Genomic DNA, 144,179 nt, shown 5'->3' on the forward strand with positions numbered 1-144,179 from the left:
ACACAAACAAGAACAATCAAACTTGCAGTAACAACCCCCCCCCCCGAGTCTTTGCTACTCACAGACTTATTTTCCACAGCTATACCTGATGAACCTTGTGCACCTTGTAACCCCCCCATGGTTGGCATGGTCATCAGGAACACAAAGTCACTTTGCAGAGAGAGAGAGAGAGAGGGAAGATGTGCAAAGCAAAGACCAATGTCATGGGCCCCCTCTGTGCCTCTCTCTCCATATCACCTTCTCTTGTCGTCTTTGCCCCACAACACGCTGTCCATGAACAGAGTGGCCCCTATAGTGTCAGTGTGCCATGATGTGGAAGGGGACCGGGCGGTCTGCGTAAGCTCGCAACCCCACAGTGCTTTTGTGCTGTACGCTCGGTCGTGCCGGTGGTCGTGCTCTCACAGGGCCGACACCCTGACGATGTTCGAGCTGGCCGTCGTCACAACGCTGGCTCCGGGGTTGGGGAGGCCGTGGCTGTCGTCGTCCTCCTCGGTAGAGCTCCCCGTGCCTGGGGTCTGGACACTGATGATCGCCGTGGTGACCTGCTGCAGCTGCTGTCTGGTGTTGCGACGGTCCACCTCATTGGTCTGCATGTTGAGATTAGAGCGACTAGAGGGAGAACAGGACACACAGAGGATTTCAATGGCACCCAAAACAATGGATTTATCAACAGCAACCATGACGTGTCTGTAAACAAATGCAATAGAATAACATGTGAATGGAAAACAAAAGCACTGAGCCAGAACTCCTGTTTGAATGAACACTTTTGTTTCATCAACCCAGGCACTTTATCGGCCTTCAGACACAATAGTGGCTGTTCAAAGATGTTTACCATTGAATGATTTTTAGTATAAAAAACAATATATTTTTTTGTAAATTGGTAATAAAGAAGCAAAGCAGTAGGTAAGACAAAATAGCAGTAGGGAAGACAAAATAATTTTAGACAGCATTTATTCACCATTGCGCTCTAAAGATTTTCAGACCAATGAGGCTTTAATTGGTAGCACGACACCACACCCTGAATGTCAATGTATACACTGACGTATTACTCACTGGTGTATACAGACTCAGGTAGCAATACACTGCCCTCTAGTGTTTCTTAAAAGTATTGCATGATCTGACCTCTGACCTACAGGATGTGGCCAGATGACATGCAATCCAATTGGCTGTATACTATGCAAATACACATAGGTTAGCATTTCCATATCAGTGCTACAGCTGCAACTTGCTGTTGCTACTGTACCTGCTAAATATGCAAAAACAATGCTAATAAATGTAGCAAAATTCCCCAATCATGACTACAACAAGCAAATTAAAATCACAAAAAGCAACAAATGCAACATTACAGTTCAGTGATTTAGAGGTATCCAAAATAACTGAGGCAAGAATTAAAAGTGTTGATTACTATACTAAGTTTTTTTCCATAGCATGTAACATAGAGCTAGTCAGCCCTCTATGCCATTGAAGCACAGTTTTGTGAGGACAGGTCAGCGGTGGGCCTTTGTTCTTGTGCATGTCCTTCTGTTGCTCAGTGCCACCTGACACGGCGTTGTCGCTTGTGGGAGTGATGGATGGACCAGTGCTCTGCTTCTGCTCCTCTCGCGGCCCAGATGACCCGTTCGACCCGCTTGACCCTTTCCCCTGTTGTTCGACTGTGAACTTTAGCCACCCTTCAGGAGATAAAGTCCCTCCTGTCCACACTCTTACCCAGGTGGTGCACATACAGTAAAACACAAGGGCAGCCAGGGAACCATGTATTATTACACTGGACCAGAGAGGACAGGCAAACCTTTTCACTACTGTTGTCTTCGCAAAGGTCCAGCAAAGGTCCATAGGTCCAGCCATGAGTTCCAAACTACCCCCACAGCCTGTTGTGTAAATGTATAACTGTAACCTATGTCCAAACTTACAAAGAAAGTGAATTTGAGTGGTTGGTGGCTAGAGATGGCTGATAAACACCCTGTTGTGTCGCCAGTGGTGCCTTACAGCTCATCATTCCAGGTAGATTTATAAGCACAATAGAAAGACAGAGGACCTTTAAACTAATTCCAAGAGGCGAGCTGGGAATCCTATCTACACTCGTGTTTAAATATTCAGGAAACCTGTAGCAAGAGATGGATCGAGCGATTTAAATAAATTTAATTATGAACGTTACAACACCCGAGAATGTATATCTTGGCAGTATTGGCATATTAAATTACCCAGAAATTAACATTATTATCCCCATATGAACGTAAATGTTGAATTTTTACGCTGGAAATGTGACTAGACACTATGTCTCCACGGCACTTTATACATCATCCAGATAAACGCCTCGGCCTCAAGGCAGAATGTGAGTGTCTGACCTGCTGCTGTGGAGCTGCTGCTCAGCACACTGGATGTTGATGGCGCTGAGCTCCTGCAGGCCCGGCGACTGTGGCAGCGTGTGCGTGAGCATGTGCGGCTGGGTGTGCAGGGCCGGCAGGCTGGCGTTGGGCACCGGGGTGGGGGTGGAGCCCCTCTTGCTCCTGCGGGAGCAGCAAGTGCCTGTCCGGCCATCCTGGCTGGAGCCGGAGGGGGTTCGGGAGTGGGAGCGGTACGGTTGCAGGGCCCCTTCCAGACAGTTCTGCTCAAATAGCTGCTCATCCACAAACTCGTGGCCCTGAGGAGATAAGGGGAGGGAGAGAGAGAGAGAGAGAGAGAGAGAGAGAGAGGAAGGGAGGAAATAAGGAGAAAGAGAGGAGAGGTAGAGAGAGAGGGAAGGAGTAGAGGTGGACCACATGGGGAAAGGTGCAAAAGCAAAAAGAAAGTGAAAGAGACAAAAGGAAATGAAATACCTAAAGAAACAAAGCAACTAACAATGATAAGTCAGACAAAAACGAACACAGTTTTAACCATGAGCTTCTGCTTATTTTGCAAAACAGCCTGATGTTTTTTCTCCTTCCGACAGTGAGCCCTAAAGGGCCTACATGAAATCTGTTTAAAAGGCTTCTGCCATTATCTGATTCTATTTTGCCTCCTGAGCTTTTCTACTCAGCTGAATAACTGCGTAGACCCAAACTTTATAAACTGCTCGGTGATTCAGCGTTTTGGAAATCAAATAACTTTAAAGAGCAACAGACTGGGCATATTTGGACTGCATTTTGTTTCTGGAGCAGGGAATGACTCACAGTAGTTTTCTCCAAACAGTGCAATAGGTGGTGATGTTGGCTCTCAAGCAGGGATGAGGTCTTGTTCAAATGCTGTTGTTCCACCTCTGAGGCCTACACACACACACACAAAACCAGGAAACACATATACACAAACACAGAGATGTTCTCACACATGCATACATGTACATACATACATAAAATATTTTAATGAAACTTACTAAGGCTAATCCTGTTAATCTTATAAGCACTTACTGTGCATTGCCAAACAGAACTCTAGAGTCCATCATTGAAAAATGTAATAAACAAACAAATATATAAATGAAAAATCAATGAATAAATCAATTAATCAACCAATAAACATATGTTAAATACATGAGACATACTGTATAAAGGCACTAGCACATAGTAGCCAAACTATATAGCCAGTGCTCTGTGCTGTTTTATCCATTTAGTCCATTTTGCCATTATAACATAATACAAATCTGTCATCTGGGACTGTAATGCATTGATGAATTGGAAGCCAGGATCACTTTCATACACAGATTACAAAATTGGATTTATAGAGGTCTATCAATATTGACAGACTGCCCTCAGATTCAAAGACTTTCAAGGGAGCAGCGCTATGCTCTGAATATCTGGCTCATACTACTCTCTCTCATCTGAGAGGAGTCTCGGTCCAGTGAATGCATTATTGAGCCAATGCGTCACTAACCTAGGAGGAAGGCCTCTGGCTGGACGTGTGTAGGAGTATAACAAACGATGGAGATCAAAGATCCCGGAGGTTGTGTGATGGTATTTTGGAAGCATTTCAAGAGGGAAGCCGGACAGAAAAAGACAGCTCTTGCCGAAGTCATTCTGTTTGTTGCCAAACTTGCCCTGTACGACGTTATTCCTGTGACACCTCACTCTACTGCACATGTCACAATGGCACGGCCATGACAAGGTCGTATATCTCAAAGCACAACACAGCTGACAGCTCCATCCATAAATAAAAAAAAAGTATGAAGTCAAACACCTCATGAGTCAGATTCATATCATTACTTTCTGTTCATTCTTCAGACTGACAGTATTATGAACAAAAAGGGGAATTAATGGCTCGATAACGGAAACATGGCAACTTCTGTGGATGTCTACCATTGCTGATGAGCATACACTCTAAGCCTTTGCATGGCACCCACAAAGGAAAATTTTGATTATGGCAGAAAGACCAATGCACCCTCCTCTCCTCCCTGCTTGTGTTAGGCAGCTCTCATCAAATGCTAATTAAAGCTAATTGGCTGTATCATACCCTGATTGGAGCCTGTATTCCTTTCATCTGGTGTGACATTCACTGGGAAGAGAGTCAGAGCATGGGGCAAAACAGAGACAGTGAAAGGAGAGAGAGAGAGGGAGAGATGGGGGTGTTGGTACTTTTCCATGAGATAACCAGGGACTTTTTAATTTCTCATAACTCCTAATTAAAACAGAGCTAGTGAGCGAGTCCTCTGGCCTGATTTCATTATCTATACCTCACGCTGCACCCGGGATGAGCACAGAACCGAAAAGGCCAAAACAAAATGGTGTCACTGCCACTGGAATTTGGCACATGGGGATTAGTCACTTATGGCAAAGACAGAGAGGCAGGGTGCTCCAAACCAACCAAACTCATACAACTCAATTTTTCAATTAGCTAACATTGTGTTCTGTCTTTCAGTGGTATTTGAATTGGATGTGCAGTCTTTGAGCATGGATACAGGTTTTAAAGTAGTTTAGATTGTATACATGTTGAATTGTATTCATGAGCAGGGTGAGGGTAGAAAAACACCAGACACTAAGTCAAATGTTTTCCATGCTTTCCTTGAATCTATTATGTCAAGCTGCTATATGTATAAAATAGTTTCATTCAGAAATGAACCAGACATAGCAAAAGAATGTGAAAAAAATGCCTATGGTCTGTGTTGCCTAGATACAAGTTAGCATGCTAACCAGCTAGCCTCAGCCCACACTCTTGCATGATACCATTTTGTACTCAAGAGTGGGTCATCACAGGTATAATGCTGTATTCAATATGACTCAAAGCTTACATCTAAACACACTAGAAACACCAACAGCTGATGGAGGAAGAGAACAAGGTCCATCTGTCATGATTCTGATACCGCAGTGTTAAGAGTTTGATAAATTTATAAATCATCTTGATTTCTAGTTTGATTTGTATCACACAGAATACAACTATTTTATGTTTTTTATTCCTGAGTTACACACAGGGGTTTAAGTCCTTTAACAAGTCATGCTGATAAGGCTGACCAGATAGGAGAGACTCTTGAACACACAGAGACACACAAAGACACACACACACATTCAAACACACACACACACGGACCGACAAAAGAGAAACGGAAGGCCAGTCAAAGATAACAGGCGTTGACTGTTTCCAGTAGAGGCCCTGTCAGTGTTCTTTTCACCCAGGTGGAAACAGACAGCAGCCCTCCCTCCAGGCCGCCCTCCCATGGGACCGCCCTCACCGTGAGATCCAGCAGCTCGTTCAGTAGCCCGTTGCGTTTGGTCTGCAGGTAGGCGGTGGAGCTCCCCTTCTTGGCTATTCTTATCCGGGCGAGTCGGGCTTTCTGTGTGTGGGCAGAGAGGTTTAAAGGTGTTAGACAGGGAGTAGGAAGAGTCAACACGTTTCCTAATGCTCACGAGTCACGGCGCTCCGCCTGATCCGCTCCCACCCAGCCCAGCCCTGGGCCATGATCAAATTATGAGTTGGATTTGACAAATGGCTTTTACACGTATTGGGATTTTGACAATTATGCTTAAGGCTAGTGGAGAGGTGTTGAATAAAACATTGGGGGAATATAGCACTAAGTAGCTATAAGGTAGAACACGGCCATTGTTGAATATAAAACCGCCAGGCAGATATCAGAGCAGAAAGGCAGTGGACTACTGCAGAATTGCCTAATGATATACTCGAGTCACTTTGCAGTAGAATAACCATATGGGGTGCCAGAGAGCATTAGACATGGGTGCTCATCATCCATGCAACTCCGAAACAAGACAAAATATCAAAACAGTCCTCTCACCCTCTCTCCTACAGAGGAATTGCCTAATGATATACTAGAGTTAAGTCACTTTGCAGTAGGATAATGTAAAGGACTGTCATGAAGCTTCACACATTGGAACCCACCATTTGTGCAACACCAAAATAAAAACAAAAGAAAAATGTTTTGGGCTTTGACCAGGCTCTCTAAAGCCTCATTAGTGTTTTTAGCATAAAGCATCTAACTTAAATCACTAGCTTATGTTGTTAGTACACCCTTAATGTAATGATTACAATTGGACCCAAAAAGATGTAACTTTACATCTTCTAAGGTCTGAGGAGAAATATTTGTTGGTAAAACCTGGTTTAACTGGTGGTCCAGCTTTGGAACCAACTTCCTGATGACATAAAAAATGTCCTAACTGTTGCCAGTTTTAAATCTAGACTTAAACCAAACTGGTTTCAGATGCTTTTGGCTAACTGATTAAATGCACTTCCTGTCAATCAAAGGTACTTCCTGTTAATCAAATGCACTTTTTGTTTTTATGTCTTTGGATTATTTTATGTACTTTACTTTGTCAACTATTTTTATTCTACTGCCCTTTTTATGCTTTTATTTACTATTCTTTGCATTGAACCCAGAACATTGAATTACCCTGTGTATGAAATGCACTATAAAAGTACAATTGCCTAGCCTTGACAAATCCTAACCACCAAAGAGTACCCTCAATAGAACTCAGAGACTGTGAGTATATTGGAGCAGGGGAATTGTTTTAGAATGGATATGACTGTACAAAGTTCAGAGTAAAATATAGACTAAAATATAGATATTTCTAGCACTAGACAGCAGAAGACAAGCCCTGAATGTGCTTCTCCCACTATATAGGGCCATTATACCATATCATTTGCTCAGAGACTTACTGCCAGGGCTCCTCAGGAGAAACCCACTGAGGTTGTGTAAGAGAAAAGTAATAGGGGCCATTTGTGGATTGTGAAGTGGATTGTTTCAAAGAAATAGTGGGGCAATTCATGCCTGCATGTTCCAAGAGCCAATACAAAGGAAAAAGTCAAAATATTTCACTGCAACACTGTCAGCATTATTCTCAAAGACACATTTAATGGCATCATTTAAGGTAAATGCAAAGGCTACACAGACATGATATAGTGGGAAAAAAGATTTGAGCAACTGTTCTTTTTAGTGTTACTGGTAATAATGACAGCTGCTTCTGACTTTTTTGAAGGGGCTTTAAGACTAGCACTAAAACAAGGAATATACTGTAGGGTCATTAAGATTTTGACTGACAACCATTTTTATGTTTACTTCACAGTACTACAGTACATGCAATGTGTGGAATATCCTCTCATAATCCGGTGACTAGGCATTTCTAATAATGTAATAATTACACAGCTGAGGGAGTCTCTTTCAGAAAGCTCTATTCGGTGAATGCAATTCAGTAGATAAATCCCAGTTATCTCAAATCTAATGATGCCTGCTGGCAACGCTACAGCAGCCTGGTCCCAGCAGGATCAGCACATTCCCTCTCACTCTTGTAAATGATGTGGGAACATGTGGAGCTGGTGCTACAGTCATTACGTCTTTTACTGTCATTTGATATGACATATTATGTTCACTTCTTGTATTCTTCTGCATTATTATTTATTTTTTGTCTGTTGTTAATGTTCTTCTGTAAAATGTTATGCAAGTCGGTTTGGACAAAAGCATACGCCAAACACCTTGACCATAAGATGGTGACAGAGAATAACATTTATTGATACTGATCCCATTCATTTCAAACATGGCCCCCGTAATGATATTGTCTTTACTGATCAATTATTTAACTGTGTCTTATAGTATTTTGCTTGCAGCAATTCTGCTTTTTCGTAGAATGGATATCCAGCTGTATCTGGGTGTCGGGCTGGCCTTTTAGAGTAGTGCTTTGGCCACACGTGTCTCTGGAGGTCCTCTCTAATGGAAGTGGACCTTAAAACTCCATGCTGACCTTTCCCACTCCTTGTGTCTCTCGCCTGACAGGTTTTCTCCTCCCTAGACCCGCGCCCCAACAGAGCTTTGTCTCGTCGAGGCTCTACATGACTTTGTGCTCCCATTACCGGCCGTGACCCCGGACCATTTAGAGACGTGCAATGCTTGGAGTGAAAGCACCGAGCAGCACGCCCACAATCAACCTCGCCATTGGTTCACTAAATTGGCTCTGTGAATTGAGCTATTCTACTGTAGATTGAGGAGAGAGAGAGAAAAAAGAATGAAGAGCTTTGGTGAAGAAAAACATGAGGTTGGTGTGTCAAACAGATCTGACCCTGATATGGCACAGTGAGTTTAGTGAAGGTCCAGTGAGTTTGCCCCAAGTCTAGGCCAGAACCGCACAAGTCTGGGTGGCCTCTGCACATCGACGGCGACATGAGTGTGGCAAACTCTGCGTTCGAAATTCAATTGACATTCAATTTCATTGTTTTCAATACAACCGCGAAACACCACCACCGAACCCTTTATGTCGCTGCCGTATAAATTACGGTACACTTCTATTTTTGTCGGTGCAGCTCAACAAAATGCATTCCTTATTGAATACTTGTCAGTTTGAATGGGCAAGAGACAGAAGGTGTTGGCGCACTGATGTTGGCGGATATATGCAGAGCGCTTTACAGTCAATGTTGAGACCTACTGTACAGTATAATTCTAAAATGAGAGGACCTGTTAAAGCTTACTCATGCAGCAAAGGTGACCCTGAGTAGTGGGGAGATGCAATAGGTAAGCATTAGAAGGTGATGGAAGGTTGCTGGAAATGGTGAGGGCTTTTTATTTATTATCTGCTTTCTAGTTTAATATACTGTGCTTGTATGTGTGGAGGACATAGCGTAGCGAGGCATTATGTTTATGATTTTTTTGGCGTGAGGTTCAGGGGAAAGCAACATATTTTGTTGCTACTGGACATGTAACCAGGAGGACAAAACCCATTAAACGAAACTAGGGGAAATGTTTGGACAAGGGCAAAAGTCTGGCATAAAACAGGTTGAAATAATCACCTGATAATTTCACCATCAATTTTTGGACTTCAAATGCCACAGTCAAACATGGTCACCAAGAATCTGGGAGGATCTGGCATTTGGAAGTACTTTATCTGATATTCTCTAAGCCTCTTTCTAATGATGGTGTACATAGGCTCTCTCTCTCTCTCAATTGACTGAAACTTATTTTCCTGAGCACTGTGTGTATATGTGTGTAAGCAGATGGTCCCCAGTGGAAGTGAATGATTAAGCAGATTATTCATTTGACATTTCAGCAAGGTTCAAGGTTGCTCGTGCCACAGTTGTTTGCGAACCCAGTAATTAACACACCCCTAAGGAAGGTGTACTACAAAGTGAAACACCTCCACTTCAGTGGGCTCAATCATTGTTTAATCACAAAATACACATACCTGCTTGTGAGCGTGTGCTTGTACTTCAGTACTTAACCCCCCAAAGCTTTACTAGACCTCATGTGGATTGAGGCTGAGAATTCAGCCAGCATCGGTCCTCTGGGTGTTGGAAGGTGACCGTGGATTACTTTTTTTACACAGCGTCCCACTACAGCATACATGGGCAACATACGGCCCGTGGGCTTTCCCTGACCGGCCCGCGTAAGGTCCGTGAAAGAACAATAGTCAAGAGCCTAGCATATAGATAATGCACGCAAATCAATATCGTTGCTTTTATTTTGAAAGCGACTGCTATTTGTACGCCCATACATTTGTGCGTGGATGCATACAATGTAAACACCCTCACTCATGTGCTGGTGAATAGAATTTATGCTTCTGCGTCGACACAATGCAGTTGCCTTTAAGTCGGCGTAAACCTTTCAAAGTTTTGTGTCTCTCTGCGTCGCTCACCACCGCAAAGGTTGTCAGAACGAACTCCTGCTGTTTGTTGGCGATACGAAGTGTTAATTTCAAAACGTTACTAGCAGATAGACAGTTTACATTCGGATAACCCCGTCACTGTATCCAAAATATGCCTGAGTTTATTTGCAAAGCTTATGTTAGTGAACTAGTATGATGCTACTACCCACAGGTTGCTTGAAGCAGCCGGCTCAACACACAGGGCGAGTTGACCAATCACAGTTTTGTGCATAAAGTTGCAAAAACATAGCCTACATTTTTAAAATAGTTTTCTTTGTGCATGTTGATTAACTAATGACAGCCTACTATTGTCTGCTCCACATTTTCATAGTCTAATTTCTGCATAGAGTTAATTTAATGATGGTAATGATTTAATGATGAAATATTGCTGAGTGTTGATGAAATGGTGGCACAGGTGGCCTATGGTTGTGTGACTCCTTCACATTTTCATGGCCTAGCCTAATTATATAGATATTGTAGTACTTTTTTAAAATGTCAATGTCAAAAAATAATTTTCGAGAATGAGGATTAAATACTGGACATAGATTAAATAGCCTATTGCTGTTTTTCCTTGGTCTCCCTCACATTTTCATCTGTTCTTACGAGTAGTAAACAAAACCATATGATTTACTTAATGTTATACAAGAACAGAATAGAATTGGACAGAATTGAGTTCAGACTTGAGTTCGGTATTTTGGGTCCGGCCCTCCTCAACAGTCCCAGTTTGTCATGTGGCCCCTTGGGGAAATTAGTTGCCCACCCCTGCACTACAGGGTTGTTGGTTGAGCCACGCTGTGGGGGCCGATGCCATTAAAAGGTGGCACGATTCTGCCCCCATTTTCTTCTGTTACTCCATTTATCTCCAGAAATCTAAGCAATCCCTTCTTCCAGTCTCTCTGTCTGACTCTCCTCTCTGTCTGTCTTTCCATCCCTCTTCCTCTTTCTGTCTCTTTAACAGTACCGTTTATTTCTATCCATTTTTCTCCCTCCCCCTTTTTCCCCATCAGTGCTGTGCCCTCTGCTCCATCCTTATCTGTCGTGCGGGAAAGGTCAGCTCCACCCGCTTTAAGGAAACACTGTGAGTGAAGGGTTGTTTATTTACTCTGGAGTTTAAGCCAAGGAGAGGGGTGATTTTTAAGCCACAGTGGCTCCCTCTAAAATATAAAAACTCAACAACAACAACAAAAAAAGGCGATGAGATTTTCTCATATCAAAAGCTCTGTGCTGACACCTGGGACTGGCAAACAGGAGCGTATGGGGTGTGTTATTATTCAAATAGAATCAATTTAATTAATTTCATTCGAGCCTAGCAAAACGGGCAGTAAACAAATAATGGAATCTCAAGCTATTGCCATTGTAACGGTTTTATTATTAAAGTCTGTTGTGGGGCAAAGGGAATTGGCTGTTAGGAGAATATTAATTGTCTGGAAAAAAGCTTGTGCGATGTAAAATATTATATAGCCATATAGTGTTTAGTTTAACACCCTGTCACATAATTTGGCTTCCCTTTACCAGGGCTGCTGCTGGTGTGTATTCAGTCACTGGGGAGTAAGGGCCCACTGCAACTTTTAACAATTACTAAGGATGGCAGATCGCCAGTCATGGAGAGTACTGTATTCCAGGTGTACGTATTTAGTTTGAAAAAGTCTACTATATTAAGGTGGGCTGGTAAAAATATTGGGTGGGCAACATAGCAAAGCGGTCAAATTGGATCTACTTGTTATCTTTCATTGCATTCAACCAAGGCTACACAGAAGACTATGCAAACATCTACAGTATATTACAAATAAAACGTATTACACTATTACTAGTACAGTTGCACTATTTACAACTGCTTATACACAATTTCAAATCTCTGTGTATCTTTTGTTTTCAAAACTCTACACATAAATCCAACTATTGATCACATACAATGCCTCACATATCTCTTGCAAAATATAGGACTGTCTCAGATAGCAAAATGGGTATTTGGGTGGGCAAGGCACAATTTTTGGCTGGGCTTAGCCCAACCTTGCCTATGCCTAGAGCCGAACCCTGCTTCTAGCTGTCAAAATGTGTGATGCATTGTTAAATTTGTATTTCTTCGCATGTATTACATGGCTACTTTTTGCAAGTGAATAATTACATAAAGGACCATTAAAATGTGATGCTATAATTTTACAAAAATAGCTATTACTCATAAAGACATGCAACATCTACAACACAAAAGCAAATCAAATGTACATCACATACAGTATTAACAGGGGTAAACGCCTGCTATCTACTGTACCCCTTTCACTTTAGACAAGGACAGGGGATTGAGGTCATTCTGTGATAATGTTAATTTAGCTAATGACACATGGAGGTCAATCATGCAACCCACCTGACCTACACGCTGTCTACCACTGATCCCCGCGGTCGTACCCCATACCTGTCAGACAGGTGTGACCACCTGTCCTGCAGCATACCTGTAATCTCTGTCCTTCATCATATGAAGCCTCAGTGCTTATCCATAGAGTTCATGATGGCTAGGCACTGAGGGGTTAGTCGGGATGTGACAGGGTGGCATTGGAGAGACGTGACAAGGTGGTTCTGGCACAAGGGCATGCTGCCAGCGGTCGGGGGTTTTGCATACCAGTCTCGGCGCTGCAGCGCATGCCAGGGGTTAGTGGCATCTCTGAGGTCAAAGGGCAGTCAGGGTGAGGGGAGGCGATGGGCACCAGTCTTACCATCTGGTCCAGACCACACCACATGCACATCAGTCATACTTGACATTCACACACACACACACACACACATACACACACACATGCACATATTCCAACATAATATAACACAGACAAACACACACACTCCCCCCCCCCCCACACACACACCAGACATCCAGACATAGACAGACATGGATAGCCACACACACACACACACACACATACAAACACAAACACACACACACACACACCCCTCACCCTGACAACCCTCACGGGGATGACGGGGCTCATCTAATAGTTTAAAGGTGTTCACCTGTACCTTCTGAGCACGCCGCTTGTCGGCTCTCTGGTTCTGGTGATAGATTCGGCTAAAGTTGGACACGATGACAGGCACGGGCAGGGCGATTACCAGCACCCCGCTCAGGGAGCAGATCGAGCCGAAGATCTTCCCGGCAATCGTCTTGGGCACCATGTCCCCGTAACTGGACAGAGAACAGGATAAAAACAGAGAGAGAGAGAGAGAGAGAGAGAGAGAGAGAGAGAGAGAGAGAGAGAGAAAGAGAGGTGGACAGGAGATTGATAGTGGGTAATATAAGAAGTGAGAAAAAATGGCACAGAGAAGAGATGAGGATGAATGGAGACAGAGAGGAGAAAGAGGGGAACAAAAAAGAGGCCTTAGATACAATCTAAAGGACATGCCCTTATACATTCCCCTGCTGAGGGGCATCTCTTTAAAAGCATCCCATTCAATCTCTCCTCACCTCCTTTGTTTGCCGTGGCACAATAACCTGCTAGCGGTTTAGGCAGCTCAGTAATTGTGCTCTGTAATTCAATTACATGGTGCTGGGTGAACGCGCGTGCGTATGTGTGTGCGTATGTGTGTGCGTATGTGTGTGTGTGTGTGTGTGTGTGTGTGTGTGTGTGTGTGTGTTGGGGGCGCTTGATGGTGGCTGTGAAAGAGTCTCTTACAGGTGGGAGAGTGGCTGCTGGGTGATAGGGAGGGCTATCTACACTGCCCAGGCCCAGACTGCAGAGGAAACAAAGCTGCCCTCTGTCCCTCCATGCCAGCTCCTTGCCCAGTGATCTGCAGAGGTGGAGGATGATGAGGAGGAGGAGGAGGAGTAGGCAGGCAGGTGCCAGCGGCTTTATTGGCATGCCTGTCGGGTACAGGCAAGTGCAGAGACATGGCATGTCGAAGGGGCCATCTCATCAGTGTGTCGGCACGGAGAGTGACTGGGTGAGAGCGCGGGGCAGGGAGAGGGGGTGCAGATTGATTCGAGATACTGGCTTGCAGGGTTCAGTTTGGCAGGGAAACATATCCACAGGATTTTGCAGTTCAGCAACCGTGCACAAGGAACAATACAATATATTAGGACACAGTACAGTGATTTGAAAATAAAGGTCGAACACATAGATATTTTGAAACCACCAGTAAATGAAATCTGGAGCAATTCAATGTTTGTGTAGGGAATAAAAAAGAGCAAGGTTGTGTGGCACTCAGCCTATTCACCTGAGCTAAAAACATCTCACAAGGGAATCAAAATGGATGCATGATGACATTGTGAGCCTGCTCACCCTTAACACACTTGCAACTTACAGAAGTATTTCAAAGAATATGATTCACTGAAAACAACAACAAAAAAAGAAGCTCGATCTCTACTCCGATAAAGCCACAGAGCCTTCACGCTGGCTGCACTAAAGTAATGGTATCCTATTACTGTGCGAGGAGCGCCTGTCAGCATCTCCAAATGTTCCCGATTATTTGCAAGAGAGGACAGAGAGATGTGACAGTTCTGCTGCTGATTAATTATGGATTTGCCTCACTGATCCCTGAGAAAAGAAAACACACACAGGAAATCAGAAACACACATGTATGATGAAACACACACACACACACACACACCACACACACGCATGCATACACACACACACACACACAGTGGAGGAGACAATCCGAAGGACAGGTGTGTCTGTACCCTCAATGGGTTTTGATCTACAGTTACTGAACCAAAAATGGCCTCCATCTTCTACCAGGGATTATAAAACTTATTTTTTTTAAAGATGGCAAAGTTCCTGTGAAAGGCAAAAAATGAAAGAGACAAATGACACAGAAATCGAACAAAAGCAAAAAACTATTTATCTCTGATGCAGCAGACTGTGAGCTGTGAGTCACCTCTGAGTTCAATTAAAACCCATTGTGTCTCTCTTCTGGAGGATCCGTCTTCAAAGTCGCACTCCTAACCACCCAACACACACACTCTCTCTCTCTCACATACACACAACTCCAAAACAGTATACCCATCAGCCCCTTTTAAATTTACTCTCCATTGATTTTCAGTGCCTTGGGCGCAGAGAGGACCTGACAGGTAGGCCACACACTGTTGGCTCCAAAGCTCTGGGGACACCCGGGAGAAGGCGAGATTGCAAGCTCCCTAGCCGCCTGTCGTGGGCTTCATACAAATTGTCTCCCGAGTCATTTTGAAAATATGGCCACACACTGAGATGGGCGCTACCTATTAAGCACATCCACAAACCACCATTAGGGCTACTTTCTTTGTCTCCTTCTGTCAACAGCTTTGAGTGACATAAGGGTAAACTTTGTCATAAATATATTATGGATGATGGCATGTCAAGTCAGATTTATTTTTTAATGTGCTTTCAATTGTCATTATAACTAAGTCAAATGACATGACAGTCGTGGACGGATTATGACCCACTGAGGCGCTGGGCACAGATGTGAAAAGGGCTCTCCTCTGCACCTCAGAAAGTTGGTACCTCAGCTATGGTGATGGGACATCTCTTAAATGATGACTTCTTGTGAGTTTTGTGGGGGAAAAAGACAAGACTTACAAATATGACATAACCATCAACAGATTCAAGGCATCTTGCTTTGAAAAATGATGCCAATTACAAACCAAGATTATCACAAATAGTAAGACCTCTGTTATTTCACTGAGGGGCCCTATTCAGATATCAGTGGGTGGAGAACATAGTAGTGACTCCATAGAGTCCTGGGCTTCAAGGCCCCCTGAGCCCTGAGACTCCTGGGCCTGGGCCCGTTCGGTAATCCATCCGTGATGACAGTGTCATGTATCTGGTATTGATAACTGTCATGACCACTTTTTTTAGAGAACTCAGAATCACTTCTAAGATCTAAAAATCTAGTTATCATGAGTACCATAATTACTAATCAACAAGAAATAATTAATTACTAATTAATACAATGTAATAATTACTAATTGCATATTGCAAGTACTGCTAACAGTTAATATTGACATTGCTGTATAGTTGAAAGCTGTCATGGCGATGACTGAATAAGCCATGACATGTTTAAGACAGTTACTTCAATCTCATAATGGAGGACTCAACCCCAAATTGTGTAAGGCTACAAAATAATAACAATGTATTGCTTTTAGTCAGCTGATTTTGATATATCCACCTCACTCCACTCACTATTTTACAACTAGAAACTGTACTCTCCTCGTATCACTCAGTGTATAACATTCTCTCTCCTCCGCTACAGGTAAATCATATGTTCAGTCACATCTAAAAACACTTTGCCTCTGAATCACCCACTCATGAAAACCTGGATGGAGACATCTTTCACTGCCAAAGAGAGAGAGAGAGAGAGAGAGAGAGAGAGAGAGAGAGAGAGAGAGAGAGAAAACAGTGGCTCAGGTGTCAATTTCACAACAGACACACAAGGCAAGTCATAAACCCTGTTGATTTATTTCTTTTTCTCCAAACAAGTGACTCATGCTCTTGTCATCATCCGTGCAGGGATCTCCAGCAAGGTGATGATAGACACAGAGTGAAATACACCAAGGGAAATAAAGACATACTGTATGGCCTTCTAGCAAAAAGATGAATGCACAAACGGGGACAAAATGGGTTTTCAAACATCAAACCTTTACCCTTTTTCCAACCTTCAAACATCAGACATCAGCATAGCACTCTTGATATTCAGTTTTTCAATAATCTGAAGATTTTGAGAATATATAATATAATATAATATAATTAGGGCTGTCAATCGATTAAAGAAAAAAATCGAATTAATTACATACTCTCTGATTAATTAATCTAAATTAATCGCATATATACTTTTTGTTGTGAAAGTATTTTAAATATTTAAATTCAAATGGATCATTGAATAATCAGCATTAGTGACATTAAAGTTCAAAAACTCTTTTATTATTATTTTCACTGTTCAAATAATGGCCATAATAATCTACGATATGACCTAATATGCTGAGGAAATAAATTCAAAAGTGCTTCGGGAAGAAGTTTTTTTTCACATACATTGCATTTCAGGTCACAGATTTAACCTAGGGGACACAATGAAAATAAATTAACACTCCCCTCAATGTCAACACTATTTATTTGCATTGATGTGCGACTTTAGAGTTGACAAAATCCGGTGATATGCAAATTCCTTGCTACAGACATTGCAGAGGACTTTATTTTAATCAGCTCTTTATTTTTATTTCTCTTTATTTTCTTCTCTCTCCTTCATTTTACAGTCTAATGGTTACTGACTAGAACGGCTTAGGGTCAAAGGTCATACGGAATCGATTAATCTGCGCTATTTTTTTAATCAGTTATTTTTTCTCAAATTAATTCATCGAAATTAATCAGTTATTTTGACAGCCCTAAATATAATATAATATAATATAATATAATATAATATAATATAATATAATAATATAGTATAATATCAAAGTATATGTATATATATACAACTTACAATACAACAAACCAAAACAACTCAACCCAACATATCACAACAAAACACTGAATAGTTTAACACAACACAACTGAACCCTGCACAACACAACACAGCATATTGCCCCAGCATGATCCTTTAGTCTGCAGCAAACATGGCTCTGATAATGGCTGCCCCTTATTCGCCCTTCTCTGTATCCATCTCGGAGAGAGGGGAAAACAGTATAGTGCTCACGTCTGTCTCGAAAGCACAGAGGCAGGTGCATTGTGCCTGCGCGAGCTGCCAAACAAAGCATCTATTAGCCGCTACCGCCTGTCACACTATTAATGATGGCATCCCTTCGGCCCCCATCTCTCAGACAGGCGTCACCGTGCCAAGGCAGGGCGAGGTGGGGATATGAACGATGCCATTCTGTGCACTGGGCTTTCCTTCTCCTTTCCACTGTTTCGCCCCGCGGTTTTTCTGATAATAATACTTTAAGAAGTGTCTCTGGCAGTGCCTAGTCTCTGGTGGCGCTCCAAGAATGAAAAAAAAAAAATTGTTGGGCCACGCCGCTCCCCGAAACAAAACAGAGAGACTGTCACTTAGGAGAGGATGCACCTGCAGGGCAGGATATTCCGACAGTGAAATGTATTCCTGGAGTACAAGTCTGATGTGGGGCTTGAGCTTGCCCAGGTCTGGCCCGGCTTTGGCACTGGTCTGGTTCAGAGACAGCTGGTATTTATGCAACAGTTGGACATGGTGTTCGGTTCCATGGTGCAATGTTAATGTGATGGAAATGAAATTACTCCTCTTGTGGTTCACAAAAAAAATTACTGAAACGTTTATTGCCTCAAGGAGACCAATTTTCAGCAGCAACAAAGAAATCAATGCTAACTTTTGGGAAAGTGCAGGCATTAGCAAATTGTCCAATAGCATTTTATGTATGCAGTTACCCATAGCCATTAGAGAGAGGCCTCTCCTACTTTGAGGGATGGATATCATTTTCAAACTATGAAGGCACTAAATAGGCATCTTAAGTTGATCAGAATGAAAATCAGAATGACAATTAATTTTGCCTACAGTATATATTATCCTTTGTAGAATTTAGCACCCTTCCAACAAACATAGTTTACACCTACTAACAGTAGAACACCTTGTGATTCTGACTTTGAAAAATTCATGAAAAGTCTGTCTCTGACCTGAATGTCACGGAACTCATAACAACCAGCCAATTAGAATCAATAAAGAAGCCACCAAATCACTCATCACAGAGAAATGGGCAATTAGAGTTCTGAATATATGCTTGATGCAGACACACTCTCAGACACGCAGTGGTGAGATGAAGGGTCATCTCAGCTAAAAGAGTGCTGATTGCTTAAAAGTTCAGATGTTGAGGTTGGAAATTGATGCTCTGGATTCCAGAGTCTGACACATTTTTTCCCCTTGTACTGTTCTTGTGCTGTTTACAAAAGTGGCTATTTGTTCTTATTTACATTATGGCACAAAAGGTCACAAAATAGCTTGTAGATGGACACTGAATGCAAAAGGTGAACTAAAAATAACAGAGCTTTCTCTGTCCCTGTAAAACAACATGAAATCATAAAACAGACCCAGATCTAGATTGAGTGTTTCATCCCACCGATGGATTTTCAAATCTACGATTATTGTAGGCTATCGTCCATCCTTAATTTGTCCCTCTTTTTATGGGTGGTTGTAGGGTGATTGCAGAGAGATGTGAAAAATCCATTTGAGGCTGTTTGTTCTGTCTGGTCTATCTATCTAATTCTGGTTCCATTAAATATTTCATCAGAAAAACCTGAGCGATTGTTTCCACAACACGCCTGTGATCCTTTCAGACGGCCTCTTCTTAATTACTCATACTAGGGAAGCGAAACAAAATTGGTCACAATAAATGCACTGGAAGCAAAAAAACAACAACAACAAAAACATTTAACTCCATGGTTGGAGTTTCATCTGATTTATGGCTGTGACTTGAACAGTGTATAGTTGTGTGGTTTGAGATCCAGTGCTTATTCCACCAAACACATACCAGTATCAGTCTACTCATTGCCCTGCTATCTGGTACTGTACATAATAATATCTGGAGATGATTCTATACCAGATAAAAACAGGAATGATAAGATTGTATATCATTTGGCCAGATTAGAATGATTCTTCACAGGGAATATCTAACAGTCTCATATAAAGCCTCAATAAATTTTTTCCTCTCACATTCTCACATCCTTCCTCTCAGATTTTCCCAACACATGATAGACTAGCCGAGTTGTGCTGGAGTGTACGGCCTGAGGCAAAATGGTGACACAGCGCCAACCATAACAGAGACTGCAAGCCAATAGGTGCCATCATTATGGATCTGTGTCAACTGTAACTGTCAAATGGAGATATCGCAGGCCACAATCCTTACAAAAAAGTTCAGAAAGCAGTTCTACATAATAATGTAATGCAATTTCCTTTTAGAGCCACTGAACACCACCAATGGCATTGGGCAGAACTTCAACTCCTCCAGTCCTTGATAATATATATATACCATATATATATATGTGTATTTTGAAAACATTATAATTTGTTTGTTTAGCAGTTATCCATTCGATGAATATGTGACAGATGTGTGTTATTCCCCTTTCAAGCAACACGATTGACAAATTTATATCTATGGCCCTTGGTGTCAATATTCAATGCCAGTAGTGCTAAGACAGTACCCAGTTAGTCAAAAACTGACTAAAACAGTCATTATCCTATCCGATCAACAACATTACATAGTACAATATCAAGCATTCCGGGCGTACATTAGCAATAACAACATTACATAGCATTAGCATTAGCAATGTCAAAGACGTCATTATCCATATAAAAAGTCAGTGTAGCATCAGGATGAGTTTAAAGCCAGTTATTTTAAGGTAAAATAACGGCATTGTCTTGCTTTAAGTGCCTCTTTGTCAACCAAATAAAAATCCTGCTGTGCATTTGCTAGGGCTGCATGGCGCACAGAGGCAAGGCTAATGAGAGAGGTGAAATCAAAGTGGATCTATTCATGGAGCACGCTGGAATCAAGGGAGAAGTCTAATTTCTGTCTGTAGCCTGAGGGACTCACACAGACCTTGTGTTTCTTTCTGAGAGCGAGGGAGTGTGTGAGAGAGAGACGGGAAAAGACTGGCTGAGAGACGGAGGGAAAAATAGGGGGAGAGAGAGAGAAGGGGAGGGATGGAGGAAAGGAAAGAGAGGACATCCACGGCTAAGTACAGGCCATTAAGGCAATGGCCTTTGAAGTAACTCAGGTCCTACATAACATACCGTACATTAGTGAAGTGGAGATGTGACCTGTCCACCCAACTTCTATACTGTTTGCAAGTTGGGCATCGTTGAAAAACCTTTCCTTTATTAACTCTGTGCCATTTTTCACATATTTCCCAGTGAAATCAGATTAAAAGTGTATTATGTATTTTTGCTGTTGTTTTTAGACCATGCCATAATTCTGTCAAGGCACAGTGGAAAGACAATGTTTCCTATTGTTTGTTTTTTTCACACCAAATGTACATATTGACCTTTATGGTGCATTCACATTGGAAATCAGCTCCGATATTTGCAATGCTCCCCCAAGTGGATGTCGTAGGCCTACTATACTGATGAAAGTGTTGGAAGCCCTTTGAGGTTTTGGAGTTTTGGTGGAAAACATACAATAGAAATTTCATTTTTAACAAATTGTCTTTACTTTCCTAATAACGTTAGGAAACCATGTAAGAAAAGTACATGAGAAAAACTTTGTTACGAAATCATTTTTTATTTTACACCAACTTAATTTTCTGACGATATTGGGCTAGTGTACAGTACCACTATGGATCATACACGTCTCTTTTCGATGACTTCTGCTTGAAACTCCACCAATGCATCCGGATGTCCAATGGACACAAATTTTTCGCACTGCACTCATTCACAGCGGTTCGGACCCATTCACACACGGTCTGCGAATCTTCATAGGAAGTGAAAGACTTCTGGTTGTTTCGCTGTATCTACAGACTACTGTACTAACGTGCAAATGTGAAGTGCATTAAAAATATTCAGGCTCTCCAGCACCAGCAAGGCCCATCATTCACACATTGACAGTGACATGATTTTTGAATTATTTCAAATAGGTTTTAGACGTATCCCATCAAAAAAATCCTACACAAAAGGATTAAACACAGGGGTTCTATCATGATTGTTTTTATTTTAAATCCTGTGTGATAAGTGTAACCCTGTGACATTTCATAGGTCCCTCTAATCTGTCTGTCTGTGTGTGTGTGTGTGCTCATGTGTGTGTGTTTGTTTGTTATTAAGGTGGTTTAACACAGAGGTGTGTTGGCACTGTCTGCCTTGCAACTGATTACCTGATGCTGTATGAACTAGAATTGCATATGATGTATGGATCTCTATGCATATAGCATCTGATACAATCAAGGGTTACAGAGGGAAAGAATAGAAAAGGAAAAACATGGCCCCCTTAAACATGCACACAGGAGAAGACATAGATGTGGAGGTGAAGAGGACACTGAGGTGGACTGTGTTGGTTGTATTTAAATTCCCCCCCAGCACACCAAGATGGAGCAACTAATAGCTTGTTTTAAGATACATAGCTATGTGTACATTAAAACTTTCCAAAACAAGGATATGTTGACATTTTTTGGTATTTCTGTCAAATACCATTAAGATACTTTAATATATCAAACAGAAACAGCCTGATTTACTTCATATGACAAAAGTCCCAGATTATAAATCCATGTTGTCATCCTTCAAATCCTTTGAAATGGAGTTAAGGCACAATAGCTAAAAGTCTAGATTAATTAAGGCCAATCTAAAATGATAAATACATCCAGATAAAACACGGCTGAACTGGTCTGATGGAAAAGCCTCTCTTATCTGTAGATGTAAGGTTTCATTAGGTTCCAGAATGAATTAGAGCACAGCCTTTCATGCAAGCAGATCAATTTACCCATTTGTGAGTTATTCTAAAGACATCAACATGTCATAAAATTGTCACAGCAGACTGCATATCTTCTTATTAGCCATCATAGCAATCAAAATCCACTGATATGTCAGGTAACCACAAATGTCATTTAATGTCAATGGCTTTCACACTTATGTCAGCTACTAATAAGCTGTTGGAGAATCAAACTGAGAAAAGGTGTCATTGGTACCATGACACAGTTACATAACTGAACGCTTGCCGTTACAATTACTTATGCCAATATATCATAGGGTGTTATTATGTGTATATACATATGACACATGACACACATGCCACACTAATGTTTGCCTTCAGAGAGTAAGTAAATATGCAACATCCTCATCAGTGCATTACTTAACCACCTCACTGTTTTAGAGACCTGGCCTGCAGACATACAGACAGAAAAACCTGATTTCTTTTTGAACCATTCATTTGAGTCATGGAACAGCCATTCATCCCTCTCATGTATTTATAATTCTCTCCATTCCTCACTCTTATTGTGCCAATCCAGGGTAGATTATTACTCATTTTCCACAGATGAATTCTCCAATGTGGCTCTGAATCCACGACTGGCTCTACCAGCCAGACGAAATTGGCAAACATACTGCGACTCCAAAATTCACTGACAACATTAGCAGTGCAATCAGTCGGGGTAATGAAGCATGGTGCACAGAGAATGCTACGGAAAAATTTACTCTTTCTCTCCTTCTCTCTCTCTCTCTGTGACAATGTTTCAGATGTGCTGTCACAGCAGTTCACTTTGAGACAAAACAGGTAATTATAAAATCTTTGCAATGGAGTTCTACACAGGATCTTGTTATTCCAGTGCACTCAGCCCTCATTAGTTTGTGCAATGCACTTAAACTGTTAACCCAAAAACTAGTTGGGAATAAGCATTTTTGACTCAAAAGCCTTATTAGATTAACAAAGCCATCCCATAAGGAGATTGTACAGTATATCACCTGATCATTTAATTGATGTTAAGCTGCATAGGTCAGCTGATTTGATAGGTCTGAGCAACTTAAAGTATTTTAGCGTGTCTTAAGTTCAAGAATATTATGTGTTTTGCAGGTTAACCCATTTACTCCTGAAATGCCTGCTAAAACACCTATAGAATCCTATGGCATTCTAGACTAAATAACCTTATTTCCTGAGGGTTTTCTGAAAAAAATTACTAAGAATTGTCAACGTCTACCAAAACCTTACTATCTAAGCCTCTGCACACCTAGAAACATAAAATAAAAAGCATGCTGCGCTACGCAGCAACCAGCGGGAGAGTCAATGCTGCGTCGTGCAGCATCCAGCACGAATGGGTTAATGTGTGTAATGTTCTATTATCTTCACAACAGGCTTTGTTACCTGGTCCTGGGCCAATGCTGGAGTGCCACCCCTTCTGGGGTGGTGTGGGGTGTGGGATCATGGCGAAACAAGGGAGTTATCTAGCATGTAAGTTGACACTTGGAGAACAGTTTTGAGGCGTGGCTTTGGACGACAGCAGCAACAATTAAACTACACATTCAGCAGTAAGCGGCTCCTTGCATGAGTCATAATAGCGGTGAACGCTACAGTGTTGTGTGAATTACTGTCTACAGTATGTCCAAATTACTTGTCACAGAAAAGAAATCCTGAACTCCAATACTGAGGACTTCATTCTTGCCTGAAAAGGGTATGTTCAGCACAGCACCATAACTATGACCACCATCACTGCCAGGCAACAAACCAAAAATTCATTAAAATTGAAAAATAATGACAATAACAAAAAAAAATCTATATCATAGATGTATGTGAGATTTAGCCTGACAAATTCATGCAGAACCGTCGCAACTGTGCCGTTATTATGTTAAGCCCGTCCACCGACTCTACTGCAGGGTATCTACACATTTTCCAAGTGCAAATATAAAGACTTTTAAGACCTTTTCAAGACATCTAAATGAAAAAATTAAGACTATACCACGGCAAAATACGACAACTTAAAATTGTTTTATGCAATAGTTTTTTTTCCTACTAACTGGATGTCTACAGAAGTTACCAAATATATTTTGAGAAAAATATTATCTTATCTATATCTTTTTGAGAAAAAGAAAAATAATTGTGTGTGAATTACCTTCACAGCTATAAATGCCCAATTTTAGGGTCTGGGCTGCTTGCTTTTGAAGCTGGCTGTACATATTTGGTTGTGCTTACTGGCTGAGGCTGACTGTTTTTCACCTGTGTCTGTAGTAGCCTAGGCTACTTACCACATGTGCACTGGACTGGATTCCCCTCAATATTTTAGAAAAGTTAGACTAAGCTATTTGAATATTTTAATAGGCCTACTTTATATAATTTACCATATGTATCTATTGTCCCATATGCAGCATAGCAAATTAAAGTTAATCCACTACTTTACATTTTGCATACCAGTTGTATCTAAACCAACCAAAGCTTGACTGAAACATCGCAAAACCATTGACTTGTTTTAAATGAATGAAGAGACAGGTCCTCCTCGCATGATCCTGCTGAAAACTGCTGGTTTCATCTCAAGCACGCACGTATTATGAACGCACGTTTTTTTTTTATGTAGCCAGTCGCCGACATTCAAAAAATATGCAGTTATATTTCACAACTTTTGCGAAGTAGGCCTACTGGGAAACGCTGGCAAGCAAGCTGCTGACAGATATTACAGGTATTATAACTTAGACAGATATTTTCTTCCCTAGACTAGGCCAGCAACACACGCTCCAAAAAGGAGGACAAATGAGCGTCTGGCTTGAGGCTGCACCGGACAGGGCTTTTAAAATCTATATGTCCGGCCTAAATTCGAACGTATGGCCAACCTATCGCTAACTGGCTTACCAACTCTTTCTCCCGCTCACGTAGGCTACCTGCGTATCTCAGGCCTCGGCTACACCACGAAATGTCAGGCATATTTGTACATACTGTATTATTACCGTTTTCACATCTTTAACCACATCCGTGAAAAATATCTTTACTCTGCAACCACTACACTTCCTCCCGTAGCCTTATAGTCACTTACAATTGCGTTTTAAATACACGAAACGGGATGGAGACATTTCACTCGCTCTCTTGCACTCGCTGGCGGTCCCATACGCAAATTTAATAGCTCCCTTTCGAAAATTCAAGACATCCCAGACAATTTAAGACTTTTTTAGGCCTTAAAACCTGAAAGTTGTATTTAAGACTTTTTAAGACTTCCGCGGGAGAGATCCGCGGACTTCCGCGGGAGAGATCCGCGGGAACTCTGTACTGTATACACAATGTGATTGGCCTGATCGAAGTTTGATTTTCAAGCTCGCAAGCCAACGGAGAGTTGCTAGACTACCCTGGTTGCAAATTACATTTGCTGCCGCTAGGGTATGACTAGATTTCTAAAGGCTATGTGAGATTCATTGTCATTACTCTCCCTCTTCCACTGATGTAGCCTGAGAGCCTGGTATTGAAGCACTGCCTACAGGGTGGTGCTTACAGGGTGGTGTTTCAAGTCTACTGTCTGGAGCCCAGTGCTGACACAAACATATACAGAGGCTTTCACCCAGTAAACCTCAGCAGAAAAGCTTCACCTTGAACCCTGCCTGCCTCTATCCACAGCAACATATACACACTACACACACACACACACTCACACACTCACACACACACACACTCACACACACACACACAAACACACACAAACACACACACACACACACACACACACACTCACACACACACACACAAACACACACAAACACACACACACACACACACAAACACACACACTCACTCACACACACACACACTCACACACACACACACACACACAAAATGACTAGTGTGAGGTCGGCGAGAAAACAGGAAGAAAGGATAAATCCTATTAGACCTCACACTAGCTGTCAGACCATGGCATTAAGATCCATTCAACAAGGAGTCATTAGACTCTGCCAAGCATCCATAGGAGTTAAATACATCAAACGTGGTTAATGTCTCATCAACCATACAACAGCAGGCCTGCATTCCAAATGGCAACTATAAATATGTATGTGGGCTGCAGTAGGTGTGAATAACTATTAACTATTATCTGCTCGACTGGGAAACTCTCAAGGTATTGCAGGGCATTAATATCTGCCAAGTTGGTACAGCATATGTATAAACACTGATTCTCACTTACATTGACTCTCGTGGCTTTCCACGGGAATTACCGGTATGTCTAGAGGGACTAATTCAGGACAAGATTGGATGTAATTGCTCCATATGATTGAACTTTCGGCCAATTAGTCTTCTTCTTCTCAGTGGTAAGATGTTGGCTGTAATCTCCGTTGGCCAGATATTCATTGCTACACAATCGATGGTGTAAATTTTTTGTGGCGACATGATGGAACGTTGAACTATTAGTAATTATGGACCCTTTCAACAATAAAAACAAAAACAATGCTTGAACGTTCTATTTGGGTCCCAGTCTACTTCCTCTGCCAGAGACAGTTGATAAAGCTAAAGGATCTTTGCCATAGCCTAGCACTTTTAGCCATAACTAGTTAGCTCTGTGTCCTAATTGAAAGTCCCCTTAGTGCAGATTAAAGAATCCTGTAATCATTAATGTTAATATCTTTAAAAAAAAAAAAATAGTTGATAAGCATTAACGGTAATATCTTAAAAAAAAAAAAATAGTTGAGCTGGAGCCATGTCCCAGAGTTTCTTCGTGGAGGAGTGCAGGGGTATAAAAAGGCAATTAAGCAAGTGCATTTTGCTACCTTTACTTGAACAGGGCCAATCTCTTGGCTTTGATCGATCACGCCCGGTTGTTCCTCGTCAGTGATGCCTACCACACAGACATGCACATTCTTTTGACGACAGCCTTTCCAATCTGTTATACAGGATTAAACATATGTTATGTGTTTAGTATAAAGGAAGTCTTTTTGAAAATGTCAATTTCCCTGCATTTGTTACAGTATGTCCTGGGCGCAGATACGTGTGCTGTATAGCCTTTTCATAAAGATGAATTTCGGAGGACCAATACAGTCAGAAACACATGTCAGTTGAACTGAGTTTCAGTTTGGGGCTTCTCGTCAGGTAACAGTCTCTACCACGCACTCATTTTAAAATGTCCTACATTTGTTCCTGAACTGATAATGATAGTATCTTGAGGGCGGTACTGGAACACACAATCATTTAATTGATGACTATGGCAGGTACTCATCTGAATATTTATTAGGCATCTGACTAACTGCGATAGCGAAATGGCTGAGTCACACGTTCTGATAGAAATGGACTATGGCCCTGCATTTTGACTAAAAGGGTCCAGATAATTTCTGGAGTCAGCATCCATCTTGGACTTTCAAGGAGACTACTCATTTAAAGGTAGTTTACAAAGAGCCTCATATCAAAAACAGAGAAGCTGCAACCAAAAAAGGCTGATCGCAATTTAGATTTAGAGGGCTCCACCACTGGCATCAAAGAACATGGGAGGCACTTTTTAGGATGCAAATTACATAAAAAGGGAAACGAAAATGGCTCAAAATTAAGTCTGCTAATCATGTTACTGCAAAAGAACACATCAGCGAAGCTTGTGTTGTGTTGTCTTTTGTTGCTTAAGGCAAAACACATCTACAGAAGTATCTTAATGAAATGGCATGTGTAGAATATCTAACTGAATAAGCCATGGGCTAGGTACCTGTAGGGCACACAAGGGTTGCCAGAGATCTGTCAGAACTAACAACTTCAATCATTTTGTCACACTTGCACTGCAGTGAAGAGTGGTGTTGCAGGGCACTAATGCACAAAACTGTATCCCCTGCCTCCCTAAAGAAAAATCCTCAATTGGTACCATCTTGCACGCCTATCCCACTCGAGGCACAAATTGCAATATTTAGCAATATTTAAAGGGACAACCAATTCTGAATTCTTCCAGTGCAGTGAGAGTGAGAATCAAAGACTGAGTGCGAGCAGCTATGCAAAGTCAGAGTAGCTCAGGAAAAAAAGACTCTAAGTAGGTTACAGGCATAGAAGTAGGCTACCTGTGGGACTCAAGAGAGAGAGAGAGAGAGAGAGAGAGAGAGAGAGAGAGAAAGACAAGGGAGTGGAGGGACTGCTGGCGAGTGGTGCTCTCTTGCAGGGAAATGGCCAAAGGCAGCCCATTTAAAAGGCACTGGAGACTCAATGCCGGATGCTGGGCGTTGCACAAGAAAGGAGAATGGACGAATGTGAGGTGTGGCTTGATTTGAAGTTTGTAAGGGGTAGCTCGGGGTGGGTAGGTGCCTAATATCATCAGCTGCCTAAGATCAACATCTTGGACAATGAGTGTCATCCACTCCACAGCACTATTGTTAAGCAGAAGAGCCTGATCAGCTGGAGACTTCGCTCACTGCCTTGCACAACAGACAGACTGAGGAAGTCATTCATCCCCAGGGCCATTGAACTGTTTAATGCATCACTTAAGGGAAGAGGAGAAATAGAGTTCTCCGCATAGTCTGTCTGCCTCTTCACCACCTTTAATGTCTTGAACTGTCTGTCCACTAGTCACTTTACATTTGTCTTCTGCCTCACTGTTCACTCAATGCCACATACCTTTATTAATATAGTTATTTATATATATATATATATATATAGACTATTCTTGCACTGTTGACTCATTTGCACCATCACCATGACACTCATTCACAGAGCACCTTACCTTACCTTATGCACTGAGAACCACAGGCTCAGTCCCTGCTTCAGTCATTGCAAGCACACCTGATTGATTATTCACCCACTATGTGGATACTGTTTTTTAGAATTTATTTTGATGAAGTTTTATTTAGTATAATTTGTGTTTTGTATATTTAGTATATTCTTTATCTTCTACAGTCCTTATTGCTTAGTTGTGTTTTTTTATATTATATACTTTTAGTTACTTTTTCTGCTGTTATTGAATGTGTGTGTGTGTTGTCTGTATGCTACTGTGACCTTGAATTTCCCCTAGGGATCAATAAAGTATATCTATCTATCTATCTATCTATCTATCTATCTATCTATCTATCTATATAATATTAAGGCCTTTTTAAGGGCTTCAATTGCACTGGGAAGAATAACTGGACCTTAGTAAGGATGCTGTAACTAGGGATGTCTTGAGAATTGATACTAAACAAGTCGATGCTAATATTCATGAAATGACAGTAGCCTACCTGTTTTTTTTAAGGTACTGAAGTACCGTACGTATGGAAATGCAATTCTTCAGGATCTGACAGGGGCAGTTTATGCTTAAAGGTGTTCTAGTCTGAGACCGTAGTCCATTTACTCTCTCACACACACACACACATGCTTGCTCTCTTTCTCTCTACTGTATTTCCTGTGACATATTATTGTTATTATGTTGACTTTTAGTTTTGGTGCTACTATGGAAGACAGCATACTGTAGGTTATAATCAGTTCTGCTAATTATTGTAGGCTTAGGTAAAATGACAGCAATCAAAATTGAGAAATGTTGTGACTTTTTACAAATGTACACAATAAAGTCACATTTGTTGAGTGTGTAAAAACATGGAATTCTTTTTCGTATTGATTTGGGTGTCGAGAATTGTGTAATTTCACAGGTACTGGTATTGACTAGTAGCCTAGAAATCTAGACGCGCCCCTAGCGGCAGCAAATTACATTAGCAACTCTCCGTTGGCTTGTGAGCTCCAGAAATCGAAACTCAATCAGGCCAATGAAATCGTGTATAGAGTCGTTAGGTGGGCTTAAAATAATGATTGATGGCAGAGTTGCAACGGTTTGGCTTGAATTCCCTGCTACTTGAAAACAAATAAGATGGATGTTGCTGTTGGCGAACAGTGTGACACGAGTTAAGCTTTTATTAAAGCAACACCAAAGAGTTTTTTGTACCTTAAAATAATGTTTCCAAAATCGGTTTAGTGGTTCATCAACTCGTAACAGGGTGAACGGCACTTTCTGCATTCGCTTCGCGGCCCTCTATCGGCTATAACCGCACTATGTAAGTTTGCTGCATCGGGTAGCGGATCTGTAGTTCGATGGAATGAGACATGAGACACTACAAATTTGACTTGCTTCTGATGTCGCAATACATCATACTTTCATAAAATCATGCAACTTATTCTACCTTGTCTGTGGACATTGTTATTTGCAAAGCCGGTGCTGGATAAACAAATAGTGCGTGCGACAGATGAAAAGTTCTTTGGTGTTGCTTTAAGTTGGCAAACGTTTGAACTAGCCAACTAGCTCCGCTGGTGGGAAACACATGGGACTCATAGCGCTGCCGCTGTCCTATTGCGTGCAGAGGGAATTTGAAATACAACTGATTATCCCGCCCCTCGGACTGAGCACTGCGAACGGTGAGTGCCCAGACCCTACATTTTAATGTGGGTCTGGCTCGTCAGGCTAATTGACTAGTACATTTCTGGTATTGTGACATCCTGTCACATAGTGCATGATCCACCATGTGTGAAGGACAGGATGTTGAGACATATCGGCTGAGGTCAAGCTGACCAGATCTGATGTCCAGCACCATCTGAGGATTACTGACTTCAAATATGTCACTGAAGTAAATTGTATCTATTTTAATCTAGCTATACATCTATTAATTCAGTGGGCATATCTTCACTATACCTAACTTCTTCATCTCTGATTAAGCTTTTGAACTTCTGAACTGCACAGAAGTCTGCAGTGCTATACCTTGCCCAAAATGTCTCAGAGCACTCCATGGCATGAGTCCAAACCAATCCGAAACCCGGAAGAGAGCTACCAGACGAATAGAGAGGTTAGAAGACAAATAATGTGATTTGTCTATATATAACAACACTCGTTCATCCACACAAAGATGTCCACGTCAATATTGTATTACTGCAACTAGGAGGACACAAAGTTTTTTTTTTAATACATATTAGATTAATATGGGGGAGAAACAGAGAGCTGCTGCCATCAGTCTCCCATATCCCTGTTGTCTGAGAGGAGGGGAAGATTAGATGAATGCAACAGCTGCCTGTGGAAATGAATACACCTTTTCACAACAACTCTCTTAGTGCTGGCTAACACTGACTAATGCAGCAGGCATTTGCGGCCAGACAATATTATCTCATTGACAGTTTTTCAAAACACTACTGACAATAAAGATGACACCTATGAATGATATTCGACTTAGTTTGGGTGGATGGGACTGATCATTGTTAATTGTAATAATTGTGTTAATGAGAGAATGTGTGAGGGACAGAGAGAAGTGTATGATTACCCAAACCACCCGACACAAGCTGAAATGGATAATTAAATCCTGTGCCCACAGAGAACTATTCAAGTGCAGCCAATTCACTCCACTGCAGTTGTGTTTTTCACTTTACCTTGGAGCGGGATACATTTAAACTTAACAACAAAACATTCCTTTCCTCCTGTGGGTCTTCACTGACAGGATTTTTTGGAGCCCAGCTTTTGCAGCACCAAAGAATCATAAATTATGGATACCGTTTGATAAAACAGATGAGGACATGATCTAGTTTTTTTGTTCTGTTTCTGTTCTACACCTGCATTTCTTGCAAAAAGAGGCATTCATAAAAGAAGCTGTTCACTGCAGAACGATCACCAAAGGTACACCTAAGACAGAGCCCATTCAAACATTACAAAAGGGTTGGAGAAGATAAAAGTGAAAAGAAAGTGGAATTGAATTAATATATTCTTATTTAAAAAGCATGTGAATGAGAACAGTCAAAGAAAGTTTAGAATGACAAAGAACGCCAAGGTCACTCTGCAGCAAAGCAACGTACGTGTCTTCTGACGGACAGATGGAACTGGAAATTCAGCAGTTTAAAACATCCTTTTAAAAAAGTGACAGTGGTCATGCCAAACGGAAGGGGACATGCTTCAATGACATCCTTTTCTGGCATCCTTCTCTCACAAAGGAGCACTTAACTGGGGATACGACGATTTTACCCTCATAGCAAAAGTCAGTGCTGAGAAATCATTTACATCAACATTAAGCTTACACACTGAGTTTCTTGAAATACCAAGCGTCCACTACTCCCTAGCTGTTGTGTCCACTTAACTTGTCAAGAATATTTAGAGGACATGTATAAATAGACTTCCCTATTAATTCATGTTTAGCCCAGTGACATATACCAGATGCTGTCAAACTTTACTGTATATAAAGTCCTACTTTACTCCCTCATGCTCATCTGTAGTCAACCTGTAAAGCAGCTAATTACACACCCACAGTTCACAGACTGCAGCCTCTAGGGAACTGTGGGTTGGCACAGGCACCACTGGGCAGTGGGCTCAGGTGCCAAAAGAGCCGGTGAGTCATTTTGTAGCTCGCTCGCGTATACTCTGCCTCCGCCCGTGCCAGCCGCGTGCGCTCGGCCTGCAGTTGCGTATGTCCCTCCCCCCATCCGCAGGCCAGATCGGTGCCAGCCCTGGGCTGAGTGCGTGCCAGACTCCACCGCCTTCTAGGCCGGCCATCCAACCAGCCATCCCCCCTCACCGCCCCACTTTAACCCGCAGCAGCTGTGCCTGCTTCATCAGTGTGTCTGTGCGCTGGGCAGGGGTGCCCCATTGTAGGCTACACTGGCAAAAGAGAGAAAGACAGAGACACAGACAGATAGATAGATAGATAGATAGAAAGATAGATAGACAGACAGACAGATATTTAGATAAAGAGAGAGAAATAGATAGATAGGGAAAGAAAGAAAGAAAGAGAGAGAGAGAGAGAGAGAGAGATAGAAAGAGAGAGAGAGGAGTGGTTGAGACAGCTGGTCCTTAAGCTGCAGGACTCCACAGCATGGAGTGGAGAGGGGGTCCTGGCATGCCGTCGGATTCCGCTGGGTGCCCTGCCAAACAGGATGATACTCTGCATTCTGGCTGGATTCTGAGTACCGGGATCCAAATCTGGATCCTTCCTGATGCCCAGTTAGGCCCACCTCACCACACCTGCTGACTGGGTTTCTGAGCATAAACCCAGCAGGGCTAAGGGCAAGGGACACTTGGAATAGTTAATACAACAGGTTGCATTGCCCAGAAAAGACACCATACACATCTGATGTGCTCCGTATTGCCAACCCCAGCATAACAAGCTAGTCCAAATGCCATCAGTCTCTGCTCTGGAGCAGAGTGGTTGAAGAGCCTCTGACGGGCTTTGTGATTTCTGGGTAAATGTCGCTGAAATGCTTTACAATGCTTTCAGATGGAAGAAAGTCATCAGAACACACCGAGAAGTCTGTAAAGAAAATCACATGTTGACATACTTTATCCCAGTAAATGGGTTGAAGTAGAATTATGGAATGGGAATTATGGAACCATATAAAGAGAAAATATGAGAGAATAAAGGAATTTACAAATGAACACCCTCTTGAGCGTTGCATGATTTTGGGAGAAATTAAGAAAACTAATACGTACAATCCAAAGAGGTTGATTATTAAGCAAATAAGTGTTTCATAGCAGTGTTTAACTAACATCCAAGTGAAACTAACATCCAAACAACTAAACCCTCAAGTATTTTCCTGACAGCAATATCAAGCACCTTCCCTGGCCCTCAAATGTAGGTGACCAGGGTAGAGCTAAAAGCCCAAATAAACAACAGAAAGGGGAGAGGAACGAAGAGGAGGCATCAGTCAGTGCACTCTCTTAAAGGGAATAAACAAAACTGAAGCAGACGAAAAACGAAAATAAAAAAATACCAATATAGCACAATAACCCAAGGGCAGTTTGGTCAAATGATGAGTGTGTCCTCTTTTTCCAGTTGTTGACTGTGATTGTCTTTTGGTTAGCTCCACACAAGTTAATTGTTTTGCATGGTCTGTTGGGGAAATAGCAAAGTAAAATAGCAGGCCACTTGCTTTTTATTTCAGGGGCACTTTAGGTGACTTTCTCCTAATACCAATGGAAAACTTATGAAGTCCCTGCCTCTCTCTGAGACAGGCAGAGAGAAAAAAGGTGTTTACTGACAAAAAGAAATGAAAACATCATAAATATTTTCTTGCATTGGAATACCACGATTGTCATGAATTGTGAATACCAATACGTAAGGGATAATGTATAGAACGCCAGTCATTATCAGGAAATAGGTCCCGACAGGGCGAACCAGACCCCGACATGCAGCGAAGGGGTCTTTATCCGCCCTGAAGGGACCTATTTCCCGATAATGACAGGCGTTCTATACATTATCCCGCTTATTACATGGCTACTTACCAAAATGAAACAATAAACTCCCCACAAAATGACTCTTTAGCCTACCTCGGCTATAGCCTATTTATTACCGTTTCATCGTGGCTTTTGCTGAGAAACAAATAGTTCGCAACAACACACGCTGAACTTGAATCAAACATTCTTTAGAACACAGTTGATCAACCGTCTGCTTTCACTTTTGAATGAAGTTCCAGTCCTTGCGTAGTGATATGAAAGACGTGAATTAGAAGCACAAAACCCATTTTCCTTGACAGCGGTCTGTTATACTTAGCAACGGTCTGTTATCGAGAAATAGTAGACCACCGAACATTGGAAAGGCCCATTCAAGTGAATGGAGCATTCATCAGCATTATGAAGAGTCGTGTAACAATGAATAATACTTACAGGTATAAATTTAATTTCTGAATAACAGTACTCAATATGTGATATAATAAGCCACCTTAAAAGAGAGGTTGCTGCACCACACAGATTAAACAGCCTGATCAGTGGCAGTTACTTTCTGGACAGACTGCTCACTTAAGAAATGTGACTAAGAGTGATGTATTTGATAAGGGAAGTATGGTGAGTCATGGTTGACTTGACTTGAGTCATAGTCCTTTGTACCTTCTGCCTGAAAAACTGCAGGATGACAGGTAGACTTACACCTGTCAAAGGTGAGTGCCACATAGTTGATGCAACACAGTAGCCACTGACAGTAAGCACAGTCACACTATGCAGTATATCAACAAGTAGAATTGTATCCTTCACCAGCTAGCAAATGAGCTTGCTTCCCATAAGGCAAATCCCTAGAAACATTCATTAGAAACTTCACAGCATGCCCCGCCGCCTGTGTTTGAGCAGTACAAGCTTTGTATTTTAACTTCATCAAAACATACTCATTGTACCAGACAAGAGACGCCTATGCTACCTCACCATTTTGGCCTACCATATTTTGACAAAAAAAGAAAGAAAAGAAGGTAGTAAATCCGGAGATTTCATTTTCACACCAATTTGTTGGAGCTTGTGTCAATTTCGCGAGGTCAGTCACAACATCCGAGCCCACTCTGGAGGTGGAGGTGTGATCGGGACCTGACATGACAGGATCTGATGACGACACGGGAGCAGCCATCACCAAACCATCTTCCAATTAATAAAAAATAAAAAATAAAACCTGACAACACTGACAAGTGATTCCGCAACACAGCCCACAGATATCTGAGATGCCTGCATGCTCCCAGATGTGTCCTGTGCAATGTGCTACTACTCTAACCTGCCTCAGATTGTCTGAGCATGTTAAATGCCTCCAGACAAACATAATTTACCAACCCTATGCCTCAAAGCAAACAGCTGCTCAGCACAGATAGGATTGAAGTATTAAGGCATTAGGCTCCGCGAGCTGTGCAGTGTTCAGTGAATGAATTACCTCTGCCACTTCCCAGAAGCAAGTAATACACGGTATGAGAGAAAAAAGAAATGTTGGTGTATCAGCAGGGTGATGTATTAGGTTTTTTTTATATTTATATATTTGTACATGTTTCTCTGTGTTTACTCTATTAGGAAGACTTGGAAGAACAGAGGTCCAAATGAAATGCAAGTAAAAAGTACTGTAGCCTCAATAAGCCTAAGCTTGACTGAGCAAGGCACATCCGTGTTGAATATTCAAGTTGCTTTGGGTGAAAAATGGGTCCCTAAAGTCCAGTCAGCAAAGTTTGCCGTAGACACGGCATGAGTAAGCACGCTTCGTAATGGGCACAATGCTTACAATTAATTGAACAGACAGACAAGAACAACAATGCAAAGATGAAGTCCACTGCAGTCCGACAGACAGAAAAGCATTAATCCACACCTGCTACCAACCTCAAGCCAAGCGAGTAGAGAACTATGGCGATAACAGCTTGCTTCGCGAGACTTCACAATGTGTCTCAGGGGGAGTTAAGAAAGAAAGAAACCAAATTATTTCCTGCAGAATGCGTCAGGCCAGGCTTATCACTGGAGGGGGAAGAACGGGTCCTTTGTGGCCGGGCTGTCTGTAATTCACCAAGGCAACGGTGCCCGTGGCCTCAGCACAGCGCATCTCTGCATGGGTCCTTGGGCCCTGGAGCGGCCAGCTCTGATGTCATAATGGCCTCCCCGGTATCGTGAGCGGCATGTGGTCGCGATGGGAGAGATGGGCGCTCAGAGCGAAGCGCGGAGGAGGCCGTCGCCCAAGATGCTTGGATGAGGGGCTGATGAATGAGAAAGCGAGAGAGGCACTTCATCACAAACAGCGGAGATTAAGACAGGAGGGGGGGAAAGGAATGAGGAGAGTGGGAACAAGAAGAAGATGGAAGGCCATTGTCTTGTTGCACTCCCTCAACACCACCAATACCACCACTACATCATCATGAGGGTGTCTGTTTAGTGTGAGGAACTTCAGTGGTATATGTTGGTTACCACACAGTTTCTGATTCATTCCAAATTTGAATTTTTTTTCTTCCCATCATGAGACTCATCCGTATAAAACAGGAACCTAAAGATACCTGGTCAGGAAAGAATACAAATTGAACATATAACATACAACCTCCTGTATTATTAAGGTCCCCAGAGACGACCTTGGGATGGTAACCTCTTAGCTGTATCTTTATGAGGTCATGAGTGTAGAAACTATAAGATTTTTGTCATTTTGGATTTTAGCATTGCAACGCAGCAAAAACAGATGACAATGAATTTGATAAAATTTTTAACCCTTGTAAGGTGTTCATATTTTTGCTACTCAGCCAATGTTCCCGGGTCTGGTGGACCCACCACATTATTAGGCTTTTAAATCAATACATCCACAACAATGTATGCAAAAATACTCATCAGATGTTCACTTTAGCTCATTTACCAATGATATAGACATCATTTATGGTTCATATTTGCCATTTACACCTGTGAGATCACAATTATGATCCTATAAATTATTTTTGTTTTTGTGAGAAAATGAGAAAATTCAATTATAAACAAGATAAAAAAATATCATTATTGATGCTTATTTCTTAGAACTTAATCAGAACAGGTGCAAGGGCTTTAAATTTAACAATTTTGTTACTTTGTGTGGGAATAGCAGGTCCAGAAAGACAACATTCCCGCACACAGACACCTACACTCACACACACACACACACACACAGCAGGCCCAGTTAGGAGGAAAACACAGGTAAGGTACATAGCACCTACAATTATTACACTTGGGTAGCCTAGAAATCTAGACGCGCCCCTAGCGGCTGCCAGGGCTAGTCTAGCATCTCTCCGTTGGCTTGTGAGCTCCAGATATCGAAACTTCTCCGGGCCAATGAAATCGTGTATAGAGTCGTTAGGTGGGCTTAACATAATTATTGATGGCAGAGTTGCAACGGTTTGGCTTGAATTCCCTGCTACTTGAAAACAAATAAGATGGATGTTGCTGTTGGCGAACAGTGTGACACGAGTTAAGCTTTTATTAAGTTGGCAAACGTTTGAACTAGACAACTAGCTCCGCTGGTGGGAAACGCATGGGACTCATAGCGCTGCCGCTGTCCTATTGCGTGCAGAGGGAATTTGAAAGACAACTGATTATCCCGCCCCTCGGACTGAGCACTGCGAACGGTGAGTGTCCAGACCCTACATGTTAATGTGGGTCTGGCTCGTCCAGTAGACCCAAACACCACATCCAGTAGACCCAAACACCACATATGTAATAGTTATATGTAGTGGGGGTGTACCGTGTGCAGTCATTGAAAATAAGTATTTTCTTAACGTTCTTCACAGAAAATGAGCCAACGCCAATGACTTTGAGTTTGAAGAAATAATAAATAGGATAATTCTTCTTTTAGCAAACATTGAAAACGGAACTGAGGCTAGTCAGATGTGAAAAGTCAGACTCCATAGTTACGGTTAAAAAAAAAATTCACAGAAAAGGATGATGACGCAAAAAAAACTGATCCATCACAATTGATTCTTTGGCCATTTCAGAAACCTCTTAAATTAACTTCAAGGTTAGCTGGATGAAGCAATGTATAAAGAAGATGCTCCATGAACTGAACTCGGCATAGCTTAAGATAGAGAATGCTCCTTCAGTACCGCCTCAGTTTGTTCAAACAGCAGCAACTCTGAGTGAGGAAATAAAGATTTGAAGGTCGGACCATCAGCAAATCAGTTTATGCTCCTACTCCTCGCATGTTTTCTTTCTTCCTCCATCTCCCCCTCCCCTTTCCCCAGTCCCAGCAGGGGAGTCTGTTGCATGTCTGGCTGCCATCAAGCCAACCCTCAGAGGCCTTCTCGCTGAACAGCAATCAAGCATAAGGCTGACCTTTAACTAAGGCTGGCAGGTGAAGGTCTTTCTAACCTTTGCGTCTTCGACCCGCAAAGCAGCGGAGGTGAAAGTGGCAGTGGCACTGTGATTTCTGGCCAACTGCAAAATGTGCTCCTACCGCACATTTCATTGATGAAAGAAGTCTCACAAAATATAATCTCCAATCTGTGGCCAAGAGCAACCCGTGACATACAACAGTGGCTGACAAGGGACATTTTCAATCTGTCCATTCAATGAAGACACTTTAGATATTTAAAGAGTGTCTTGGTCTGGAGACTTTTCTTCTTTGCTTTGTTTGTTTGACAATCGTTGGGGGCAGGGGCAGCGGTGGCCCAGGAGGTACAGTAGAGTCGTTGGACAACCAATAGTTTGAGCCCGGCTCCTCCTGACCCTGCGAAGGCTCCCAATTTACAAGTTTGTGCCTCCGCTAACCAGTGTGTGTGTGAATGGGTGAAACTGGAAGCATGGAATTGTAAAGTGCTTGAAAGAGTAGAAAAGAGCTATATAAATGCAATTATGTATAATGGTCTATTGACCATTTAACCATCGTCTACAATAGTGGAACTGTTTTCTTACCACCGATCTTATTGCCATGGTGTGTTGTTTTGTAGTGGGGTGTGATGTGGTGTGTTATGTTGAAGTGTGCTAGTGTGGTGTGGTGGTGTGATGTGTTGTTTTGTAGTGTGTTGTGGTGTGGTGTGTTGTTTTGTAGTGTGGTGTGTTGTGGTGTGTTATGTTGAAGTGTGCTAGTGTGGTGTGGTGGTGTGATGTGTTGTTTTGTAGTGTGTTGTGGTGTGGTGTGTTGTTTTGTAGTGTGGTGTGTTGTGGTGTGTTATGTTGAAGTGTGCTAGTGTGGTGTGGTGGTGTGATGTGTTGTTTTGTAGTGTGTTGTGGTGTGGTGTGTTGTTTTGTAGTGTGGTGTGTTGTGGTGTGTTATGTTGAAGTGTGCTAGTGTGGTGTGGTGGTGTGATGTGTTGTTTTGTAGTGTGGTGTGGTGTGTTGTTTTGTAACGTGGTGTGTTGTGGTGTGTTATGTTGAAGTGTGCTAGTGTGGTGTGATGTGTTGTTTTGTAGTGTGTTGTGGTGTGTTGTGTTGTTTTGTAGTGTGGTGTGGTGTGATGTGTTGTGTTTTTTTGTAGTGTGGTGTGGTGTGTTGTTTAGTGTGGTGTGTTGTGGTGCGTTGTTTTGTAGTGTAGTGTGGTGTCGTGGTGTGATGTGTTGTTTTGTAGCGTGGTGTGGTGTGTTATGTTGTAGTGTGTTGTTTTGTAGTGTGGTGTGGTGGTGTGGTGAGATGCATTGTGTTGTTTTGTAGTGTAGTGTGGTGTGTTATGTTGTAGTCTGTTGTTTTGTAGTGTAGTGTGGTGTGCTGTGCTGTGTTGTGTTGTGGTGTTCTCTGGACCTGTGAGAGTGGGCCAGGCAAGCAAGCTGAGCCAGAGTGATCTGCCAGTGAGTCACCTTTGTTTTCCTGTCTCACTGCCCTGCCGAGTCCAGCTGTTCACTCCTAAACGCAGTGATTTGTTTACAGATATCAGGTTGAGGTAAGAAGTCTGAGAGAGAGAGAAAGAGAGAGAGAGAGAGAGAGAGAGAGAGAAAGAACGATAGAGTCTCCACGGAGTCTGTAATTGTCAGGCTGTGAGATACACAGGTGATTATAAACAAAAAGAGAAATAAATAAATAAGAAATAAATAAGAAAGAAAGAAAGAAAGAAAGAAAGAAAGAAAAAAAGTAAGATAAAAAATCAAACTAGAGAAACAAACTAATCAAGATAACCCACTGGGATCAAAGCCTGAGGTGTTTGGTGCACCACCGCTACCAACCAGCCCAAACCAACGATTTAAAAGGGAGCAGGAGCATTTCATGCAGCTTAACACACACAACCATTACATCAATAAGCTGTGTAATTAATAACACCCGCCATCCACACCGTTCCCCGCAAAGACAGTGCCTGTGGCAAGCAGGCATCATAATCATTCATTTCTTCATTTCGACATCTCCTCAGAGTCGAGCAATGTTCCTCCCGTAGCATTTCTTGTTGGGCCGGATATTTAATTTCAGTGGGCTGTGATGGGCGGCTGATTAATATAAGCAACACCTGCAGGGGAAATGAGGAACAAACAAGAGCCAAATGAGGAGGGGACAATAATCAGGGGCGGCTGGATGCGGCGGGCGGCAGTTGTGGGCACGAAGGGTTTTGCCGTATCGATTCCTGGATTGTTGAGTGGCGGCTGGGTGAGTTGTGCTCGCGGGACACATTTGGTTGTCGAGGGACAGGCGCTCGCATGCCAGAAACAAATCATTCAGCTGCCCCTCAGTTCATGCTCCTCAAAATCATCCTGACACACAAACACACAGGCATACACACACACACACACACACAAATACGCACACACACACACAAATACGCACACACACACACACACACACACACACACATACACACACACATAAACACAAATACACACACACAAATATGCACAAATAAGCATTCACAAATCCGCATATGCAGTGTACAGTGGTGCATTTCATAATTCATTCCAAGTCACTGGAAAACTGTATGTGCTGTTGCAGAACCTTAACCAATAGCAGACAGACTGTGGTATGTGATCATCAGAAACTTCTATTTCTTCCTATTTCAATTTTTTCAATTTCAGCGCAATTCAATGTCAATCCTTCACTCTAATTTAAAGATTCTGAATATGAAAATGACTCATGTGTTCTGCTCTTTGACACTCGGACAAACCTGTGACAATTTATTTTCGAGCTACTTCCTGTGGTGGTGCAATTATCATTATACCCGACAATCTGCAATTTTGAGACTGAAGCAGACTTCTTGTCTGAGCACAGTGTTGCAAAGTCAAAAAATGTATAAAACATCTCAGGTGCCAAGCAGACAGAATAAAGAGTCTGGCTAGACTGAGTTGAGTCATTGCATCAGATGAATGCTATGCTTGCTTAGAGCTGAGCGAGCGTGCAGTCCTAACACCTGCTGCAATGAGGCAAATGACTGTACACACACACACACACACCCACACCCACACACACACACTGAGAGAGAGCAAGAAATAGAACAAGACAAGCAACTAGTTTTCAATTAAAGTTGCTTCTTGTTGATTATGATTCTAGGCAGTCCCAAAGGGACACAACTACAACACTGATTACCTATCCTCATTTGAATTTGATCATTTCGATGAATAGTTAACATCAAAAAGCCATGAGCCTACATAAGAAAAGTGGTAGTTTCATAAAGATATTCCATACAGTATGAGTGCATCAATTTTGGTCCTATTCACAGACATGGAATGGCAACAAATGAACACTGTCTTTCACTGCAACATTTGGGTGTGTGGAGGAAACCAGGGAGGAAGCAAAACAAATCACGGGGGAATGGTTTGATCTGTTTGATCACCCTGAGGTTGTTGAATTAATTACTGTCACAAGATGCTCTCAATCTCTGATTAAATTACTAAGTGCTGTCCAAAAAGCATCACTCGGTCAAATAGCAAACATCATGCTGTCAGTATGAAACTAGAGCACGTATGGGCCATTTATAGCGAAGCTGTTCTATATCTGTATTTCAAACGTATGTATGTATGTATGTAATGTAATGTATGTACTAGTTCACTGCAGTGGTTCTTCACTCTGTAACACCCTGACACATAATTCATTGTTCAAAGGGGTCTAAAATATCAATGACGGAAAAAAAAAATCACAGGTATGACCTCTCTCTATCGCATAATTGCACGTTCCATGAAATCCTATTTTAGTGCCTGAAGTCATTGAGGGTGCATTACAGGAACTGAATTCTCAGCAGTGGCTTAACTAGAAACAAGGTCAGAGAATCTCAGTGAAATAAATTAGAATCTGGTATTGAATCTGCTCTCTTAGTGTCATGCTGGGTTGATTTCCCTTGTGAGCAGGTTGTTACGGCAAACACTGGCGAGACCACTAAAGACTTAGCACATCAAATTTGTTTACCCTCATTTTGCTTAACAAACAGTGGCATTGCATTTCCCTAACCTGCACTATCTGAATGCAGGGAGCGACGTGGACTGCATGCACTTAATTCAATCCACCACCAGACCTTGAGATCCGTGTCCTATCCCTATATCATGGCAGCGCAGGAGCTAACGACTGAGCCTTTTTGCATAAGCATGCATTTTATGAGTTTCATGGAGAAAGAAATATAAAAATATACCAGTTTACTACGACCCCCCCCCCCCCCCCCCCCCCCGTCCACACACACACACACACACATATCTTTTGGTAGCTGTGGTCTTTCTCTATCCTGTTTGAACCTGGCATGAATTAACCCCTCACTGCCACTAACCACTGGGAGGGCAAACTGGATGAGGGTACGATAAATCCTGCCTGTCTTTAGTTATTGCTGATCTAGCTGGGCCTGACCATTTCAAAAACAGGGTTCAGGAGATGTAAAGAAAGCCAAAGGCTATTGTAAAATCTTGGAAACTATCAGACTTGGAACAAGTAGACGGTAAACAACGGTACCCATCAAAACCATGTCACAGCACAATCTTTTTAATGTATGTTTTATAAAGACTTTATCTTCATCACAGATGACTGTAGAAGCCGCCATGCTGATCGTCATCTAGTGAAGTTTGCTGACGATACTGTTCTCCTTTCCCTGCTACATGGTTCTGTCCAAGATCACGGGCCTGTCCTCAGTGAGTTTGTGGAATGGTGTGATAGCTCCTTTTTGGAGCTAAATGTTACAAAGACCAAGGAGATGTTCATTGACTTCACTAAGTGTGGAGGAAGTGGGACTGCAACTACAATCAATGGGGAACCAGTGGAAGTTGTACATGAATATAAATACCTGGGCACTGTCATTGATGACAAACTGCGTTTTGACTCTAATACAGAGGTGATTATTAAAAAATGTTAACAGAGGCAGTATTTCTTGAGGAAGCTTTACTCCTTTGGAGTGAACAGGAAGATTCTCTGCATTTTTTACACCTACTTTATTGAAAGTATACTGACCTTTTCATCCATGTGCTGGTTTCACTCCCTCTCAGTCAAAAATAAGAAACACCTCCAGAGCATTGTGAATACATGTTCTAAAATCATTGGCCACCCTCTTCAGTCTCTGACATCACTGCATGATAAGGCAACATTAAGGAAAGCCAACTGCATCCTAGAAGACTCTACCCATGTCCTACACAGAGTTTTTGAATGGCTGCCCTCTGGCAGGCGTCTGCGCTGTCCTCTGGCTAGGACTAACAGGAGGCTATTGAGGCTATTCGCCTTTTGAACTTGAATATGCTCCAAGCCCCCTCCTCCTCCATCTCCTGGGACTACCCCCCCCCCTTTACACCTGTCTGTCCTGTTCTTTCTTTGTCTGTCCTGTTCTTTCTTTTGTCCTGTCTTATATGTTGTGTTATGTCTTATATGTCACTATGCCTGCATAGAGAAAATTGCCCCTCGGGGATAAATAAAGCTTTTTGAATTGAATTAAATTATTACTTCCATTTTAGAGCTAATCTACTTGTGGGATGCCTAAATGATTACACTTTCACTTTCTCTAATTGTACTGCCAGTGTCTAAATGGAAAGTGACTTTCATTTTCATGGGATTGAGTCTTTGCAGTTCTCATGTGGACATGCTACAGGAGGCTGGCTACTGATGCGGGAAACAAGACTATAAATGCACAGTAATTATTAACAAACAACAAGTCTTATTGTCCTTTTGATAACTTTGTGCATTTCTATTCCTCTGGCACCATGTACGATTCAAAATATTAAGAAGATGAAAATGCCCAAAGATTTTAAGGCACCATGTACAATTCAAAACATTAAGAAGATGAAAATAGGATACCTTCATGGTTTGATGAGACTAAATGTCAACAAAGATGGACGTAAAATGTATGTAATTGCCATAACCAAATGAGAAACATCAGGCCACCTCAGGCCAATGTATTTCAAACATGTACAACAATCAAAAGCTAGATGTATTCTGTGACCTTCCTCAGCTGTACATGGCACATTAGCTTTACTATTTATGCTTTATGTTTCTTACTCTAATTGGCTTCAGTTTCCCGGCTAAGTTTGGAGAGGATTGTTCGACTTCAGCAAGGCCGGAATAGGACACTCAATTTTACCTGAAAATTACAGGTTCCTGCCGGGAAATATGAGTATAATATATAATGTAAACATGAATGTGGTATAGTTTTACTCCCCTAAAAACTACTGTAAATACAGACTTATTAGGGATTGCAACCACACAGCACAGTCTGCTGAAGGGCTGCAAGGGGGCAGCAAATAAACTTCAAATTTCAGAACTTCAATAAAACAGCATCTTTATGCTAACAGTAACCCGCCTCAACATATTAACAGCCCATCGAGAATGCTCCCAAAACTCCTGATTATCCACCAATACACCCAAGCTATGGACTTCAGCACATCCAATATTCATAAATGGCACAACTAATGCATGATTGGGTTTTAGCTTTCCTTTTGCTGTATCTTACCTCTAAGTGTCAATTTACATAGCAAACATGCATCTCTGCTCTCAAATCTAACTGTTCACATTCATTCATTCATTCATTCACCAGAGGGGTTACCAGGATGTCCTTTTTTGGTGAGGCATTTGGCTTATTTGGGGGGGGGGGGAGGGCTGTAGGGTTTATCTCTGGGGTGGCACTGCCTCCCCCAGCCTCCCCGTAGACACGGCCCTCATCCATTCATAATTTCAATTAGTATGTAGAACATTTAAAAATTGTGGAGCCTGGCAAAAAATCAAGAATAATTCTGGTCACCTTGGAAGAAACCACAAAAAAACGCAAACAAAAGGCACATTCACATTCTCATGATGGGAGACATTTTAATAAAATAAAACAACAAAGAGAGGAGAAAACCCAGAAGGGTTGACCTCTTAGTCACCACCAACAAGTACAATCTTTTTATGCAGTGCTGCTGCCTTCATCCTTAGATCTAAAGGTTATGAGGCTTATTTGTAGGCCCTCGTGTCAATATGGACCATCCACGTTCTGTGCACAACATGGGATTCTTCTAGGAATTCAACTCCCTCTGGGAATGTTGGTTGCTTGAGGTTATCTTTCAACTAGATAAACTAAATAAATTTTGCAACACAAACCAACATGAGAAGAATAACACTGCATACTGTACAGCACATGAAAAGGAAAACCAAATATTTCCATTTCCATTCAAAGAAAAGATACAGAAAGGATGAAAAAGAAAAAAAACAATAAACTAACACAAAAGTAATAAGCAATATGGTGCGAGTGAAGATTAAATGTGAAAACGCATAGACTAGGGGAGGAAAACCAGCCATGAGTTAAGCGAGTCAGAGGAGGGGAAAAGGGCAAGACAATTTAGCACTGTGTCTGATGTCTCCATGGCGACCTCGCAGAGGGTCTGCTAAGTTTGCTGCCGTGACTGAAGTCATATTCTGGCTGCGGCCTCAACATTACACACACACACACACACACACACACACACACACACACACACACACACACAGTGCCTTGATAAATCAAGTAGCGCTGTGAGTTACTGACAAAAGTAAAAGGTCAATCAACAAGATAGCCATTTAGAAATCCTGGCTAACCTTGAAGAAACTCATCAATTAGCCCAGATCTGGATGTTATAATGACAGGTGTAATATGTTAATCACAAGAAACTACAGCCAGATCATATGGTGTGATACTATAAAACCACATGAAATCAAAAATAAAGCTAAATCCTAGTTTCTATTATACAAAGAAACAAAACACGCAAGTAGTTCTGAGTTTGAATCAGTTTGATAACTGGATACTAATTCCTCTGGAATGCTTAAAAACAGTTTGGGAGTTTCATAAAACTGCATCGTAACTCAACAAAACAGCCACCTCATTGATGATATTTTCGCTGATGCATCTCAGGCAACCGACACGTCTCACTGAGATCAGCTAGACAGGCAAGCCAACAATAACCTCCGGTCCTGCTCTTTTCAAAAGCCCAGTGTTGTCAGGCTTCCCTCTCCATTGAGCCCTGCAGCAAGAGCAGCCAGATAATACATCTGTCTAGGGACACTAAACACCTGCAGGACAGGTATGCACCCAGTGCTGTTCCACAGATGTACCACCTCATGTGTTTCTTTGAGAGACACTTTTTTCACACTTTTCAAGCATCTGGCATTGATGCTCTGCAGTAAACGGAACCAACTGACTCATGAGTTGGTGGTGCTGAACTTTGAAACATAAATAAAATACTGCATCTCAGAGAATAGAAATACACTCTAGCACAGCTGCATTATTGTACTGGCACGGGGAAAACAACTTGACTTGTGTATTGTTGCCAATGAATTTGCCATCTAAATGAAATATATGTATAAACTTAGAAAACTATCATATGTACTGTAACGGCAAAGAGCCAGGCTCGTTGATATGGTCGTCAGAGCGCATACTCAACCAAAGACGGCCCCCCGTCACACCACATATGCTTTACTTTTTAAGGTGATAACTGTATAGTTTACAATGATTTATGTAACAAGCTGGTAAGATGTGTTTACTTACACCATAATAAGTACTAATACTTTCAATAGCCAAATTACAACCTAATAATTATTGCTTTTGAGATCACTAACTGGAACAATGAGCAAAGAAAAAAGTAGTTTGGGCTGTTCAAAGGCAACGGTCCTACACTTTGTGTCCACCATTTTTATTGAGGTACTTAAGTAGGGCTTGTGACATACGATAAGGCACCCTTCCGAATTTCCCTCAATTACGAGGAGAATATCAACAAAGGATCCTTCAATCACCATGTGGGCTATTCACACCATTCAATTAGGAAATGAAATTCCCCTTGAAGGAGGAGATACCATCTGGCATTTTGCCTCATCTGAGACATGAGCGGATATTCCATTTCCCAGTCATCTGCCCCTCATTCATTTTTGTGTCCAGGAGCAGTTCGTCCCAACCAAAGTTACTATGGGAACGCCTGTTGCTAGGACGTAAAGGCTAACCGAGAAATCCAATTTGACAGCAAGTATAATACTATTATGCATCCATGAAAAAAAATAGCATGTTAACAATTCTGACAGAACTGATATGAATGCAAGCATGTTTAATGTTGCAACAGCTCCAATAGAATACAGCTATTTCATATCTAGCAGCGAAGACTCACATATCTGTTTTTCATGGAGGAGGAATCCTGGACAATTACTCATCCCCCATTCATTAGATTACACAGAGCCACATACGGTACAGATCAGCATTCATGCCTCTTGGATGTCCTTTCTATATGGCACTCTTATACCTGCTCCGTGGCTTGTGAAATTCATCTGAGCAATCTCAAAGTATAATGACATCACAAATTAAAATTTTAACACTGTCTTCAGCTTTGGTGCTCAAACGCCTCTGCTAATATAATTACCCCCCTGGTGACATTTAAAGGGTTTGTAGTGCTGCCATAAATAGAAACAAGCATTCTGTTTAAAGTGACATCCATGCTTTGTGCATATTTTAAGACAAATACATGTAATAAAGCCTATGAAATACTAGCAACAACAGGGACTTCCTTGCAGGGACTTCCTTCCTTGTGGCCTGCACACTACAAAAGTGCACCAAATTCAACACAAATGACTCAATACACTTGGAGGAGGTCTGCGTCCTTTCTTTTCCAGATATTTTAGGATTTTGCTGTGGTAGCCCGGGACATGAAAAAAAAAACGAAGGTAAAAAAAAAAAAAAAACGGAGAAAAGGTATGTACTTGGGACAAACACTGACTAGGTTTGTGAGATCTTGAGTTTGTTTTTGCGAGATCTTGAGTTTGTTTTGCGAGATCGAGTTTCTTTTGCGAGATCTCGAGTTTCTTTTGCAAAATCTTGACTTCCTTTTGCGAGATATTGAGTTTGTTTTGCGAGATCTCGAGTTTCTTTTGCGAGATCTTGAGTTTCTTTTGCGAGATATTGACTTTCTTTTGCGAGATCTCGAGTTTCTTTTGCAAGATCTTGAGTTTGTTTTGCGAGATATTGAGTTTGTTTTGCGAGATCTCGCAAATCCATCATCAATGCCAACCACAAATGTGCTGGGGAGCTTCAGTCACTGAAATTACGTTGCAGTTCCTTATTTTGGCAGCATGCGGCGAACAAGAGCAAAACTAACGGGCTTCGCGCATAAATGTAGGCCAGGCTGCAGTGTCATTGTCGGCGAAATCACTGAAAGAGACGGAACGGGAAGCAACGGGAGCAACCGCACCGGGAGATTCTGTTCTCGGTAGCAGTAGCGTAGCAAGAAATGTTCAAATGGGTGGCCATACAAACATTAATCATAGGCATGTTATATTTAAGACATAAAAGTGGAATTTATTGAAGGCATTTGATCACAGCTGACAAATTACGCAGAAACATTTTCAACTGGAGCAAAACAATGCATGAATGTAGCTTCGGTGTGTCACATGAAACACAATTGAGACAATAGATTGACCATATTGGACAACTTCAAAGCCTTATCATATAGCGTATTTCCTTCCAACTCATGCGAATTAGTGATGCGCATCCGTAGGCTGAGACTTATTATGAGATAAATGAGCCAGTGTTATGTAAAATCCAAAGGATGCGACATTCTGTAGAACGACAGGGAATTTGTCGCTGATAAGGCATGTTAATCAAAGCTGCCAGTGCCCATCAGGATCACATCGTTTGTTAGGCTACAGCAACAAAAACAAACCCTGCAAAGGTGAGACAAATGGTTACGGAGAAGAAGTGTGTCAGCTTTCGCTGTAAAGACATTAGGCCTTTTAATATCGTAAATGGCGAGGGGTTTGAAAAGCTGGCGCAAGAACTAATTACAGGGTTCCTACACATTTTCCATTTCAAAATTCCATACTTTTTCCATACTCAAATGTTCAAACTTCTCGTTAGAATTTTCTGACCATATTCTAGACATTGTCAATGGGGTGTTCTACTAGCATTGTGAAAAGCTGTATAATAATGTTTATTATGAACTTGTTAGCCCTCAGAAAACACTTGCCCATTGTTGGGATACTTTTCGTTGGGGAAGTGCTGTGTTGGAAGGTGCACTCACATTTGATACAGCATAGCCTACATATGTTGGGAGACTAGTGCACTGCTGGCAGAGGCCTCAGAAATCACCGTAAACAGTATCATTTGTTTGCAAAAACAGTTGATCAGATAATGCAGTATCCATGTCTTGGTAACTTTTACAAAATCAAAAAAGTCTACCAGTGTTTTAGCCGAAAATAGCAGAGCTAGGCAAACAAACCAGTGCACAATGGCATAAGGCACATGCATAGAACAGGGGTTCTTGATTTGGTTTTGGTACCAGGGTCCCCTTGTGGGAGAGATTTTTTTCTGAGGACCCCCATTCAATTGTATTTTGATGATGTGGACTGACAGTTAAGCTACACAACAGTAGGAATGCTTCATTATGACCTGAGTGAAGTGATTGGTACTGTAGATGCAATAGTCTGGAAACACAAATATTTCTCCATACCCTTGTTTCTTTTTTTTCCATACTTATCCAGACCTGGAAATTACTAAAATCCAATTCCATACTTTTCCAGGTTTTCCATACTGCGTAGGAACCCTGTAATTAATGTCGGGGCTGCGTATGGGAGGGTTCTCGAAAACTTCCGAATGCTGAGAGGACTTGGGCTATTTTATTTCTTTGTTCTAACTTCCAAGTGGCCTAGCCTACATTAGTCATGAATAAATGATGTTAAATGTTGCTCATTCTTGACAAAAGGCAAAAGAGCTGCGTGCGTGCGGACATTTGAATAATGTCGGGCTGTAAACGGTAGCCTGGTCCTTACCACCTGTGACTACGTTTCTCTTCGTCATACAGTCTGGAAAAATGTAATAAGAATCTGTCTCCGTAATGGGCGGATGCTTATTTTGAGGTTTAAAATCATGGGATGCATTTCTCCTTTAAAGGACCCCATGAAATCACACTTTTACCCTTTACCGTTTTCACTACAATCCCTGCAGATTATATACCATTCTTGGTTAACTTCACAGGTGGTATCCATCCAAAACATTTTATATTTTCATAGTGATTAACCACAATTGAGTTGAAATAAGACAATTTTTTTATTCAAACAAAGCAGAAACAAAATTACAACAAATATGAAATAGAACTGAACAGAATTCAAAGTGCAATAAACTAAAGTGCAATAAAGTGTAAACGTGTAAATGCCGCTAAGGTCATTTGACGGGCTGCTGGTGGGGGGGTTTTGGCAGGTGTACATGATGTTCTTACAGGGTATCTGCACATTTTCCAAGAGCAAATTTAAAGACTTTTAAGACCTTTTCAAGACATCTAAATAGAAAAATTAAGACTATACCACAGCAAAAAGATACATACGACAACTTAAAACTGTTATGCAATAGTTTTTTCTACTAATTTTAACCCCACCCCATTTTGGATGTCTACGGAAGTTACCAAATATATTTTGGCGAAAGAAAAATAATTGTGTGTGAATTACCTTCACAGCTATAAATGCCCAATTTCAGGGTCTGGGCTGCTTGCTTTTGAAGCTGGCTGTCCATATTTGGTTGTGCTTACTGGCTGAGGCTGACTGTTTTTCACCTGTGTCTGTAGTAGCCTAGGCTACTTGCCAAAGACATGTGCACTGGACTGGATTCCCCTCAATATTTTAGAAAAGTTAGACTAAGCTATTTGAATATTTTAATAGGCCTACTTTATATAATTTACTATGTGCATCTATTGTGCATATGCAGCACAGCAAATTAAAGTTAATCCACTACTTTACATTTTGCATACCAGTTGTATCTAAACCAACCAAAGCGTGACTGAAACATTGTAAAACCATTGACTTGTTTTAAATTAATAAAGAGACAAGTCCTCCTCGCATGATCCTGCTGAAAACTGCTGGTTTCATCTTAAGCACGCACGTATTATGAACGCACGTTTTTTTTTATGTTGGCTAGCCAGTCGCCGACATTCAAAAAATATGCGGTTATATTTCACAACTTTTGCGAAGTAGGCCTACTGGGAAACGCTGGCAAGCAAGCTGCTGACAGATATTACAGGTATTATAACTTAGATATTTTCTTCCCTATAGGCTAGGCCAGCAACACACGCTGGAAAGATTCAAACAGATCAATTTAACATGTATTTCCTCCTGATTTACGTTTGTTTTCTTTTTCTGTCAGTCCGTGGTTCCTTCATAAATTGCGCAGCAAATTATCAGACGAGTTCGGAGCCCCTAAGGGGACCTGAAACTTTCATGTGCTCACGTGAAACTTTCATGTGCGCACGTGAAACTTTCATGTGCGCACATGAACGTTTCACGTGAGCACATGAAAGTTTCGTGTGCGCACGCAAAACCTTTTGACATGAAAGTTTCACGTGCCCACATGAAAGTTTCAGGTGAGCACATGAAAGTTTCACGTGACCACATAAAACTAAACTTTAGATTTTTTTTTGCTCATGTCCCCTTAGGGGCTCCGTAGACGAGTGACAGAAGCACTGCGCATAATTTGACCAGCAGTCTTCCCGTCCATAGTTTGTGAAACGATGCTGCGACCGAGCAAAGATTCTAGATGCCCAGCGCAACTCCAAAGAGGACAAATGAGCGTCCGGCTTGAGGCTGCGCCGGACAGGGCTTCCATATGTCCGGGTCGGCCTAAATTCGAACGTATGGCCACCCTATTGCTAACTGGCTCTTAGGAACAAGCTGTTTGTCCATTTTAAACTCGTAGTTCACTTTAGGTCGCACTGTCTACGCCGGTGTTCGTGCTGCAAATCGAAAGAAACTAGAAGATGAAGTTCCCTCCCTTTCAGAACTACAGGTCGCACGGGATTGGTTTGTGAGTGTGTGACGTGAGCAGGCTTGGAATTTCACCATTCTGGGGGCAAGGCCACTTGGCCTTCAGTTGGGCATATTTGGTGGGGGGCACAAAGGCCACATGTCAGGGCACCAAGACTAAAGTTAACTATACAGTAGTAGGCTATAAAAATGATCAAAGTTTTATTTAGCCTATTCACTGCAGTAGACCTGCATCACTGTATGAAACATTACAAAAACATGAAACATGACATATTACATAGAACTGTAAATCATCTGATCATCTAATATTTACAGATATCTAGGCTATATATAACATTTATTTTATATTTGGCCTGTTATAAAATCATGTATTGAACAATTTAACCACAGCTCAGCTTTAAGAAACTCAAATAGCCTAGATGCATGCTTAGCATTTTGTGATCATTAGGCTAAGGCTACTTTCACAAACTCAGTCAGCTGTCCTCTGATTTACCAATATCTAGGCGATATTTGTAACATTTATTTTGTATTTGGCCCGTTATGAAATCATGTGGAACAATTTAAACACATTGTAAAACTTAAAGCCCAAATTTGGAGACATCCATGCATGTCGAAATGTACTGCAAATTCAAAACTGGATTACTCTGGAACGGCTAACTGTACAGGGGACCTGTACCTGAACTGTACTTTACACCTTTGTGTTCGGTAAGGTCTGCTGTTTATTCTGATATATGGTTTGTCGTTTTGATACATACGATATACTTTTATATATCTCACAAATCTATTTCGGAGATATATCGAGTATATTCGATATATCGCACAGCCCTAAGCACAATCACAGCAGCCTTGCCTTGAGCCCCGCTCGGTAACCGTTTTTGAGAGTAGGGGGGAGAATAACGAGCAGCAAACGAGCAGCAAACGAGCAGCAAACGTTTATTTGAAAACATGATAAGTAGTGATGCATGTAGTACACTTGTGCGTTTATCACCATCTGATAAATTAAACTTTTCCCAAAGCCAATTGGAAGGAGAGTTATACGACGTCCTTTTATAAAATTGAAAAGACAAGCCTCTTGTTCCTGCTTTAATTGCGTGATGCCCTCGAGAGTTGAGACAACGACCAGGCTATGTAAACATGTTAACTTTTAAGGCCCGATTACAGCTCCACTTCACTGACCAACAGTGGGTGGAAACCTTTAGATTCAGCAAGTCAGGGTTTGAAAAATTATGCCAAATGATAGACCCGGTTGTTGCCCCGAGTACTCGTTGTCAGACGCCTATCCCAACAAACAAGCCATCTCATCTATCTATCCATAAATTGCAGGAACGTCGGTCTGTCTGTCAGCGTGTCGTTAGTCCGTTCGATTTCAAACTTGGCAGGTGTCTTGCTACTGGCATGAGTACTGTAAGTGCAGTGCATAGTTTGACATTGTTTGGATAAGAAAAGCAAAATATATCGTTATATACCGGTAAAAGAAGCACACGTTGGCTTTCTCCGCTCTACCATAACCACCCCTCTCACACAGCACTGCGCAGGACCAGAGAGAGGATAAGCGGAGATTTGGCAGCACTGAATCACGGTTAAAATGCAAGATGTTTGATTATCATGTTTGACCTCAACAATAAAGACGCCCTGTGTGTTTGCTTGCATAAAATGATTACAACACGCCAACAAACACGGATTAGTAGTGGCTTTTCAAAATTGCATAAAAAGTATCTGCAATAAACTGATGCTTTGAATAGCCCAGGCTACATTGGACGTGAGACTTTGAATAAACAAACTACAATTCCGAATGCAAGGTCCCAAATTGAAACAAGCAATAGGCTAATGGTCCCGAATTTAAGTGCCACACAGCTAGACAACAAGTGGCAGACAGAGCAATGTCACGTATGCTACCAAACACTGCTTTTGAGTCACATCGTTGCAAATGTCAAACGATCACAAAATGGCTTGTCTTCACCATCAGGAAAGTTATTCAATAAGCTATAACCTTAACTCAAAACATTTGTTATGCCATTCTGATCTGTAGAAATGTCACATGCAGTCATGCCTAAATTCTGCTAAAGCAATTCAATGCTTAGTTGGAATGATGTTTTTCCCTATCATCCTATTGTTAAAGCAGGCATACCTGCGGGCATGTAATTGGGCTACAGGTTTGACAGGAATGACATGTTTAAACAGGCACTGCACTAGTTGTATAAACTTGCGACGTGTGCCGAATACAGAGTTGTTGGCGAAAACTTTAGTGTCAGCAAACCAACTGTGCACCGATGTGTTTGTTTTATTCTACGGAAACAAGCAAGAGAGCACATCAAGTTGCCTAATGTTGGGGAAGCGCCAGAGATTGCTGAGATTTTCTGAAGGTTACGTCACATGATGCGAATAAACCGTTTCCATCAACTTGCGCATCGAGAGTTAATCCACCCTCCTCTAGCAAATCAAATACAGATGCGCATTAGGATTTTTGATGCACATTTCACGTGTTTCCAACCGGGATTTCTTATTCGAATAGATTAAATGCGCATTAGGAAGTTGGATGGAAACACGCCAATAGGCATGTTACATTCATGACATGAAAAGTGGAACTTATTGAACAAAAATGACAGATTACGCAGTTGGCTAAACATTTTAAACTTGCGCAAAACTGCATGAACCCAGCATCGGTGCGTCGCATAAATTAAAACACAAATTGAAGCAACAGCTTGACCATCGGACAATCCTACTGCAAAGCCTTTTCATAGGCATGCAAGGTTTATGACATAAAAAGTGGAATATGAACGCATTTCATCACACCTGACAATTACGGAGCTGCCGGCTGTACGCGATTTGACTGATTCTTCAGCTCTCAGCGCAGTGTTGACTTGCGTGTCTTTTTTAGATGGTGAACGTAAACGAAGGAAAGCCCTCTAATTGGACGGGCAAGACTGACAAGTAGACAGGCCCTGCCGTGCCTACGCGTATGCTTGGTAGGCTAAACTAGTGGAAAAATGTCTGTAAATAAATTTGGTAGCCAGAAAAAAAGAACATAAACAGAGGATAGAAAATACAAAAAAGGAGGGAGAGAACGCAAAGAAGGTAGGCCTATGGTTCTTGGCTTCACGTTCGGGCAACAGACGAGTTCGAGGATATGGTAGGACAATGATGACATTAATACAGTAGCCCGCTGTGGCATGGTCGCTTGCAATTGTATGTTTGATCTATATTATTTTAACTAATTGATCTGAATCAATTAATTGATCAATTTAATTGAATTGATCTAAGTTGATGTTTCTCCTGGTAGCCTGTGCTCACCTGTGCTGCGTGCGTATACCCAGGCCATATGGCTGTTACGGTCGGGCGTGTTGCTCCCCGGCCCAGAATAACGTAGTACCGGCCCTGTCTAAAATCAAAAGACTATATCACTGTGCGTGTGTGGTAACGTTAACTTCTGGTCTTGACTCACTGCAGAATGCAGCGGCTTGTTCACTGCACTGGAGAATACAGCTAAACAAGTTAAAGAAATGGAAACAAAACGTATATTTTTAGAGCCTCTAAAATCAAATTGACTAGGTTGGCTTGTCAGTCAGTGTGGGACGCAACCTCAGACCAACGCAGATGCCAGAATAAAGAAACAGCAACCTAATTCCAGTGGCTAAAGCTATCCGGAACATTTCTAGTGGTTCTCATATGCATTGACGGATTTGCGAGACTCGCAAAAGAAAGTCAAGATCTCGCAAAAGAAACTCGAGATCTCGCAAAAGAAAGTCAATATCTCGCAAAAGAAACTTGAGATCTCGCAAAAGAAAGTCAAGATCTCGCGAAAAAAAACTCGAGATCTCACAAACCTAGTCAGTGTTTGTCCCAAGTACATACCTTTTCTCAGTTTTTTTTTTTAACCTTCATTTTTTTTTTTTTTTTCATGTCACCTCCCGGGCTCCGTACCGTTTCAGTATCGAGCATTGAGATATTTATGGCAGGTATTGTATCAAAGTCATAATTTTGGTATGGTGTTTTCGTGACAACCCTAGTCTATATGCCAGACCAATAAACACATACAATGACCCTGGCAAAGCTTTATCCATAAAATGCTTACATAATGACAGTTCTACTGTACTTCTCCTTTCATGTGCAGTGAAGGCATATCTATCGTAATGTCTCTCAACTGGCGCCTTTGGTATGGAGATATGAGTTCTATGCATTTTTAAACATCTAAAAGTTTGAGAGAAACTCTTCAAAGCTCAACATTTCTGTGCTGATTTGGGATGAAGAAGGCAAGAGTAGATTTAGAGAGACTACTAAATAAAAGTATGGAGATACATTTTACAATTTGTAGTAAGTTACAAATAAAATAACAAAGACACTATACTGAATATGTTTAGCAACCTCCTCTGCACAGGGCCAATGACATTTGAGACCCTACTAGATTCTCAGAATCCATCTGTGCATGCACTTCTTCTCTGTGGCTAGACCATTTCCAGATGCTTGTTGGATAGACTATTTATTTAAATCTGAGGAGCTGCTCTCCCCTGTAAATGGAATGTATGATTAGCGAGCTAGCGTTAAGAGTGCTTGAAACAGAGTCAGTTTAACACATGCACACACGAATACACATACATACATACACACACAACCGCACACACACACACACACACACACACACACACACACACACAGAGGCACAAATCCCCTGATGCATGCTTCCACTTCTATTTACGGCAACCAGCAGATGCAGGCGCAATTAAATGTGTGTTAAATACAGCAGAAGAATAAACGAGTGTAATGGAATGCGCACCGTTTCATGGAAGACAAACAATCCCTAAAAAGAGCAGCAGAGTCAGGCAAGCAGGAAGGCAGGAGGAAGCAACAGCAGATCTACACAGCCAGGAATTCAGGAATTCTTGGACATGGAGACCAAACTGAGAGGTGGCATTGACTATGTTTCAATGGAAACCTAATTTGTTTTAATCAGAATAATTACAATATTCCAATTGTGTATGGGTCAAATGCTTTATTTTTTTTTATCACTGACAGCCTCTCTTAGACATAAAGGAAATGCACAGCGCTAATATAAACTTTGATTGGGACTAAATCAGCTACTGGCTCCTCAAATTGACACAGTTATAGCTGTATTGAGTAGAAATGATTGGTTTTCTCCACTTCCCTCCCTTGAAAAAATTGTCATTCACAGATCAATTCAGAAGCATGCAGGCATGCAGGCTGAGGCGCGTGCGATTGGCGCCTAACATGGATTGCCGGGGAAGAAGCACATGGGCTGCACAGATTGCTCTCGCCACATCACACTGGGGTCTGCGGCGAGCATGACTCACTGCTCAGCGGCCATCTCCACCAGCTTAACATGCTGCTTGTCGTCCCACTGTGTGAATAGGCACGAAGGCTGATGAGGACAATGATAGCATTGATCATGATAAATGTGCATTATAAATTCACATTCACCTGTTGCTTTTTGGATGGAGCATTAAAGCCTACAATGGGGGCATGAGAACAAAGCTATGAACAACAAGAAAAGTTGTATGCATGGAACAAGTGACATTCAACGAAAATCGAAATGAAAAGAAGTGCTCACTTCTTTGTTGTTCATTACTTAGCCACTTGTACTGTACATTTCTTGTTTCTGACAAATAGTGATGTATTTTTCATCTCACTGGCATTCTTTCATTCGGATGGAAATTGTTTGATGATTTTTTCAAAGTGGAACACTATGAAATGAATAGACAATACATAATGGATCAAATGAAAGAGAAATCAATGTAGGATAGATTTCCTTCGCAGGACATAAGTATATTGCATTGAGATTTTAATTTGATCACATAATTGCTTTTCTTCAATGATAAAATATTGGTTAATCAAATAAACTTCAGTGATTCGTATGCCCCTACAGCATCATTGGCCAGACTAACCATCTGCCCATCTTCAGTGAAACAAAGGCAACAAGAGGCTTCTGCCAACATTAATAAAATTGTAATTTTATAGTCCAAGACCTATAATGCCGTCTGGATGATAAGATTTATTATGAGTTGTAAAACCCTGTGTCTTACATCTCTTACCAAACATGCCATGAGACACATACACAGAGATGCTGCAAAGAGATAAGATAAGAGAAAACTAAGACTCAGATTAACACACTGCTAATTATTGTGGCAAAACATTCACTGAATAGTCTTCCAGCAGTATGCATTACCATGCCTCTCACAATAGTTCTATTAAAGGTGCTCTAAGCGATGCCACACATTTTTTAGGCTAAAACATTTTATGTCACTTACTGCAAACATCACCTAACCAACCGCTAGCTGTCTGTGTCCTGAATACACTGTAAAAAAATGTGATCTCTGTGGACAGCCCAGGCTCCAAAAACGGCAACAAAAAAAAACCTGGGCAAACCTAGCCCATAAAAACATAACATACTGTTCCAGCAATTCACAGACAAGATGCGTTAGGAGAGTTTCAATTGCACGGGAGGGGGAGTAAGTAGCGAGCTAGCTCTCTGTTTTGTTTGAAAGTCAACAGAAGTGACGTTACCCAGCATCGCTTAGAGCACCTTTAATATACCTGGGGCAAACTGTGTAGTCTCCAGATATCGATCGGTAATACTGAATTGACAGAAACTGAGAATTTGAATTTATCCAAATCTCATAACAGACATACATAACTTGGGGAAATGACTACCGTAAGCCTTAATTACTCTAAAAACATTTACTCACAGAATGGTGGTTAGAACACATCAACCTGGACATCATGGCTAATCCTTTCAATTAAGTTTCTCACTTTAAAAGATGCTCCCACGGTCAGTGACAGTGGATCCCAACTACGTCAGGTTGACGTTTTATGGCTGCTACCTTTGTCTGGTCGTAGTTGATGCGTCATTCTTCATTCAGAGTGAGATTTCTGCATTGTTCTGGGTAATGTGAGTAACACGAAGTGTATGAAATGCCAAGTGTCTAACAGGAAATATCACAGATCACCTTTCAGGCTATCGATTTTGAAGAAGAACTGCCACATTTGTGATCCTGGCTTAATGAACAAAAGAAAACAGTCAGAGTGAAATAAAATGCAATTGAATAATTGTCAGAAGAGCTACATGCCATTTAATTCTAAAGAAAAAAAGTCAGGTTGAAAATTTGAGGTAAAATTTCTCCTTATAATATTGATTTCCACTCGTCTCTGGAATACTTATTGGGAAATTGTCTTTCTTTCTTTTCTTTGAACATGTGAGTTTACGTAACAACTTAAAGGGAAAATCTGGTCTAACAACTGTAACAGGTAAGGGTCTATTTGTGGATAATAACAAGTGTAAATTTTAATTTGGGAACAAAGTGACATCAACTGGTGCAGTTTGGGTACGGCAAAAACTACTGCCCATGCACTGTCTTAATGAGTATGGTCCAATCCAACCGTTTAAATGGTCAATCAGAGTAACAGACAAATACTCACAGAAAGCTCACTTTAAAGTTTTTCTCTCTTCATATATTGCCAGGGTGCCAGACAGAGCTGCTCTGTCAATAATGTCAAAACTCACCAGGGACATTAATTAGGTGAAGAAAAAGAAAGTATTGAATAGATGTACCAGAAGTTGTGATGTCGTAATAACAGGTACCCTTGTGATTCTTGCATTATGTTCTCAGTATGCGTTTTTTGACCTTTGCACAAGAAAACCAGTAATGTTATGAAAGATGATGAACTATTTACACCAATCACTATAATGAAGTTCATCAACATATGCGTAAGCATTTCTTAATGGTAAAATGGGAAGGGCTAATTGGCTAGTGCCATTGGCCAGAGGCAAAGGATTGAATGGGATGAAAAGTTAGCATAGAAGTGTTGAAAGTGGAATGCCTAAAATGTGCATGTTAGTTAGTATATCTGACCCTCAGTCTATTTTTATCTATGTCTCCCCATCACTTGTCTCGTGATGTCAGATCTCACCGCATGTTTTCCTTGTGGGTTTGTGTGGTGAGTCATTCATCAGCGGGACGTAGGTGCCAGAACTTAATGTGGCTTATTTTGACATTACTGTTGTGTGTCAACCATTACAGATGGGCGTTTGATTGAATTTACTCATCTGCATAAATGGGCTGTGATTAACAGACCTAATTGCCTGCAAATACCAGCGTGCCATCTGCACCACTCCTTTTCATCAATCTTGCTCTTGTGGGTCCGCGAAGCCTGATTACAACAGCCCTGTCAAGAGCCATGGCACCCGTGACTGAGCAGCATCTGCAGGGCATGCTAGACGGCTCTTCCCCAGCCCTCAGGATGAGGCGATTGGCTCGCAAACAATTGATTCCATCTTTGGCACTTTAGCTTCAAAAGTGTCAGTGGGTTTAAGGAGAGACATTTTCATTCTGAATTGTTTTCAGAAGGGTTTGGCTATTCAGAAGAGTTTGGCTATTAGACTCCTGTTCACGTCAGGTGTATGAGTTCTAAGATGTATTGCTGCACTATCATATTTTTCGACAATTGTCGAAATCATCATTCTCATCTTCACAAAACTTGTCCCCCACACCCATCTCCCTCAGTACACAGGCCTTTCTTTAACAGCCATGACAGTCTCCAGCCTTCCAAATGATTACTCCCTACTGTAAGAAACCTTGAACTAGAGAATCAGAATTATTCTGTTTATTCAATGGGATGAGAAACAGTACAGTATGATGGTGGAAATCACTATGCTTCAAAACCAGTGATGTATTTATATAATTGGTAGCTCTCATTTAGATACTAATGACATATTCACACATAATTATTCAGTTTGTGAAGAATGTAGAGGCCATGATGTTCTTATTTGTCGTATTAATATCCTAACATATCCATATAAAACCACTTGTGTCTTAATTCATATTGCTGGAATATTAACATACTGTACTTCAAATCTATGTGTAACCTGATGAAGTTATCTGGCTAATGCATAATTAAAACTGGCACAGTAGCATGCCCCACACCAGAGGATGCAAATAAGTCAAAACTGGGAACAGTGTTCAAATTCGACCTTCTTAGAGCTCTTTGGTGAGAAATATCCTTCCCTTCAACATTACTTTTTTCAGGGAGATCACAGAAATGGCTCATTACTTGAAATTCTCAGCCTGACCATGAGCATTACCATTACAGAGGAAGCTGCCAGCAGCCTAGAGCAGTCCGGCAGCTTTCTAGGCGGGTCAAGCCACGCCTGTGCAACAGTCAGAGGAACCCGCTGCTCGCACCACAGTGACTCTATCCCATGCCATCTGGATGACTGGGTGAACATTATTATTCCACTGCACCCTTGCCAAGCCGGAGTCTGAGCGCCACGTCAGTTTATCTTGTTTCAGCACAGACCTCTGATACTTTGAGCTCTTTAGCCTCTGATCTGTCTGCATACATTACACGGTGCATTTACATGGCACAGTCAGGTTGTTGCATATGTAAGACCACCCATTACTTCACATGTAAACATGTCATACTACAGTCTACTACAGAGTGTGATCTCTGGCTAGGTGAGAGGTCAACTGGTTTGTTTTTTAAATACAGAATATGTGCGGTCATGGCTGATTTTGTTGGTTTCAAAGCAATCATCTCAGGTATAGCTGCATGCCTCTGGTATGGAATAGAGTAAAGCAAAGAAAGGAAGTATTCTGACCTAGACAAATGTATTGGTTCCCCTGACAGAAAGATAAATGATTGGATTACAGTTTAAAACCAACGGTTTCACCTTAATTAGTATTATAGATGCATTGATCTATTATTTGATCTAGCCTGGACTCAAACCCACAGACAGCAGCACCTGTTACTGGCAGGACTTAAGGGAGGTTTACACAGTGGCACCATTACACAGGACACAATGAAATCTTAAGACTAGAAGGCATCCTCAGTCTCAGTTACAGATCATGGGTCTTCCAACAAGATAATGATCCAAAACACACAGCTAAAAGCATCCAAGAATAGTTCATTGTAGGCCTACTAAATACATACATGTATGACAATAAACCAAACTTGAACTTGAGAACAAACAATGGACTATTTACTGTAGAAGTGGCCTTCTATGGGTTCAGCCTTAAATTGAGCATTTCTGGAAAGAGCTGAAACATGCAGTCTGCGGAGGTCACCTTTCAAACCTGAGATGGCTGGAGCAGTGTGCTCAGGAAGAGTGGGCAAAACTACCTGTTGACAAATCCAGAAGGGTCATCCAGGGTTCCCGATCTAAGTCAAATGTAAAATTCCATGACTTTTCAAAAATCTGAATTTCCATGACTTACGATATAATGAATGGTACAAAATACCGACCAATGATTTCAGAGCACCCATGTAGCAGTCACGAGTCAGTTTAGAGCGGGAGATGAATAAATGGGCATTGAATAAACACAGTTGGGCTACTCAAGCAAGCAGTTAAGCTAATAAGCAGATATACACAAATTCTGTGTAGAAATATATTTGTATTAATGTATTTTGGCAAGAAAATGCTAAACTGCTACAACAAAATTCCCTGATATTCCATGACTTTGCCCCAAAAATGCTAAAATTCCCTGACTTTCCATGTCTGGAATAGACTTTCTAAAATTCCATAAATATATATATATTCCAGAAATTCCATGACCTGTAGGAACCCGGGTCATATTCAGAGCTTCAGAAAGTGTGATTAAAAATTGTGCAACACACTATTATCAATGCCATTTTCATTATACTTTATTTAAAAAAAATGAATGAAGAGTCAAAATTTAATTGAATGGTTGCATTAAACAAAAAATAAACAGTGATGAATGCTGATTACCTTTTAGCAGTTTTGAATTATTTCATAGAACAATGTAGGCTTTTACTTTTTTCAGCCACGACTGTAGGTACAGATCTGACCGTTGCATAACCCCACCCCCCCCTTACCCAATAGTACAAAAATGTTCATATAATGTCCTGTGTAAACCTGACATAATAACACTAGACTTTCAATGTAATGAAAACTATCCAGTTTTTCCTATGCAATTGCTTATATTGCATAATACTGCCTAAGATACGGAGAGATCCCAGAGATATAGCTGTGGCCCATATTTTTGAGATGACTGATGCTGTCTCCAGGAGTGCTGTACCCGTGGCATTTGAGCTTCTCCTCCATCATTTAAATGAGCCCCTTTTGGCAGTGGTGGCACTGGCAAACAGAGCCTGGCATAATAATGCATTTTCTGTTATTATTTGTTCCGTTCTCTTTTAAAAAAACATTAATCAACTTTAGGAAAAGTTCTGGGGCACTTCAGCGATGAAGAGCGGGGCCAAGGAAGAACAACAATAACAAAAAAAAAAAAAAAAAACACGAGTGGCACATGTGGTTTTCCCAGGCAGCTAATAATGCCCCCTGGGCTTTGTAGTCTTATTAGGTCATAAGAAATGCCAGGGAGAATAAGAGTCAAATCTGTAACAGGAGCTAAATGTTGAATTCTGTCAACACAAGATTGATTCGGTCCGTGAGGAGAAGATAAGCCATCCAAGTCTGCCACACTGGCAAAGAGCCTCCTGCAGTGCTGTTACAAGATATGTGCGCCTGGGGGTCACTTGTGGTAAAAAAGGGAGATGAGCTTGAGGTTTAAATAACAAGAAACATCACAGCCACTAGACACTATCATGGGCACTAAACAGCACAACAGTTTGTCAGCTTGCATTTATTCGCACAAGCAAGAGCTGGAGGGAGAGGGAGAGTTTACACTGTCTTCGGGAAACATTACGATTGGGAGCTCGAGCGGAGCATTGTAATTTTTCTTCACCTGACCCGTGCTACGCTGTGAAGAGTAAACAGTGCAGACAAAACAACACTCTCTCTCTCTCCAGATGGGACCGCAGTCTTTAACCTCATTCTGATTGCTTCGTTCACTCTCCACTTTGGTGCGTGTGAGCCTGCCAGTGTTTTGCTCACGCAACAGGAGCACAGTGCATGACAACCAGACGTTCTTGACCAACAGGAAATGCCAGGGAGGAAGTGGATCAAAGGTGCAGCGCAGCAGTGTGGGCATTATGGGATGATGTCCCAGACACGGATTAAGCTTTCAGTAGTGTGTCTCTCCCTGTTAGAGGTGCAATTGTGGTCCAACTAATCTCTCATAGCTAACCCGACCCTGAAATACACACACACTTAGCCATAACATTTCAGAGCAGTTATGTATAACTCCATTGTCTGCATAGCTTCCATGTGGAAAACAAATTGGTCAAAGCAAGTAGGTTGTAGTAGGTTGACTGAAGAGATGGTATGCCAGAATTTCTTTACACCTATTTAGTAATTTAGTTAATGCTTTTATCAAAAGCGACTTACAAAAAGAGCAACACAATGGAAGAACTGCCATTTATATCCCTTGGCGTGTTCAGTATTATTTAGTGCTAAGATGGAACCCAGTTTGTGAAAAACTAAATGGGTCATGATCCTACCTAATCAACCTTACATAGTTGCAATGCAATACGTTGCATAGTGCAATATCAAGTGTTCCGAGTACGCATTGAAAATTTCATGGATGTCATTCTGCATATCATAGTGTAGCAGTGTAGCATCAAAATAAGTCTGAAGTGATTATTTTAAGGTAAAAGAATTACATTGTGTTACCTTAATGATGACAATTTGACACAATCATACTTGTCTAATATAGTCTGACTGAAACCAATACTCAGTGGAATTAAAAACATAGAATAAAGCCTAGAAGCAACACATCTCTAGCCTGGGAGAACCCAGACGAACTTGCTACCGAATTCGCTCGCTATATTTGAATTCGCTCTGCAGGTCAGTCTGGCAAGGAGGCCATTAACGGCCATTTCCAATGTTCCAAAAACCCAGGCACCAATCACAATCGCTTATCTGGCATGGGGCAGCCTTTATATGATAACGGAGTGAAATGCATTCAACACAACCAATGGCTGCACTGATGGCGACAGGGTTAAACAGATATGGACATGTATGGACGTGACAACTGCATTTAAAATAACAAGAGACTTCATAACAAGAGACATTTGATAGCTGTACTTCTGAAACAAGTTGGTAAGAGTTTAATTTCGATGCTGGTTGACTGCCCCTGGAAGTCATAAGTCAATGAAACCTTTCCATATCCACTCTCAATCTCAAGTGAGATATGCATTCTGGTGTCAATGAGGCTACCAAATCTCAGTAATACAGTTCACAAGTCATATGGGTCATTTATTACATTGTTGATGACTAATGGCCTCTTAACTTTCCAAAAGTCCTGTGTGGCAGTGGGCTGATAACTATATTGATAACATCTGTACTTTCAATGGTACCTGTAGATGGCATGCGATTCCATTACATTTACATTTACTCATTTACATTTACTTACAGTATTTAGCAGACACTTTTGGTCCAAAGTGACTTATGTCAATTAAATGACAGGGGATTACAATGTCCCTTACCGTAATTTACCTTTACCGTAATTTCCCAACTATTAGCCAAGGTTTATACATTGATTTTGCTAAATTTCTTCAGCTATGAGGTTAATAAACGGGGCAGTTAATATGGTATTAATATGTTTGTTTTTTTTACTTGCATAAAACACTGTCCTGCGGTTTATACACAATGCGGCTAATACACAGGAAATTACTGTAAGTGCTTTGCTCAAGGGCACAATGGTAGAAGCCGGGAATTGAACCCACAACTTTAGTGACTTTAGTCTAAGTAAAACAAATACTCTAATAAGAAGTAAAGAAGCATGAACACTTTGACTCAACACACACAGTGTGACAAATTTAAAACAATTACTGACATTTTTCAGTGTACACCTCTACAAAGCTCAAGCCTGACCTGCTCACCTCACTTTATTTTTGAGACCACTTCCAGAGGTGGACCAAAGCGGTAGTCTGTCATAACTCAATGCAAGTTCCAACGCTTAAATCACAATGGCCATGGGTTAATTTGGTAGCAGGCATTGGGTCCCAAAAAGAATTATTAGGTGCTGCCATCTCCAAGAATTTCAAGAACACGCACACTGCCAGCTGACAGAGGGTATAATTTGTGATAGTCATTTATTATGGGGCCTATGAATTTTAATGAGTGACTGTGAGCCTTGAGTGTGTCAGCTTGCAAAATAATGGCAATTTGCCTGGCACTCTCTAATCCAATCAGACGGTCATCTAACGTGGCAGGGTAGAAGGTTCTACAACATAATCGCACAGGCGAACATCAGGAGCAACGTTCACAATGCCAGTTTGCTTTCTTGCCCCGACGACCGCAGCCGTCACATTCCGAAAATGGAATGCTCTTGCACACTATTCGTATTACAAATGCAAATTGCTATTTGCGGCAAATGCGGCTGAAGATGATGACTTATGACTTTGCCAAGCTGCATTTATGACAGTAATAGAATCACATCAGCCAACAATAAATAAACACGTGTGCTTATAATATCACAAGGTAGGCATATGTACCAGTGTTCAATCAGGGTCGGTGGTAAACACACAAACAAGACTGAGCAAGAGGCACACAAATATTGTTATTGCTCCCGGCAGCATCACATGACTATTTCTCTGCCACTTGCCTTTGGTACTAACAGGGAAATTATGCACAGCAAGAAGATACAGCACATTTGTTGTTGGAGGCTCCTTTGAAGAAAGTGTGTGTGTGTGTGTGTGTGTGTGTGTGTGTGTGTGTGTGTGTGTGTGTGTGTGTGTGTATGTGCGTGTGCATGCGTGCATGTGTATTTTCCTTTGTTCAGTAAACGTGTTTGTGTATTCACTATCATTTCTGAAGGCATTTCTCTTTCTCAGACTCAAAAAGACACCGACTTCAATAGAAGGTGCCAATTCCAGGGGTGAGATGATTTTGTAATGAACATCATGCATATGAGATGACATTTGTGATGTTACTGAACATGAAGGAAAGCAATGCAAAATCTGTCCCTAATCTATGTGGGAAGGGTCAGCTAGATCATGTTCATTTGTAGTTGAAGAACTTTATGTAGACTGTCTTCTGTGGACAATGTCAGATGTAAGATGTATGTCAACATGTATGGATGTCTACACTGAAAAATAAAGTGAATACCTGAATCTACATTAAGGAGCACTTTAAAATCACTGATTCATACACAAGTGAAATTAGATTTGTTGGGTTCAATAGGAAACAGAAGAGTTAATTTCTAGAATGGAGGAGTGTATACATGCATTGCACATTCATGCTTTTTAAAGGCCAGCTCCTTATGTCACCATGGCTTATATGCACGTCTTACATGAGTGGGCATATGCTTACTGTTTGATTTTATCTCTACATAAATATTAAATTGGGCTCCAATCCAGTATTTACTTATGAATGAGATGAAGTAATTTTATTTGCTAAGCTGTTTTTAACAGCTGTTTAATAATTAACATGTAATTATTTCTACACTTCTGTCCTTCACATCATTCTTTCATTTGTTCTTTCTATCTGTCTTTTTTTCTTCCTTCCTTTTCATTCTTTCTTTCTTTCACCTCTTTCTATCTTTCATTTTTTTCACCTTTCTATCTTTTGTTTCTTTTTTTCTTCTGCCTCCCCAATAGTGCCACTAAGAGCAGTTCCGGTGATGTTGTAGAAAAGTAATTTCAGCTAAGGTTTACATTTAGCTGCAGTGGAGGGAGAGACCAGAGCCTTCTCTCAAATAAATCAATGGACCAGCATCAAACCAGACTGTCAATAGACTGCTAGTGTACAAGGGGGACCCATCTCACAGAAGTTATGGATTTGTTCCTTCAATGAAATGGCCTCTTTTATTTCAACTTGTTTAACTTTTTGTGACACCTTAACAAATAAAAGAGAATTCATTCATTATCTAATGTATGCCTCTCATAAGTAATACACCCAAAAGACAGTGGGATGCCCTTTGACAGGAAACAGGTATAAGATGGACCTCTACCAGCACAGCATACTACATACACCAGTGTTTCCCAAACCTTTTTTTGGTCCTTAATAATCATCAACATTGTCTGCTATCAAATCAAATTTCATGGAATTACCTCTGAACCTACTGTAACTGCATAGAGTTTTGCACTGTTGTCCATCTTTCATGATAGCACTTTTATACAGACACAGCACAACATAGCCGCATTCATAAGTAGCAAAAGGTTGTTCGCAAATAGCCGAAAGGCATTGAAAGAAAAAAAAACTACTTAAAAAAGGTGCCTGAACATAAACCTGGACCACCCCCTTTTATTGCGCTGAACAGAAAAAAACAATAATGAAAGCTGTGATCAACAGACAGACGGTAGGCTACAATCAATGCTTGAGCTATGGGTTCACACAACCTGCCAGTAGGCTATTATGTGTCAACAGTTTTTTGGCAACAAGGGTATGGAAGGGCAATAAACAGCACTTGTAATGTTTAGACTTTTATATGTTTATTGTCATGGGGGTGTAAATAGTGTACCGCGAGAGAAAAAAGGTGGGAAGGTTGGGAAACACTGACCTACACTACACTGCTTACATGATGTAACTATGTTAGCCTACAGTGCAAACCCATTGGCTATTTTGGCTGCAGGGGACATGTGGTTGAAGCTGTACAAAAGCAAATAGTCACCAAAGTGTGTGTGTGTGTGTGTGTGTGTGTGTGTGTGTGTGTGTGTGTGTGTGTGTGTGTGTGTGTGTGTGTGTGTGTGTGCTAATGTATGTGTGTTAAACCGGTGTATTTAATTAGAGACCCCAAATCTGTCACTAGGGTTGTCATCACTTCACCTATTAGTATTATTTGTGTATGTGTGTGTCTCTGTGGTTCTCTTTTAGTGTGTGTGTGTGTGTGTGTGTGTGTGTGTGTGTGTGTGTGTGTGTGTGTATTTGGGTGCATGTGTGTGTCTGTGTGTGTGTGCCTGCACAAACAAAACAGCCAAGCTTAGCTGCCTGGGTACATTCTGCCTGTCTCCTGTTCTGCATCCCTGTTTTGTTTACCGAGGGCTACAGCCTGGATAAATGAACTTCTCTGCAGAAGCACTCTCCATGTTTACTTGCACTGTTCCAACAAGCAGCTCACTCACATTGCAGTGTTCCAGGTTGTCACAATCTGCTGGAGACAAACATCTCTGAGGCAAGAACTCTGTACCCTCAACAGGAACAAATCAAATGACTAAGCATGTATCCAGGTAATGAGATTCCCCTACTCTACAATAAGGGTTAAATGGAACCCTATTTACTTCTAAAAGGGGCATATACTCACTAAAATATCTAAATGGGCATCTACAGTGAACAAACTCAGTTTTGTTAATACTCGGCTACAAGGTAACGGCTCTGACCTAGAACACACCCCCTGAGGTGAGTCCAAATCAGCTAGCTGAGCGTGCAGGTCATTTAACATTTCAGACATGGGCACAGCCCTGTAAGTATAATTCTTTTTAAATGAGTTTAGGCGGTAAATGAACCTCTGACAGAGCTAAATTAAATTCCTCCGCTATCATTAGAAAGGTTCCCATTAAAGATGCCTGTGTTGGGAAATTGGCTCCAAGTTCGCACTCTGATAAGGTGGATATTTTTAATTTCCTACAAGCTTGCTCATTCTGATCCGGAAGCCTGTAGGGGTGCTAAAATGCGCCATTAATTCCAATTGAAGCCAAAGGTTCCCAGAGAGGATTGGTTTATTTGAGCCCCCCTCCAACTGATGCGGACCAAGTCTCCTTTGTTCTTATAAAACGCCTGAGCACTTTCAAATTTTGTGTGCAAGCTAAATTATTTACATATGAGGCTTTTTTGGAAGAGGATATAGGGAAAATTAAGTCTAGTACTTAGTCTTAGTCTAGCACTGTAGAATAAGTAAATGATGATATACTGATTCACATCATTGGGATCTTAATGCCTGTTCAATGCTTCATGACGTCCTTTAAATGCGTACACATTTTTCTGAAAGCCTGCATCTTCTAAACAGAGCACATGTAAGGTTCTTAAACTCTGTTGACAGGAAGCAATCTGCACCACTGCTGCATTAATAACACAGAGCTATATGATTTCGATGTGATTATTCCCTGCTGCGGTGCCACCTTGACACACACCAACAGTGTCATGCTGCTGTGAGACTGGGGGACTGAGATAGAGACGAGTCACAAAGAATGATTCACCACCACCACCGCCGCCTCTGTCTCCTCCTCCCTTCTCCAGCCCTCCAACTTTTTTTTCCCCTCACCCACCCTCCATCCCACCCCCCGTCATCCTCCTACCATCATCGCTCCCCCTCCTCTCTGTGTGGTTCCCTTCTACTCCCCATCCTCCGTCCCCCCCCCACCCCACTTTCATCTCCCAAACATCATCTCTCTCTCTACTGTCTTTAGTACCACCAGCACCATCACCACCTCCGCCTCCACCCGACCCCCTCCTTACCTTTACCACATCTCTCTCCTCTCTCTCTCTCTTTCTACTTTTTTGCTCAGTCACTCCTCCCCTTCCTCCCCCAACCCCACATCCCTCCATCTCCCCCCAACTCCACATCGTCCATCTTCCACCATCCCTATACCTGCTCTCTCTCTTTGCTTGTCACCCCCTCCCCCTCCACATCTCCCCTACCCCAGGCCTGCTGCTCCCTCCCTGGCTGCCCTCTTGGCCAACTGGCGGTCTGCTGCGTCTCTCTTCCCTCCAGCCACAATCTGTCATCCCCGCTCAGATCAGCGCCCGAGACGGGGAGCAACGGTCGCCCAAATTCAATTAACCTCCTTTACATGTTTGCCCCTTATTTTTCTCTCCCCTCTCTCTTTCTGTCTCTCCCATCCCTGTCCCTGTCCCCTCCAGAAACCACACGTGAGACAGAAAACTCGTGGAATGGTCACAGAGAAGTAGAAACAGTGCACCGGTGTTATCTGCTCGGATGAGATAGCGCTCTAATCACTATACACCTGTATGGCTTAGGAATTAGAGTTTGTGGCAAGTCAGAAATAAAGTGAGGCTCTGTGTGTTGCATCTGTTTGTGCATGCATTGTGTATGCTTGTTTGCATGCCTATGGGTGTGTATGTGCAAATCTGGTTGGGCATGTGTGTAGTATGTTTGTGCATGAGTCTGTACTTGAGTCGGGTTATTTTTGCCTTTGTATAGTGGGCTTCTTGGCATGTGCACATGAGTACATATCCAAGACTCCTCTACTGTATGTTGGTATGTGTGTGTTTCTCTATGTTTGTGTGACTCTTAGTGTTTATAAGTCTGCCTCTACAGTATGTGTGAGTTATATTCTATATGTTCTATTGTGTGCTGCATGTTTGTGTGTATAAAAGTGCGGTTGTTTTGGATGTTTTTCTCTATGTTCTTCTCTGAGTGTGTGTCTGAAGGGGTTTCTCTGTGAAAGTCTGCATGTGTTTGAAAGCTGAGCTGTTTGCGTGCTGTATGTCTGTGTGTACAGTATATATGACAATCTGGTTGTTTGTCCGTCTGTGTGTGTGACTGTGTGCTGACATGTTTATGCATTTGTATGTCTATGTCTGGTTCTCTTTGACTGTGTTGGTGTATTTCTATATTTGACTTTGTGTACTGGTATTCTCATATGATTATTGTAAGTCTGTGTATGTTTCTGTGTGAATGCACTGGAATTGTTGAGCGTTTACATATCTGTGCATACGTATCTGTGAGTGTGCGCCCTGACCTTTTCCTGTGTTTATACTGCATGTCTCTGTGTGTGTGCATCTTGTAGAGTCTGCACTGCCTCCTACTCAGTCTCCACTGATTGAAGACCCCCGCACTCCATCCTCTAAACCATTTCTGTCCAACTCTGTTCTTCCCAATGTAATTACTTGACCCCTAATAACAGTAGAGGGCCCACACGGAGTAGAGAGCTCCTGGCAAACTCGCTGGCCTTTGTTCCTATCTTTTATGTCTCCGAATTATAGATTAGTGCACAGGAGAGCACACTAAACGCTGCTCTGAAGCAGATTATATATAGCCACTGATTAAGGCAGACGGGAACATGACCTACATGCATAACATTTCTCTGCCGTTACGCACGGTAAAAGGAATACATTCAGGGCCCTTTACAGCTGGGAAAATTGCTCTAATTATAACGCAGTGTCATATTTCACTGTATATCTGCCAACCGTGTTTCCCCCCCCCATTATTAGGCTAATGCTTTGTAGAGAGTCAATGACAAAAAAGTTGAACGGACCTCCGAGGTGTGCTGCGGTACGAGAAGTGATAAAAAAAAACCTGCCCATCTGTCCGAATGGCCTTTGGAAAACCAAGAAAATAAAACATAAAAATGACACAGCTGATGGACCAAAAATAGCTTGCCAGCCCCCCGACCCCCCCTGAGCGTAATATTCTGTGGGACGGGGGAATGAAAGAGGCCCCTTTTTTCCTTCTGTTCCCTTGCTCATCAATCTCAACGTTTCGGCCGGCGATGGTGACTGGGCATCCTGCAGCTCAGAATGGCCCCTGCCGTGCACGTGAGATGGAGAGAGTGTGTGTGAGAGAGAGAGAGAAAGAAAGAGAAGAGAGAGTAGCTGAGAGAGAGAAAGAAAGGGGGCAAGACACAAAAAAGAGAGAGAGAATGAGGGGAAAAGAAAGAGGGAAAGACAGAGTGTGAGTGAGGGGGCAGAGACGAAGAGAGAGAGAGAGAGTATGTGAGAGGGGAGAGACAGGATTGAGATTCTCCTCCCCATCAGCCACCTGAGCTTGATTTAACACCCGTGTTTCCTGGGAACGGACGTGTGATTATACAGCCATCTTCCCAATACGCCACATCATCTCTCCATCTCCCTCAATTTCTATCTGTGCCCCTCTCTTTCTCTTTTACTGTCTCTCCTCATCTGCTCTATTCTCTCTCTCTCTTATCCTCTCAGCCCCTTTACATGCATATCCTGTCTTTATTTTTCTCGCTCGATCTCTTTCTCCATTTTCACTGTTACCTTTCTATGCATCTCTCTTCCGTGCCCTTTTCTTACTTTTCTACCCACCCTACCCCCCCCCCCACCCCACCCCTCACCCCTTACTTCCCTCTCTCTCCTCCATCACATAACCCCCCCCCCCCCTCATCTATGTGCAGGCCCGTGTCTGTGCAGTGTTTTTTTTTTCTTTCTGAGGGGCAGTGGAGAGGGAGGACAGGCTGTGGAAGAGGAGTCTGATGAGCAAGATCAAAAACGCTGGCGCTGAGAGATGAAACAGCATTGGCGGAGAAACTGGAGGATCGCACCAGAATGTAAAAGGTCCCCGCCATTGTTCTCCTGCAAGCCCTAGATGTGCTGAATGCATGTCCTTCACAGACTATTACACGAAAGAGGGGGGTGAGTGAGAGAGAAAAAGAGCAGAAAAAAAGTGGACGTTTGAATAGACTGAGTCGTCGCTGAAAGGCCCAAGTCCAGATTCTTAATAGATATTGCAAGGATAATGCTTCGCTGGGCCAATTTAATGTCTTTTAGTCCCAACTCATTGTCATATTCTTGGCTCAATCTATTATGGCACTGAATTGTTGTAATTCAGAAAAAGGTCACCTGCCATTATGTAAGATACATTTTGCTCCCTGATATAATTTGGTCAACGTGTCAACTGGAGATTTTGAACTAGCTCAAAACTCATTTAATAGGGACACTACAAACCTTCACTCTCCCCCATGAATTCTGTCATCTTCTTTATGTCAATACTCAGATAGTAGACAGCTAAATTGATTACCGGTATCCTTTTTTGACATGGCCCTGAAGCAACTGTCCACAAAAATGACAATCCAAAAGTCTTTCCAAATCCAAAATATTTTACTGGACATATTTTCTTTGCAGTATCTCAATTTCATACTTCTGTGACTTGATGTGCCTGCTAGTATCATAGTGAACTAAACCATAAACTATAATACTCAAAGACCACTTTCACAAGGTTTCTGCCAAACTTTTCAAATTCATTTAGCAATGGATAGCAATTGTGAAAGAATGCTTTGTTCATTCTTTCACAATTGCTATCCATTGCTAAATTAATGAGAAGAAGTGGATGTCATTAAATGAGCATAACATCACCAACTGGACTTTAGATCACAAGCCTAACCCAGCACTGCAGATTTATTTTTTATATCAAAATATGTTGTCTTTGAATTCATTCAACAGACATATACAGTAACAGGGATAATCATGTGCTACAAAAAACATGGCAGTCTAGTACCCAATCATGGACCAAAGTCAAGACAATATCTTCTGTGTATTCCCTCATTCCTCATGTAACACCAAAAGCAACATAACTGATACTGACCATGAAGACATGCCGTCTTGGGGTGATGGCAATTTAAAAGCAGACCATTACACCTATGCGTGACTTGAAATATTGATGCTAACCCAACTCAACTCACCATTTCTCCTCAGTGTCCACACTGGTCTCTTATTACTCATTATCATTGCACTGAGTTATGGCTATAAAGCTGCAACCAAACAGCACTGAAACACATTACACATAATACACACAGCATAGTGTGATGCTATCAGTGTGATGGATGTGAGCAAGAGTCACATGACTGAGAACTCAACTGAGCTTCTGTGTCTGTGGCTGTGAGGCGAGTTGGATTGCTACTTCATGTTAAATAAGACACGCCACATACCTCACTTCTTCTCTCTCATACAAACAATTATATATGTGGTACATGTTTATGGTATCACAAACATAAATAACTGTATGCATATTGATGTGGCCGTGGTGAAGCAGCTGGTAACATAACCAAATGGCATTCAGTTGATCCAGCTTCTATCCCCTTCTATTCTATTGTCTCACAACACATTGTTGCGAGACAATGTATGAAGGAATGTAAGCATATATAACAATAAATCAAAGACTGTGTAACATTCAGTCTACCCATTTGAGACAGCTTAGTCAGATCCGTCAAATAAAATCATTTTTCGGCCAAATCCAATGAAGGTAGTAACCGTAAACCTGTTTTGATGTGCGGGAGGGTGGGCGGGGTTGGGTTTGGGTGGAGGCCACACACATCTCTTTAGCTTTGGTGCATGGGGAGGCAGATGGGTCCGGTGACCTCATCACCTGAACATATGCCCCTGCAGCAGGTTAGCTACCGGGGCTGGGCTCGTAAATGTCCATACTCAGCTCAGTCGGCAAATAAACACACGGCGCTACAGAGCCACGTCACCGGCGCAAAATATATCGCCACCAGCTGTGTTCGCGTGAACTTTATGTTCCATGCAACCCCATATGCTCTGAGTTGTACTGACAGCACAATGTGGCCATTACAATGTTACAGCAAGCAAAGAAAGCAAAGATTGTGTCGCCAATTAATGAAAGTTCCCTTTGAGCTTTCATTATGGCACATACATGTAATTACACGATTATTGATTTTAGCACTTTACACATGTGAATGAGAATGACACTTAAAAAATTAAAACATCTCAGTCATTTGTCTTCCTGATTACATGGACCATTCACTGATGTGATGTGAGCAATTAGTATTAGTTAAAGGAAAATTCCGGTATTTAGCACTTTGAGTCCCTTTTCTGGTTTGTTTTGGATGAACTAGAGTGGTGGACACCAAAATTTTGACGATTGGTCTTGTCTCGACTTTTCTGACCAAAACAAACCAGAAAAGGGACTCAAAGTGCTAAATACCGGAATTTTCCTTCAAAGTATTAATATAAGTGTACTCAAAAAGTTTCAAATGGCCACTGAATATCATTTATGAAATGGATGTTCTACCTGTACAACTATCTGCCCATGATAACCTTAATGTTTCCCTTTACACAACACTGAAGTGTCCTAAGACTACTCCACAGAGAGAATGTTCCACACTGTTCATGGTGGAGTCAGGACCCGTTTTTAGATTCTCTTAAAAACTCAGATGAAGATGTTATTATACAGCATGTTGTCATTGAGTAAAAGGGATGTCCTCATCATACTATAATTTTCAACCTCATGGGTAAATACATAATGTGCTATATTACAGCCTGATGTTGAGAATAATAGCTATTTATTTGCTTTCTGCATACCGTATGACATTCAGCAGCGATGAAATAACTTAAATAACAGCTACACCAAATAGCAAATTCATTTCCATTGCTGTTGGGAAATTGCTATGCATTTCACACTGAGCGCCTAGGCGAAACTATCCGAAAGATGTAAGCACTTTAACTGAAAATGCATTACTCCAGGTGTCCCTGAACAGTGTGAGTGCCCCGAATAAACATCCCCATCAAAATCCCAGTGAAATGGCTTGCTTGCATGTCAATTTCCTTCAAAGGCTAAGGCATCCCCACTGGGATTAGCTGTTCATTAGGTGCCTGTTTCAGATGTCGGCTAACAGTATGCTCCTCCCAAGCCTCGGGGTCACATCAGCATACCCAATAATCTTACTCAGAAATCAAAGGCAGCTTTATAAACAAATCAATATGACTCATTTATTGTAGCCAAACAGGGAGTCAAGCAAATTCCTATAGCAGAGGACAGATAATGCGGCTGGTTTATCCAAAGACCACTGAAGTATGAGGCAAGATAGACTGGAAAAAAAAACTCAAAGCTGAGACATGCTGTCACATGACTCACTGAATGACTCACTGAAATGAAAAGTAATAATTGACTGATATTGTAAATAATGTGGCTATTTACTGAATAATTTGCATATATGTGCACATCTTCACATAAGTATGTGTAGAAATACAGCCACAGTTGACAACTTGCCAGCAAGAAAATTGAACTCAAAGGAATTCAAAGAAAGGAAAACCAAATCCAATTCAGACTGATGAAAAAAAGAAAATGTTGACATTTTCATCAGGCTCAAGTGCCCTGTTGAGCTTCTCTTTCGTCAATATCACGGCAGAAAAAAATAATACTCGGGGGACCTCGAGGGCCCAAAGTTAAAAGAGGAGATACGAGCCAATCCCCGGGATAAATGTCCCTAATCAAAGTCAAACAGGCCCCAAATCCATGTCTAGTCGTTCACTTAATGCCTTTTCCTTGTGAGCCTAGCACTCTCGGCACTTTCTGTGCCAATCCACATCCAGCGGCAAATAGATTTGTCATGGTAAATTAAATCTGTCATAAAGGATCGCACACTTAGCAAGGAAGATCTCACCGTTACCACGCTCCTACAAGATAACATTATCACCTCCTTAACTACACCACAAAGCAACAAAAATCTGAATGGGTACATGGCTTCAGCAGCCTTTTGCCACATGAAGAACACAGTGAATAGATTTCTTCTGTAAGCGGATGCACAGGGGTTGTGCACTAAAAATGAGGAAATAGAAGAAGTAGAAAATGGTGACATTACCAGGTCCCTTTTTGAGGTTTAAGGAAAAAAACATAGTGACTTGTTTCCGAGCTGATTTGCCTTCAGAATGACTGAAAAATGATAAACTTATAATCTCAAGACAGACAGAAATTTTAATGCTGCTCTTGCAGACTGAAGGGTACAGACATTTTATTGGGATTCTTTTTTTTTTGTCGCCACACAATAATTCTTGGATGACAGGCCTAGAGCTGGGTGCAATACTAATATTTTCTGGCTTTTGCAATACATTTTCTCATTTTAAAATGGTAATGGAAATTTCTTTTTTAAAAATTCATACCAAACCGAGGGCAGATTGAACTCCGAGTCGCCTAATATCTGCTCTCTAATTTGACTCCCATCTGATCTCTGCCCAGTTCCCTCTTAAGGAGAAATACCAGCACTTGACAGCAAGTAATTCCTTTTTGCGGCCTCTTCCATCTGATTTCATTCACATAGATAACAGAGGATCACTTACGGAATCTGTCAAGATAACACGGACGATTCTAGTGTACTGAGTAAGCAAAGCTAATGAGTTATGTCTCCTGGGTTTCACACAGACATGAACCCTCAGAGACACGCATGTGCTCTCTTTCCCTCTTTCTACTTTCATGAACACACTTCTCTCTCTCTACTGTATCTCTCTCTCTAGCTCTGGCTTTATTTGAACACATTCTTTCTCAATCTTTCTATAACAACATTGCACACCAGTGTGGGTGCAATGTTATGTACTACTAACATTGTGGGAGAAGACAGAGTGCATTCAGCTTAAAAGCTGGAGAACTTGCTACCCTAGGCAGAACAAATCATATTCAAGCCAGGCATCCACAAAACAAACTACTTCCAGCCACTGTAGGAACAAAGATAAATACATATAGTATGTATGTATTCAAGAGTGGAGGGAGAGGTAGTCGAGGTAGATTTTGGAGCAGGGGGTAGAGTAAGGACACAGTGAGGACTTTGGAGGATTGAACTGGATCTCATCACAGTTTCATTTGGAGGTGTGACTCGCAAGGGCCCTCAGAGAGCTCATTTCACAGAGCCTCACAAAGGGAACAAACGTCACCACCAGAGGGAAAAAAACTGTGCCATTATGAGGGACTTGCATAACAGGTGGACTGCAAGTGTTTTATCTACTTCAGGATGATGGGGTCCAATAAAGGGCCAAGGATTGGATACCTAGAAGAGGTCACCAAACTGGTCCACAACTATTTTCAACAAAGACTTATATTTGCATTGAAAGAAAATGGCTCAATTCTAATACCAGGTTAGCCTTCAACTTTTTGGCTTAATTTTTTTTTGGCTTAATTTTTTGGGGGGTTGCATTCATATTTGGAATGCAATGGATACAGGTTGTTTAATCATCACACTTCTTTTGAAAATTAAAGTAGTTCTAGCTGGCATATGAATACTACAGTCATTTCCTGTGTATTAGCCACATTGTGCATAAACCGCAGAACAGTGTTTTATGCCATATTAATACCATATTATATAATACCATATAACTGCCCCAGTGTATTAACCTCATAGCTGAAGAAATTTTGCTAAATCAATAAATCGTGGCTATTAGTTGGGAAATTACCGTACCAGTACTTGCTCATAACCGACTGATATTTTTTGAAAACCAAGAAGAATGTCAAGAAAGGATGATTGAAAAAACTGCACAACTGTACAACCTTATGACTGTCATCACACTGAAAGAAGGACAGCAAGTACTGAAGCAACATATGAAATGACAAATGAACAACAAAGAGATTACATTTAGGACTCAGCATAATGGCTGTTCCATACGCATGAAAAAGAGACCATAAGGAATCTCGCAAGTCCAACTGCACAGGCACTGTATGAGAAATGTACTCCCCCAATATAGTAATTGAATGCCTTTGGCCTACACATTCTTTCAAGTGCCATCAGTCTTTCTTTCAGACACAGCCAGCAGGTATCACAAGTGGGCCCTTGAAATGTAAACAGCAGGCATAAGCATTAAATTTACATCCTATTTATGCTGTTATAGCGTGACTTCAAACATGGCTTCAAAGCAGGTGTGAGCAAGGAGGTCAGAGAAGCAGGGCTGACAGTGGAGGATCATTAACGCTCACCACAGGGAATAGCTTTCAATTCATGGAATGGACTGAAAATGTGATACTCTACCTAGCAGTGGCTAAGAGTTCCTAAGGAAATGGAAGCCTCCCTATCATCAGGCATGAGTCTATTCACAAACAAATATTCATGAAAGATGTGTTTGTAGATGTGTTAAAATATTTCACCATGTAACCTGTGAAGGAGAATGTTAACGAAAACATTTGAATATTAAAGCAAAGAATACAAAAGGATTCAGTATTTGTAAAACAAGCAAGTATGAGCTATTATAAAACTGCTGGGGTAAAAAAAAGAGTTGTAAGTGTAGTCTACGGGGGTTCATTTCTCTCTTAGAGTGTATAAAACACATATTTATTACGGTCGGAATAATAGTTCAAAAATTAATTTTCACAAGGAGGCACTTTTCCTGTTAATTTCTTCAGATGACAAGGCAAATGGGGAGACAAAACACAACTTCCCTTAGGGGTAGCAATTACCACAGCCAATTTCATTCGGAAATCAAATCAACACGTTCACCTTCCTTCTGTCTCTGTGCATGTGCGACTGTGCCTTTCTTCATTTTAAACATGTTCACCAGCTCTTTCGCTGAAGACAGCTGTCGAACTGTGCTTGTCAATAAGGAGCATCACACTTGTAATTCTGTGAAGGGGGGGGGGGGGGGTGAGACGGGCCACACTGATGGAAGAGGATGGAAGAGAGAAATGGAGGGGAGGGAAGAGAAGGTTAATGGGAGACATGGGCACGTCAGACCTCACCAGCAGAGTCAAAGGCAGCACAGCCTGTCTTCCACTTAAGTAGTTCTTAAATGGCGACATGTCATCCTGAGAGCTATGGGATCCTGAGCTAATGGTGCACTCGGCGCAGCTAACAGCTAATGTGGCCCCAGCAGGTTTTGTGTAAAACAAAGTTTGCGCATTCTAATGATAAACAAAACATAAAATGTGTTTGAGTAATTATTCAAGGGGAGAATGCTAACTGCCATATCCATTTTGCTTGTAAATGTTTGTCAGTGTTTATGTGTGTGTGTCTGTGTGTGTCTGTCTGTCTGTGTGTGTGTGTGTGTGTGTGTGTGTGTGTGTGTGTGTGTGTGTGTGTGTGTGTGTGTGTGTGTGAGAAAGAGAGAGAGAGAGAGAGAGAGTGAGTGAGTGAGTGAGAGAGGGGTTGTGCATCTGCACCGAACATGCAATGCATACCAGTGATGCTTAAGCAAGGATTACCTAAATACAGGATTTGGCTTCACCAAACCAGTAGACTAAGCAAGAGAAAGCAAGGAAAAAGTACTTTGTAAGGCTTCCTGACACCAGACTTGTAAAATGAACAGAGAGCCCCAACACAACTAAGTAAGCTTTGAAGACAAACAGACTTTAGGAAAACAATGGTAGACACTCTTTCTCTGTGTGTATTTAGATATGCGTGTGCGTGTGTGTGTTTGTGTGTCTGTGTGTGTGTGTGTGTATGTGTGTGTGTGTGTGTGTGTGTGTGTATGTGTGTGTATGTGTGTGTGAATGTGAACCTAAGATCAATTATGCTTATCCTAAATGCCTCTCGCCACCGCTGTTTCTGTTTGCTGAGCTACAGATGCTCAGATTAGCTGCGGCCAGAGTCTCCCCTCCCCGTCCCTGAGCGCTGGCGGCCCGCGCACTCTGCACCACCCTGCCAGCTCTCGGAGCAGTCCGTCAGCGGGAGTGTGAAATCTCTAGGTCAATAACCATGTTTGGCCAAGGCTGAGACAGATGGCCCGACACCGAGAGAGGGAAATGTGGCCCGGCAGGCGCCGCTCGCTCCAGCCCCCAAACCCCCCCCCCCCCGAGCTGCACGCAGCGCACTGGTGCTCAGGTCACGCGCCGCTAACAAGTCACCGGGAAAGAAGTTGAATAAGACAAGGCGAGGCGAGGTGAGGCAAGCGAGCAAGTGGGAGTTCATGCCACATGCCACACACTCTCTTTCTCTCTCTCTCTGTCTCTCACACACACAAACACACACACAAACACACACACACACACACACACACACACACACACACACACACACACACACACACAAATTCACATGCAAATACTGCATATACACATAAACAGACACAATATGCATACAACAGAAGCATACTGTACACACACAATACACATACACACAAACATACTCACTTTCATACAGATGAACTTCAACACACACACACACACACACACACACACACACACACACACACACACACACACAAATGCTGCATATACACATAAACAGACACAATATGCATACAACAGAAGCATACTGTACACACACAATTCACATACACACAAACATACTCACTTTCAGACAGATGAACTTCAACACACACACACACACACACACACACACACACACACACACACACACACACACACACACACACACATATATATACATGCACATACATGGAAACATACACATCTTCAAACACCATCAAACAACTTTGCTGAAAGAGAGCTTGAGTGGTCTTCATTTTCAGTATCCTGACTGAAAGCTCATTGAACTTGCTGACTGTGTCCAGAAGCTAACGAAATAGGCAACCATTCATTCGTCGGTTTGGGTTTCAGGGTGCACTTGGAAAATAATTAGTGGATGGCACAGCTACAGTATGTTGTCACTGCAGCATGAAAGATCAAATGAAGTAGATCAAACAGATCAAATAGGTAAACCCTTACAAAGAAGACAATGAAAAAATAAGAATTCTCTAGCTGCTGTCGTAAACAGAGTGAGTGAGTTTGAGATGCAAACTTTGCACAATGCAAACTTTCTAGGCCAGAAGAGAGGCCATTAAAGTGGCAAAGTGGTCAAACCAATGCCATTTGGTCATCTCTGCTCTTTGATACAGTAGCTTATCAAGCTGTATTGTACACTCTGAACTTTCAATGTGCACAGTATAAATCCACAAACCCAGCTTTTCCTGAGATGTACCATTGTAATGATATGAATGTGGCCGAATTATGATGAAAGGTATGCAAAATCTGCTAAGCCATGCGTGTTCTGCCTAATTTAGCCAACTGGTTTACTGTAGCGACCAGTAGAGACTTCATGTCAGATTAATAACAGTAAAAGACAACCTGTGGTTAATTAAGGTAATTCAAATCCGATTACCTCCTCTATATGACAGTGTCGACAGAACTCACACGCCTAATGTGACAACTTGTGTGACACCTAACAGAGCTACCTTGTAATTACTAAAACAATTATTTGTGAGCACTGTGTAGACTAATAGCTTGGCATATGGCAAAACAATAGTTTTAGAAGGTCAATTGGTAAGCATAAAGTAAGTAAATATTGGCTTATGTAATTTAATGAAAATTCATAATTCATGAGTGTACATGATTACACTGAATGTACAGTAAATCTGATAATGCTGTTTGATACAAGTTCACAAATCTATGTGAATTCCATAATGTGTTTTGTAATTCGGCTACCACCTGTTACACGATGACCTGTTATTGCAGAGAGTGCTTAGTGTTGTGATTGTGTGCTAAGACTGTCAATACAGCCTACTGAACATAGAGGTAAAACTTCAAGTTATCTTAACTTTGTTTCTGACAAGAACCTTTTTTTTTATAACGCTCTCGTGTTTTGACACTAAACTCTACTAGTGGAGACATAGCCCAGTGAAAAGCAATTATAGCAGAGGTTGTCAAATACCTTCAGAGTCAGAGACAGTAAGCCAAAACATTGCATCGTGACAGTATAAGCTAATATATCTACCTCCTACTTGTTACCCTACACTGCTTTGACGCCAATTTGTATAGACATGATTTTATGTTCTTTAAAGTTATAGTATTATATTGTATGAGTTATGGCTGGATTTGAGATTCAATAATACATTGCTAGCTTTTCCTTTGTTTAAATATGTAGGATGTGTACTGGCAAAAATGTTCAATGTTTCAATACTGGCATCAGATATGAAAGCCATCTGAAATGAAAAGAATCACTGTATTGTGTCATTGTGATTGATTGTGCGGGTGCAAAATGAGTTCACCAGTCTCATGACATAGCTGTTAATGTTTCATGTGGTCTTTACTATGCATTTCAGCCACACGAGTACTCTGTCTTTCTCTCTTTCTCAGTCTCTCCATGTCTTGGACTCCCTCTCTCCCTCCCTGTCTATCTTTGCTTGCTTCACTATCCCATACAAAGGAGACCAAACATATCCACAGTCTGTCCTAGACACACAAGCCCCCCCTGACTGATGTGCCCAAGGCATTTACGTCCTTATTTGGCGTATAGTATTTCCAGTAAACAGTAGATAACATTAAAGTTTATATTTGTTAACAGATCTGGAGGTTCACACCATTAGTCACAAATGACAGCCACTTAGAGGCGCGCTGCACCCGGCCTACTGAGAAGCAGAGACGCCTGTCTTTCATCAAGCCTTCAATCAAATAAACCACCATTTGGCTGTAATCCACTTTCCACTTTTGTGCCGCATAACAATGAACCGTGTTTAACATGGTCCAGACAACCACTGACTTACTACTCTCGAAGCGCACTGCAATATTAAACATCACACCACAGTGTGCAAGGTAATGCAGTATGCAATGAACACCTCTGTCCTGAGGCTATATATGGACCACTCCTCTACATTCAGATTAAAAATGCATACAGTGACGTCTCGTACCCACAACAAAGACTACTCTGTATACTTTCTTGGATCCCACCGATACGATGGACAAGAAAGGGAATAGACTATTGAGGCTGCATTAGATGTTTCTGCAACATACAGTGGAGAGATATGTTTTCAAATTGAATGTGTAGTCTGCGGAAATTGACTGAGTCTGGAAGCCCTGATATCATCTGGTTCTCCTGATTAACAAATAGCCCGATGATGTTCAATTGATTAATTACTCTTTTAGTTAACAGGCTGCTTTTAGTTTTGTATCCAAGTGAAAGACGATCCGCAGAGCTCCCATTCACAGTATTTATTGGTAGTGACGCTCTTTTAGTTTTGTAACTGAATCTGTTTCTGTGTGTGTGTGTGTGTGTGTGTGTGTGTGTGTGTGAGAGAGAGAGAGAGAGAGAGATGGAGGGAGAGAGATTTAAAGTGGAAATATCTGCCTAAAGCAGAAATGTATCATTATTTCAGGAGATACTGTAGTAAACATAGTAAATTGTTACTTACCCTAAAGTAGTCATGGTGACGATCGTGTACCAAAATGAGGCTGGGATGCTGGTGAACTTGCTCGAGCTGGAGCCCTTCTCGGCATAGAACATGACGGTGGCGAAGATGATGATGGCCATGGTGAGGGAGAAGAGTAGGAAGCCGAGCTCCGAGGCGCAGCTCTTGAGTGTGTAGCCCAGGATGCGTAGGCCCTGCGAGTGGCGCGAGAACTTGAAGATGCGGAACACGCGGAACACACGGAGCGTGACGAAGGCCCCGCTCACATCCTCGTTGTCGGTCATGACCAGGCCGATGTAGTACGGCAGGATGGCCACCACATCGATGATGCTCATGACGCTACGCATGAAGCGGTAGCGGCTGGGCGCCGCGAACAGCCGCAGCAGGTACTCCACAGTGAAGATCATCACGCAGGCCGTGTCCATGCAGAAGAAGGCCACCGTGTAGCGCTCCCCGCACGGGACGTCCTTCTGGCTCTTGTAGCCGCACGGCACTGTCTCCACCACGTTGGTGATGACCGAAATGGCGATGAAGAAGCCTGTGACGTAGTAGAACACCAACGCCATGGTGCTGGTGTGCGGGTTCTCGAACGCCCGCCACATGGTCTCGCGGAATGTCATGTTGGGCATCTTGCAGTCCTTGTTCTCCTCCTGGTCGTCCATGAGGCGCTCGGCGTTCTCCCGCTTACGGTCCTTGTACTCTTCGTAGCAGCAGTCACCAATGATTTCGGGGATGATGCCGAAGAAAGCCAGCTCCTCGTCGTAGGCCGAGATGCACTCATAGCGAGGGTAGTGCAACTTCCCTGTGCGGTAGAAGTTGAGAACGCTCCTGAAGGCGTCCGGGTCACGGTCGAAGAAGTACTCCTTGGCCTCTTCGTTGTAAAAGAACTCCTTCTCAGAACTGCCCAGGAGAGTGTCAGGGTACCGATCCAGAGTGGTTCTCCAGGTCTGAAAGCGCCGTCCACTCACATTCAGTATGATCAGCTCGTCCTTTCTCTTACTGTGGTCTCTTGGGGCGATGGGCATGGGGCAGTTGGCCACTGGCATCCAGCCGATGGCGGCTGCCCGGGCAAAGGGGAGCCATGCTGCAACTCCAGCGGCCATGGTGTCGCCAACTTGACGGTGGCGTTACTGGTCCGGCACTCTCAAAACCAGCTCACCTCCAAGTCAGTTGTCATTCTTGAAGGAAGAGAGAGAACATTATAATGACAACTTACTAATTTAGCTATTCTCTTATCAATTGTATGCTCATATTTCATACGGCTGGTGTTAATGCAATACAGGAGATCACAGTATCTACCTAGACTTTGCTGTACCTACCACAATCTATGGCGGGACTGTTGAGCTGTATGTGTCCACATGATCCTCAGAAATGACAATACGTCATATGTTTTACATACATTTTTCCCCAATGGACTGTACTGCAGCAGAGCACAGTACATTGTGTATTTTGTAGTGCAGTATGTATAGAGAGCATAGGCGGTAAAGCATATTAGCACAGCACAGCGAATAAAACAGACTATAGTAGGCTACAGTACAGTAGTTGCTCAAACTAAAGATAAAGAAAAAGAGATTTCTGAAGGTTCTGTTTAAACAAATGTTAACTGTCGATGTAGTTTGTCAGAGATCACATACAAATAAGACTACATTTCCACTTAAGAGCATTCATTTAAGGAAAAAACGTTGATGGTTTTACCTGTTGAAACCATGCAACCAAGCAATATTGCAAATAGCACCTAATTGACAACCTGTTTTTCCGCAAGCGTGTAGGCTATGGATCATAACTCACCGAATCAAATAACAATAAACTTCACACAGAGACATAATCAGTAATTGGATCGGAAACCCTGATAAGCAGCATTGTCAATTGCAATTGTTGAAATCGTCGCGTGTCAGAAAAAAACACTGGTGAGAAAGCAAATGTTATTCTTTCAGATACAGCCTGTATCTATCTATCTAGTAACGTTTATTTATGGGTATGAATTCAACTTACCTCGAAAAAACGACAAATCTCGGCTAAACACAAGAAAAGCGTCCGGAAAGTAACTCTGCGTAAAAGGTAGGCTACTGTATGCCTACTCTTCAGTGTCTCGAGGACAGACGGAGCGCATTGAAATCAGCATACAGTTCTAAAGTAAACCTGAGTAAGTTTAATCGTAAATGAATCGCGCAACGAAGCGAATGACCAGACCTTATTGATACAGTTGATTTAATCACTCCAGTTTGCAGCAAAGGGTAGGCTACTTAGCCTTACCATATCTTTCGTCTTACCGCCAGAAAGAAATACTCCGCAATGGCTCTTGAGTTGCACCTGCTACATGATATGATTGGCATCTCTCTCCGTTGGCTCGCTCTTCACTCGCACTTTAAGTTGTCTGTGTCTGCTGTTTCCTCTCCATCCTAAACTCCACTTCAGTCGAAAAGGTGATTCATCTCAATAATGCGAGGAATTAAGCTATTTTGCTGAAAGGCAAAATAAAAAATGAAAAGATTGAGTGAGAATGATGAGTCTTCGCTTGTTCGCCGATGAAAGTCCCAGTCTACAAGCGGGAATCGTTGATGGCAATGCAGTCGAAACTTAACTGTCCAGATGTAGAGTAGGCTAGGCTACGCGCCGCATCACATGACAAAAGAAGTCATATCATATAGTCCGGGTTTACTGGCATGGTCCGGGCATACATTTACTTCATATTTTAGTACCAAGACAATTATAAGGTAGATTTATAGGACATTATAGCTGACAGGTAAACCTTTGTACATCAGTGCATTGGTTTGAATAATGCCTTGTTAACTGTCATGAACTTTACATAGATACCCACCCCCCTCCTTCTATTCCTTTTGTCACTTTAACAGAGACCATCTCACCCCTGCACTCCCTTTCTCTGTCAGATATTTAAATGTAGCATACAATTTTCCAGTTTGTAACAAGTGATTATTTTGCACAACAGTGAGTGATACTACTGTAGCCTAACAAGTCATGTCTTGATATTGGGGGTGACATGTTGAGCATTTTTGAATAATTTGAGGACATGTACCCCTCAAAGTATATTATGATTACGGCCTTGAGTAACTGGTGCCAGCATGTTTAGAGAATAATCTCTGCCAGCATGGTGGAGGTGGTGTGACTTGTGAATGTATTATGTTTAACCACACTGTGCTGGATCTAATCAAGGAATGGACTCATTTAACAGGGATTTCATTATTAGCTATTTATCAACTAGACATTGAATTGGCTGTGTTGTCCACATTGAAATCTTAATAGTTAGGGAAAGGATTGTAGCTAGAATGTATAACCTCTCTTGCTGACCGTCAGTATCAGCCACATACTTCAATGTATTACAGATAGTGCTTACATCAGTGACATTCATATGGAATTTGCAGGTATAACTTTTGCTTTTCAAAATGCTAGTTTACCTGTTGTCAGTGTCTCCTCAGTGTATATTAAGGTCAGCCGCTGTGTTTAATTGCAGTTTGAATGTGTTTTTGCCTGATTTGCTGTGCAGTAGTTACTTTGTGACAGATACAAAGCTGGAAGATGCTCGTAAAAGTGAGGAGTGTTCTTATGTTTTAGGAGAGGTCGTCTTTTTTCATTCACACTCAATTTCATGGCTGGGAAGCTGCCAGAAATGGCAGCCAAAAATAGCACCGACACCCCAGCTTGTGAAAACAGGATTCTGTGAAAGTGGTAAAGACTGTGTGTCAACATTCTCAGGAGGACAACATAGTCAGATACCTGCTACAAAAAAAGGATGTCAAAAATTACAAAATGATTATTAATTGATTTTGAATTTTGCTCACCACACATCTAATGCAACGACCACTTAACAACAAGATATTAATTGCTTTGGAATGAGCTGAAGTTATATGTAGGCGTACCAATTTCTAGAGCATGATACTGGTCAAGGAGAATTTTTTTTTTGTGGAACAGGTAATCAATTATTATTGATTGCCTCTGTGGCTTGTGTATTTCAAGCAGAGAGATATGGTTGGAACACATCAGGAAGAATAAGACAGGATTATCATTTTGAATCTAAACCAAACATTCAGGATTATTGTGCAACTTAATAAAACACAGAGTGAGTTAAGTAACCTGTTTCTAGAATGTTTTCTCCACTGTTTGCTGATGAAGTTCATTTTTTTAAAGAGTTTCAAGGCATTTTTGATAACTCGAAGATGTAAAGAAAAAGAGAACATTCTACAGCTGGGTCATCACACCCTTTTGCACCCAGTCTTTTTAGATGCATTCTGATGGGAGGAAAACCCGGGGGGGGGGGGGGGGTGGAGCAGAGGGAGAGTTGCATTGCATTGCCATGGCAACAGTCCTTCCAGCACCATACACTCAGTCATAATTTGATTATCCATGTCTACCAGAAACATGACATTTATCCTGATGTGGTGATACTGTGTGCTCATTAGCAAATATAAACAACTTCTCAAGTGCATTGTGTTGTCTGCAATTGACCACAGGTCCAGCTGCCTCATAGGTTTCCTCAGCAGAGAACCTGAGATACAATTTTGACACTTTTCCATTGCTTTGATTTCAATTCAGTGCATATGAGATGTATGAATATGGTTATTTTTTAGTAGTACCATAACATACTTAGAGTAAGAAAAGGAGGAAAGATGTATCCAAAAACATATTGATAAGAAAAGGCCCAGTTTTATTTTGTGCAGTTCCTGAAAGAAAGAAAAAAACTAATACTGCGATGTAAACCCCAGTTGCCTCATGTGGTTTGGACATCAATGTGGAGAGGGAGAAAGAGAGAGAGAGAGAGAGAGAGAGAGAGAGAGAGAGAGACTACAACCTGTCTCTGAGCTTGCCCAAGGCTTAGCTCTTTCCCTCTGAGACAGAATGAAGATGGCACAAGGTTGAGACGACCATGTTGTTGCTGTCACTGGTCAGGCCTTTCATTACAACAACATGGAGACAATTTCCCCAGACACAGACCCAAGTAAGTCATATAATAGATTGGCTTTTTAACCAGCAATTGTCTGATTTCATTCAAATTACAACTACAGCAAATGAAGACCATAGAGTACAAAGACACCCATGTGTGTAGTGGCTGAGTGATATCTTAACAAAGAAACATAAGAGAAAGAGAAGCTAATTTCTTCTGATGGTTGTTAATGGCTATTAATTTTTTGGGTATAGCCTCAGAGAGACATGACTTGGGTAGCCTTAGATAGACAGAGACATGGTTTGGTCTCATATAGCAGTGGCCAATGTGTTGCTCATATTTTTTAATCTGGCTTGTATGATTCGCAGATAGCTGGCATGCTTTCATTTGACAATCCTTTTATGTTAGCTGTATATTGTAATTAGCAATTATTTTAACTTCATTTTTACTTGAAATCTATTGGATGTTTAACTGTAAAATGTAATTATGACTGTGTGTGTGTGTATGTGTGTGTGTGTGCATATGCATGTGTGTGTGTGTGTGTGTGTGTGTGTGTGTGTGTGTGTGTGTGTGGTTATGTTTGGTAGCACTCTAATACTAATTAGTTTACACTCTCAGTTGCCAATCATTGTAATGAACAATCCACTGATTATGTATATTTCAGCTGAATGTTAGTCCTTCCCCATAAGGAATCAGATTGCGGATAGACAGGTGGGTGTTGCACACTTACAAAACTATGTGCAGTGTACAAAAATAATAGAAAAAACAGACAGACATTCTGAGACAGACTTTCAGGCAGACAATACATTTCATCCCCTTGTGTAACATTTTGGAAATACCATACTCAGCTTGTGAAAAGCATGGGAATAAATTTACATGTGAAGCAGATTCACTGGCATAAGCAATTGCCCTGCCATTGAGAAAATTGCCTCTTGTGTTTGTTAATGGATTAAAATGGAGACTCAGCCTTTATCTCTAATGATTAGTGTTGCAATTTTTGTTGCAATGCGAGTTATTTAATCCAGTGATGGTAGCAAACATTGTCTTTGCTCATTAAACCTAAATATGTTTTTGAGGCCTACACACATACAGTAGTTTCTTTCTGAACTTTGACTTTTCAGCAGATGTGTTTTAGAGTGAATTTATCATTTGCTGTTGATCCACATATTATGGCTTTTTTCCACATATTATGAAATATTGACATGCCGTTGAAATGTGTAAAGCATGAAAAAATATCTAGGGCAGAGTCATATTTTCGAATTTGTGTTGTCGCACTGTAAAGTGTAATCTGCTGTATAGATTAAATTGATGTTTTAATCCTATGGTTGTAACTCCTTTCAATGACTCACTCATCATGTCTATGGTGCGACAGCATTGCACCCTGTATGATACCCTTGCATTCTAAAAAGACGACAGCCAAAATTGGAGCCAAGATTGTAGCCAAATTCAGTCGTATAATAAAGCCAGTGTTTATTATATTCTATTCTATCTATTGCCATGTTTTAGTTAATTAGTTACTCTATCCATGTTTTTATATTCATTGGTCTGCACCAATAGTAAATACATGTACCACATAGCGGTACACAGTATGATCACTACATGGTGTTGCCACCTGCTACGCAGTGAAAAAAAAGTCCTCTCCCTGCTCCTGCAACTCCTTCTAAACAGCCAAGCTCATGCTTCCGAAATCCTCTCCATCCCCTACTCCTCTAAGTCTTTGTATATACTCAGTCTAACCACTTAAATGTGTGTGTGTGTGTGTGTGTGTGTGTGGGGGGGGGGGGGGGGGGGGGTTGTATAAAAAAAGAACGGACAACATAAAACTCAGAGACACAGAATATGTTCTGTCACTATTCAGCCCTTGAATGTTGATTCATGATTTTCTTATTTAAAATGTAATGATGCAAATTTATGGAAATAGTTTGAACTGGACAATATAACCTGTTGATACAGTTATTGGTCCCAGGCACTTCCCTCTTCATTTGCATATAATCCAGAAATGTACCGAACCAAGACAGCATTTAGACAACCTTATTTTCTCACACATTCACATGTAACTCGTGGCAATTACAGGCTTGTTAACCGAGCCATCTAGGAGTTCACCAACATCAAAAGACTGTAATTAAAGCAACCAGTTGAGTGCCCTTTGGATTTGTTGAAGTGAGTTCAAGTAAAGCAAGAAAGTGTCAGTTTGTGGGGTGGAATACATGCTACATGGCCCCATGAACAGGATCTGTAGTTCGTTCTGAACTGACCATGTCTTCAAGCCCGTGTGATTGAGAAAATGATAATGTTTAAAACTTGTTAATCAACCGAGAAAACAAACGTCTCCGCCCGCCCCATCAGGCCCTCCTCCTGTTCTTTTCCTTTCCGACTGCTGTTCTTGAGCCCTGCTTTTAATCTAATATCATCTTTAGGTTGGTTCACTCTTAAAACGAATGTGTTGTCCCTATCTGGACACAGATGTGTTAAAAATCAAGGCAAGTTGTGTTGTTTTCAACACATTTTGTATAACAAATAAAAAAAGGAAACAACCCTATGTTGTCCCTATCTGGACAGAGAGATGTGTTAAAAACAACGCAAGTTGTGTTGCTTTCAACACATTCGTTTTAAGAGTGTTGGAGGCTCAATGTGAAAACATTTGTAATGCTGTCCAGGTAGCTCAACGACAGAGATTTAAAGAAGCATTTAGGTATGAATGTTCATGTTAAGACACACCTTTGAGTAAACAAGCACATACAACCTACAAGTTGTCCCTTGGAACTAAGGTGAAAAGTCATAAGGACCTGAGATCCATTAGTGAAATGGGTAACACTTTACATGACAGTATCGATATAAGAGTGACATGACACTGTCATGAACATATGACACTGTCATGACACAAGAACCCTAACCTCTAACCCTAATCCTAACCCTAACCCTAACCCTAACTCTAACCTCTAACCCTAACCCTAATCCTAATCCCAGGGTTGGGTCAGATTACTTTGAAATGTAATCCATTACTGACTACAAATTACATGGCAATTTCTGTAATCAGTAACGTAATCAGTTGGATTACCAAAAACATGTAACGTAATCTAATTACTTTAGGATTACTTTTAGATTACTTCAATAAATATGCCCATTAAGTAAAAGACACCACCACAGAATTGATGAAAGAATTCTCATTCTATTTTTCTCTGCTCTTCTCCAAACATGCACAACTCAGCTTAACCTTTATAAGGGTATACCTGGAAAAAGAATTTGGGCAATTCCACGGAAAATTGACTTTTTGTCACATCCATAACGCCAGTGAAATGCCTTGGCATTTGTATGATGTGAATGATAACATTCATTTTTTGTGCATTTTTTCTCATTTACATTTTTCAGCCAAAAATAGCAAATGCTCAAATTTCATGTAATCATTCACATCATACCATACCATCACATTTTATTGGTGTTATGGATGTTACAAAAAACATAATTTTCCATGGAATTGCCCATTTAGCTTTCACTGGATTTTTTTGACCCAGGGACATGGCCTGAGATTGGCATAAAAAAGGGAAGCATTAAACCCAAATGACACCATGTCCATTTCAATTGTGGGGGTGAGAAAATTATTAAAAGATAGCTAGGCTATCCTAAAAAAGTTGCATTATTTGCATGATAAAATGTAATCAGGTAATCCCCAACAATGTAACTGTAATCTGATTACACATTTTTTTTTTTTATTGTAATCTGGGCTGATTATAGTTACTTGATTTTTGTAATCTGATTACGTAATCCAGATTACATGTAATCCGTTACTACCCAACCCTGCCTAATCCTAACCCTAACCCTAACCCTAAAACTAACCCTAATCCTAACCCTAACTTGTTATGACAAAAAACAAATGTCACTTAATAACAGAAGCGTTACTTGTATGTCATAAACGTTTATGACTTGTTTATGACACATTCATGACAGTGTCATGTCACTCTTATGTCTATACTGTCAAGTAAAGTGTAACCGTGAAATGCTACTCTATCAGGGTGCCAACCAAATGTGTGATTGGTCAGGATATGCATGAACAACGGAAGCAACAGACATCAGCGCTACTTCAGTTGTCGTTTTGCACCACATGATGCATCCTTTTTGGTGACACCGAATTTTGTGACACTTTCCTGACATGCAGCTGTTCATCTGCATGGAATGTTGATCTGCACGCGCTTCTCAAGCTGTTCAAGTGAAGTGCTTTGGTAAGTAGGCTAGGCTGTGTATGGCATAGATATTAGAAAGCTAGTGTAGATACCGCATTGGGCACGAGTTCTATTAGGTGGCATATTGCTGGGGGCAGCATGTTTACTGTCTATGGAGGAGTGACAACAACACTTGCCGCAATCAGAGACACCTGTTTGATTTCCAGTCAGAGTCACGTGTTTTTCCATTGGCCTCCAGTTATTGTTGCCCCCACCAAGATGGCGACGCTATTTACGTACGTTCGGGACAGTGTTGCGCGGTCTGCCCGAAATTAAGCGGTCGCCCGCGGATGACCGCGGTCACCCGCGGTTATGAGTCATAAACAAAATATTTTAATGATATTCGGGTCATTTGCGGGCGGGTCAGTTAAAATTAATTAAATATATATTTTCTACAAATAGGCCTACTTAAAATATCACGAGAAAGCTAGCATCAATACAGTAAAGCATCAATACAGTAAAGTCAACAGTAAAGAAGCGACGCGAGTTAAAATAATAAAGACACCCCTTCAGGAAAAGCGATATAGGCTATGGTTATGGTCTAGGCCTACTTCTTGCGAAGCCATTTAAAAGTATGACAGCCAAAACGGGCAGCCTGCAGGAATAAATGTTATGGCACACAGCCATATCTACCGGTATGTATAGGTTCGCGCATGCATAAAAGTTACCTTAGTTCGTTGTGTTTGTGACTTTAAATAGTGGATGTGCTTTAGTAAAGCTTTGTGTTTCATTCAGCATTATAAACCAGTTCTTACGCTAACGTTTTGACCAGCAATGTATCTCTCTTGCCTACCTCGCCTCACCATTTCTGTTTTCGAAAGAAAGATGTATGTCCATGGCCTTCAAATCTTATCCTAGTGTTCTTATCCTTTGTGCGTTGCGTGCGTGCTTGCGCTCTTATTCTCATTCTTTCTCCTGCGCAAACATTATGTCCTGCATGCTTACTGCGTGTAGTTCTACTGCATCAAGTTTCGTAAATAAATTAGTTTGTTTTTACAGAAATGGCCTACTGTCACACTGCATGCAGCCTATAACCAAAAGCACACATTTTGTAAATAAGCGGGTCGGATCGCGGGTCGGGTATAATTTTGTCCTAATTAATATTCGCGGTCCGAGTTGCGGTCGGGTTGATTAAAATATCGGGCGACCGCGGGCCGCTTGTGACCAAACCCGCGCAACACTGGTTCGGGAGCCCAATGCGGTATCTAGCTTTCTAATATGGTGACCTGTATTTCATTTTACATCTCCTACATACATCTTGATTTTCTTAAAGGAGACATAGGCTAGTATCAGATGTTAGCCCTTTTCCTTAAAGAGAAACTATGCGGTTTTGCCAATTTATTCGCTGTTTTCCTTTCGCTTTTTGCTCGCAGGTTTCTCTGCAGGGCTCCCCCTACAGCCTCAGAGGATATGATTTACGACACTCCTCAATCTGTCATTCTGTCGATTTCCTCTTCCTTTTTCCTCTGACAATGGTTTACTTACTTCCTGCTTCTTTTCGCTGGCTCTGTCATGACAAAGACTGCAAAACTCTATGTCTTGTCCTAGCTGGTGCCTGGTCTGTATGTGTGTAAAGGCAGTAAAGCAATTTGTTACACTCGTTACTTCCTGACACTGAGGCTGTCGGCCCGCCGGCCCAAAGTTGCAAGGGTGGTTTTTCCGCTCACTTTAACGGGCACACCTATGAGAGACTATGATAAATGCATTGCTATACAATTTCTTTAGGCTAAGTGTGAAGGTTATGTCAGCTTTTTTATACATATTTGCCTTTTAAGACATTGCACTGTGGGCAAGTGCTAGGCACTTGAGTACAGTCCACCTCTGGGTACAGTCAGCCAGGTCATTAAAAGATTAGATCAGAAACATCATAGATAGACACTAGGGTCTAGAGAGGAAAGCCAGACTCCACATCTATGCAATGCAGAAAAAATATGTTTGAGCCTCCCCTGTTTTGTGAGACCTCACTGAATCATTCATGAATCTAATTAGCTTGTATTCAGTTTCAGAATTGTATTAATGCAAGGTATGGATATGAGAGTGTACAGTGGTGAATGTGGAATTAACCAAGGTATGTTCTGGCTTTACATGGTGAGAGTTGGTGGTCAATTTGTTTTAATTTATCATATTAAATATAATTCTGTAATGTTAGGGTTCAAGGCAGCCACTTGGCGCTCTTGCATTGTCTTTCATAAAGTGGTCACATATTGTATAATGTGGTATTATAGGAGATACGGCTTGGCATAGCACCTTTATATTCTTATTAGTTCAAATCCTCTCCCCATATTTCTATAGCAGGGATTATTTAAAATAGATTTTGTACAATTGTATTTTTATTGCATTTTAAAATGAATGTGTCTGGGAAAACATCATTTGTATAGCACTTTTTCAAAATACTCTTTGTGTACCTGTCAACTACTTGTCAAATCTTGAGCCTAACCTAAACCCTGACATGACACATACTGTATAACTAATTCCTACCCTCCCATGCATATAATTCATAACCATACGGTAATTTATTCTCACCACCAACAGAGTGTCCAAAATGAAAGACGGGACAAAAATGTGACTATCAAAGTAAATTGGAGACTTTTTTACTTTTAGAGGAGATCAATGGCTGTTTTGTCATTCTTAATTAATTGCTGAAAGCTGGCCATTCTTGACAAACACGCCAGGTCACATGAATAAAGTCATTATTAAGTTGGCTCAGGAAAAGGCTTTACAGCTTTTTCCAAGTAATCTCTTTGAACCAATATTTCAGTGTGCTCTTTGTGTTGCAAGGCTTTGCTGAGCTGTGTGAACCAGGACTTTCAATGGGCTCAGTTGGGCTGAGCGAATGGTATTGAAAGCTGATAAATTGAATAATCATGTATTTTAAAGTGACATGGTAAAGATAATAACATCTTTATAGAAACATTACATTGTGGACAATGATATTTTAACAGTTTAATGAATTAATCATACCAAAATTCAAGGATTCAATGAGTCAAGGATTCAAGGATTTGTATTTGTCACATACATAGACATACTGATGTAAAACATGTAGTGAAATGGCATTTAGCTGCTCAACTTTCATGTGCATAGGTATCTATTTATAAGGATAAAGAAAAAGATTTAGAAAAATGTAATTACCGGATTGTGAAAGAAGGGGGTAAATGAGCATTAATTTACTCCCTTCTCTCTCAAAGTTGTGTGTGAGGCACTAAAATGACTCAAAGAACATACAAGTATCTGCACTATGGCATTCCTGAAAACAGCATCCCTATTTACTGGATAATTTGTGGTCTAAGGCCAAGATAGGTCTACTCCACCACCGTCCACCTCATTCCCAGAGTAATGATCAGAGTTATGGACCAATTATTAGAGGTGGTTGTAGCAATATCTCAAACCAGTCTTCATTATTGGTGGAACAAAGCCTGGGGTATATCTTTTATGCAATGTTGAATATTTGGCTGATGCTATCATTTCCTAGGTGGTTAGTTGATTATAGATCAAAAATGGGGGCAGATAGTATAGCAGTGTACTCCGGAATTTCATGGTCACTACCACTTTCCTGATAGAAAATAAGTAACTGTCAATGTCTAATTCAGATGGCTCCCTAAGGGTCTGTTAGCCAGTTCGAACATGACTTCATACAGATGTGAAATAAAGGGTATTAACACTACAGGACATTATGACAAACATAAGGACATTTAATTATTTTTACCATAAAGCAGAACCATGCAAGATGTTTACCTTAGCCTAATATAACAAATTCAAAGGCAATTTTGTGGTAAACTGTTACAACCTTTACAACCTACCTTTACAAATAGCTTTACATTTGCAACATGAAAAGAAAAACACTTTAAGAGGTCAAATAAGACTACAACCTATATTTTACCTTACCTATCTTACCTTCATATAACAGATTCAAAGGCAATGTTGTGGTAAACAAACTTGTAGTAGGGGAATCGCTCACCTATCATAGAGCATAACGTATAGCAATACCCCTACAGCTCCCCCTACAGCTTGGGGCTGCATATTTCACAACCGTCTTTTTGGTCTTTTCACTGGCTCTGCTATGATGAAAAAAAAATGAAGCCATCTAATAGCTAGCTGGCATAGCTAATCGGTGCTTGAGGGGGGCATGTGTATTGCCAGAGAATTTTAAGCATTTTGCATTTCTCGCTCGTTCTCGTTTGTTCTCGTTTCTCACGGGACTTCTTGATTCAGACACTGCCGGGACGCCAGTGCAGATCTTGCAAGGCTGGTTTTCCGCTAGGAGATGGTAGAGGGAGCAGGGAAAGCTGTGATTTTCGCCACAACAGATAATTTAACCATCATGATTTCATAACGGTTTTAAATGTTGCATAGGGGGCCTTTAAGGTAAACACAAGGTCAGCCCTGAACTCACAGGGGTTATTGACCTCAGTGCCTCTCCTATTTGTCCATGTGAATGTGAAGGTGTTCCAGCTTTTCAGCAATTACCTTTACAAGTAGCTTTACATTTGCAACATGAAAAGAAGGTCAAATAAGACAACCTATATTTTTTGACTGAAATACTTTTAGATCACCACAATTTAAATATTTGGAACAGTTTAGACTTGTAGTTGTGATTGAGGTTGTTGCTTTCATCCATCTCTATTGGTTAAACAAACTTGATTTGTTTGGACAATGGTCATATCTTATTTATGTTTCAATCAAAAGGGATTTAAATACAATAACAAAGGGATTTCTGGATGAGTGTGTCTCACTTTCTTATTAGCAAGAAGGCATACTTTCCACTCCTATGTCCTAATCTAAGACATAGTGATTGAATACCAATTGAGTTCTATAAATGTCTACGCTAATATCATCTAGACACTAACATCTCATTTGCAAAGTAATTGAAATTTTGGCATTCACATTTCCAGACTGATAGATGAGTCGGCAGAGCGCTGATATTTATTTATTTATTTATTTCATCTGGGTGGGAACGCAGTTCAAATCACATCTTGTGACCTTTCCCCATTTTGCTGAGCCAGGTTATCAATACACAATTATGCCATCTTAGTATCACATGATTAATGGCTCAAGTATCCCTCTTCCCTATGGGAAACCAATTGCCAATTGACAAATATATCAAATATTACTGCAAGATGAATTATCAGTGAAATCCATGAAAATAACTTTCATGTAGGCATGAATTCTGACTCCATGAATTCTGTTCAGTATATAATATATCTTGTTAGACTTCCAGCTCTTTCTATAGATATTCTTGGAATAGACAAGAGGATGATGGAACACTTGAATGACTTCCAAGATTCAGTGAGACGGTCTGCCATACAAATAATCTGCCAAGCTACGTTCATTGAGTGTGGGGTCTGAGGTCCTCCATGGTGTATTGCATGGAAACTAAATTAATATAAAATATCTTGTAGCATACTGTAGTTTGCCGAACTGAAACAACATAATAACTGACAGCTGAAGACACAAAGCTAACAAAGTACAGTTGCCTTGTTGGGGAGTGCATGATCAGTAGAAGGATTAAAGAATCTCCATTTTTGATAATAACTTTTAATGTTGTGTGTGGGGACATATTATTCACATTTTCCTCTTATTTACTGAAAAAAGATGAAACATACCTGTGTTGATTTATCATCGTCATATCGTTGTCATTTGGCATTTGTATATCAGTAGGCCTACAGTATATATATATATATAAATATATATATATATATATTATGTATTAGGCATAGATAGACATTTTATATCATACTCTCCTCATAGGCATATACTGTATACCAAATACTGGAAACTCTAAGAAGTAACTTATTGTTTGCACCAGTAGAGAAACGAGGAAGAAAAAAGAAGGTGAAAGAGAATGAAAGAAAATAACACAGATAGAGAGGGGGGGGCAGACATGTTCATGCTTTGATTTTCAACATGTGTGATAGAAATGGTCTATAATCACATCTTGGTTACCCTGCCTTTTACTTTAAAATGTCTGAGAGAAGAGAGAATTTGAATAGCCCTCAGTACAGATGATAACCAAAAGAGAATGAAACATTTTTTTTCTCTGCCTTTATTTAGATGGCACTATTCTTGTAGCGGGTCATATATTATTCCATTCCATTTGTGGCGAGGATGACAAAAGCTACACAAGCTGTCATCAAAGGCCTCCATTACAGCACCACTAATATTAATTTGATGAATCATCCAAACCCTAACACAGCCAGTTCTTTTTTGTTAGATTTTGTTAGCCACAGCAACTTTCATTTCTAACAAAGGCCAGGCAAGGAAACAGAATTATATGTTATTTGGCCATTGCAGTATATCAGGTCTTGCATGTATTATTAAAGTGTTATTAAGAGTGTTTCCTGACTCAGAGAGATTAATTCTGGTCTATGTAATAGCCCATATTTTTTAAATGTTGCAACTCATTACAGCAGCACATCATTCCTGTCAACATGTAATAAATGCAACTGTTGAGAGATTGAGGGATTCCAACTACAGGTGGTTTTGTTTACATTTTCTCTCATTGATTTCCACACCAGGAGGACAATTGTAGCTCCAGCTGTCAGATCATCATCACAAAATGTACACAAAACTCTTGTAACTATTGGTTAATATACTGTATGAGTATTGTGGTAGTGACCATGGCCGTCCTCAAGGCAGAGAGACTTTGTTTGCAGTGCACCGTGTCTAAATGCCAGCAATGATGTGACCGATGTGACCAAACTGATTATGGAGGACAAAGAGAGAGACAGAGAGAGAGAGGGAGAAAGAGAGAGAGAGAGAGAGAGAGAGAGAGAGAGAGAGAGAGAGAGAGAGAGAGAGAGAGAGAGAGAGAGAGCAAAGTAATCTCAGCCTCTTGAAGACTGCAGGCATCAAAGGAAGCATTTGAGGGCTGCAGATCGAGGGGTTAGGAGGCAGCAAGCAAAGTGAGAAGGGGAGAGGAGTAGGGAGGACATGGGAGAGGAAATGAGGGGGACAAAGTTCAGCTGGCCCTCAAAGAGATTATGGAGAAGACTGAAAGGCACAGGTTGAAAAGGCAACAACAAAGTAAACAGAGAATCGGGGGAGAAGAGGGGCTGAGGCTTCATGTTTCATATAAAGAGAAAAAAGGACCAGGTTCTTCAATAAGACCAAAAAGATCAGCCACCAGTTACACGTTGCATACATGAACTCAAAAGGTTGTTTTCTACCTCAAAAAAAATATGGTATTTTGTGTACTCAAATGCTTACAAAAAAACATTTGTATTGTTCAACACTGAAGTGTAAAGAAAGGGCAGATACATTTGACAGTAGCAAAGCTACTCTGTGAGAAAGGGCTCTTCAAAGTTGCACCAAAAGAAATGTGATTCTCATCTCAAGGACCTGTTGAACTGCTACAGTACATGTTGTGACATCATTTAACGTATTCTTTCTGCTTTCTTTCTGTCTTCTTTACATTCCTCTTCCTTTCCTCTTCTTTCTTTATGTCTTTCCTCAACCGACATCTCTTACGCCCCAAAGGATGCATAAGAAATGTACACCACAGACGCAAAACCAAATGGTAATGACTGTCGCCATGTGGAGTCAGAAGCAATATCACTCAGAGTTGAATAAACATTCAAAGGCATCTTTATCATACATTATTGAATGTTTTCATGTACCCTGAAGCAAGCAGAACCTTTATGGTCCTGAATATGCTCGCAATTCAAGTAAAATATGACCATATGATCAAGTATGGTATGACCTCACCTCACTTGGGAACTGTGGGAACTGATGTAGTAAAACAAGAAATGGTAAGAAACAGCAGGGTTCATGTCCATGTGCTATTATACTGTATATCCAGCACCTTCATGGTCAATGTAAATATATGCTATCTAAAGAGAGGTGGTAATTTGATCATACCACAGACTGTCATTGCCATTTTATAAATCTCCAGTTTTCTCATAAAACACCACTTTGCTAACAGTCACTGTGGGCCATACTCTCAGGAATGACGCTTGAATATCAAATCGCTGTGTGGGAGCCAATAATCTCAAATGAATTTGACAAAGGGACGACAGATGGAAAGTGGTGGTGATGGCGGAGTGGGTGGTGATGGGTAGCCAGATCTCTTTTACATTCGGAGCTGCACCTCATCTGTCAGTTCAACTGTAGGCTGTAATCATAAAATAGATTACGCTGTGATCTTCCTGCATTTGCGGTTTGGGCCATCCCATTGGGCCTGATGTATATGCAGAGAGCAGAAGTACTACTGAGTTTCTACCAGGACTAACTGGGCAAATCTCTATATTTTAATGGTTCGCAACAAGGTGGCTGCTTGAAGGTTTGTAAATGCTTTCATCTTAGCACCAGAAAAACCAAGGCATACCCCAGAGGCCATATAGAAATTAAGCATTCAGTCACACAAATGCACAGTTGATGTGATGGTTTTAACCTTACTCAGATGAAAGATTTTTGACTCCAGACAACATCTGTGATTTGGTATAGTGGCACAATAAATATCCTGTCAGGAACTTGGATTAGAATTTTTTTCATTATACAGTTCCCAAGAAAAAGGAATGACTTCATAATCTCAGTTCATTCTTGTTAGTTAGTCATTCAGCCATTTTTATTTTTACACATTGAGTGTTAATTCTGTCACTTGTGTGATTATATGAGAGCTCCTTGCGTCATCTCTGAATAACTTGATAAGTAAGGGGTTAATCATCTGATTCTAAATTTACAGGATTATCAGTATGTGACATGCATGTTAAAAAGCTACTCAAGGGCCCCTGAGTCCAATTAAGTGAATCAAACAATATACTCAGTTCATAGGGTATTATCAACGTATGTGATGTCTTAATAGATTTAACAAATATAAAAGAAAGGACATAGTGACTCAGGGTACATTCTGTTGTTGTGTGGGTAAACCTTTTTCTCTTATTCAGTTTATTTTTCTGTGTTTATCAGTGTGTAACCTTTGCCCTCGGAAAAGCAAGGAAGAGGACACTGAAACATGTGGTCAGATATGGAGTTGAGGACACATTCCATAATCATTATGGTCTGGTAAGCAACCACCATGATGATGACAATGATTATCGGTACCTTCAGCGCAATATATAGAACAATAAAGCTATATCATAAACATTGATGGTACAGTTCTGTGTCTATATTATATTATATTATATTATATTATATTATATTATGATTATATTTTTATATTATATTTAGGACCCATGTGTGGTAGGAGCACTGTAGCCAGTTGTGCCACAGCGCCCCCCCCCCCCCCCCCCTTGTCAAATTATAACATATATATATTAGAAACATTTATTATATACAAAGTCTTTATTGTAGACACAGATTAGAAGACACACATTGTCCAGCAACTGTGACAAATGGAATTGTCCTTCCCTCCGTGGCTCTGTCCAATAGGAAATGATTGTAATCACAGGGAGGATATTACACAGAGAGGGTGATCAATTTTCTACGAGTTTTGCCTGGAAGTATGGGATCCTCTTCTTTTTCTTTTCCTGTTAAATCCCTATGGCTTTGATGATCCTCAGTCAAAGCCCCTGGTGTCACAAAAGTGGCACAATGTTTACTGCACTCTGTGTGTGAAGATAGAAAAACACAATTGAGCTCTGTACTGTATATTATTTCTAGGGAAGAGTGCTAAAATCTGCCATTCTGACGAATATAAATATGCGTTCATAGACTTGTGGGGATATCTCTTTCAAATCCTCCATGATAAATTATTGATGTGGAGGAGGGAGGGAGGAAGGGATGTGACTTTTGAAAAACCCACAGAGGTGAGGCGGCGGATCAATAATGTTGCCTTTTGGACCGCAAACCCCCTCCACACCGCACCGCACCACACCACACCACACCGTAGCCCCAACACCGACCCACCGAAGGATTCTGTGTCAGGTTTGTTTCCCCAGGGGCTGTTTCATACTGTCAGACAACACAAGGCATCTGTAGAATAATTATTCGGCTGGCTTCCCCGAAAATTCTACTGTATAACAAATGAGTAGCAAAAGGCACACAGCTTTATGTGTGTGAGGTTTTTTTTTTTTTGCTAGCTGCGTTCTTTGACTTGAAAGGCTGCTCCGCCACGCATACACTGGGACATGAATGATAATGAGCTTCCTCCATGACAAAATGAATAGATACTGTCAAAATGTATTATCCACCCTCAAGGGGACAGAAAGGGGGTGTATAATTGCATAGTGTTTATACTTGGCATTGAAACAGTAGCTTTAGTAGTAGTGGTGGTAACATTTTTACAGAGAAAGTATGGTGAGGGGTTGTAGACACGATGCGATTTTGACGTGATTTTAGCTCTGAATCAGTCAAATCTGACAAATTTTTTAATCCGGCCAAATTCCTGTTCGACCTTTGGCGTAGTTTCAGCAGACTGACAATGTCAGCTTCACAATCAACGTTTTAGCTCCGGTCCAATCCAAGCGGATTTCTGGCATGTCAGAGTTTTTTGCTGTTTGTCTTTCGGTTTGAGTAGTTGATCAGAGTGTGAGCGCAATGCGCATTGTGAGTAACCATATCATATCCTATGGCAAATGACTAAAAAATTAAAAACACACAGTGTCTGTCTAGCTTAAGATACATCAATTTGATAAATATATATAAAATAAATGCAATTAAAAGCTGTTTGGACAATTTAAAGTCCAAGAAAATATGTTAATGACTTGATCTTCACTTAATGACTCCATTGAGTGAACCAATATTTTTCATGATTTTAGAGCCTCTATTCAAACACATGTATCATCATTACTGTGCCCTAACATAGAAAGAAAATTGAATTAATGGCTTTTTTAGAGACCATGTCTCAGTTCAGCACTGGATTCACAGAACTGACCCTAGAAGTGACGTAGGAATGACGTAAGCTTAGACTAAGTTTAGTTCCGTTAATTATCCTATTAATTACTGCTGTCCTTGGAGACTTAGAGTTTAGCATCTACTGCTATGGTTCTGCTAAGTGAAGGTTAAAAAGCATCCCGTCTCTCGATCCACAGGGCCGCCGCTGTGCCTCCAGCTCGTGGTTAAATAATGGACTGGAATGAACGCTTTAATCTTTGGAGCATTCTCAAACACTCCATCACAAGGAAGACGGATTCCTAGCCTGCCACCTTGACAGGGAAGAGAGAGGGGGGAGAAACTAATCTTTCATGAAATTGCACCCTAAACACAAGCTTGTTTCTGGGATAAATCACGGGAGAAAGAAATGAATAAAAAATGTGCCGCTGTGTTGAGCCCTCTGGCAGTCGGTCCGGGTCAAAGTGCTCATTTATTCCTTGGGAGAAGCTGGGGAGTTTGAGGATGGCGAGACTGGCAAGGGCGGGAAATGAGACGAGGTGACGCTCCATGCTGAGGGACAATCATTAGGTCCCTATTAGTTACCATTCCACACCACAAAGCAGCCATTTTTCACATACCCGTAAACAGACAACCTAATGATTTCAGACAACAACAAGGAAAAGGTCATAGCCGAGGAAATATATATATAAAATAGGACATGGATGGGCATCGGGGGGCAACTATGTACTGAAGTATGACAGGATAAAATGCACCACAGAAGAGCACTTCAGCATTTCGAGAGGCCATAAATCACCAATGACCAATCCCATAAGAGGTCATCAGAAAGGAAAGAGCATGTTTTTCCCAACTAGCACATTCATGGTGATTAATTAATATCTGCACATTTCCAACTACAACCACTTCTATCATAACTATCAAAACATTTACCGCACACTTTTCATCTTTGATTAGGTGTCATCTGTTTTCACAAAGCCTTGCAGGTTGATCTACACTAAGAAAGCCATGTATGATTATAGTTATCATGGTACATTTATGATAACAGCTACTTTGAAGCATGGATGTTTTCTCCATGCCTTGTTCCTCATGCCTGATAGCCAAGGTAAATGCCATTTCATTCATTTCATGCCAGAGATTCTCTGAGGATGCCCTGTTCCATTTGTCTGCACGCTGACAAGCGCATTTAGAATATTTGAATACAAATGGAGACTACAGTGACAGTTTAATAGGAGCCATCTAAGCCCTTGTCTATGCTTGTGTAGATTTTCTGGAGGGCCGGAAAATGTGACGGATCAGAACATGTTAGTTTTCTAAGCACCTTCCCAAATCTAGACTTGGGAAAACATTAAGACAGTGGCGACAGTGACGAGCTTTTTTGTTGTTGTTGTTGTTTTTTATCTAGGCCTTTACTATTAATATCATCATTTGCTTGTGTTGCCCCCTGCAGGTAACCCCCAGAACCTAGTCAACGTCAGCCGTTTCTCAGACGTAACCCCAGGCCTAGGCAGTTAAGACCCACGATACCCCCTTGAGGTTATTGTAGATAGCAGGGACCTACTGTCGAGCGAAGTCGCACGTCTTCCCTCTGCAGCGCAGATAACCTATTTACTCCTATTTTTGAATATCCCCCCTTGGAAGTTGATCAGGCTTCCGTGGTGGATTTATTGAGATGTTTATGAGATAAGGAGCGACTACGCCTAGGTCTCGAACAGTTGGCTAACGTGCGAAGATGTTTGACCCTAGAATTTATCTAGAGACACAGGTTATAGACTACTTCTTGCTCAGGTTTTATAAGGATGGAGATTTTGTTACCGTCCAACTAACCCAAGTCTTAGACAGAGCAGATGAATAACCACAGAAGAAACCAGTTATCTTAACCTCCTGCTGGATTTCGTAGAAAAACCAAGAAAAGACAAAAATACTGCTTGAAGAATTGGATGCCAAGGTTAAATGAGTTTTTTACTTTTCAGCACTTTGGTGATGTTAACAAAATGCGGCGTAATATCCACTTGCAGGTTACAATGCTGTAGAAAATATAAAAAGAGTAAATCCACAAAAGAGAGTAAAATAAAAATGGTAAATCCACAAATGGAGAAAAAGAGAATATAAGGAAAAAAGTAAGTCCTCAAAAAGGGGAAAAAGTCAGCTGATTGTCTTCTGCAGTCACTCTCTGTCGGAGTAGCAGGTCTGAAATCTGCAACAGGTTCTACGGAGTTTCGGTCCGCGACTCAGCCTGGCACGACATACAACACTTTGCTTCTCAATGAATTTCGGAGGACGAATTCTGACAACCACACGCGACATCATAAAGCAAAAACCCAACGAGTTGAAGGAAGGAAAAAAAGAAGAAGCAGCCCCGATCGTTTAGTTCGACCCCTATTTATACTAGGTAGACTTGACCTCCCCCACACATTCCTGAGACAAATCAATCCTATTTTCCCACGACAGTTTAGAACCTTCTAGAAGTTCCCATGATGGCTGGGAATATTCTCACGTTAGCTGGGAATATTCTCACGGTAGCTGGGAAAATTCTCACGATAGCTAATACATTCTAGAAGTCACTGATCTTGACCAACAATTTAAGATGACACGCATTAACATACTTCTCCGGGTTACATTTCGGAGATGATACATTACATTCAGGTTTACAGATAGTTTCCAGAGGTTACACAAACAGTTTACATTCAATGGCAATTATAACCATGTGACACATTACATTTAGCAACATACACTTTTACAGTCATCAAGAGAGTTCGGTTACATTCTTACAGGTTACAAACACTTATGGCATTAACTCTTCACACAATGCAATCTGAATACATTAATTTAAACAGTTTAAGGCACTTTACCCATTTCACAGTTTGAGACATACAATTCTTTACATGCATAATTCCCTAGACTTTATAAGGTCAGGCTACTAAAATACTTGTAGTGATACATTTCATTCATCGCACTTTATTATTTATTATGAGGTAATTGTTTGCAGTTATGGTTCATTTTCCATTCTTTTATTCACATTCAATAATCATCAAGTATTTCTGAGGTCAGGGTGATCTGGTTTAGTAATCCTGCACATTGTTCAACATCTGCTTCAACACATTCATTCACTTCCACGCTTTCAGGTGAGCTTAATTCAAGAGTAGGTTGCAAGGTCATTGGTTTAACATTACGATTCAATTCCTGGTCAGTTTCTTTCCTAATTTTCCTAATCATATTTTCTAGATCAAATAGATTACCTTGATAGCTAGCGCTGAATCTAGCCTTTCTGCCTTTTCGCCTTGTAAGACGTATTGATTTTGTGCTACCGCTCTGTGGTCCATACGGTTGGTGTTCTGGCAACACGTCAGCTACAAAGTCCTTCATGTGATTTAGAGAGACGCATCAAAAAGAGCATTCAAAGTCAGAGTTGTTTTAGAGCACACATCAGGGCCCAACCCCACTCAGCTTAAAGGGAAAACAAAACCAGGCGTAGTAAACCACACATGGCTGTACTGTATGCTTCTGTTGCTAAGAAACCATTTCTGAAAAAACAGATGTTCCCAATCTAAATTTAGCAATACACATCCTTGGAGGTTCATCTACTGAAACATCAGAGAAACATATGGCGAGCAAGCAGTTTGCCATGTTTTCTTTTTTTTTTTCTTTTTTTTTAGTGTTTTAAGTGATTTCCCCCCTACCCCATTCAAGTGAAGTGGTTTCAGCCACTTTTGGAAAACAGCGTCACAATTCCCACTGATGCATACTGAATCTAGTAGATTCACTGTAACAGATTTTTGCTCTCCTCTCCTCTCCACTAATATTTGAGGTGGTGGTGGTGGTGGTGGTAGTGGGTACTATTAAAACTGTAAACCATACCACAGAGCCTCAATGCCCCAAGGGACGAGGTACAGGAAGCACGGCTCATCATTACATGTAATGAATTCTTTTGTATCATGACTGTATCATGATTTGCTCAATTTATGCTACTTAACAATATACCCACATTCCAGCCACACTGGATTTCTAAGGAAGGAAACATGGATTTCAAATAGTTGCTATATCCTTGGGTAAAATGAAAGTCTTCGATCTTATTTTTTTCCTTGGCCTTGGCAGCTGTAGCAGTCCCAAATGTTTGGGGAGCCTTTGCCTTGCTCCATGACCTTGCCGGAGAGTGCAGGGGGGTAGAATTTTAATGGGGAATTAATTTTGATGTTCAGATGAGCCCAAGGAGAGACATATTCTCTGCCTGCGTGATTTATGATAGCAAACCAATTGGATGGTCTCTTTTTTTGTTAAATTGCTACACAAAAAAACACCATCTCTGTGGACAGCCCAGGCTCCAAAAACGGCAACAAAAACAACTTGGTCCAGCCTGGACCTTAAAAACATAACAAACTGTTCCAGCCAATCACAGACAAGATGCGTGTTTAGTAGAGTTTCAATTGCACGGGAGGGAGGGGGAGGGAGTAGTGAGCTTGCACTCTGTTTTGTTTGAACGTGCTGAGTGTGCTGAGCATATCTGTCAACACTCCCGTTTTTTCCGGGTTCTCCCGTATTTCAAGGTCATCTCCCGGCACCCTCCCGTTTTGTTATTTCTCTTGGAAAACTCCCGTAATTTGCATGGCCATCAAACTTCATTTTAAAATCATTGGTCCATTCATTTTTTCCTGACATCGTCTGACATCTCCCAGGTTGCCAGAATGTGTATGAAATACACCCTACACATACACAATCACTTAGTTTCAATTTCAACCGTTTTGTCATAGGCTAAAACCTGGCAACCCAAAACCCAAATAAGGAGGCGGGTGCCGACTGCGCAGCCTGTGAAATTGTTGGGAATTTAATTGATTAACACATCACATAAACTTTTATTGAGTGTTGTTGATACACTGAACTTGTGCCCTCGGAACCAAATTTGACAGCAAGCCCCCCCCCCCCCCGAAAAAAAATCTTGTAAAAATCTAAATGTTGACAGGTATGGTGCTGAGTGTGTTTCACTAATTCACGGATTGGGATACATGCAGATACCAAATTTCCCTCACAGGATCAAAACAGTATATATACATTGCTTAGAGCACCTTTAAGCAATAAGACCTTCGGAGCCATGGTTTATAGTCAGGGGTTAAAGTGGGGGGGAACGGGGAGGAACGCAGTTCCGCCACGTCAGATAAATTAATATATATTCTTTCATATCAACGATATAGCGATGATATTGTTAAAATAAATGGTGAGTTAATTTCTCGCGTGTAGAGAGGTGACCAAGAAGCTAGCAATTCTTGTCCAAAAAGTATTGCTACACCACGATACTGTGTCGATATGTCGAATCACATCAAATATTTCCAGAAGAGAATAGACTGTATTATGCCTTTATCTATGACTTTATACACTGTCGTTGATGGCCAAATTTCCAATGTGTCGGAATAATTTGAGTTGAAATTATACATTTCCCTGGTTATATTTAATATTCTTTTAGGGGCATTTATAGCCACCACTAGGTTAAACTTGTATGATTGAATAATTTCAGCTGTCTATTAAAAACATTTGGAGTAATGACACTGGTCTATTGATTAAATGGATCAGACAGCCAGAATGAACCACTTTCATAAATCTATTTTGTGAATAATTGCTATTTATAATTTTGTCATATGGCATTTCTTTCATTTCTTTCTCTCTTTCTCTCTCTCTCTCCCTCTCTCCCTCCCTCATCCTCTCATTCTCCTATGCTGGCTATCTCCCCATATCTGCCCTGAAAGTATTTCAGGTTCATTTGGCTGTGCTTTGTGACCAAATCCCACAAGGTGTTGTTTTTCCTTGTGTGGGCAAAAATGACCAAATTCAATTTATTTTCTCTTCCTTTTCATTTTCGTTCATGCTCTATAGCAGATTGGAATTCAGTCAGACAGTTACTATTCAGTTGATGTGCGAGTCCACGGTTTATGTGTTCTGACAATAATTTGTAAACATATTTTGTTTTTATTTACTATTGCTGTTTTTATCTTTGCTTTTGTTTATGTAAAGCACATTGAATGTCCCTTGTGTATGAAATGCACTATGTAAACAAGCTTGCCTTGCCTTGCCTTGATAGCCAGCACACCCCCCCCCCCCCTTCATAACTTGTCTGTGAATGTAAACTTGCTGTTAGACAACATTTCTACTAATTTCTACTAAGAACAACAATAATGTATTGGTGTTATGCTGACTCATGGCACTACACTGTTGTTGTTATCAACAATGATGGATGTTGATGTAGCAGTATGTGACCATGCAGTTAATAGCCTGTGTTGTTCTACTATTGGAAAAATGTATGGATCAATTGCAGCATGTTTATAAAATCTTGGACACTGGAGTTCTAAAAATAATATGTTCAATTAAATAACTCACTGTCTATAAAGAAGGAACAATAAACAAAATCACAATATCAAATCTCAACTGAACTGTTAATCTTCCAATCCAAACAAACAACATCACAACATCAACATCAATCCTACCAAAGTTGCAAGAAACTTAGTTTTGATGATTCATGACCAACTCTGACCATGTTGACTCTGTCACCCGGTTGTGCCACTTTGCATCATGAAACATACCAGTTAGGCTGAACCAACCTCAATATGTCACCCAATTCTTGGTACAGGTCATACTGTAGCTATCTCTTGTTTCAACTACTTTAATGCCCTTCAAATGGGCCTTGTTCAGTGAAACCTCTACAGATAGTCCAGCCAGTCAGTTGATGGTTCGACCAACCAAAAAGGGCACATACACTGTACTGTATTATCCCGCTGCTCATTGAGCTCCACTGGCTACCTATTGGACGCATCAAACTCAAATCAGTAAAGCTGCCTACAAATTTATCTCTGGGTTTAAACCCACTTACTTAAATGCCCTCATAAAGTGCCCTCATGCTACAAGCATGGAACATGGCTTGGCTCCACAGCCTCCAGACTGTTGTTCCCCTGATAGTGGGATGAGTTACCAATCACTACCAGTGCAGGCCAGGGGCAACTCTAGAATCTCTTGAATTCTTAAACCTAACTCACACTTGCTTCTACCCCTTATCGCTCTTGATTACTTCTCTGGTTGTCACCTATGTATATGCATTATCATTCTTTATGTATCCTGCTCTGGTGGTAAAGTAGTATTGTTACTATAAGGTCGCTTTGTTGCACTCTAGCTTTAATGCCAGTCCTCATTCGTAAGTCGTTTTGGATAAAAGTGGCATCTAAATGAATTAATGTAACTGTAAATTTCAATATTTCACATTTGCTAATGAGTATGCAAATCACACATTATGCAATACAGTGTCTTTCTTTTCCAATAAGCATGTTCTTAGATGATGAACATCATACCATAATGAGTAAAAGCAGCCAACTGTCCAGGCCCCCAAGAAAAGAGAGAAGTGTTAGGCCGGGGTTGCTTTACTTGGGCTTAGACATAGCGATTCACGGCTGCAGCTGGGCATGGAGACCCTGAGGTTGCCTTTCAAGTCTGCGTCTCAGTAATCAACTGTGGAGCTGTGGATGCACGTGGCTGCGGTCGGCTGGAGCCGCGACTGGCGGGCAGCCGGTCGGTCGGCGGTCGTGATCCGCGTGAAAGGGCTCCACGCTATTTATATTCATACAACTCTCAAGTGAGGAGTAGCTTTTCGGTGGTTGGCATGGGAACGGATGAGAATGCACTTTTGAAGTGTGGGAGGGAGTTGTCAGAGGTAGGGTACGGGGACAAAGGCGCATCTCTTATGTCTGAGTTAGAGGGAGAGAGAGAGAGACTGAAGAGAAATAAATAAAGAGAAAAAGGGGCAGGAGATATGGCAGGGGGCAGGAAGGGAGGGGATGACAGAGAGACATAGGAGAAATATTAGCATACTAGGAAGATGAGAGAGATAAAGAGAAAGAAAGAAATTGGGAGGGAGAGAGAGAGAGAGACAGAGCGTGGTTGCTCTCTCCTCCCCTGTTGTGTCTGGAAAGCCATCCGCAGAGTGACACAAATGGAGCACAAACTAAGCCTGAAAACCTCCCCTCTCCTCCCTTCTCCTCTCCTCTTCTGTCCTCGCGCTCAGCGGCAGCCTGGCATAACAGATGTGCCTAACCGCCCAACATTATGCCCCCTCATTGGCATGTGCCCCCTCCACTAAAGCATGCTATATATATATCTCCCTCAACCACCCTCCCCATCACCCTCTCCTGCCCTCCACCACCACCACCACTGATCAATGATGTGGTTCACATGTCACTGCCACTTTGATTTGAGTGCCAGGTGTGGACGGGGGATGAAATATTAATTGAGTCGTTGGTGTGGGGGCTTTGAAGAAGTAGGCCACTGGCGGCAGAGGTAAGTCAGACAGACAGTATTTTTCCCGTGGCACTGGGGAGATGTGGTGCTTTGAGGTGTGGTGCTGGTGCCCCTCAACCTGTCTGCCTCATCGCCGTGCCACAGCCTGGCAGTCAGCACCGTGTCATTGACAGTCCATGTGCTGATTTGCTAGTTGACGAAGCAATAAAAATGGCGGGATGACTTTCCAACTGTGGATTGTTTTCCACAGAAGGCTGTCATTGTCCTGCCTTGACAGCTAGCCTTATTCATTCTATCAAATGGGTTTTCCTGTCAAAATGCTTTTAGAAATAAAATGACAGCTACATGACAGTTTTCCATAAGAAGACATTGGTATGATGTTGAAGTTAGCAGCTTGTAGAACTGAAAGTTGTATACATTTATCTTTTAAAAGCTGTGCAATATGTTTTATAACTACAACTTTTCACGCAATACACCACATCTTTAGAGGAGGTTATTTATGGATGGAAAATAGTACTCTCAGCAGATGTGTCAGGGGATATGAGCTCTGCAACCAGGGGGGGAAAAGTTTCTAAGTCAATAAATGAAAGTCGACAACCATATGATGCTGACTCGACACATATCTCCCAAAGTCTCTGATTCTGTGTCAAGAAAGAATGGATTTGCCTAACCTTTAAAGCTGGATACCACAGTATGACATTCAGACACCCTTTGAGATAGAGGCATTTTTCTATTTTCATTTTCATGGGGTTGTTTAATATCAATAGTATGCATGTGTGAAAATATATGTATATTTATTCAATATCCCCCTCGCTATGCTTTATATCCATTGTGTGGGCTGCTTATGTTTTTAGATGTGTATGTGTTTTTAGACGTATATGTATACAAAACTGACCAGGAGTTGAGTTGAATATCAAGTCAGGAATATATCCTAATATTCATGTGCTGACCAGTTCAGTGGTTACCATTAGAATGCAGCACAGCTCGCTGTTGAAACTTTCTCTTCGCTGTTTCAGCCTTTAGAAACCCTATCTCTCCTGAGTGAACTGGAAGTCAGACGGACAATATATAACAATAGAGAAGCACTGCACAGCCCAGGAGTTCACACAGTTATTGGGCTCTTGGGCGCACTTGAGGTAAGGTTAAACTTCATTGTCAGATTTATCTTGAATTTGATTTGCATCACTATCAGCTTTCCCCCATTAAGATAATGCATTTATTGTCTATAAAATCTCCCATCCCTGCAGGATGAACAATGAACATATATTTCAACCCCAATATCAGCTCTGTCAGTGATGGATGTATCCATCCAGCTACTGAAGTCCACCAAAAGAAACAGCTAAGCATTGGTTATATTTGATTTGGCAAATGCTGCTGTATCTTTCCTAGACTTTGTTGAGTCAGTTCTATTGACCCGGCTCTATGAATGGCAATGTTCAATAAGAAACATCTACAAAACACTCCTACAAGCACCATTTTAGTAAGGCGTTTAGTGATAGTGTGTCCCTTTCTGATGTCATTCTGCTGGTAATTTCCAATTACTCTGAAATCTGAGCCATGCTTGAACAAATAGGTCTCTCCCCATTAACTTAATTGACCAGTTTAGCAAGGACATTCATCTTTACAAGTGCATTCTTGGCAAAGTGTGTATTCTACCAAGACATCCAACTTTAACTGAACACACAGATACGTAATAGGGAATCTCAGTTAAGTCTGTAGAAGATCTGCTTTAATTATTTCACACTAAGGTCTGGCCAGGGTCAATTCTGGTGTGAATGGTTTGTTCCAGGTGGCTAATGGCATCGATATTGTGTGATATTGTTTTGCCAATTGTTGCTCCTCTCACAGTCTCAGTAAGTGATCCAGGTCCTATCTGAATTGGCCCAACCTGGGAATGACCCAGGATAACTGTTTTGATCTGAATTGATCAAAGCAGGGTTGAAAACGGGTCATCTAGCTCCTGGTCTCAGGTTTGAAAGAGGTATCAGACATCCATCTTGGTGGTGATAATCTGCAACAACCTCCTGATGTGTTTTTGTAATGTAGTGGTTTATTTCACTCATATGCAGTTGTTACATACACAAGCTTGGTAATGTTACTGTCAAAGTCACTGTTAGTGAGAGTGAATCCATACAAAATGACAGAATTGCTATTTTAATTTGTGAAAGAATGCCTCCCCCTGCAGGTTCTTTATTGTTACTGCAGGGACTGCTTAACAGATCCCATCCCATCAGCACAGCTTAAATATTATCAAGTGATACAGCACATGAGTGAATGGACAGTCTTGTGTTTGGTGGTCTGTTGGGAGCAGTATTGTAAAGTCTGACAGCAGCAGGAAGAAAGAACGCAAAAAGAACCTTCCAGCGGTGAAGCCACCTTCCTGAGGGAGTTGCCTGGTGTGTGTCATGTGTGGGATTGGTCATTTTCTCCATCACAGATGAAACAGCAGCTTAGACAACATTCTCCTTTACCCCAACACCACATCCACTGGGTCATAACATCCAAAGTATTCTGCAGCAATTCATAATAACATCAGAGGAAATAAAATTACATTCACAAGCACAACAAAATCGAGAAAGCACAGAGAACGGAATACACTAAAAAGAGTGCAATGTAGTAAAGGTTAGCCTGCAGAGAGAATAGAGTGAGGACAGAGGCAGTCAGTCCATCAGTCAGTCAACCCCTCCAACTATCACTGTCAGTAGTGAAGGAGAACGATGGGCAGGACTTAAGGAGGTCCTCTGCCAGAGGGACATGGAACAGACATACACGACAGCTACAAGCACCAGGGGATCCCAGAGTCTAATGGGAACCGTGATGAAGAGAGACACTTATGCCCATTCTGATTCTGAAGAGTGTGTCAGCTCAGTGAATCAAAGAACAAGAACTAGACTAATGTGTGCAGTGTCAGTTGTTAGATACCCAGCTGGCATAGTGAGGTGACCAAAAATTAAACATGGATGCAGTGTCTTTCACTGTCCATCACTGTAAACCTGCCAAATCATCATAACTCAGGTAGGCCTATAGTAAAAGATGACAAACCAAACCTGTGATGGACAGGACTGTAATATCAAGGCTGTCATCTAGGGAGAGCAGTGGTGTAGGTGGCAGTATTCCCACCACAAATAGGCCCTAGTGTCAATGGGGACCTTTGATTCTGACCTGCAGTCATTTCCCAATGCTGATGTCTAAGGTTAATGAATTCAAATTGAATTAAAATTATGGGGTCCCAGTAATGCACCAACTAAAACAACATTGGACTTACATAGAAAGGATGTTTTCACCTTTTCTTGCGCACTTGCCTTAGACTTATCATCCAGAAAATGTTTTGCTTTTTTTCCCCAGCAAAAATGCTTTGCTATACAGTTAATGCTATGAAGATGGTGCATTGACAATATGAGAAAGGTTTAATATTTGTATACTGTAGGTGTGACTGTGAGATTTTGCATTAATTCACTATTCTTCACTTACTCTTAAGGGGACAGTAATTTAACTGAAATTACTTTTTGGGTATGTTGGGCACACTGTCCTGACACCATTTTCTCTGTGAGTAAATGGGAATGAGGTACTAGACCCATGTGCAACATAAAAACAATATAAAAACCATTTAGTAATTAAGTATGACTCATCTTGCAGTCTTTTGCTTACTAAGTGTAGGAGGACAACATACTGTAGAGAGCAATTTCCTCACCAATTTGGATGTCCTGTCCATGAGAGACTGGTTTTAAATAGTCCATTTTAAAAAATGATAACAGGAGCAGCAGAAGAAGAATGCAAAGTCATTCCTACGTTGCACATCACCACATGTGAAGCACTTTAAAATCCACATTAGAATCCGATGTCAGTGATAGCATTCAACTTATGAAATATGTGACGTCCGTATGTGTTAACATATCCGTATGTGTTAACAGATTTTTTTGTATGTCAAAATGGATTTAAGTCATTGCACTGGATAAAGAGATAAGAAAATGCAATTTGGCCTATTAACAGCTAGAGGGCACTACGAGACTGTGACCCTTACTAACAAGCATCATGCCAAGTAAGAAGAACCTCTTGGTCAAGCTGACCATCCGCAGACAACAGAATGTTATTCAGCCCAGAGGCCTTCTCAGTAACATGGAAATCATTAACTCTATCAAACTTCCATTCACCGCGGGCAGCTTTATTGAATCAGCTGAGGTCTGTCTTGGTCATTATGACCCAGTGGCTGCGATATGGTTTTGAGCTGAATGGGGCCTCTGAGGTCCAGTCTTGATCACATTGTCCAAGTGGACATTCTATGTATTGATCCAAGGTCATCAGGTTCATCATGGCCATGCTGGCTCTGGGGCAGCACCATCTTGCTGACCTAGAATAATATGAAATCAAGTTCATAATGGCAATGTTAACCCCAAACACTATTAGAATGCTTTCATGGTTTCAGATTTGTAACTGTGCAGTGTTTAAATGTGACTTCTCACTGCCTTAAGGCAAGCTAGCAACAGATGTTTTATAGTTTCCTCGCTATATCCATTTTCCATGCCTTAAACATGTTATGACTCCTGAATTAAACTAATGTGGTAAACCTAAACTATGTTTACCATTGCTTGTGTTTGTGTGTGTGTGTGTGTGTGTGTGTGTGTTTGTGTGTGTGTGTGTGTGTGTGTCTGTGTGAAAGAGAGAGAGAGAGAGAGTATGTTTTCTGTACACGTTTACAGCATCCGGCTGGTTGGTAAAATCTGATGTTTGTCTCCTCTTCACCTGTTGACCAATCAATGTGTCTTATTTGGCCACTTAAGGCCCTCAGCATACTATTAGGTTGGCATATTGAGTAGCAATGTAATCAATTATCTGTGTGGAAAGCAAGTGCACCACTAATTCTCCCTCTAATAAGAAATCTCCCTCTAACATGTCCACCATATGCAGAGCAAATCACAAGATACTTTCCCATTTTAACTGAGACATTTATTAATGTATGCATGTATTCCATTTAGATTGAATGCAAATACAGCAAGAACACACCATCAAGCACTAGAGGGCGCTGTGGAGCCAGTGGATTGGCAGGGTGAATTGAAGGGAGGAGCACTAAAGAATTGAAGAGTTTCAATACCTCATGCCATGCACCAAGCAAAATCCTTCACAATCTGTTCAATATTAGCAAATGCACCAGCACCATGTGTCACTTGAAGACTGAATCTAAGGTAATTCTCAGACCCACTGAAATCAAGGCACTTTGCCTTACCATTGTGTGACATTTAGGTGTCTTCAGGGACCAGTCCTAATAAGTTCAGGATTTAATAATGAATATCTCTTGCATTTCATTCCAGTGGCAGTTACTCTTGAAACGGTAAGGCACCCAATATTGATATGACAATGCTATCCCACTCACAATTGTGCAGTAACAGTGCTTATAATTGGAGCCTGTACTGTTTATCATGGCACAAAGAAATTATATAATCTTCATGGCAAGACATGTGCCATCATAAATTTTTACTAAAAAAGTAATATATTAGATAATATAAGCTCAATAAATATCTGGATAGAGATTCAAGCAAAAACATTTTTTTAGTCTTTCCTCCCATCAACACACCACCAAAGGTACAAACGAAAAACTCTTTCCCCAGGTTAATAGCAAGTAAACATTTCTCATTTTTTAGAAATTAAAGAGTATCCGATAATGTGACGCCATAGACATCCAAAACAGATTCCTGGCAGCGTCACAGCTAAAAGTAAAACCCATTGCCCACAAATCAATCAAATAAAGGCAATGGAGGACTCCAGTGTCATTGGACCAAGTGGAAAACAAATCAATAGGCAAACATTTATAACATCAAACTCAAAAAGCATTGAGAGTTAATAGGCTACTTCACAGAGACAGGACAGAACAGTAGTTTAGGCAGAGGCAAAGAAGCTGTCCCGTTTTTTTCACACAGCACACGTTGGGCTTTGCTGAAACTTAAAAAAAAGGGAAAAAAAAGAAAAAATTCTGATTCTGAGCTGAGGTCACAGAGACTGACGCATGCATACATTTCTTTACCCTCAACCAATTTAGAGCACTTCAAGCAAAGCATTTCCCCCCAACACTTTTGTTTTGTTCACAGTTTCATCTTTTAAACTGAAATCATTACTATGGTTCTTACTTAACAAGATGGTAATGTGAGATTGTTATTGCAAATATCAGCAGTATGAATCACAGTATTTCAAAGGAAGGCATGTTCTGAGGCATATTGTGGATATCATTCCCTCTTGTCTTTCATCTCTCACTGTCTGATCAAAGTCTTTTGTTACACTGGAAGTAATGTCTCGTGTTTAACATGGTATTACAGTATATTCCAGTGTCATTGTTTTCAATCTTTTTCGTCTTTTCGCCATCTTTTTCACATTGATTATACTTCACTCAGCTAGAGACCAATCATTTCCTTTCACATGTCTATAGATTTGATCAGACAGAGATAAACACACAAAGCCTCTCGGTCAGCTAATGTTTCACTGACTGACTTCTTCACCTGGCTGTCCGTGGCCGGATCATAGTGCTGAAGTGCTCAGGTCACACTACGGATCCAAGCCTTTGCCACGCATTGAAAGAGAAAAATAAACAGAGTTTTATGCTAACAGGAGAGAGGATGCCTCACATTCACCATTCATATATAAATACAATATCAAATTCATACACCATAACTTAAAAACAACTCAATTTTCAAAATAGAAAATAAAAAAACTCATATTTAAATAGTATTATTCTTAGATAAAACATTTATCATCAGACCATGTGTTTGTTTGTGGTGAGTTTCCTACACTATAGCAGTCTATCTGTCAGCTCACCTAATGGCAACATGAAGGATTAAATGCAAACAGAGTAAACAATATGAAATTGTATATAGAGAGATCTTGATATCTGCTTTTCTTCTTTCATTAGCCTTTCTTTAGAAACAATTACAGTGTCCACATGTATGGAATCTTCCTGAACAACTTCCCCCAAACACTTGTGGAGACTCTACATGCCAAACACACCAAGGGGTGTCCAACAGCAACATACATTAGAAGTGCCTGCATCATCTTCGTGACATGTCTTTGATGTAATGAAACTCTTCTGTTTGCCTTTTAGCACAGTGACATGCACAATTTCTTTTTCTGACAAATTGTCCATTCTGGAGGAGTGTTTATTTACAGCATGTCTTGCCCTCACGGACCATGTGTCATGGACCTTTAGAGATGACAAGACTGCCTCTTATTTCGCCCCCTCCCTCTCCTTGATTATGTGAACATTAATTTGACTCATGCACATGGGAGTGACAGTCTAATCGATACACACGCCGTGTGTCATGTTTGTCATTTACAAGCAAATATTGTGACTTCCACTGGATAGTCTATCGTTTTGAAAAAATCTTTAAAAAGCTAAAAAGACAGCAGTAGAATATAGTGTCTCACTGGTTCACACAGGCATTTACAGGCTAGCCAACCATCTACAGACCCTCCTGAAAGGGCCAACTGTACACCTCCTTAAACTAGACAGAAGGAAGCTCAGGAGAGCATGACAGTGATTATCTCCGTAACAACCTTCTGGAGTTATTTTATTTATTTTATAATATACACAATGCTCAGCCCTCATCAGAACTAACTTTTTTTGGGCGGAGGGGGGGGTGTATTCTCCAACTGTTCGAAGAATGATGCATTTGTGTGTGTGTGTGTATGTGTGTGTGTGTGTGTGTGTGTGTGTGTGTGTGTGTGTGTGTGGACCTGCAGCAGGTTGCTGACTCTTAGACACAACAGGACAAGCAAGAGCTAAAGCTGTGTACAATGGCATACTGGCACACATATAATTATAACACCCGGAGAAGACAGACGGTATGTAGAGCACATGAACCTGTCAAAATCCAAAGAACCTTGAAATTGCCTTGGAGTCCACCCCCAGCCACCCCACCCCTACGAGTACAGTTTAACAAAAGTAAGCAGTATTCTATCCAAATCTATACAAACAATGGGCAAACTGATTGAGGGACTGTTAACACTTTCAGACACATTTTCGATGTTGAGGGAATATGGATACATCATGTGGCTAATGGAGGCTGCAGGATGGAATGCTTGAGGAGTACTGGGATGGAGTGCTTGATGGAGTACTGGGCTGCAGAAACAGGATTGGTCTGCAAGTCTGTCCTTTTCGCTCCTGGTTGGAGGGACAGTGGGCACAGCGCATTGCGCCAGGCTGAGGAGGAGGAGAGAGGAGTAGGGTGAGGGCATTGAGGGACGCAGGAGCGGGTTGGGTTGGGTTGGGTTGGGTTGTACTTGGACTCAGCTAACCCTTTGGAGGCAGGGGTGCGGCGGTGGTGGCGGGGGGGGACCCTGAAGGGCTCATATCCTCTCCCTGATCTCTGGAGCCGAGTCTGGTCATCAGGACTACAGAGGAGACAAACACACAAGTATCCAAGTGGCTTGGTGATGGTGGAAGGGCGGGGTACATAAACAGGAAATGTTGAGCAATATTTAAGTTATATTACACTACAATTTAAAAATGAATATACAGAGCAGTTGTGTGTGTGTGTGTGTGTGTGCTTTAGGCTTCTCTTTTAACTTCAAATTGCATTTAGTTGTCACTAATAGTTTTTAACTAGATGCCTGATTGTATGATCACTATGCTGATATAGTTTTAATGTCATTTTTAAAACATTCACCCCTCATACAGCACAAACACCCGTAAATAAAGACTGCTTCAAAACAATGATTTCCGAAAAGGTCAAGGCACAGACGCTGGCATTTATTCTACTTATGAAGCATTACCGTAAAACAGGAAATATGCGGTTGACTTCTTTTTCATTCTAAATGCATTAAAGTAAAATTCAGACATTTGACCTGGCATTTATCTAACTGATGACTAACCTATTACATTATTATACACAGAAATGTATCAGAACCGTAGAGTAAACTGGACCAAAACAGCATGTCACTCAAACTATCCAGTCCGTCCTGTCAATCACCTGGTTTAGTACAGCTGCACCTCTAATGCAGGACGCTGAGTTATTCCATATGGAGAGCACATTATAACTCACCTCTGGCGTCCTGTGTTTCTCCTCTGAAGATTCTGTTTCCCTGACAACCACCGCCTTTGTCACCAGCATATCGGGATGCTGCTGCTTGGCTTCCTGGATAGCCATGGCAAGGGCCTGGAAAGAGGTGATAATTCAGACCTGTCACTTCGCTTTTTTGTCTTCGCTCAGGCTTAAAAGTAGCCTAGAAATCTAGACGCATAGCGGCGGCAAATTAATTTGCTCAGCCTGTACGTCTAGTATCGAACCATAGGAATTTCTATTAGCTTAACACCGTGGATGTTCTCCAATCACAGCGCTCTATTTCGTTAGAGCGTCTTAAGGCGGGCTTAACAGGATAACGACATCCTGCGACGGTGAACAACAAGGAAGGTGGCTATGGCGAACGAAGAGCGGTTGTTTGAATCGCTGTTGGCGTCAACTTTGGAGGTGTTGGACTTGTGCTTTTCTTTGAAAGTAGAGCAACACAATGCACTTAAGTCATTCCTTTCGAAGAAGGATGTATTTGCAGTTTTGCCGACCGGATACGGATATGGTCGTAGCGCTGGCCTATTGCATGCCTAGGCAGTTTGAAAGACAATTCTCTGCCCGCCCCTTGGATTAAGCAGGTGAATGATTCGATTCCAGACTATACATGTCAATGATATAGGATGGCCCGCCAGGCTAGCTTAAAAGCTCAGCGCAATACAAATGGAAAATATTCAGGCTTTCTTTCCATAACTTGTAATGGAAGTGTGCTGAATACAAGACTGGGGGTGGGTGTGGGGGGGGGTAGTATTTTGAGTCTTTTGTGTAAGCAGTGTTGTTTGGTGCTTTTACACTTGCTGCAGTACACTGTACATACCTGATGTTGGTCAACATCGTCATCTCCCGTGATGATTATCCTTTTCTCGATCCTGGTCTCTGAGTATCCCCCTTTCACTGTCTGGTGATGAAAATGATTCAGATTCAGATTCAGATTCAGATTTTATTTGTCACATACATACAATGCAAAGTCGGCTCCATGCCAAGCAAAAACACACAGAACTGACACAGAACAATCTACCAAAAACAGTAACAGACAAGAAACAATACATTCAAGATGTCAGGGGGTTATTTCAGATAGGGAAGAAGTGGTATTCTCTACAGGGGAACAGTGGTATACACAATAAAAAGTGCCATTTAGGTACCGGACAGCTTGGGGGAAGAAACTCTTCCTGAGTCTCTCAGTCCTTGCAGCCAGTGTATCTGCTTCCTGAGCGAAGCAGAGAGAACTGACTGGACTGCGCAGGGGAGCTTAAGGATGTCTTCACAGACATCTTTAACACTTCCCTGAAGCAAGCCATCGTCCCATCTTGTTTCAAAGCTGCCACCATCATACCTGTGCCGAAGAAAACTGCTCCATCCTGCTTCAATGACTACCGCCCTGTGGCACTGACACCCATCATCATGAAGTGCTTTGAGCGGCTTGTCATGTCACATATCAAATCCATTCTCCCCCCCACCCTGGACCCCTTCCAGTTTGCATACCGAGCCAAACGGTCTACAGAGGATGCAATCTGCTCTGCCCTCCACCCAGCCCTCACCCACCTGGAAAAAAGAGACTCATATGTGAGATTGCTGTTTATAGACTTCAGTTCTGCATTCAACACCATAATACCACAACAACTCATCTGCAAACTTGACAAACTGGGACTCAGTACCTACCTCTGCAACTGGCTACTGGACTTCCTCTGTCAGAGGCCTCAAGTAGTACGTGTTGGCAACAATACCTCAAGCAGCATCACACTGAGCACAGGGGCCCCCCAAGGCTGCGTGCTCAGTCCACTGCTCTTCACCCTGCTGACACATGACTGCACTGCAACCTACAGCAACAATCACATAGTGAAATTTGCTGACGACACAACTCTGGTGGGTCTCATCACCAAGGGCGACGAGACTCAATACAGGTTGGAGGTCGACCATCTGACCACGTGGTGCAGGGACAACAACCTCCTGCTGAACGTCAGCAAGACCAAAGAGATTGTTGTTGACTTCCGGAGAGGTCACACCCAACACCTGCCACTGACCATCGACGGTGCTGTGGTGGAGAGAGCGAGCAGCACCAAATTCCTGGGGGTGCACATCAGTGAAGACCTCTCCTGGACCACCAACACAGCATCACTGGCGAAGAGAGCTCAGCGCCGCCTGTACTTCCTGCGGAAACTCAGGCGAGCAAGTGCTCCACCAGCCATCATGACCACATTCTACCGAGGCACCATTGAGAGCATCCTCTCCAGCTGTATCGCTGTGTGGGGCGGAAGCTGCACTGAATACAACAGGAAAGCCCTGCAGCGCATAGTGAACACAGCTGGAAGGATTATTGGTGCTTCACTCCCCTCCCTGAAGGACATTTACACCACCCAACTCACCCGCAAGGCGACCAAAATTGTGAGTGATGCAAGTCACCCCGCTCACAATCTGTTTGATCTACTGCCCTCTGGGAAGAGGTACAGAAGCCTGCGCTCCCGCACTACCAGACTCACCAACAGCTTCATACACCAAGCTGTTAGGATGCTGAACTCTCTCCCTCCTCTCCCCCCTCCACCCTCAGCTACATAACATCCTGGACATTGGACCCACAATGGCCGCCTGCACCACTCCACTTGCACACTTGTACACTTTGCAACTTGTTGCTGTTGTCCTGAAAACACAACACTTCTGCTGCTCTTACATAACTTGCACCACTATGCCACTTTATTTCTTACTTAGGTCAAACAGAACTACCTCAGCCTCTTATTGGCCTGACTTTGCACTAGTATTTTATTTTATTGACTGTCTATGCACAATTTCAACCAAATTTTGCTGCTCTTATTTTTTTCATTATATGTGCCCTCTTATTTACTTATTTACTTACTTTTTTGTTTACTTGAATGTTATGTTTGTCTGTGGACTTAAAATTGGTAAAATATGTCTTGTCTCCACCGTGGGATAGTGAGAAACGTAATTTCGATCTCTTTGTATGTCTGGAACATGTGAAGAAATTGACAATAAAGCTGACTTTGACTTTGACTTTGACTTGACTTTGAGAACAGACCATAGTCTGGGTGGCTGGGGTCTTTAAGGATTGTGGTGTCTTGTCCTTACACCGCTTGGTATAGATGTCCCCTAGGTTAGGGAGTTGCCCCCCTATGGTACGTTCAGCTGAACGCACCACTCTCTGCAGAGCCTTACGGTCCTGCATGGTGGTGTTTCCATACCAAGTGGTGATGCACCCAGTCAGGATGCTCTCAATGGTGCTGGAGTAGAAGCTCTGCAGGACTGTTTTGGATGCTTTGAATTTCTTCAGCCTCTTTAGATGGTACAGTCTCTGCCTGGCCTTCCTTGCCACGGTGTCCAGATGGGTAGACCATGTCAGATCTTCGGTGATCTGGACACCGTGGTATTTGAATGTATCCACCCTCTCCACAGGGGTCCCGTCGATGGATAAGGGAGTGTAGTCCCGTGCCTGCTTCCTCCCAAAGTCCACCAGCATCTCTTTAGTCTTGCTGACGTTGAGGTGGAGATTGTTCCTCTGACACCACTGGGTCAGGCACCTCACTTCTTCCAGGTAGGCCGTCTCATCGTTGTTGTGGATTGGGCCTACCACTACCGAGCAAACTTAATGATGGTATTGGAGTCTGCGGTGGCTACACAATCGTGTGTATACAGGGAGTACAGCAGAGGGGACAGAACACAACCCTGGGGGGCCCCTGTGCTGAGGGTGAGGGAGGATGAGATGCGCTTGCCCGCTTTCACCACCTGAGGTGGTGACATGAAAGGTGGGGTTGGAGCCCAATGGAAAGCATGTACTTTAGGTAACAAACGCACAAAATGGAAGCACACATGGGGAGCATTTGCATTTAGAGCTGATTAGTTGTGGTACATTTTCCACTTTCCCCACAGGGGGAAATGTTTGACAGTGACATGACATTTGCAAAACAGCTTGTGTCATAAAAAGCCTGACTGATAAGGTCTCGGCTTCAGACAAATACAGCCTCTACTTAAGATTCATGTAAGGTACCTAGGATGTTTCTTCCTTTGACATATATGTCTGTGCAATTTCTAAAAACAATAGCTGTGTTATTGTGATGTCCAAGAAACCCCAAGACACGGTGAAGTTGGAAATACTGGGAGTACACAATGAGTTGTTACCTTGGTTACTTGGGTGGTTGCTGAGGTAACATTTTCCGCGGTGACAGTGAGTGGAGACACTGCTGAGTCTCTCCCCAGAGAGCCTGCTTTTACCTGCAGAGATGGCAGAAGGCACAGAGTGACGACCGGGCGGCAAGCTGCCACCAGGACACACACTCACACAGGTGCTCTCTATCTCTCTCTCTCTCTCTCTCGCTTACACACACACACACCACACACACCACACACACACACACACACACTGCTGCCATTTGTTTCAGCCAAAAGATACATTCCACTGATACACTACTGCAACCCTTGCCAGAAACCCCATCCACTTAACAACAACACTGTCATTACGTGAAAGTCAAAATGGTTTAGTCTCCAACAAAAACACAAGAGAGCCAAAAAAACGAAATAAATTAATTGTTGTTTTTTTGTTTTTTTTAATATATTTTTTTCTGTTTCTTTTTTGTGTTTATACTATTCTACCACAACAAGCCATTCATTCCACGGGAGTCCCTCAAGCACCAATCACACAGACAGCACTGGACAATTTCAAGCGTGGCAGCGGAGGCTAGACTTTCATAAAAACGACAGAGACATTCTGTGACATTCATAGAAAGGACAGGACATATGTTGGCAAAGTCCCGACGAGGGCAGAGCACTCACTGGAGAGCCATTTTCCCTGCCAGGTGGAGGAGCCTCCTTCTCTCCACTCTCTTCCTGGCTCTGAAACATACAACAGGGCAGGACTAGAGAGTCACATACACACACACCTGCGCTGCATGGTGTACAATGGCACACATACACACACACACACACACACACACACACACACACACACACACACACACACACACACACACACACACACACACACACACACTGCTGCACAAGACATAGTCGTACACTATCATTGTCATGCTCTGTCATCAGACTGGACAAGCAGCAGACTTGTGGAGGCTCTCTGCTAAAAGCTTGAGCCAAACAAAGCAAAGTGATAAGTCTACAAGATGTGCAGCGAAGCATTCTTCCAATTCAGCAAACTTCTCTCTTTTTTCTTTTTGTCTTTTCCTTTGCATGAGTTCTGGAATACGTTCTGCATAAACTTTATATATCGTCACCTCAACGTTTCACGGAGGTTGTTCTGCAGGGATTAAGACTTCCTCTCAGCAGCGTTCTTCACAGACACATTTAAGCAGTGTGTTTGGAGAAGAGATAAAGGCAGCAGCAGTTGCAATGTGGTATGTCCACTAACACAAGCAGACAGAGAGAGAGAGAGAGAGAGAGAGAGAGAGAGAGGATGGCAAGTGGTCTGATATACCCAGGCCTTCCAACACACTGAAGCAATGTGTGCCTGTGTTCACCCAAAGAGTGAAGCACGGTATACCTTTCTGAAACTCTTCATTTCAGTTTGCCTCAAGAATGTGTTATTGATATACTGAGGGCATGTTTTCAATTGTTTATTTTGCTTTGAGTTTTGTTTATCTTTTTCTTTTCCCCTGTGTGTTTTTTCCTTCTCCTCAGAATGTGGCACCCAGAAATGTATCAGTGACACATTCTGAAAAAGTACAAGATGCAAGCATGCAGAGCTATAGTCTGGCCAAGGAGCTCAGTGGCGAAAACAAAGACCTTTCACAGCTCAGAAGACACTTCATATGGTGCTGTCTGGCACATGCAGCAAAAAGCACTGGCATAACCTTTTACAGTAAACTGATCTCAGTTCAGAGTGGCGGGAGGGGGTAACCATACCATGTCACCCTCTTGTGGTTGAGTGTCGTCAGTGCTGGAGAACTTTGTCTCCATGCAGTTGACTTCACCTTGTGTTTGCTGCAATGCAAACACATATGGCGCAGTGGACACATCAACTTAACAAATGAGCTCTGGTCATTATATCACACAAGGGCAAACGGGGCCAACAAGGAAAAAAACTAATGTCCACTGGCATTAATGAATGGGCACCTGATTTTCTCTCTCATTATGGCCTTCAAAGACAACCTCTAAAGCTTATTGGTTTGACTCATCCGTGTGCTTAGACGAATGGCACTACAGAGGCCCAGTAATTACATTTTAATCAGGCACCTGTGGAGACAGTCCGGCTCCAAAACAATGTCCCAGGAGATGAATGGAAGGCCCTCTCTCTTTCATCAGTCTCATTTATTTTGTGTCAATACTCTAATCAAGCCATAACAAGACTATTATGTCATCCCCTTTTAGATAATTTGTCACCCCATACAGTCGGGAGCTGTTATCAAAGCGACACTGAAAATTGGAAAATTCACTCTGCCTTTGGAAATTATTTTACAAATAATGTTCATTTGCCAGTTAAAAACGGCAACACTTTTTTTTTGTACATTTTAAATGGAATTTACCCTTTTTATCACACAAAATGAATTACCATTGCAATGTATGAATAATAACTATTATTATACAACAGATTCTCCACTATGGTCAGACAATAAAATAAGATCCAATTAAAATGTCAAAACAACTTGACTTTAAGTTGAATACTGAACTTTTCAATCCATTCTGGTCTTTTAGAAGGTAAAATATACTTAAAAAAATATTATGGTTATTCTGATAAATGGTGCAGGTGTGTGTACCTGTTCTGTGATGTCTATGATGGTGGGGGGCACTTCTGCTCCATTGGAGTGGGGCTCCACCTTGACCTCTGCCCTCCGCAGCGAGTGGGCGATGCTCACAGCGTTAGGGTCTTTCCTGGCCACCGGGGGCTGGTGACAGAGCAAAGCATACACTGCTGTTACATTTCAAATACGGACGGGAGTCTCTACACACGGGTCAAAAGGAATGTCGTTGCATTCTACGGGCTGTGCTGCGGAAGCATCAGTGTGTGCTGTGCTCTTCTGTATGCAAATTCATGCCAGGAAACGTGATAAAACAATATGTGTGTGTGTGTGCTTTGTGCTTGGCATATTGTGTGTGTTCTGGTTTGTGCTATTACATGTTTGTAATTATCAATGACCACTGTTCCAGATCACTTTGTAACTATTCATAACAAACAGATTTCAAGTACTCCCCATACAGTATATCAAATTAACTGAAATGGGAATTTTAATGAAAGATTAAAACATAAAAGAAAATACATAACACAAATAACAAAACAATAAATAAACTATAAACAGAAATAAATGAACAAAAACAATAAATAAATAAACAAATCAATACATTAATTAATAAATAACAAATAAATAACAAATAAATACATGAAATGTTATTTTAATTGGGATGAAATGCCAAAGGCAAAACCAGACAAAAACAGGGTTTTAAACATGACTAAAAACAACAACAACATTCTGAATGAAACCATCCACACTCAACCATGAGGGAGCTTGACTTTGCATTGTAGATCACTCTGGAGTGACCTACATACAAAGCACTGACAGACGCTGTGCATATCAACCTTGTGGGCATTGACGCCTGAAGAAGACTGCAGGGCTGTAAATCTACTGCATCCAACGCTGTGCTGTACAGTAAATACGGTTCTTCAAGAAAGACTTGATCAATATCAGACAGCAGGGTCCTCTCATTGCTGAGTGTGGATAGCATCAGGGAGCTTCAGGGAACTAGCCAGGCTCCATTGTTGAAATGCTGACATAAAATGGTACACCAAACGTAAATCAAAATGAAAAAGCATAACACAAAATGGTTACCATAAAAAAGGAAAAGAAAACTGAGGTTCAAGGTCAGTGATGAACAAACCAAAAAATGAATGGCTCAGGACATATCTTCAAGAGGGATGAATTCCAAAAAAGGACGCTTTACAAAAAAAGATCTAAAACCTGACGCTTACAGCGTCTACCTCGTGGTGGCCTTTCTCCTCTAGGAGGCGCTGTTCTACGGGGTGCTTGTCCTGGCTCATCAGCTGGGAGGAGTAGAAATGAGACGCCTCCTCAAAGTCATCGCGGCTCCCCTCTGCCTGCCTCTCCCCTCCGCCCCTCTCGGCCAGCTCGCTCATGCCCCTTGAGAACTCCTCCGCACCCAGGTGGAGGTCAGTGATGACGGTGAAGTCCACCTCTGCCTCCAGGCTGGACGTGGAGCTGACCGTCATGCTGGAGCACTTCCGCTCAATGCCCAGGTGTGTGTCCTTCATGAAGGCCGGCTCGCGTTCGCGCTCCTGTTCATCGAGGTCGGTGGCCGAGATTGGCCGTCTATCCCAGGGTTCCCTCTGTGCATGATCAGACAGGGGGAGAGAAGGCAGGCCATGCTCGTGTCACTTCCTCTACTGTGTAGCGATGATGGGGAGGGTGACATTGGGATGGTTGGACTGAAGGTAATGGGGTGGGTGAAAAGTAATGATTGGGTCCACAAAGTGAAGCCAAACCCTTCATTTGAATTTGAATAATGTCCAATTTGATTTTAAAAAAAAATGCCTTACCCATCTCAAGTTTGGTATCATCTTTCTCAAGAGCATGTTATTCAAGACCACAACAATCTGATTCTAACACAAAGAGCAATGAAACATTGTGAACACAGTGAAGCAGCAAGCCGTGCTAACATTTCAAGGGTATCAACCAATCAGATTATGACCTGCAATTTGACATCTCAAACAAAAGTGACATGGAAAAGTAAACAGGTTGATGTCCTGCTGTGGGATTTGATAGGAAGCCATGGCAGAATGAAAAAGGAGAAGCTAAGCTAATATTTCAGTGGCATCACGACAAAGAAGGGTGAAAAGATGGTGAACAGATATATGATCTGATAGGAAATGATAACAGGCTGAGTGAGAAGCTATATCATTTCTGTCGTATCACTACTGTATGGGAACATTTGTCAGATTCTCTTTTTAACTGGCTTCTCACTTAGCACACATGCACATGATAGAGAGAGAGAGAGAGAGAGAGAGAGAGAGAGAGAGAGAGAGAGTGTGAGAGAGAGAAAGAGAGAGAGAGAACAGATTGTAAACAGAGATGGGACTGGATCAGACACTGTGTCATGGGGATGAATAAGCAGAGTGCAAGATTGAAAACACACACGCACACACACACACACACACACACACACACACACACACACACACACACACAAATGGCTACAAGGAAAGGTGACAGGGAGCAAGGGCCTGTTCAGCAGGGTCATGCAACAGAGAACACCAGACATGGCAAATGAAATTAGAGACCTTAGCCTCAGCTAGTTGTTCTTCATTAATCACAGCAGTAGACAGAGGCTCCTATGAGACAAAAGAAGAAGCAGAACATAGTTAGCAGAAGAAAGGGCAGACAAGGACACATGATCAAATGGCTACTAGCGAGGCTGTGTGAAGAGGCCTAGCCCAGTAGATCCAGAGATGAATGGAAGACCATCCCTCCTGGTCCCCATAGTGTTAAACTGAGTTGATACTGTAGAATGACAACGTACTGTTAGCATTACTATGTTTCACGCACACGTTCAATGCAGCCCTGCGTTTCTCACGGTCTGTTTTGTTTTTCTTTTTCTCTTGAACCTGGAGCACTCTGCAGGTGAATCCCACACGGGTCCTTTTTAATCAATAACAAAGGGCCATGGCTGATGAGAAAACCTTGAAAAGTGTTTGTGACACTCCACTCAAAAGTAAATTATTTTCAAATTCACCAGAGCTCAAGGACCACACAGAGGCCGGAGAGAAAAGGACTGAATAATGACAGAGGTGCTTTTCAAATCCCCCAAAAGCATTGATTTGGAAAACTGAAGAGCATGCCGGCTTTGTTGCCAGAAAATATGTTTTCATGCTGTAATGGATGAAATAAATAAACACACTGCATTTTCTTATACAAAGAAAATGTAATTGCTGCAGTCATTCAATTCAGTGAACTTGACTGAACTTGAATTGGTGAACAAGAACTAAGAGAAATGCTTCCAAATGAAAGGAGCGAATGCCTCAGATACTGCATATGATTATAAAAAACAACTGCAGTCATTCACTTCTTCAACTTATTGAAGGACTGCTGCATTAAACATATTTAATATTGAGAAACACAGGGCTTTTTAATTAATAGATGTATATACTGGTGAAATGCATGATGCAAAACAACACAGGTGAGAATATTTTGGCCATGTGGAACACATGAGTGAAATATTGTCATTACAAATTAAATTCTCAATCCACAATTTATTGCCTGGTTAATAACAGCAAACATGATCAATGTTGTGTTAATAGTTGGTACATTCATCAGTTTTACACCAAGGGAGCATTTTCATGCTGTCATGTTGGATTTGGCAGCTAAGACATTCACACAAGACACCCACTGTCCAAAGGGCAACTCTCACAGTTTCTTCTTCCAACCAGCTCCATTTGGATTTAATGTCGACGTGCCAAGAATGCCGTTTGCTTTGGAGTTGTGGTGCTGGCCGTTTCTAAACCGGCGACAGCAATCAAAGGAGCAATCGAGGTGATCTGAACCTCATATTTCCGCCAAGGCACTCGCCCTCGCCCACCTTCCCTCCCCCCTCTCAACCTCACAGTCTTGTCACCGCACTCTGCGCTGCCATTCACACATTGCCACCTATTTTCAACGGCTGTTGCGCACTACGTGCCAGAGCCTTGACTCAGACAAAAAATACGAGAAATTATTTTAAGCTGCCAAATTCCAGCTTGGCTCAAATTCTCCTCATTCCAACAGGCTTGTGTGTAATTACAGCAACGGTGACATTACAGAGCTTTCAGTGTCTGTGCTTTGCCAACAGAGCACAAACACTGACTGGTGCCTTTAAGCCCTTCCGTGCTTTCCCTGCACAACTGCCTCTAAAATGAATCTGGCCATTGATGCACACCAGTTCATGGTCAGGTCCATTCCAGAGACAGACACCACTTAAGTGACACCACATATATTTCAATCACTCGAATATCTCAGTCATCCAATTGGTTATTTTATTATCGATCATTCTTTTCTTTCCGAGCAGAATCACACCAGCATAAACCCAACAGGTCACTTGAAACAGATGAAGCAGCATACAGCAACAGATTTTCAAACACATCTTTGTGATTTATCCCTCTGGACCATTTCCCATAGATTTGCAATTAGGCCAATTAATACCTACACTGGACGATTTGCAAAGACGAATATGAAGACAGACCAATTTCAGAGTGACTACATTAACATAAGTAAGGGATAATGTATAGAACGCCGGTCATTATGGGGAAAATAAGTCCCGACAGGGCGAACCGGACCCCGAAGCGCCAGCGGACGGGTCTTGTTTCGCCCTGAAGGGACTTATTTTCCCATAATGACCGGCGTTCTATACATTATCCCGCTTATTATACGGCTACTTGCCAAAACGAAAAAATAAACTCCACGATATGTCCCTCTACACTTAATTGTTACCATTTCGTCGTGGCTTTTGCTGAGAAACAAATAGTTCACAGAACACGCTGAACTTGATTCAAACATTCTTTAGAACACAGCTGATCAACCGTCTGCTTTCACTTTTGAATGAAGTTCCAATGCAAGAAGTGACCGGAATACTTGCGGAGTGATATGATCAGCAGCACAAAACCCGTTGCCATTGACAGCGGTAATTATATGTTTGCAGCGGTAATTACATGAATTTATTTTACCGTAGAACGTTGGGAAATCCCATTCAAGTCAATGGAGCGTTCTACTAGCATTGCGAAGAGCTGTATAATAAGTACGGGATAATGTACAGAACGCCGGTCATTATTGGGAAAATAAGTCCCGACAAGGCGAACCGGACCCCGACGCGCAGCGGAGGGGTCTTGTTTCGCCCTGAAGGGACTTATTTTCCCATAATGACCGGCGTTCTATACATTATCCCGCTTATTATACGGCTACTTGCCAAAACAAAATAATAAACTCCCCACGATATGACTTTAGCCTACATAGCCTAGCCTATTTGTTACCGTTCATCATGGCATTTGCTGAAAAACAAATAGTTCGCAACAACACACGCTGCTGAACTTGAATCAAACATTCTTTATAACACGGCTGATCAACCGTCTGCTTTCACGTTTGAATGAAGTTCCAGTCCTTGCGTAGTGATATGAAAGATGTATCAGAAGCACAAAACCCGTTGCCATTGACAGCGGTAATTATATGTTTGCAGCGGTAATTACATACATTTATTTTACCGTAGAACGTTGGGAAATCCCATTCAAGGCAATGGAGCGTTCTACTAGCATTGTGAAGAGCCGTATAATAAGAAGGCTTTATTTAACAGCAGTCTATAGTACTTTTGCTAAAGTCTATATTACCGTACTTGCCACCCTTCAACATTTCAGTGTAGGAAAACTGGCTGGGATATCAGAGGATGGGGAATGTGGAGAAAGGGGGGTTATTTCATAAACTACAGCCGCAAGCTGAAGCATGAAATGTGCAAGAGAGAATCTTTCGGTCAAAGCCCTCTGGCCGATTTTATGCCTACATAAGCAAACTGAGATACAGGGCGCTATGATGTGAACGTGGGTTGGGGAGAGGGAGTGGGGCAGGGATAGAATGAGGGACAGCCAAGGGGTGTGTGTGTGTCTGGGGGGGCAAACTCATAAAAAGGAGAGAAATGCTCTCATGGATGCAATAGTGCACCAGTCAATGACACACATTGAGAGCCAAACACATGGTGGTACCGAGTACCCTCCTGACTCGGTTCTTCATAAGCAGGCATAGAGGTTACATGATATGTTTCAGTCTGTCAGTCAACCAATAACTCAATTCATTGAAAAACAAAGAAAACTCAAATAAAGAACAACCAAAGGGGGGAAAAAAACAACAGAAAACAGAAGAGAATGGATGTGCTGATTCAGTCTGAAGCTCATGCGATGCTTTTGCGTCCAAATGAGTGATAAGCAGAGGGGATGCCAAGTACAGTTACCGCATGTCTCCTCTCGGCTGCTCCGTCCACTCCTGGCTCCTTGCTGGGGTTGCGGCTGTTGCGGAGAATCAGCCCCGACTCCCGGGCCTTCTTCGTTTTGACCGGGGGAGTGGGGGGAGCGTTCTTGTTGAAGCCTGCGGCCCTCGGGCTGAAGGGTGGAGCTCCGGAAGCGCCTTGGTCAAACTGAGATGGGTCGTCCTTCAAACTGCCACCTCCCATTGTGGATTGAGAGTCGTCTCCGAAAGTTCTCTCCTTTAGTTGAACCTGCTCCTCCCAGCCCTGAAAGACATTGTGTCCCATCATGGTTGGGGATTGGGGTGACCCTACTTGATATGGATTGGTCAGCACAGGACTGGACACAGTGGGCCAGATGTCATTCCTATTGATGTCAGTGGATTGTTCTGCTGATTCATTCAGTGAAATGAATTCCCTTCTATAGCTGCCACTTAGTCGCTTGCGCTCTTCTTCGAGTTTGAACATGTTGTCTGGCTCGTCTCGGGTCGTGGAGCTCCTGGATCTTTCAGGTTTCAGCGGAACAATCCGTGTGATTTCAACATGAGTGGAGCCTGTCGATTTCCTCTTCTGGGCTTTGTCGGACGGAGTCTGTTCAAACATGTACGATCGGGGCCTCTCTCTCCGCGGGACATTCACCGTCCAGTCATTTGCCACTTTGTTTGCGTTGTGCCTATCAGCGTCCTCGGTGTCCTCGCTGTCAATCATGATCATTTTTGTGACCTCCTTCCGTGAGACGATCTCTATTCGTCCTCCAACATCCGCCGCTCCTTTGACTGTGTCTGCATGACTTGCGTCTTCCCCTCTCATCATTTTTGTCACATTCTCGGCCTCTTTCTTCAGTTTATCAAACATGAGACTTTCCTGAGTAATGTTGCTCTTGCATTCATCTGTCACCTTGTCTTTTTGTCGAACATGTGAAGCCTGAGCAGTCACCGATGTGTCCTCATCATTCATAGTAATGTTCATCTTCATAGCCAAGGGCTCCTTCTTCGTCTCTGTCCTAAAAGGCCGCTCAAATCGTCCGGAGTGATCATCCTCCTCGCCCGCCGATGCATTCTCCTCGTCAGACACTTCGCTCTCGTCATTGCCGCCTGGACCATCAGTCTCTTTCTCGTACACAAACTCGGTCGACATACCCAAGTTCAGACTCCGAGGCCTCTTGTCCTTGCGGACTTTGTGTGACTGATGTTCAGCTGCATGAGTCGTGACGGGGGATTTCTCATTTCTGGGTCTGCTGCCTGCCTCCAGTGGTGGGACTTCGTTCTGTGATTTCTCCTGCTTCGTCTCGCCTTTGATTTTGGCAGATAACTCGGCCATGATACAGTTGTTGTTGTTCCTCAGGCTCGAGTCTTTGCTCTCGTCTCTTGGTGGCAGCTTGGGAGATGGGAAAGAGTCCATCTGGACTTGCATTTCCTCGCCATCCTCCCCAGTCACCTCGATATGTATCATTTTGGTGATATCCTTTTCTGACTCTTTCTTTTTCTCCAAGCCAGGTTCGGAGACTTCAGAAAGGGAACGTCTATTAGGCTTATCCTTGCTCTCCACCTTGTGGTAATTCTCTGGTTGGCAAGCATCCTGTTTTTCAATCAATACCCATTCCTCTGAACCCTATATGTTGATATAGATCAAAACAGTTAGTTTGCCATTACTAAGTTGTTGAGCTAAGGACAATGATTTAAAAGGACAAATAACATGCAGTATTTGGTTGCACTGGTTTAAGATCTGTTTGAGCATGCGTCACTGTTCTAATTTCATCTTGAAAAAAAGAAATTTGCACCACAGCCAAATTTAGTTTTTTTAGCCTGTTTTCCACTATCTCAAGACACCAGCTTTGATCAGATCTGTTGCAAGGGCTGAAGAATAAGCTTGGTATCACATAACTGATCCAATCTACTTTGATTCCAAATGCATAGCTACGACCTGTTTCATGCAAAAAATGAGAAATAATGAGGAAGGGTTGCAACCTCAGGAGAAGTCACCAGGGTCTTCTGCGTGAAGCCCTCTGGAGGTGTGACGCTAGTGGCCTCCATGGCCCACACAACCCCCACATCCTAACCCAACCCCCATCAGAGCCAGCAAAGGAGAGAGCAAAGAAAGGCTGTTACCAATACACAGTTCACACAGTCATGTCACAAACATCATCATCCAAAAACGTGAAGGTAAAGGGGCATTTCTAAGGAGTCCTTGTTGATTTGTATGCCATCGAAGAGCAAATTGAACTTTCTTGCTTGACCTACGACAGTACAGGCAAACAAGGAACAACTAAAAAAAACATAAATAAACACAACCAAAAAAACAATACAATCCTCTCCGAGCCTGCAGAGAATTAAGAAATAAATTAGTCTATTCACTGTTACAGTATGTTTATAAATCCAAATGAAAGTAAAAGTAAAATATGGTTAAACTATCTCCATGCCGAATGAGATGCTCTAAGAGAGAAATCAATAACAGTACATCATATCAGAAATCAGTGTGGATCTGTGACATTATATAATAAAGGATCGTGATTCCTGTGATGGAAAACAAAGGGGAAATTGTTCAAGTGACATCAGGTATCGTTTCATCTTTGAAAAGGGATGACAAGCATCAAAAAGGAGATTTCACGCTTGAAAAGGGATTTTCTTTTCTCACATTCAAGCTGCTGTGTCTGGATTGGCACGCTGAAGCAATCAGACAGTGAAGATAAAATTCTATCAAAACAAATCAATAAGATGCCAATTTTCATCTGATAAAACTCACAGGCTGAATCAAAAGATTTATCCTCATTTTTCCTCAAATATATGGATACTCTGGGACAACCAGACACAGCAGACTAAATCACATCAAAGGCAAGTACATAACATGCTTATTTCTATCGCTATGAAATCATTTCACAGCTCAATTTCTGGGTGGAAAAAAAACATTGATCCTTCATGGCAGCTCATCTTTAACCAAAGCTTTGTTTCTTCTCCATCCATAAGCCAGATATGATCCGCTTCTCTGATCTTGCCACTACACAAACACACACTAGTCTCTGGCCTGTTTGATACCGAGAAGATGACATTTGGCTGCTCTCAAGCAGCAGGCCAGAATGTGTCAGTAGACAGAGAAAACAGAGGAAACAAACACACATATTTGTCAGCCTATCCATCAATTCAATCACATTTCCTTTGCGGCATGATTACACCAAATATGATTAACAAAATGGTGGCGTCTTTTCTAATCTAACTCAAGTGAAGAACCTGAGTTTGTGGATAGGACCGATATTAAAATGTGTCCTCTGGGGTTTCTGATTCAGCGAGGCTATTACAACTCTCTTTATTAGCGAGACTTGTAACTACTGACTCTTTGTGCTCCATACACCAGATGACTGATACTTAATCAAGTTATTAACTGTACTGTCATGCACCATGTTCGGCTCTGAAAAACCCTTGAAATTTGAAGTCATTAGTTGAAGTAATTGATAAAATGGCTCTAAATCATCCCACACATCGTTGGGAACTATCTGGGAATATGTATTTGCCTCCAATCAAAAACTCAATGTAATGCCTGATCAAGAGGTAACAACATGTACTGAATACCCAGAACTAACTTTTTGGTTCATTAGACAAATGTAATGAGTAAAATGATTCAAAAACACTGTAACAAACACAGATAAGGACCTACGACACAAACACACACACTTACATAAAACCACACTTACAGTAAATCATACAACTATCTAACACAAGAAAAAACTGTATACTGTATAAATTTGTATGCTTGTTTGTGTGTGTGTGTGTGTGTGTGTGTGTGTGTGTGTGTTTGTGTGTGTGTGTGTGTGTGTGTGTGTGTGTGTGTGTGTGTGTCTGTCTGTCTGTCTGCCTGTCTGCCTGTCTCTGTGTGTTTATGTGTGTCTGTGTATGTATGTGTGCTAGTTCATAGTTCTAACAGATTATAGAGCACATTTAGTACTACAGACTACTACTCTTTCAATATGGAACTTCATAAATCTAAAGGTACTGAGAGCAGCACTGCCTGTGCATTTTGGCTACACTTCTGCAACACTTTATATCTGTCCTTTCTGATCTCCAGCTGCTCAGCTGCATAGGGGACTCTTGCTCTGGACTCATCCGATACTCACAGCCTTCTTCTCAGGCGTGCCTCCTGGGGATGACCCTGACAGGCGCTTCTCCCGGGTCATCAGTTTGCTGTTGGGCTCCTTCAAAGCTCGCTTCAGCTCATTGATGCTGGCCTGATGCTTCAGGAGAAAGTCCTCCGACTTATCCATAAACTAGAACCCAGAAACAGGGTGGGTATTCAGGAGGAAAGATGATAGAGAGAGAGAGAGAGATAGCGAGAGAGAGAGAGGGAGGGAGCAAGAGAGAGATTCAGCGAAATCAGAGAAACAGAAAGAAAAAGGCAAAAAAGGCGATTAACTTTTTTCGTTTTTCTCCTTTCACACATCTTTATTAACTAGCACTGATGCAAGCATGTCGAATTACATTAGTTTCTCCTTTCACACATCTTTATTAAAGGTGCTCTAAGCTTTGTTGGGTAACGTCACTTCACTTCTGTTGATGTTCAAACAAAACAGAGAACTCTCCTAAACGTGCATCTCGTCGGTGATTGGCTAGAACAGTTTGTTATGTTTTCATGATCCAGGCTGGACCAAGCTGTTTTTGTTGCCGTTGTTGGAGCCTAGGCTGTTTACAGTGTATTCAGGGCACAGGCAGCTAGCGGATGGTGAGGTGATGTTTGCTGTATGTGACAAAAAATGTCTTAGCTTAGAAACCGCGTAACATCGCTTAGAGCACCTTTAACTAGCACTGATGCAAGCATGTACAATTACATTAATTCAAATCAGGATTTCATAGACATGAAAGGTGCATAACGTTATGAGAAATAATTGCAAAAAACTACAAACAGTGGGTTAGAGACATCCTCTTACCCAATGGACATGGCTATCTGTAATTATACTGTAGCTACATCCCCTGAAATGTGACTGTAGTAAGCAGCACATCATTGTTTTCCACATGGCGTGTGCACAAATAATGTAATCTAATAACTGTGAAATGGTTTAAAAAATCACCATCAGAAGAGCTGTAAACAACACGTTTGATGAAGAGCAAATATTAAGTCACGGAGTAGAATTGTTTAAGGGTGACAGATGAATTCAATTATTTGGTTATGAGCGCATTCTATATGTTTTTCTGTTTAGCATTAATGAGGTTTAATTTTCAAACTGAGAAGTTGTAACTGGTACTGCAACTGCAAAACTGCTTTACGCTCTGTGTATTGAGTTGTAAAAAATAAAAAATAAAATTATTTTTTTTCTTCTGTTTCTTATGTTAACCTCATGAGTTTTCCTTGATGACCATGTACCCAAGTATTTTGAAAGGAGATGAACATATCAGTACATTTACTTTTCAAAACAATTAACACTCCTATTCAGGAGTCTGATAAATAGATAATAAAACAAGAAAGTTTCAAAGAAAGTTATGTCAATCAAATTCCTCTTTTCCTTAATTAATCACCTTTTATTCTACTAATGCTTATCAAAAATCACGCAACTAATACATTGGACTAACTTCTCTGCGGTTTAGATTTTAACTGCTCAGCTAAAAGGAGAATAAAGCTCTGCTCTGCAGTACTACAGTGGTACCCACACAGCCCCTGACTATGTGAGCACCCAGCCCAGCTCCAGCACAAGGGAACTGTGGATAAGAGGAAGGCTGAAACAGAACAAAGACAGCGGTACCTCCTGCTTGTGGCGTGGAGTAGACTCCAGCTCCTGCTACACAGGTGAATGAAGAGAGACAGAGGAGGAGACAGCAGGAGGAGGAGGAGGAGGACAGGCAGGCGGAGGAGGAGGAGGAGGAAGAGGAAGAGGCGTTGCAGGTAAGGGGGAAGTAGGGGAGGGGAAGGAGGGAGGGAGGTGGAAAGGGAGAGTGCAGCCGATTAAGTTTAGGAAGGCAAGCAGACGCCAGATGGGAGATCCAACAGGAAACAAGGCCACACAAACATAAACATACACAGAGCTGAAGACAAACTACTGGAATGTGATAGACTTCAGGCATCTAAAGACATGTACTAAATCCTACAAGATCTTTAACCAACCCAGGTTGGTTAGAGGACATGCTGTTCACTTAAAATATGCACAGGAAGTAATATCTTAAGTGTATCTGAACCTCTGGTCTGACATATGCTCTCCTTTAGATGCAAGACATCAAAATCATGGAAGAAAATCACACTTTACATAACTGTGCTCCTTTAAGTACCTTTAAGTACAGTGCACTGCACTGATGACTACCAGTGCATTGACACTGTACAGCACAAACATAGAGACTGAGGTTTCCTATACAAAACAGTGACACTCACTGTATTAAAGGTACAGTCTGTGGCTCCATAATCCAGGCTCAAATGAACTGAATTGCTCATCACAGCTCTTTACTTTTGGGAGCACAGAGCCATAAATAATTCCAGCCAATCAACAAACCCTCTCCAGGCGCATGGATACAGTAGGGTGCAATATGATTGGCTGTTGAGCTCAAATATCAAAAACCTTTTGAGAAAACAGAAACCGAATCGCGACTGCACCTTTAAGGGAACTGTTATATAAAGTGTGACCAAAAGTTGTATGAACTAGGATTTACATAGAAGATACTGCCCCATTCCAAATTAGTTGTAAATAAATACAGAATGCTATTATTTTCATATAAAACCCAATATTTAATTGATAATAGTGCAAAGACAACACGTCAATTGTTGAAACAGACACATTTTATTTATCTTATTATTTATTTATTTTAAATATATCTTAATTCTGAAATTGATGACAGCAACACGTCTCAAAAAAGTTGGGACAGAGGCATTGTGCTGATTCACCTCATCTTTTAACAACATTTGGGAACTGAAGAGACCAGTTGCTGGACTTTTGAGATTGAAATGTCCCATTTTTGCCTTATGTAGGATTTCAGCTGCTCGACAATTTGGAGTATTCGTAATCATGTTTTTAGTTCCATGAACCCAATGTGACAGGTCTGGACTGCAAGCAGGCCATTTTAGAACCTGGGTCCTCATTACAGAAACATCATAACTCTGAAATCTTATCTCATCTCAGTTTAGGGTGGCATTTAGGATTTTTTAGGATGGCACAGACCCTGTCCTAAATTCAAAATAACTGCCAAAACTGACTGCAACAGTCTTGTTGGTTGTTGCCTAGTCTAGATGAGGTATGAGGAACATGACTGTTAGGGACATGCAGAATCCATGATTTCTAAAAAGAATTACAAATTTTGATTGGTCTAACCAGAGAACATCTTAGAGTGCTTCGGCCTAGATAAGACTGGGCATTTCTGGATCATTTCTAAATACAGTATGGTTTCTTCTTTGCATGGTAGAATTTTAACCTGCATTTGTGGATGGAACATTAAACTGTATTCATAGAAGATGGTTATCGGAAGTTTTCCTGAGTCCATACAATAATTTTCTTTCCAGAAACAGGTTTGGTTTTAAAGCACTTCCATCTGAGGCCCCAAAACTTACTGCTATCCAATATTGTTTTTCAGTTTACAAATATTTCTCTGGATTCTCTGACTATTTCAGTGATTTTATTTACTATAGATGATAAAATCCTCACACAGTAATAATGTTCTTGTAAATAATGTTATTGCATTATTTGCCCGTACATTTTGAGAGACTCCACCTTTCTGGGATCGTGTAATACCTAATCATGGTGCCAGTTCACCTAATTGAATGTGAAATGTTCCTTGTGTTTTCTTTATCATTACACAACATTTCCAGCCTTTGTTGCCCCTGAGACGTGTTGCTGACATCGAATTCAAAATAAACATATATTTTAAAGTAAATACTCAAATTTGTCAAATTTGTTTCAACATTTGATATGTTGACTATGTCCTTTCTGCAACTAAATCAGATTCACAAACTGTCACATTCTGTTTTCATTTTCTATTTTACACAGCATCCCAACTTTTTTGGAATGGGGTTGTAGATAAAATACATACATGGGCAGACAGAAGGCTATTACGCCAACACAAGAGAACCTCAGCCACACTGCATCACCAATCACAACACACACACAAGATACCTCCTGCTGAGCATCAACAGCTTCTCCAGCATCCTCCTTTGGTCAGCAATGTGCACAGGAGAGACAGCATATTAGTAATGTAGTATGTTAGCCAAGCAGAATAGACAGGAAGAGATAAGATAGGGAACAACCAGTTTCCAAGTTTCCAAAATCTTGTGATACCTTTACCAAATTGTGGGTGCAATAAGAGACTTTATAGAGGAAAGCACTTTGGTTAGTCAGGGTAGAACCCAAATTAACCTGTTAGCACATTTACCCTGCAGGTCCATCTGGGGACCTTCCCACTGAAGCCACACACCCTTCTAGCGATTACTTTCATCCGGGCACCTGCCTAAAGTAATATCACTCGATTTAATTGCAAACTATGGTCTTATTTCTGCTCATATTTCTCCCTGGGACACAACAGTACACTTAAATCAGAAACACAATAATTTCTTCACTAGCCACCCCAGGAAACTTGTGGATAGGGTTGAACGGGAGCAGTTTAGAATAGAGTCTTTGTAAAAGAGGTTCAAACATGCAGTAAGTAAGAGGGACAGCAGAGTCTTAGTACGAGCTAATCTCTGCAGACCACACACTGTAAAGGCCTACTGCAGTAGACGTCAGGGCGGAGATAAGAGAGAGAATTATTCTGCATAACACTGCATTCGCCTTCTCTTGGCTACTCCCAACGTGAACCGTACAATCACACGCTTTGGTTACGCGGCAACCCAAATGTCATCTGATGCGCAGAGCAGCTACATCGTTAATAGAAGAAATAAAACACTGTTTCCAGTGAGAAATTACAAAGGATGGAAAATGTTGGGGTCCACAACTTTGATATCTGCAACTTTAATATATGTAACTCATCTGCCACATGAGAATGACCACATAAAAGGTTGAGAATGTCAGAAAGAGGGAGAAGGAGAGAGAGAAAGTATAAAATTAGACCACACGGTGGTCTTTTGTCAAATGTGTGCTCGCCATGTAAATGAAGAGCAGAGAAGACCTCCTCTCTTTCTTTCCATCTTC

General features: G+C 41.5%; 2 protein-coding genes across 8 annotated transcripts in view; both read right to left on the bottom strand.

Annotated features, from left to right (window-relative positions):
- Positions 1–398: 398 nt before the first annotated feature.
- Positions 399–86,071, bottom strand: LOC143103798 (A-type voltage-gated potassium channel KCND3-like). The gene is made up of 6 exons (XM_076267620.1): positions 84,972–86,071; positions 13,044–13,206; positions 5,633–5,734; positions 3,150–3,242; positions 2,346–2,641; positions 399–609 (listed from the first exon to the last, which is right to left on the bottom strand). Exons 1-6 carry the CDS (start codon positions 86,069–86,071, stop codon positions 399–401), a joined length of 1,965 nt encoding a protein of 654 aa, XP_076123735.1.
- A 32,565-nt stretch (positions 86,072–118,636) lies between these two features.
- LOC143104269 (band 4.1-like protein 1) overlaps positions 118,637–144,179 on the bottom strand; it is a 102,287-nt gene continuing 76,744 nt past the window's right edge. The window contains exons 13-24 of one of the 7 annotated variants that reach the window (XM_076268255.1): positions 139,203–139,352; positions 137,065–137,151; positions 135,086–136,708; positions 131,403–131,453; positions 130,086–130,451; positions 128,869–128,997; positions 128,018–128,095; positions 126,935–126,994; positions 126,284–126,376; positions 122,976–123,056; positions 122,135–122,248; positions 118,637–121,484 (exon numbers count right to left, since the gene is read on the bottom strand). In XM_076268255.1, coding sequence (XP_076124370.1) covers positions 121,479–121,484; positions 122,135–122,248; positions 122,976–123,056; positions 126,284–126,376; positions 126,935–126,994; positions 128,018–128,095; positions 128,869–128,997; positions 130,086–130,451; positions 131,403–131,453; positions 135,086–136,708; positions 137,065–137,151; positions 139,203–139,352 — 2,838 coding nt within the window. In that variant the 3' untranslated portion in view covers positions 118,637–121,478. The remainder of the gene's footprint in view (positions 121,485–122,134; positions 122,249–122,975; positions 123,057–126,283; positions 126,377–126,934; positions 126,995–128,017; positions 128,096–128,868; positions 128,998–130,085; positions 130,452–131,402; positions 131,454–135,085; positions 136,709–137,064; positions 137,152–139,202; positions 139,353–144,179) is intronic. The other 6 variants (XM_076268260.1, XM_076268258.1, XM_076268256.1 and 3 more) reach the window with 6 other exon arrangements.

Source organism: Alosa pseudoharengus, unplaced genomic scaffold (genome assembly GCF_046254945.1).
Source record: "Alosa pseudoharengus isolate Yale_2024_CS ecotype anadromous, Long Island Sound unplaced genomic scaffold, YU_APseudo_1.1 YU_APseudo_1.1_scf_5, whole genome shotgun sequence".
In the NCBI taxonomy this organism is placed as follows: Eukaryota; Metazoa; Chordata; class Actinopteri; order Clupeiformes; family Clupeidae; genus Alosa; species Alosa pseudoharengus.

What these genes read in the sequence shown, in the direction of transcription:
- LOC143103798 (XM_076267620.1), bottom strand. Translation starts at nt 86,071, where the DNA reads ATGGCCGCTGGAGTTGCAGCATGGCTCCCCTTTGCCCGGGCAGCCGCC. An exon ending in ACAAGCGGCGTGCTCAGAAG is followed by an intron (nt 5,735 to 13,043) that starts GTACAGGTGAAC and finishes GCCCACACACAG; the next exon opens with AAAGCCCGACTCGCCCGGAT. An exon ending in ACGAGCTGCTGGATCTCACG is followed by an intron (nt 3,243 to 5,632) that starts GTGAGGGCGGTC and finishes GTGTGTGTGTAG; the next exon opens with GCCTCAGAGGTGGAACAACA.